Here is a 135,363-nt window from a genome sequence, read left to right as displayed (position 1 = left end):
GGTAAAATGATTGGGAAGTCGAACTCGCTTCTGGTACACGATTTGATAAACTTTTTCCAAAGGTCGACTGACGATGTGGTGAGTGGGTAAACGTACAATCTTGTTCGGTTGGTGAGTGGTCACTTTAAAGTTTCCATCCTCTCCCGATTGCAAGGCTTCTTTCAATACGTCAAAGTTGACCACACGACTGGTACGATGATTCAAAGTCAGTCCTTTCACTTTGCACGTCGTGTGCACTTCTCCTTGTTTGTCCCGGTATTCGTAGCCGTAATTTTTGGGACCGCCACTGACGAAACTTAGAATCTTGTCGTCGGGATGCTCGTCTGTCCAGGCTCCTAAACGGTCTCCTTCGATGTCAGGGTGATGTTGAATCGGGTGATGGATGTAAATGCAACTGTCTGTGTCAAAGTACAGGACGCGTTCCCCTAACAGTTCTAAAGCTTCGTACAATTTTAAGCGAGCATGAGCTGTCACGTAAGCCGCAATGATGACATTTCCAAAAGGGTCGTCTTGTACAAAATCCAGATCTTCTTCGTAATTGACCAAGATCAAATTCTCTCGAACGACGTCCACGTGTTTCATGTATTTGGTTTTGTCGTGAATCATCTGGAAGTAGCGGGAAGGTTCTGTCAAATATTCCGTCTTGGGTAAACACGGTCGTTGTGCCATTTTACCCCACAAGCAATTTAACATCACTTTGGCAAACGATCGCCTGCCTTCGTTTTTCTCGATGTGGTCTAAAGTGATCCCTTCTTGTTCCTGAAATTTCTCTTTGAGTTGTATTTGGTCTTCGGGAGTGTGACACCAGGAAGGATAGCCGCTGGCTTCTTGTTTCAGTTTCAAAAAGGCATCCACGTAGTCGGCGAAAATGCCTTTCTGAGTAGGGTCACCCTTGTGGTACTGTTGTGTCTTGGGAAAGTGGCAAATTTCGTACACTTCTAACAGTTGGTATCCCATGTCCAGAGCTTTGAACAATTCTACGCTGACCCAGGTTCCCGTCAAGGCCCGTTCTTCCTGGCTGTGATGGCAAGGTTGGTCCTGGTTGCACGTTTCGGCACAAGTACGGCACAAGGGAAACATCAGTTTGCCTTGACAATGGTGAGGTAAAACGGGATGGTATAGGTTCGTGGGAGGCAAAACTTTGCACTTGATCAAGCCTTCGTATTGTCGAATGTTTTTCAGGTCGATGTGTTCCGTCAGCAATTGCGGGTGCCCTACAGGAAAGCGACAATATTTGCACACGTAGGGATACAGCGAACACACGTCCAAGTATTTGATTTCTTCTCCTTTCTCTTCGTCGGCTTGGTACAGCAAACAGGTGGCATTGGTCCTTCCTCCGTACAAACTATCCCTCGGGTTCAGGGGGTCCATCAGCTTGTAACTTTCCACGACACGTTTAAACTCGGGATCGGTTTTCATACGGTGATCGTATTCGTGTTCCCACATTTCCACCACTTGGTATCCTTGCTGTTCTAACTTCAAGCGTCGCTGACAAGTGTCCTGGTACAGGTCTTCCATGGTCCGTTGTAAAAACTGATTTTTAGTGTCACGGTCAGGGTAACAAACGGGACATCCGTGAAATAAGCGACCGTTAAACTCGTACACGATCTTGGGGTTTTCTAAGTCCCAGCCATCGACCGAATACGTTCCGATGGTCTTTTCGCCCCCTCCGTTGCGGGCATGCTGAATCCACTTGTCTTCCTTGTCGCACAAGTAATGTAACCAACGTAGGGCTTTGACCGAGTATTGACGTTTGACATAGTGGGCCGTTTGAGGACTGATGACAGCCACGGTCTTTTCAGGCATGAATCGTTGGCGGTACACTAAGGAACACGCTTTGGCAATGGTGCAAGCTTCTTTCAAAGGATCGACCCCTCCGTGTTCCATGAACAGTTCTCGAAATTTTCCACAGCAACGCCGTAAAATGTCCACGTCGGAACGACAATACTTTAGCATTTCTTCCTGAAAGTCGAAGGGGTCAGAGGCGTGAGCCTGGTACCAAGCGTAGAAAGCTTCTCGTTGTTCGGTACGCATGTTGTCGGGGTCGTAATAGTGAGCCTCTGGTAAATGGGGTAGAACAGCATGTTGGTTGGCTTCCGTATTGAAAAAGTGTGGAAAGTACCCTTTAGCCATTTCTGTCATTCCAAACGTTTTAGGCATTCGACTCAAAAGCATGGCCAAGTAACTCATCGAATCTTTAAACTGTACTTGTCCCACTTGCATGAAAATGATTTTGGCTCCGTTCAAAGTCACTTTAGGACGCTCGGTGCCTTGTTCCGTATAGTACCTCAAAAGAAACTGTCCATCGTATCCGGAGAAATTGTGAGCCATCACCGTGGCATGACGATGACAATCTCCGTAACGTTCGATGTCCTCTTGGCTCCACGTCTTGTCGACGGGGTCTAAGACCCATTGGGCAAAATCGGCTAACGTGTTCGGTCCTCGAAAGATTTTTTCACGCCCTCCGGGAATCTTGCTGCAGTGAGGGCAATGACTGAAGATAGGTTCTTGAATGCACTTCTCGCACGCTCGATGAGCCACGCAGAAAAAGATGAAATTGCCTTTTTTATTTTTGTGACCGTCCTCTTTCTCTGGTGGGGGTTGGTATTTTTGCATGTAACATTGGTGTTCCAAGTCGACGATGTGGTGACAAATGTGACATTTTTTCTTTCCTGAACATATGTGTGCCTTGGTATTATTGGTACGTATGACTTGTTCACACGTAGGGCACAATCTCAGGAGTTGACAAGCACATTTCTTCTGTGAACCTTGCGTTTTCAGATGTTGTTGGTAACAGGTAGGGCTGACAAACGTGCGCAGACAAGTGGAACAAGGCACTGGTTCTTCGCTCAAACAGGGTGAAGAGGCCAAACATCCTGGGCATTTCGATCCACAATGTTTGTGTTGCTCTCGATTATTATAACCACGGTCACATTTCTCACAATAATAAACATATCCCAGGAATCCAGTGATACTGGTAATGGTATCGAAATGGTCATCGTGATGATAAAGGTGAATGTATTTTCCGTCCTTAAAGTCTTGACCTCGAAACAACAGAGGTCCGCGCACTTCTTGAGGGTGCACTTTCAAGGTGTAGCGTGGAGCTAGGACATCTTGCAATTTTTGCATTTCAGGAATGCCACAGGGTGTGTCTTTGGACAGGCCAGCTTGTTGCAACAGGAGTTCTGCTTCGTTTCGTTGTTTGGCTCGATCGGATTGTTGAATAGTTTTCCAGGTTCTTTTCCATTCTACCGTGTGATTGTTGAATAGTTTTCCAGGTTCTTTTCCATTCTACCGTGTCGTTCTTGTTGGCATAGGTTCGTCCCACCACGATGGCACGGGCTAAACACATCTGGTCTTGAGGGTTGTGAATTTGGACGAGGCTCTTTTTGGTACTGCGAAGTTCGTTCACCAATAACACCTTATTGCGTTGTCCAGTCCCTTGAGGAAGAGAGACGTGAGCCATTTTCAGTGTGGCTTTACCATCGGTGATGTCAAACTGGTCATTAGATTGTTGCACGTGTTGAATCTTGTCCATGATTTTGGAAGGGGTTAGTTGTGCGGGTCTGCTAAACTCGATCCAAACAGGGGATTTCAAACCGTCGTGATCTATGGATAGTGTCAAGCGATCGTCTTCTTTGGGTTGACATTGTCGCTTGAGTGAAGTGAGCAAAGAATCCCACATCTCGGTGATGAACCCTTCTGCTTTCTCCAAGGGTACGTCGGACTTGAAATCTTTAAACTTCACCGTGTAGGTGTAAGCCGTGGTTCTAAATTTTCTAGAGGAGCGCTTTTCCGTCTCTCGAATGGAATAGTATTTTTCAGGGTTGAGTAAGGGTGACGAACTTGGTTTAGAGGGTTCGGATTCTGGTTCACTCATGTCCTCTTCAAAATCACTGGCATGAATTTGTGCCAAGATTTCAGCCCTGGTACGAGGCGATAGATCACGTTTCTGCCTCTTACTTTCTTTTTCTTTCCTCTCAAATGAATAGGATCGTTTCATCTTGAGTGAAAAACGTCAAATGACTCAAGTTCAAACACCATAGACTAATTTATAGTCATGGCAGACTAGCGTATATAAAAGGGTGTGTGTCTTGTTCTTTCACTATTCATTTCACTCTCAAGCCGAGCACAACGATGGAAGAGACTAACCAAATCGAACGTTTCGTCAGAGCTTTGCGAGGGGTCATTAGAAAATTCTCTTCAGACCAGCCTACGGACTACTCTCCTTCCTTTCGAGATAAAAGTCAGGATACTTGCTATATCTGTCAGAAGAAAGGGCATTGGTCTTCAGAGTGTCCAAACCGTCAAAAAAGAAAGAAAACAGGGGCTAAAAAAGACAAAGTCAAGATACCTGTTATTATTGTAAAGAAAAAGGACATTGGTCTCCAGATTGCCCAAAAAAGAAACAAGAGGAATCAGAAGAAAAGAGGAATTCTTCAGAAGAAGAGAGGGATTCTTCAGAGGAATAGAGGGATTCTTCTGAGGAAGAAAGAAGACAGGTGAAGAAAAAGAAACAGGAGAAAAAAAGAAGAAGGGAAGAAAGCGAGGAGGAAGAAGAAGAGGAAAAGAGTGTGACGGTGAAGAATTTCAAAAAACAGAGACTAAACAAGGAGAAAAGAAGAAATCAATGAACTTTTAATTAAAGTGTTGTGTTATGAATTGTGAATTGGATTGTAACAATGATAAAAGAATAAATTAATGATATAAGGTAAGTGTCTTTGAGTTTTGATTTTAAAATAAGAACGTACACTCACGCACTCATACACAGACACGTACTATAAGGGTAAAATGGGCTGTTTAATATTTTCTTTGAGTTATTGGCAATTTGAAATTGTATATCTTTTCGAGAAATGTGGCTGGCCCTGAAAAGGGCCTTTTTTATTTCGGTGCAGGGGTGAGTTTAACCAATCAACTTTAACTGCCTTATGCCTTTGCCACGGCCAAGGCCTACTTCTGAACTGCGTAATGTTGATGATTGGGTTGAAATCACTAAGGGTGGTACGGTAGGCTTAGTCACAGGGTTGGCGTGTTTAGCTCGGGAAGGTCGTATTCTCTTCGGTCGTAATAAAGAAGTCTGATACATTTGTTTCAGACTTCTTAACTCCGCTAAAATGTCCAACAGTACCGTGACCGTTTGATTTTCACCCTCTTGTTTCTTTGCTGATACTTCTTCTTGCTGTTGCTGCTGTTGTTTTTTTCTTACCTCTTCTTCTTGCTGCTGTTGCTGTAGGAGAAAAACTTGTTCGGCTTCCTTTTGTCGTTGTATAAATTTCTCCAATTCTTCTTTCTGTCTCTGTCTAAAATTCTCCACTTGCGGTAATGAAGAAGGTAACACAGGTTCCGGAACAAATTCTTGCGAGGAGAGAAAATCCACAAAATCCCAATTCACCTCTTCTGAAAGTAAGTCCGGGTTCCCTTGGGCGGTCTCCCCTGCTGGTGCACCCCATTGGATCGTTTTCTGAGTTTCCGTCATGTTGAATCACTGTCGCATAGATTGACTGCACACAAGCGCTAGCGAATCTATATTGACTACGTGACGTCACAGACTGCTCTCTTCGGATTGGATGCGGGCTGACTGAATTCTGTAACGCGTGTTCGGATTGGTGAATGAACTCAATCCGTTTCAATCCTTTCTGTCCCTATAAATAAGCGCAGTTCACTGCACTGATTCACCTATTCTCGGAGCCTCAACATGTGGACCGACGTTGAATCTTCAACCCTTGTGTCAACAATGATGTTCAGGACGGACATGCTCATGTATGTCCGATCCAAGTGGACCGTTGTCCACAGGACCAGCAGCAGCCTGTGGATAAGAAGAGTCTATATAGAGAGACAAGGTTGCCTCAAGAGGACTCTGATGTATGGCCCTGCTGTAAGACGAAGTTTGAGGACAAGAAGATGTCGCAAATGCCCTTTATGTTAAGGGCATATTAACATAAACCAAAGGCCCTTTTCAGTGCCCCCATATATCTCGAAAAGAGATAGCCTTTGAATTGCCTACCCCATTTTTTTAAAATTTAAATTTAAATTTTTAAATTTAAAAAAATTTTTTTAAAAAAAAAGAAAAAAAATCCCATGTTCAATTTCCCTTGACGCTAAACCGACCCAAGATTTTTTCTCCATGTTAATTTCCCTTGACGTTAATCAGACCCACGATTTTTCTCCATGTTAAATTTCCCTTGACGCTAAAGTGACCCAAGGGTGTTTTTAATGCTAATTCCCATTGACCTCTTGGTGATGCTGGTAAAGTAGTATTATCAAAATTTTCACTATGGATGCCGGTAATGACTCCAACGATCGCAGAAGAACAAAAATTGATTTATTTCATGGACACAGGTGGTAAATCCTTGTTGTCATGGTTAACAACAAGCACAAATAGTATGCAAACTGACGTTAACAATCAGTTTACATGGCATATAGCATCACAACAAGGTGTTTCTGCACCGCGGCATATTTGTATTGCGTTTCAAAACCATGATCGTTTAGGCTCACAAGTTCACTCTCATATGATATTTCATAAACTAGGTATCACAAATATTTCCTTGTGGATAAACGGACAACAAGAACCAACAGAGAATATACAACTAAATTATGAACAAAATCATATAGGACGTGCATATCATCGTTTGATGTCATTCATGGGATGTGATCAAAATGTAGATACGGGGTTGCAAATATCACAGCATGATTTCAGAACTTTGTATCCGATTTATTATTTTTCACTGGAGCATCTTGATCTATCAAAACAATCTGTCGTTGATATACGTCTTAAAGCAGTGTTAAATACAGGTGGTGTTGATTATAGAGTAATCGCGGTTATACTCAGCGATAAAGCCATGTTACTTGAAGGTGGTAGTGGTCGAATGAGGGTCGTTGATGCACCAGTGTAAAATCTTTAATCATTATTTGGAGCGTGGCAAGTATTTATCATAAAATGTCATATCATCACGTTAGTGTCAGTCTAACTCCTGGTCAGATTAAAAACCTTCAATCAAATTCAGCAAAAAACTGCGGAATGAAAATATCACTAAAGCGAGATCAGATCACGGGTGGTCAAAATAAACTATCATTATTAGAACGCCAGCTTAAACATTTCAACGACGCTAAACAATCAAAAACAGGCGTCAAACTTAATCTCTCTGCGGGTGCGGTTAAAGACTCGATTAAAACAGGTGGTATTTTTCCACTTCTCGCGGCTATTCCAGCGTTAATAGCTGCTGCCGCTCCAGCCGTAGCAAAAGCAGCCGCGTTAGGTGCTGTTGGAACAGCTGCTGGAATGGCTCTAAAGAAAGCAACTGGAAATGGATACAAAAAGGGACGCGGCCTAAGATTACCGGGATCTCGTTGGGGAAGAGGTCTGAGGCTTCCAGGATCACTTCGTTAGATGCTCCAGCATCAAATTTTGATTTACTTGATGCTGCTAAACGATTAAAAATAAAAAACTTCAGAGGTGTTTTTATGCGAGATCAATTACCGAAACAACAAAACAAACTCGAAACAGGTATTATTAATCTTGACTCGAATTCAGGACTTGGTACTCATTGGGTATCATACGCGGTTGATCCACGTGGAATCATTTATTTTGATTCATACGGGTTAGCTCCACCCATTGAATTTATCAAGTATGTTGCACCACTTCACGCGCAAGTTTGGTATTCAACGCTACCCACACAAACAATGACAGATCCGCCAATATGCGGCCGTGAAGTAATTAATGTACTTAACACTATATCAAAATCATCCAAACCGCCACATAAAGTTGTGCATAATGATACAAGCAACCGCTTCGTTTTAAACAGATCTTAGATTATAATGGTTGATATTTAAGGAAGATCTTCTTCACGCGTTAAGAAAAAATCCGATGACAATGATCTGTCAAAGTACGCGACTAAAGATGAACTCGCTGATGTTATGAACCTGGCTGGAGTTGACCCAGATGAGGTTGTTATTTTTCAGGACCGATACGGAAAACTAAAAACGAGCAATATCAAATGGAATGATATAATTCGACGAGTACTTGGTGCAGTTACGGATAATACCCCTGTGTTTACTGACAGCGGCAGAATCAGGGATTCAAGTATATCGTTTACAACCATCAGAAATCAAATTACAGCAAGTGTTGCTAATCGCGTGAAAAATACCGGTGACACAGTGACAGGTGAACTCAGAATGAACGGGAATAAGATAGTAGTTTTGAGAGATCCAACATCCGACGAAGACGCAGCAACAAAAAAAAAATACGTTGACGTCAACTACAACACCGTAGATGGTAAATTATCCACGTTGCGGGCCGAATATGACGTTCACACAAACGCGTTCACAAATCTTCGCAGAAATTTTAGAAAAATTAATGAAACCGCAGAGGAATTCCTCGGCACTCCGCACGCCATTGACATAAAACTCGTTGATATCAAGACGAACATCGACACGGTCAAACAAACACAGCAAAACATCGTAGCGGGGATTCCTGAGATCGTTAATAAAACCAGTTTGATTAAAATTTCCGGCGGGGTTACTCCCGGGCATATTACCAACATCGTATACACGATATCATCGGGATTTGCAACCTCGTCGCAGCAAAATAAAACTATCAAATATACCGCAACAGTCACTGGCGTGTACAGGTTGTCTGTGTTTAGTGCAGCAAAATTTGAAATATTTACAACGTATCCATGGCGTTATTCAACTGATAAGTTTTCCGGGGTAGTATCTGTTATATTAAATAGCGGAAACGAGGAAATATTTATTCTGGAAGCAGCTGATAAGAAATTAACCGCAACATCTTACTGGTGGTGTTTGGAATTGGTAGCTGAAACACCTCAATTGGTTACTGCATAAAATATAATGAGTACCTCAATCGACGTTCAGAAATTTAGGTACAATCAAGCGCGTGAATGGCAGGCAGCGTTGAAGGATAGAGTCGAACAATATACAGTAAAAATAAAAAAGTATCAACGACGATTAGTTATCATCGACGTTGTTGTTTATTCAGTATTCGCTGTTGTTGCTGGAGCTGGAATAATATTATCCGCGGTAACAATGATGGCACCAATAGCTGTGACTATTTGTATTTCAGCTGCAACAACGATTGCAGGTGTGCTTAATATCATTGCAAAAAAAATATGTACTTGCACGAATGAAAAGTTATCCGATTACATGATAAAATTACACATAGCAACTGTCGCATACTCGAAGTTATCTTCGTTGTTATCAGCGAGTCTCAGTGATGGAATTATATCCGATTTTGAGTTTTCAGAGATGATTAAAATATACAACTGCGCTGGCATTAAAGGTACCAGTATTAATATTGACGGAATTACTCCAGCAGATCGTGACAAACACAACCCCGCACAAGACCACGATGATCTCGGTAAGCTCGATTAATCCTGAATTTAACATCAATTTTCCAACTGCAATTCGCGCAAATGAAATTGCACTAGCGCAATTACGAGTATACCATAGTTGGCCAAATATCAGATCGAGATCATTTAATGGTATACCAGCAAATAATTCGCTAGTATTTGCTAATAAAAACAAACCCGATGGAACACCTGACTGGGTTGTTGGTGGAATACCAACTAGCAGTTATGAGATTGAACAAATCAATGATGAATTTGCGCGTAGAATAAAATCAATAACAGGAAAAGAAGCAAAAATATCAATTAATGTTCATCAGCCGACGCTATCTTCTACAATCGACATAAACTCGCCTGATTACGTCGTTGATATTTATCAGTCCATGATAAGATCCGTGCTAGGTTGGCCTGATATTGCGCCAGTGCATGAAGGACCACCAGAACCAAGGTTAAATGAATTTCTCACTGACGATGCCAAGTTTATAACAACTCCAGAATACAGAGAAAACCTTTCCAATGATTATTTTTTTGACTGAATATGGCACATCATTAAGATTTTTTTATAAATTATTTAAGTTCGCAACACCGCCGACTCATCTGGTTGTCCAAGAAGAATATTTTAATTTTCTTTCAGGTATAATTACTCCTGAACCTACACGCGCATTTGATTAATTAAGAAATTTATTTGCAGGTATTGCGCAGTATTATTCTGATGACCTAAAACAACAAATTATCGAAACAACTCAGCATGTGAATCAAATTGGGGGACGATATCGAACATATTAATCGAGAAATTCGTGACTCGGTAATTAATGAAGAGTATTATAAACGTTATGGAGAAAGAGAATCGTCGTATCATGCATTTCTTGATTATTTTAAAATAACCGAGCAACAATTACCGACATTTGTAATACCAGCACTTGCAACCGAACAAATAAAGAAAAATCTCAACGATATTATCAACAAAAACTTTCCTGAAATACTAGCTGCGTGGAGAAAAATAGCCCCACCAGCAACTGTTCTTAGATATAATAATGATCCACACGGCGGCGGCAGGCATGTATCTCTGAGAATCGTTAATATAACATCGACAATCGCGGTTAATCTAGTTTGTGACGTAATCGAAGGCAGTTATCAAATAGATCTTGGAAAATCAAATTAGGCTCAACAAGGATATATCCTATACACGTTCACACCACAAGTTCCCCCCGGGGATTTGATCGTACAAGTACCAAACAATCCTGTTTGTCTAAGCACACATAATCAGTATTTGTCACGAATAAATTTCAAACTCACAGACCACATAGGACGATTAACTGACCTGCGTGGGGAGGAATTGATTGTCAATCTACATGTAAAATCTTAAATACTTTTATCGTAATGATTTTTGATCATAGATCTTTGATCAGAAATATTTTTATTTTATTAGAAATATTTTTATTTTATTTTATCAGAAATATTTTATTTATTTTATTTTATCAGAAATACTTTTATTTTATCAGAAATATTTTCATTTTATTTTATCAGAAATATTTTATTTTATTTTATTTTATCAGAAATATTTTTATTTTATCAGAAATAGTTTTATTTTATTTTATTTTATCAGAAATATTCCAACACTTTTAGTCAAATTTGTTATTTTTTTCAGCTATTTTAGTCGATTTGTCAAGGAAAATTTGTTAAATTACAGTTTTTCGTCAGGTCAAACCTCAAGCGGTTCTCTAATTGATTTATCGATAAATCGTTAAAAATCCTCATTTTTTTCGAAAATTACCAGAAAAATTAACAAAAATCGCATGAAAAATCTCATTTGTTGAGCTAATTTTACTGATTTTTAACGATTTATCGATAAATCAATTAGAGAACCGCTTGAGGTTTGACCCGAATGATATTGGAAAATTCATCAATTTTCCTTGACAAATCCACTAAAAATAACAAATTTGACTAAAAATGTTGAAATATTTTATTTTCTCTGAAAATTTGATCATTTTACATAGTTCTAAGTACCAACTAGCCCATCAAAATTACGAAATTGATTGGTTTGCATGATTCTGAGTACCAACTAACTCATCAATTTCAGAAAAAATAAAATATTTCAGAATAAATATAATTTCAGAATAAATATATAATATTTCAGAATAAATAAAATATTTCAGAATAAATATATAATATTTCAGAAAAAATATAATTTCAGAATAAATAAAATATTAAGATCAAAGATCTACACGTGGTCAGCGTTGACAGGGACCCCAGTTACTGAAACTTTCATTTTCATTTTCACCAGAATTATTTTGTACTACTTCACCAACAAGGTTACATTGGATCGTTTCACCAACGAGGTTACTCGCTAGCATAATTTGTCTTAATTGTCTTATGCGAGTACTAATTTTTTATTTTGCTTCGTATTCGTGGGATAACTCTAATCTAATTTTTTTTACTGCGGCAGAGAGAGGAACGAATTCCTTCACTTGATCATCTTCTACAGTAACCAGCGACTGAAACATTGCCGCCTGAATCCGTTTTATGAACTTGTATTCAGATCATAGTGTGTGTATTCCTTGGTTTTTACGTTCTTGTAAAATTTCAAAATCAGAAATTATTTTTTCAGGATTTAGTTCATCGGATATATTAATTCCATCTTTTTCCAATTTTTTAATAGCAACAATTACATCATTAATATTCATTATTTAGTATATATATATATATATATATATATATATATATATATATATATATATATATATATATATATATATATATATATATATATATATATATATATATATATATATATATATATATACATATATATAAAAAGATATTTCCTCTATGAACTCCTATTCGAGTCTTTGAGCAAGTTCAGGAAGGGGCACAGCACAACATATACAATGAATGATTGTAAGTATGCAATGAATGAATGACATGAAATATATACAATGAATGAAATCTTAATTAAGGACGGCACAACCCAGAACTCGTAGCTTGCCACCGCATTCTACCAAGTTCAACGGGCACAAGAAACACTACCCCCTATTAGAGCCCCTAACCCGTCAAAAAACGGTCTAGAGGCCCAAGAGGGATGACGGCACAAACATACATGCAATGAATGAATGGACCTCCATTCGAGTGTTTTAGCAGGTTCAGTAAGTATGAAATGAAATATATGCAATGAACGAAATGAAATATATACAATGAATGAAACCTTAATTAAGGACGGCACAAACATAAATGAGGCCATTTTCTACGCTCAACAGAACACCCCCCAATAATCAGCCCGTGGGTGATACAAAACATGTATCAACCACCAGTGACGTTTGGTTGGAGGGTTCTGTTGAGCGGAGGGGGGCTGGCGGTGCCCCAATTAATTATAAAAATCACTAATATGCGTAACCACCGACGGTTTTCAGTCATGGGATTCGATCCTGGGACCGTGAGCATCACGGCCAGATGCGTTATCAACTGAGCTATCGAATCAACTAACAATATATGTTTCAAAGGTTATTATATAGCTACAAGATCGGTTTAAATATTTCTGCATCAAAACAGCGGTTTCTGAATAGATTGTAAATTTCTGTATTAAAAACAGCGTGTTATGCCATGATTTCTCGTAGCAGATTGTAAATATCTTGCACTAACAGCGTGTTCTGTCTATTTACATACTACCACGGCACCATCAAATGTTTTACCACCTACAGATCGGTTTAAATACTTGTGCATTTCTGAACAGATTGTAAATATCTGCATTAAAAACAGCGTGTTTTGCCTCGATTTCTCATAACAGATCTAAAAATAACTCGCTATATTGTACGATGTGAAATACGTTTATTTTTCTATTTTGAAGTTAGAAAACATAAACATCTTTCTTTTGTATAATTATTGATATTAATTACGACGTAGATGATTAATTAACCAATTACGACCATAAAAATCGGAAATCTACGAAGAAATCTGTATTACAGAAGTAATCTCCCTTTCGCATAAATCGAAAAATCAGTAGTATAAGGGGGAAATGCTGCGACCCAAATAATAAATGGTTAATAAATATAATTCGAGGTAATTACTTGATAATGATGATAGTTTATCTCATTAACAATATTGGAAGGTGATTTTCTGTTTATATTTCTTGGAAAAAGTGGATTTATATATATTTTCCGCGACAAATTGTACTGAAGGCGGATTAATATCAAAATATTTCGCAGCCGCGTTCATTGACTGAAATAAAATTTCTTCGCCAGTTTCTATGTTTTTAGATTTTACCGGCCTCCTTACAATTGTTTTACATCTCCCAGTATTACCACGTGCATTATTCTCGCTCTGTGTAACAGCTCGAAGATTGGATAAACCATTGTCAATTTTCACCCCGTTGATATGATCGATCACAAGACCGTCTTTGATCAACCCCTTGTGACACTCGTATGTGAAACGATGACAGAGATAAGTTTTCTTTCCAACAGTAAACAATAGATAACCATGATTATTAATACAACCAACTGGTACTTTCTTCTGACAATTTCTGATCATACCATCAATATTTGATTCGTAGTTTGTTATTATAGGATGCTTTATAAACTTATTTTGCTCCATTATACAATAATATTATTTGTTTAAATCATAATTTGTCTGAAAACTTAGATAATCCTCCACGGATTTTATAGCGTTGTTATTGACGTTATTTTTTTTTGCTATAATATCTTTTAAGCTCTCTGTATCGTTTACCACCACAACACGCACAAAACTGTGTTTTTCCTCGCACTCCAGCACACATCGCAGACATGGTATTGGTCCTAAGCTTCCACGGTGAACGTTTTGCATGTGTTGTCCGCAGAATTCCTTTTTACAGGATTTATTACAACGAGCCAATGAACCCACCATGAGCCATTTGCATTGAGACATTGTATACATAATATTTTAATTTAAATATTTGCTTGAAATATAATATGAACGAATTCGATAGATTATCCCGAATAAAGCCCCTGAGCGGAGATAAATTTAATCTCGACAGAATATCTCCTAACCTACCGATGCAAGATCTGGTTGATCCGAAAAACAAAGGTTTGATTCATAAAATTCACGACGCCAAGAAAGAATTTCACACAGATAGTGCATCTCATGTCTGGTCAACGTTCAAGATTATACGCAACAAAGATATCATCGACGCTATGATGAACGACAAACGAGCAGCAATTATCATTAACTATCTTGATAATCGCAAATATCTTTTCAGAATAAAATTTGTCGTGTTGACAGAAACAGATGATTGGATTATCCATGACAAATATGATCCTGTCCACGGTAATAAAAAAACTGTCGTACTAAGTAGAGATTCCAAACCAGGTCTATTGACAGGTATTGACAAACCGTATTATGAACGAGCATATCCTGTGACCGCGGTTATTTATGGAATCTATGTGATAAATGAAAAACCCAGCGTTGATAAACTGGCGCCGATGAAATTTTCAAAAATAAATTGTGTGGCTGAACGAGTAACAGAACATTTTACCGTTTCGACTCGTGGAAACGGTCTAACGGATAAAAGACGTAAAATAATAAACACGTGGGGAGAAATGGTTAAAGATACCGGTGCTTCTATCAAAGATGTCGCTGAGTTAGAAAAAAGATTAAAATTTCCAATAACCGTAGCGACGATAACAGGAGAGATTTTGTATGAATCAAAATATAGATCAAAAGGAGCTTCGATTGAAATTATTGATCATAACGCACACGCGTGGACTAACGCAGTAACAATATTTCCACGAGATCGAACTGTTAAATGTTATCCCATAGATAATTATGATGGATGTATGTTTGATTTTATTAACGAAATAAGTAAAAACGATCCTGTGTCAGTATGGTTATTTCAGTCTTGCGTGGAAGAAAAAATATAAATTTGATCAGTTTGTGAGACCAAATGGCGTTATTTATCGAACAGATCTTCTTCACGAGAAAATGAAAAATCTTGCACTGCAATATACTGATGACACTGACTAACTATTGAGCAACTGTTTTACTGTTCCGTCAGTTTGCGGCTCATTTTGCTAGAAAGAAAAATTCGTGGAAACCAACTAGGTTTGATTTTCTTGATGACATAATACTGAGTTGTGTCGAATATGGACACGGCGGATTGTGGAATATTAAATAGAATCACAGAGATGTTATATCAGTTGATATGGTCGCGTGTTATCCCGGGAGTTTTCTTGGATACGGAGATTGTTCTGTGTACTTTAAAAGATTCGGTCATCCGACGCACGAAATGACGCGAGTATCGATAAATGGACCATTACCGGATTTTGACCTAACTGGATTTGCTCGTGTCGAGTCATTCGAAATGTCTACAGGACTTCATCCAATTTGTTATGTTTGGTTTGGAAAACATTTTTCAGAAACAATGTGGACACCGATAGTACTATTACGGTATATGCATGATTGTGCGATGTTAACACGGTTGATTGTAAATGAAGCAATTATATCATACCGGAAACAAACCGAAGTTTGGTTACCACAACAAAAGGAGTATTCGGATGAAACCGATTACGAGAACAAGATTACAAAAGATCTTGGTAGAAAAATAATCGTCAAGTTTACCCAAGGAGGAGCATATGACCACAGACGACATTGTACAATATTGATTATGGATGATGCTGAGTTAGATTTTATAATCGCTGATACAACGAACAGAAATACGTTTATAAGTCGAGAAATAGCTTTCTTGTCAAATGGAACTAAACTAGGTACAATTGTGAGCTACATGGACGGTGAGTCACCTCAGTATACTCATTTGAGATCATCGATGCTCGCGTACGTTTCAATAAACCTATTATCGATGATAAATAAGGTTTCTACACTAGCTGTCAGAGTTGCTACTGATTCGTTTTATATAAGTAAAAAATATTCAATACTGTTAGAAAGATTAAGCATAGGCACTTATGCATCGTGGGGTTCGTGGAGAATGAAAAAGGAATATATACTCGATTATTCCGAATCCGCTGATGTTGCGGTTAAAGATATTTACCTGATAAAATCAGGCAGAAATAATCAGATATCTTCTGCACCATCGGTATACCATGCAATAACTAGACACAAAACAGTTTATCTAAACGGACCTGACGGTTCTGGTAAAACCACTCGAGCTATCGAACTATTTCAGAATTCAGATATGATTGTGCTAACACCTACACACAGACTCGCGCGAGAAATGAAACAACGAGGAGTACAATCATGTACTTATCATAGCTTCTTCCGATGGAAGGATGATACATGGACATCTTTAAGGATGGGCGAGAAATACATTCCAAGGATTATAATATGGGATGAAATATGCACTGTACCGCTAGAAACATTAAAAACATTTCTTGATTGGTTATTAACAAGAAATACTGCTGTGATAATGTGCGGCGATCATTGTCAACCACCACCGGTAGCTGGACCATCTCCACATGATTGGCTGAAAAATTTCGTTGACCACTTCGAAGAAGTATCTGATGATCATAGAGCACTTGATACAACGTTGAAGGAATTTAAAAAATTAATCAGACTACAACCGAATAAAATTCAGTGTGAAGTAATGCGCGAGATAATTTCAGAAACACCCATGAAAGACTTTTTGCGCGCGTGGAGACCAAACTATTTGATAGTTGCAAGTAGAAAGATAGTTCGTGATACACTTCAGCGGGAGTTGTTTCAGTTACAACGAGAAAAGTTTCCAACGTTGTCAGTTCCGTTATGTTATCGACCAGCAGATACACGACGGCAAAATATTGACGTTGATATACCAGGACAGACCGAGTCAAGGAAACAGAATCTTGTGTTGAATGATATTGTTGCAGTTGATGTTGATGTTGTTGAAGATGCTCTACGTGCTGATAAATCCCCGTGGACGCTTGGATACGCGATGACGATTCATTCATCTCAGGGATTAACTATTACTGATACAGTTGTTTGGATCGTTGATGATCGTATCGAATGGTCGAACCTAGTTTATCTTGCAGTGTCTCGAGTTAGAAAAATATCTCAATTGAGACGAAGCGTCATGGACTCGTCAGTGACTAGTGATGATATTGACGAACGTCAAAGCGATATAATAAGAAAAAAATTATCTGGTTATAAACAAGGTGACAAAAAAAAAACGCGATTTTGATCTTGATGTTGATTTTATGAATGAGCTGAAACAACAACAGAATAATAATTGTGCAAGTTGTAATTGTATAATGTTATGGCGGTATCTGAAAAATAATCCAAGACAATTTACCGTAGATAGAAAAATATAACAATCTTGGTCATACACGAGAAAATATCATGTTGACCTGTCTTGAATGTAACCGACGTCAGGGTGCTGGCACCAGTGCTAGTTAAGTGATTTGGGTGGTAATTGTGTATCCTCGGGAATTATCTGTAATTGTTCACGTACAAATCCACGTTGAGGAACAGTTGAATCCAGTCTGTAGATTGCGGGTCTACCTGAGGATCTTGTCACGGTGGATATCTTATGTGTGGTAACACTCCAAATAGAATCAGTCGCTCTTTTTTTACCGCCTTCAAGTTCACCAGGCTCGTATAAATACCTGACAGTGATATTATCTAATACTGGCTGTGCTGAAAGATCACGTTGTTGTGTAGGTATATTTTTTTTTGTAATTGCATGAATAGGTTCATGTTAGTTGTTCGAGTGATCTCATTATTTAACGCTGCTATCACACTTGGTAATCTTGCCACCCATTCACGAGATCTTTTATCCTGAATAAATTCCTTCGCGTATTGATATCCAAATAACCGCTCAGCAAGTGTTCGATTAAATCGTTCAACAATTGCCTGATCACGATGAATTGCAGTATGTCATCGTCGTATTTTGACATTATGTTGCTTCATTAACGATGATACTGGACCAAGAAATTCTTTGCCAAGGTCAACCTGTAGCAGCTGTGGCCATCGCAGACCACCTCGTTGATAAATTCGTTTAAACGCATCGGCTACCTCAGCAGCTGTCTTTGTTGATAGCGGTTCTGCATCTTTATATCTACTTGCAACATCAACAACGGTTAGCGCGTATTTGTACATTTTTCTACGTACAGTATCATGTGGTAAAAACAGAATATCAGCTTGATGAACTTCATTAGGAACACTGACACTGAAATGTGCAAATCGAATTTGCTTAGGTGGCGGTAGGTAAATTTGCCATATTGCCTGTTTGGATAACCACGCTTTAGCAGTATAATATTTAACACTGCTGCATCAGCGAGTTTACTAATTGCTGCTTTACCCTTCCAGTATCCAATTGGGGAATAATAAATCGATTCCATTTATATATTACCAGCCCCTAATGCTAATTTACCTTTCATCGCGGATCTTACTAACCAATTAGCTAATTTTTCTTTGATATTTTTATTTTTTATAGAATCTAGCGCATGAATTAATTTCACATCTGCAATATGCCTATATTGTAGATCACTGCTTTTATACGCAACATCATGAGCATGGCATGCTTTATCAATAGCATTTATTGGTTCCTCGCCTGGTTTTGGTTGATCCTGATTATCAAGCCTGATATCGAGTCGAGTACCAGGACCGCAATAATTATATCCTGGTAGGTGTTTTTCTCCTGGGTATTTAGCCCACGGAGTCCCGGGTAATTTTGTTAATTTTGCTGCAATATCACCCCCGTGTTGCTTTTTTTTTTAACGCTGACTTTGTCCCTGAATTATCACCGGAAATAAATTTAAACTTCTTGTACCACACCGCGTACACTTACCCGTAACCGCTGATCTGTTATTTTTTGTGGTAATAGTTGTTAGTGTATCCGTCGGGGTACGCGTCCTGCACTTCACACAATATAAATCCATGGATATTTTATACAGCATGGATATAATTGATTTCTCAGCGACAAGAAAACGAGAACCTGTCAAGTACCATCCTGCGTTACCAAATTCAATTAGAATGATAATAATATGACCATCTGGAAGTGGAAAGACACACTTGTTACTCAATCTTATAATGAGATGGTTAAAGTGGGATAAATTGTATTTGGTAGCCCCGTCAGTTGATGATCAACGATGTTATAATGTGCTTAAGGATTTTAATGAAAACGTGCAAATAGATAAAGATAACAATGTTATCGAGTTTATAACCGACATTGATGCTGGACAAACAATCAAATCCAGCTAGGATTTTTTCCCGTGGTAGGCAAAAACACCAATGTCATTTATGTTACTCAACGATACACGCAAATACCAAAAGTGATCAGAGATAACTGTAATATTTTAGTTGTGTTTAATGGAGTTGATACACATACGTTGCGAAATATTCATCAAACTTGGTGCAGCGGTGACATGGATATAATTAAATTCAGAAATTTCTTTTCACAAGCGCAAGCTACTCCGCATGGATTTATAACAATAAATTTGCACGATCCTAGAACAAGATATCGAATCGGACTTGATAAAATATTTGGATAAATTAATAGCAGCAGAGGGGGCCATGACCTCAAGTTGGTTCGGGTTTTGTAATATACTCGCTATTGATGAGTTTACAGATCAGGAAAACAATTTACAAAAATAAATGGTCTAACTAACCGGAGAATCCTCAATTTGTTTAGACAATCATTTATTTCAAGCAAATGTTCAGCTCGAAAAATATTTGAGTTAGAAGCCTTATTTCGGTTTTTGGACGCTCCCCAAGTCGGTCTGTTCGCCTTCTCTGCTGCTTGGGGATAGTAATTATATTTTGTTCCTAAGTCCTGCTGAGTCTATGAATTGATTTATATTTTTATATGCTGATTGTTTACTTTTATTAGAGTCCATAAGTAACTCTGGGTATGTGTGTGGTGATCCAATCTCTTTTTGGTTTTTGATAAATATTTTCCGAGCGGGTTGATATTTTGGGCATATATTGAATACGTGGTGTAGATCTTCGGTGGTGTGGCAGTTAAAGCAGTTAATGGTTGCTGGTTTGGGTCCTATAAACCTTCCAAAACTGCTTACTAGTTTAGTTTTTCCAGTTATTATCATATTTATGGTTTTCTGTTCTAAATAGGTACCCTTAGGTAGCTGATGTTCCTATTTACGTTTTTTTTTTTGGGGGGGGTGGGGTTTCATGGTGCTTTTTACCTTTTGTGGAGGAGTTCCAAAAATCTTGCCATGTTTGGTCTGTATATGTTTGTGCGAAGCTTAGTGCTTCTGTAGAGCTATAGTTAAGCTTGATAGAGTTTTGATCTCCTAGTTTGGTTTGTGCAACTTTGCTGTTTCGTTGCCAGAGATTCCAATGTGCGACGGTATCCACATGAGCTCGACTAATTGATGTGCTGTGGTGATAAATCGATTAATTGACATGCTCTGTCGAGGAATTGTACCCTAGAGTGTGTATTGCGATTTTGGATCGATTTGATAACGCTTAGGGAATCGCTTATAATGACTGCTTTAGGTATTTGGTTGTCTTTGATCCATTGTAGTGATTCAAATATAGCCCAGAATTCAGTGGTGTAAATGGAGCAATAGTCAGGCAATCTGGATCCCGTTTGTATATTGAATTCAGGGATGACTATTGCTGCTGCTGAAAAGGTTATTTTGTCAATGAAACATCGAACGTATGATTATATACCAGAGAGAACACATTACAGATGTATTTGAGTGAAAGAAAATTGTACAAACCCGGACAGGCAGTGGAAAATGGCATATTTATGAGTTAATTCAAGTTGTGTGCTCCCCTTGTCTCGATCATGAACGAACAGTGTTCAAAATTGAGCAACTTAATTTTGCTGCGGTGTCTTCCTATCGTTTACAATGAAATTCACAGACCCCATGCACATAAATATCTACTCGATCCGCCACTGTGTATATAGGGTTAACATACTGAAACCCTGGCTAGCGAAGATGTAGTCAGCTAGGCTACAGCAAGATGTAGTCCACCCACAGCAGTATTCATATGGTTTCAATGGAAGTAAATTATCTATTAAAAAAACACACAAAAATCAACCTGTTTTAGTAAACAGTGTTTTGCTGAAAAGGGCTTGTTTTTGCATTGTGAGCATCACATGGTGTCAAAACTGACCATCGGACATTAAAAATGCAGGTAAATTTTGGGGTTGGGATACATAAACTTCTTTTACTATGATGTATGGTAAGAGGCAAGAATACAACACGTTAATTTGTAATCTGTAAAAATACTTCAGCATATGCTTGTTAAATCTCATTCGTGTGCTTCAATACAAACTCCTTCGGGAGAAGAAACAAAATGTGTCATTAATATATGCATGCATTGCTTAATAGTAATGCATGTATTATACAATAAAAAGAAGAATGTAACATTAAGTAGTATTCATCATATTATTAGGTTCTCTTAGTGCTCTATGAATGTAACTTCCCAGATTTCTAACGTCGGTCGTTTTAGTCAAATTTAATAATTTACTCGAATTTCAGCATACTCGGACCTATCAAAATAAGAATTTATGTAGTTTTCTTCTTAGCGCCAAATAAAATTGGCATTCTAAAACAAAGTGATACTCATCTTCCAAAACTTTGCAATGAATACAATTTTTTTTATCTAATGGGGTGATATGTCGTCTCTTCCATCTCCTTGATGTGTAAAGTACGGGCAGACATCTTTATTTGTTAAAGGGATTATCTAAATTTTGACGTTCTTACTATATATGAATAGAACTTATGGCCATAAAAATATGAAAAATTACTATATAAGCTAGCTCTTGAAGATTCTCTGATTCTTGATTGCCAATTCTGGATAAATTGGTCAGATAGCCGTTGTTCAAATACAGATAAGAAAACTTTTATGTTCGCACAGCTTGATTTATTCACACTTCCACACAAACACAGACTATTTAATAAATCCTGGACTAACGATGCATAGTTTTTCTTTCCAGGATATCTATCCGTGTCAGTAAGCATTAGGCTATATATTGCCAATATATATCTAATATTATTTGTGGAGATAATCTTAGTCCAGTATTTCAAATTGCGGTAATACCGATTGTCCTCCCCAATTCACCATACAAAGAATTATTTGGGGTATATTTTTATAACCCCATGACATTTTTTGCAGAAAGTTAGGTGCAACCCTTCAACGGCATTTTCTTCAATGAATATTAATTCTTCTGATCCATAATAAAGAATTTGTGAAATTAGTGTGTCAAAAATTTAACATTATACCTTTCGGGGCACATTTCCAAACTTGTATAAATATGTATTAATTGTACTTAAAATTTGTTCAGCAAGTGGGAAAGAACCACCTGTTGTGAAAACAATTCCAAGTAATACAAATTTGTTAACAACCTCTACCTGTAAGCCTTGATAGAAGAATAAAGAACCATCTGATATTCTTCCCCCTTGCGGAAAAATCATAATGTTTGTTTCATTTGTATTAACTTGAATGCGCGACTTAACACGATATGAACTTCTCAAAGCACTGAGTCCTTTTTCCAGACCCTGTTTTAACTCAGAAAATATTACTATATCATCTGCGTATAAAATCATAAACAGTTGTAGCATACCTACGTCAGCACCAGATACACCAATGTCAAAACATTCCTCTTGAATATCATTAATAAACATGGAAAATAATTTTTAAAACTTCCCTTATTTTCTAATGTAAGAGGATGGCTTTTACATTGAAAGCTTGTCATTACTGCTCAATATCGTCAATCATATTTACTCCATTATTCCGTACAAATTAGAAAGGAAATAAGTTGTGCCCCCGACACACGTACACACACTCAGGGTACAAAATAAATTGATAAACATACACTTGTTTGAAAATAAAATGAAAGAAATTAACCTTGCATTGCTATCATATAGTCCTTCTTTTTTTATCATGCGAATTTTTTTTTTAAATATACATCCACGAACTTCGTATATATAGCGGAAGCCGGCTTGCGTATGCATCCTTGTTGTAGTATGTATCGCTTATGTCAAATAACAAAATCGCAAATAAGACGAAAGTATCACCCAATTGCTTGAAGGCACCTGCCATTTACGCATGATAAGTTACTTATTGCAAACTGACCCAGACTGTATTGTATCCAGGTTAACTATAAGTCGGTATCTCGCAAATAAATAAAAAATCATTATTTTAAAATACATTCAATGTGAATGCAAATGATAATCTTTTTGCTAGCAAGGGTTACAAAAGTATTATTAAAGCAAGTTATTATTGTGTATACTGTTTGCCCTGCAAACATCAATTATGATTACAGATGGCAAACAAATAGAAGCCCATGTGATAACCACAACTGGCAGGGAGCAATAAACTCATTGTTTAAACTTACCGACAGGATATCAAATACATAGGTCATTTTATTACAATGCAAACCAACCCCGGAACTTGACTTTGGTATCTTTTTAGTTTGCCAATTTTTTCTTCTGAAGTCGTCCTCTATAGGTGGGAAATCGTAACTAAGGGGAAGTAACAGGTTTGTATAATTCTATTTCGAGTAATTAAATTATTATTTCTTCTTTGCACTTGATAATTTTTTTGTTCTTTTTGTGCGAGTATTACTATTTTTAATCATGTAACGCAAATCTGATATAAATAGGAAAATATTGGAGTATGGCCGGTACCTTGAACTGAACAAATAGCGTCCTAAATAAATGAGAATTCACACTTCGTTTCGGTTTTGGGTACGCCGGTTATATTCAAGATGTTGGAGACGAAAATCACTTTCTCTAATTTATTTGTCGAAACATAGCCGACAGTTTAAAAAAATAATAATAAAAACAACCAAAAACCAACAAAACATGGTCAAACCATGTAAGCAATTCACATCAATGTATGTAATATAGTATTATAAAATGAAGTGCTGGATTAGTCTTTGTAATATATTATATTTCCTGCTTGTGAAGAGTTATCTTTTAACCGTACACTGCCATTTAATGTTTTCTTTCAAGCATAACCTATCCTATTTTCTTGATCAGCTAAGCAGATGCATAAAAGCAAAATCTGTATCTAAGGTGTTCAATTACTGAGTAAAGAAAATTGCTCTTGTATTCTTTCGTTCAACTAATTTCCATCTTTGTTAAGCTATGCAGTTTTCCTTTGTAATAATACTATGCTTTTGTTAAGTCTTGTTTCTTCAAATAACTTGAAGAGATAATTAGTTCATGTGAATTATAAACCGTTAGCCATTTCCAATAATAATTCCTGTCGTTGTAATTGGATACTATCTGGTTTTAACACAATTTAACATCGCTTCCCGATTCATGGTATAAGCCAATTTCTTTTTGGTTTCGTCTATCATTACACATAATTCAGATAAACGTCTTTCAAAATATACGTATTGCACCAAAATACATATTGATACAACATTATATTATGCCTGATTTTGTATTTCAAAGAATATTAGTCTAAGCTGTTGCTAGTACCTTTATCTTCAAGTGAAATCATTATTGTGCTAACATCATTAATTAGCATTCAATTCCTTGATTGCTTTCTTTATGCAATTGTTGCACTTGAGATTATAGTGCTAGTCTTCAAGACATCCTTAATCTTCCCCAAGTCTCTTTCCAAAGCATCCATTTCCCTGTTAATCCTCTGTTCAACAGGTTGTAAATATTGTTGAATGTTCGGTATTGCATCTTAACTTGTTCTTAATGTTATCGAGGCATAAACCATAAGCTGAAGCATTGTTTGATCCAACTTTAGAGCATAAAAAATCCTGTCTATTGATACCACTCTTTTTTAGTTCTGAAAAAATTCGTTCATCCATGCATGACTGGTGACGTAAAACAGGCTTGATGTGCACTCCTGCATGTCATTAGAGGAAACTCATGGTGGAAACTTTGTCTTGGCCTTTTTAAAATAGAGCAGTTTATATGGAGAAAAAAAAAAACGTCTTCTTATTTTAAGGAATATATCCTTTTTGCTTTATCTTTTCTTGTAAGCCTTGTTGGGGATTCCAAAACTTATCCAGCTCTATACTTAATTTTGTTGGCAGTCTAACCAGTTTTGTCGATGCTGTGGTATTGATTGTAACATAACATAGCGTTTAAATACGAATTATTTAAGCAACTATGAGTTAAAGTTTGTTTTAATCCTTTGGTGTGATGATGACAGTGCAGTACACGCACGTGTATGATACAATAAACATTCTCTTTACAGCCATCTTTTTCAAAATATTTTTCTCCCTAAATTCTTTTTCTCCAGTTTCCTTTCATTCATCTGTCTTGCCTTTATTATTTACTTCTTCCTTGTTGGATTTTTTTAAAAAGATCTCTTTGCATCTATTATATTTGCTAAAAACAAACCCATCGCATCTGATTTCATTGTCACTTTTTGCTTATCAAGTAACCAATATTTTTCAACTTACCGATGAGAGAAGTTATAATTTCTTAATATATGCTACTTTTCAGTAAATAAGTTTTTACTTGCAAAACACATTCGTACAAAGAAGCAACCAAACTATAAATACAAAAAGCTCAAACAGTGTAGGTACTGGAATCCATTTTTTCTAGCACTTCATCCTAATTTAAAGATGTGCTGACAGTGTTAAGTGCTCTCAATAGGATTACTGAAATAAGGCTTGCAGCCTGGAAGGGGAACAATCACACTGATGCATGCACACCTGGCAAAGTTGATCCAATTGACCACCCTGCTGTTATATTTATTACAATATCTCTGGTAGGTCAAAAGTTTGAAAATATCTTTGGTGATTTAAAAGTTAATAAAACTGGTTAAAATTTTTTACAAAATCTCTCATTATCTTGACTTTGATGAGAACTAAAAGCTGAATTTGACCTAGTCATATCTATATGCAATGGTACAGTTTAAGTAAAATGGCTCCAGTAGTACAAAATGATCAGAGCAAACAGTAAAATGTCATATTGCAGTAGGCCACAAACGCTGTTCCCTCCTACAAGCTTGATATGTACACTTGGGACCTGGCTATTGTGGGTGACACGTTCCATTCACATTTATATACTAAGGGTTCATTACAAATTTGTTCCATAGTTTTAAAGTTTCAGACAAGTCTCATAATCAACAAATGACTGATAACATGGTTCATATAGCCTCAAAAAGATGTCTTTCCAAGAATTTCACAAGTTTTCAAAGTATTTTTCCTTCTTTGTTACTGCATCAGCGAGTACAGAAGAACCAAGAAAAGACTTAGTATGCCACCACACTAAATGGGCACTACTGCATCAAATAACTGTCTGTCATTTGACACTCAATTATATACCATTTTATTCATTATTTTTGAACAGATATAAAAAAATGTTAGTTCTGAATTTAAAACTTAAAGATTTTATTATTTTTGAATGCTTTTGTATTTCTCCTGATAATTTCAAGATTTGTTTTAGAAAATTCAAGAATGTTTCATGCACAAAATCATTTTCTTCCCTGAACGAGTCTTCATGAATGGATCAACCATGAATTATTCACTTGCTTTGTCCTCCGAGTTTGGGACATGACACACTGTCTAGTCAGAATATATATGGGCAAAATTCCTCAATTCTCTTGCAGGCTTGCAAAGTCTGTGGCTGGAGAGGCAATCGTTAACAGACAGACAATCCTAAAACAAACAAGTAGTATGCCCAATCAAAATGGATCAATAAAATAAAATAACTCTAATAAACTTTTATAGTTAATTTATTGTGGCTATCTTTTACGATACATGATAAAATTTTCACATGCTAAAATGAAGTTTCTTTTTCACAAAGTAGTCCAGGGCAAATCGCTAGAATTTTAACAATTATTTACGCTATACCTCTTTTTTTTTTCTTCTTTTTTTTTTCTTCACATTAGCTAATTTCCCTGGATTGCTGTCTTCACATATCAAAAATATATACAAAACATTTTCCCTCCAGCTCTACATACAATGTATAAAATGGTTAAATTCCCTGGTATGGCCCTGCATCAGAGTCGTTATAAAGTATTATCACTCCTGCTGCCTCTCAATCAGTAAGTACAGGTATACATACTCCTCTTTAACATGGTATCCTACATAACCTGTATACCTGGCTCAAATTTCATCAACACAGCTTAAGGCCCGAGCCTGGCGCAATTAAATTTGATTGGTGAATTATTAAATTTTGTCTCAAAATGTAATCCAATTAAATTACAAGATTCTACACTTTAGCCCAGACTCAAGTTATATTGGTGAAACCCAGGCTTAGCCAAGAATATTCTATCTAAAACGTAAAGAATGAATGATGTTTATATCAGAGATCTTAAAATGGCCCTATCTGCCAGACACGACTGACAAACAAGCTCAAATGCTAATCTGACATGTTGGACACTGTACACAAAAGTGTCCATAATTATTTCATGCAATTAATTGGTCATTATGTTTTCCCAATTGTTTAAACATTCTACAATTACACAGCACAAAACAACAGTGGTGTGAAAGCTCATCTCCTGGACTTGTCAAAACCCTATAACTGAACAATTGCCCCTGAGTCTGTCCTATTGACATTACAAGTCTCTCACATGACGTTTTTTTAAATAAGCACATATCAGACATTCAGAACAGAAGATGCTAGCAACAACCTTCAATTTCCTTCAAGATTTGTTTGTGGGCCTGATCAAATGAAACTGATGACTGAACTTTACATCAAATGCCTGTGAATTAATTGTTTATGCATATCTGAGGTAGTTATGTCTGCTTTGATGTCAACAAATAATTAATTTTTAAAAGTAGTGGCATAAAATATTATTGTTGGATGAAATTCTAAAGTATTATTTTCTGAATTAAAAAACAATCTTTCTCTATAAATAGTTTGTGAAAAAACTAGTGAAGCCCGGATGGATAATTAAAAGAAATGAAGCAACAGCCAATTCAGAACCAACAAATTACATATTTCCCAAACCATTTAATATCAATGTTTTCTTTCTTTATTACAACTTTTTGTATTTCCCTTTAAATGCTTTTAAATCAAGTTTCATTAATATTTGACTGTAACTTTCAGGAACAAATATCTGGCAATAGCTATTTGAACTGTTGGCAAATGATGCATTTGCATAAATAATTAGCCCATCTCGTGGAACCATTTATACAGGTCTAAGTGACCCATACCCTTCCTATCATGACAGTCCCAGGTAAGACTCCCCTTTGTTTTGGCAGTTCCAAGTAAGAACCCCCCTTTTATCTTGACAGTTCCAAATAAGACCCTGCCCATCACTATCAGGGTAAAACTACCTGTTTCTATCATGATAGCCCCAGATAAGACTGCACTGTCTATCATGGTAGTTCCAGTAATGACTCCCCCTTTCTACTTTACAGTTCCTGGCAAGATTGAGAAATGTTTATGAAGTTAACAAGATAAATAGCTTATTTATGATTTACAGCTATATACACATAGCTCTTGCAATGACACAAGTAGTTTTTAAAATATATTAAATGTTTAGTCAACAGCGTCTAAAACCCTTTCACACACTTGCAATGCAAATGCATTTCCACAAGAAATTTTCAATGGCCACTACATACCTTAATTTAGGTAAAGCTGTGGACAATTCTGTAACAAATAATTCTTGTTACCTTTAATCAAAACAAAAGATGAAACAGGTTTTAACATATATCCATTTCACACACTATCTTTTATAGTACTTCATCCTTTGTTTGTCCATAAAATCAAGGTGAATCAAATCCTAACTGCCACACAACAATCTCAACCTGTCACTCGTCAAACAGAAATTATTCACCTCAAGTTCTATTTTTTAAAGAAAAAAGCCGAACTTTGGCTTTTAAAAAAGCTAATGGCCTGTAACACAGACTGTTGAATCTTTAAATCACACGATACAAAACAGCAGAAAATGATATTTTTCTTTTTCTTTTCCAAGAAGCTCAAACTAAAGATGAGAAGTTCATATCTCCTCTGAAATAATTAAATTCTAAACCCTGTAGTTTTTATTGCTGACCCAATCCTTGTATGTAAATTAATTCATTTCCCTTCATTCTCTTTAAAACCCACCCGATTCAGTGTTCAAAGAACTGCCTAATGTACATAAGGAACACATGATCATACTGTTGAGAATTAAGAAGAAGAAAGAATTAACAATACTAAACTGTAATAAATGTATTCATCTTCAAAATAGTCAAATACAAAACAGATTTACAATTTTGATGCCATTTTTTTACAAAATGCATTTTTATGAACATGACGATCCTATTTAGATGACAATGTTAAGATTAAAATAAAAACATTACTTCTTACTCGGCAAAATTTAATGCATGAAGTCAATATACTCAATCGTCTAACTCAAAATGGCTTGAAAACATCATTCATAAAATAACCACTTTCATGGAAACAACATATTTTTGGTGGTTTTATCTAGTAACTTCTGATAAGCAACTTATTTCAGGCTTATTGTGTCAGATTATAGAATTATCATCAACTGTGTAAAATTCCATTTGACACGAATATTCTTTTGAAGTTTCTTCACAAAATTGTCTAATTTTAGCTGAGTGTCTTTAGATGTATCAATATTTACAGTTAAGCCATTCAAATACAGCTAAACCTGTAAATATATTTACAGCAAAACTTCCTTAAAATGGACACTGTTGTGTCCATAAAATGAGGCGGCTAGTATCCACAAGTATGATTTGTATTTTAATGGTCTTGTGCTAAAATGTGGCAAATCTGTAGATGAATCCCAATAAAAGTGGGCCAGTTTTAAAGAAGTTAAACTGTACATAATAAAATACATATATAAATGAAGCAAGCACTTCAACAGCCATTGCAAGCAAGTTTTACTTGTAATCTATTTCAGCTGACATTGATAATACTAACTGTAACATATGGTTCAAAGTGATATTTTCAATGTGAAAACAATCCTTTACTCCGACCTTATCCATAATCATGCAATGAACATGTTCATGTGGTGATTTAGTAATGATGAAAACATCTTGTAACATCTATCACAGTGATTTCAGCCCATGAAATGTTGATATTTACATTCAAAATAAATGATGAGATTGCACCAAATCTACCAGGTGTGACAAGCCTATCAAGAGTTGGTGGTCGCATCATATCAAACCTAAACTCACTGCCTTCAGAGAAACCAATATCAAATACATTAAAGGATATTCAATCACTTTCTACTCTGAAGCAATTTTTTATAGCCTTTAAAATTTACCCAAATTTTTCCATTGTTATTCCTATTAAATATAAAAAGAACGTGGAGTAATGGTACACCCATACTGATGCAGCAACAGTTAGTTTAGCGATGTCTGTTGATAACCATGTTGTTTGCCTCAAATGAATAACACTAGTTTTAACAATACACTCATTCTGGCTAAATGCATCAGAATGCAGTTCCATGATGTCAAAAGACACCACTGTAGAACTTCTTGGTTTTAACTGCCCTTTCCTTTCCCAAGAATATACCAAATCAGCCTACCTGGGTTAAATTGTGGGAATTGACCCCAAAACACTTAGATTACCAGTCTGATACTCTACCAAAAAAGCTAATCATGTAATATTGACCTGGACAATTGGGGACCACATGCTCATGCTTGGAAACATGTCTGACTACTTGCAAAATAGAGTGTTAATGCAAATTTTATAAATACCTAGCATACCAATTAGGAAGGTATCCCGTTCAGTAACATACACTTTTCATATCATAAATACAGCAAAAAAGATTCATTCATGTAGCAGTTTTGTTCTTTAAAAAAGTGTCTTGAAGAAAATATAGTTGATACTACATGCATTATTCATTCCCCTATAATATTTAAACTTATCAACCATAACAGATTGTTATTCGAAAACAAGCCACACTTTTTAATCTTTAACATCTCTGGGAAGCCAAGTTGCTACAAGGCAACATCAAAAGCTGATAAACCCCAATAGGCATACTTATCCATTGTCAAAAACAATAAGAAACCCCATTATTTCTTACAATACCTTTGTAACAGTGGTGGACCTGTAACTGTTGATAAATGAAGTAAAATATCTGGAAGCATCTGGATCAAAGATAAACCATTCAGCAGTACACCAGAGGTCAAAATCTTTAATCCAGTTCTCAAGTGTTCTATCAAGAAACTCAATTTAAGCAACAAGCTAAAATATCAAAATAATCAGGTTTATGCCATTCATTATACTGTACAGTAAAGACCTTAGTTAACTCACCTATTAGACCAAGCAAGATATGGATTCCTTCAGCTCACAACCAAAGCATGAACCAAGACACTATTAAGTTCATAAGTAGTAGTATTAAGGTGCTAGATTCAGTATCTTCGGATTACCTTTTTGACATATAATGTAATGAATGAAGAATAATCAATACCTACTCTACAGATAGGTCCTTACATAATATTTTCAGTATAAAATATTTTACATATTTGATTTGAATGACAGTAGCTTATGTTTTTTGTTATGGCACATAAACACCTGAAGAATATATCATGCCAAGGAACAAGCAAAGTTGACTCTGCTAAAGACACACCATGGCTGCCAACATGAGCTGATCCAATGTTAAGATCTGAACCTACACCCTCCTGGTCTCAAGTCACACATGCTAACCACAGCCCCTTAAAACTGAAAAATTTTTACATAAATTTTAACTTGACTAGTTCCTGGATTTTGTTATCTGGTTTTAAACTGGGCTAATCTAAAAAGGAAAAGAGAAACAACCCCCACCCACAATGACTTGGCAGAAAGAACGATGCAATAACCATATCAATAATATTTTAGAATTGCACAGGCTAAAGGCCAATGATGATTTTATTTTGTCAACGTGCAAACTTAAATGGAAAATGCAATGTAGTTGCATCTTGTTTTAGTATTTTAGTTATCACTAGACCAAACGGGTGAAAATGATATTGTCTAGAAAAATGGTTATCAGCATCATCAATTTTTAACTGAGAAGTTAAATTTGAGGGAGACTTAGTGTGAGTTGATACAGGTATAAAATCCAGATCATCAGCAAATGATTCCTACAAAAATTCTTGACAATTCTTCATTACATGAATTCCAAATGTTTACATGATAACACTGACATGAAACAATATTTATATTGAGATCTATGCAACAGCTGTCTATTGCTAGAGTCCAAATATCCAACTGTAAACTATGGACTCGGAATGCCATAAAAAAAATGCAGAACAAACCAAGATCCATTATATTTAAAATTTCAAGTAATGGCTCATGATAAAGTATTGGCTAAAACATTCTAAGGAATATCGACCTAATGTCTTTACCCAATGACACACTGAGGCAGCTCACCTTGGCAAGTACTGAATCCAATTATTTTTGAAAGAATCAAATTTTGTGGTTTCATGCATAAAAATACACTTGCTGGTCCTTACATTTGTGAACATGTGTCAGATGTGTCTGTGTGTGTGTGTGTGTGCGAGAGAAGATTGAGATGATAGCTTCTTCAAAGGTATTTTTAAGTTTTGGACATCCTGGTTTGTGGCACCCACAAAATTTACACAATGGCAATTCACAAGTAAACATGGATCAACAAATTCATGTTGAACACTGTCATAACTGAGCATTCAACAAAAAAATGTTATGATGTGTAGTAATTAACATCAGCATGTGCAATTCTCTTTAGAAGAACCTGTACCCAAACATTCTGAATGAATGTTTACAATATATGGCATTATACAATCGTGTATACAGATTAATTTCAGATTACCTTTACAATAAAGCCTTTGTTCATTTGCACAAGCAATGTAGTGATCTGTAGTCAATCTACTAAATGTCTCTAATTACAACAACAAAAAAAATCAAACATTTTTCTATTCCATGTAATATGAGGAAGATGAAGAGTGTTTGCTAGCTTAAGAAAACAAAATGTACAATTCACATGAAATACATCCCAGGAATCATTATAAAGCAGCTACTAAAAGACTTATCTAAAACTCTAGCACATGATTAATGAAGTGTCATTTTATGACCTTTAACAACAGTCATACATGTAAAAGTAGAAAAAGGTTAACTGAGATCAAATATCTTTCTAGTTGAACCAATATATGTGGCGACATCTTCAGTATTGTCTAATAACCATGCTGTCAGTTAATTTCTACTAACCACTCTTTACACTCTCAATAGTTTTCCTCCCATTTTGACAACATACATTCAAACATAAACCCAAATCAGATCAGCCATTTAACTCAATTTTATTGTACTATGTTTCATCCAATTAACTAACATTGATAATGACAACTGGTTATCATTAACTGGTCTAACCATGCCAGAGTGCACTGGCTCAAATTCAAGCAGCACAGACCCAGATTTGCCACTGCACAATACCAGTGTATCAGGGAATACAACATTTCCTCAAAATCACAGATTCATGGTTCACATTGCCCATTTTTTTTCTTCCAAGGATTTTTCAAGCAGTCTTCAAGGACTTCTAAAAGTTTTCAAGCTTTTTTTTAATCTAATGCAAACATTCTTCATCTGTTACTTATTATTGAACAGAGCAGTACAACAAACAGAAACATAAGCGTGACTACAGCAAAGGGATGCTATGCCATCTAATTACTACCTATGTTTTATCATGTGATCAACCAAATTTGATCCCATTTTACTTATTTACTCCTTCATTTTTGAAAACACAATAACAAAATTCCTGAGTTAAAAAACTCTTGTATTTTTATTCAGCTTAAAATGTTTTGTTTCTCCACAGATATAGTTCTCTGAGTTCTGTTTTAGCAAAATTCTAAGACTCTTTGAACAAAATCAAAAATCTAAAATCGCATTACCTGATAAGAGATCTGAGGCTATAAAAAAGTTAGACAACTGTTATACACAAGAAAATATGGTTGATTAGTGTGACCTTTGACAGTAATTTCAACTTTATTCAGTGATTTCATTTGTAATTAAGAAACATTTTGACGATATTGTGACTCAGTTTGCTAGTGGCTCTGAAATTCTTTATTGAGGCAATAAATAAATAAAATTTCAACAAGTACACCTAAAACAAATCTGCAAGTGTTTTGATAAAAGATTTTAGAAACATCAAACATGAAGATATCTAAATTCAAATCATTGGTTTTCTTCTACTTATTATTAATGGCAAAGCCATATTAAGAAAAGATACTATGAAAGTAAACTGAACAAAGACTGACAAGAGTATATATTTGACAGCAAAGAAAATAAGACTGCAACACATTAAGCATCTTTCTTTGCAAAAAAATGTTTCACTTTCCAAAAAGGAATAAATGTACACCAGCCTGGAATATAACAGATGCATTAGCTTTTTATGAGGTATTTCAAATTAAAACAGTCTCCCAATTTTTTGTTTAAAGGATCATGATTTGGAAGCAAGAGCATCAATTACCACATTCCTCAACTAAATGTTTTGTAATTATGTCTAACACATTTGACATTAAAAGCAAACTGCAAACATACACAATTTTTCCCCACGATTTAAATACAATCTGTCATCCTTCTGAATTCAAACATGTATCTGTGATAAATAATACAATACTGTATGGAACTGTAAAATCACAAACATAATTTCTTGATCAGGACACAGAAAGTTTAAGGTCACTATGGCTTTGTACATACAATCATAAACACCCACTTACACTCGGACCTTTGACCACCAATTAATACAGATGTTTTATCTGTCAAACGTGTGCCAACTGGAAAACAATTAGATTACAGAAACACAAGATGCAGCTACTTCATAAAACTTAACAAATTGCTCCCAATGTCATACATAATTTACCATGTGACCTTGACCTATCTTTCCCAATAATGTTCCATTTACAATTATGAATCTGGTCCAGTCTGATGCTTATCCACGAATACATTTGTATTCCTCCTAATTTTTTTTAATAATAATAAGTGATGTCTATTTAATAGTTCACCTGCAGAATAAATTCAAGATGAGCAATGCATCTATATTTCGATTTCTCCTATAAACTGGCTTGAAATCTAACATGGGTTAAAATAATATAGAATTAAAAGTTCTCCAATTTCCTTGCAATGACCTAAAACATATCACACAATGACTCAAAATGTTTAACTAGCTTTCTTTTGCTCTTAAAAGTACCACTTTTCAGGTAATGGAAATCTTTTCTCAGTCAGGGTTATCTTTAAGACTGTCAGTAGGGTACATGATAAAACTAAAAATCAAGGGAGAACTGCCTGCCTGATTGAAACACAGCTGGATCAAGTGAGGGAAAATATGGGTACAAAATGAGTAAAACATCACAAATGATTTACTCAAAATGTACTATGATCTCTGAAAACTGATATTACATTGTGGTAAGGTAATTTATTAGAGTGTGACCTTGTATCAATTTAACTGTTAAATCCCAAGATATTTCATATCCCTAAAAATTCCTTTACCTTGTCCAATTACAATTCATCCACACTAACAGTACATACTACCAGATCCAACTAGACAAATGGTAAACAATTTGCTCAAGTAAATACCCCACACCACCCCTGCCTCTCCTGCCCCTTTCATGCAAATGAGTCTGCAATAAAAAAAAATGTACAAAACTCTGAAAAAAAATAAGAACAATGATTGGTCAAGAGGTCTGTCATCTGACAATAATCATAATATGTACTAATTTTCACAGCAATCCACTAAAAACAGCAAAGAATAGTTGTATTCACAAAATTCTGTCAAATAATGCATCCAGCATAAAGTCAATTTCAACAACTTATAACCAAATCACAGAAGCACCAAGATTTGTAAATATGTGCCTTATCAGCTGTCTATAAGACGTAAAAAATTTCAGAGATCTATCAAAAGCTGCAAGACAAGTTGCTTTAACAAAGATTACAGCTGTAGGATAAAAGGGCTATAACTCTAAAGTTGCACGAGTACAGTGATTTGTTTGTATGCACATTTTTTATAATGACTTCAACAGAATGTACAAAGATTCATGTTGATCCACTGAAAACTTTTGAAACTAGTTGCAATCAAGATTTTGTTACGCAAATCCAGTTTCAAGTCAAACAACATTCTAAATAAAATGGTGGGAGCACTGTGATTTGGTGATATGCACATCTTCAGATATGACTGTAGCAAGTACCAAATTTCCTTATTTCCACACCATATATCAGAATCGAACTACTGTTACACAACCTAATTGTATTTCTTAAAGGCCTAAAGTTTTACTCAACAACATAATTTTAAATGAGTTATGCAACCTCACTATGATTAATGAGATCTTTTATATTTTACATCATTTGCTGAAACTCTGAACCAACCACTATTATCAAACGGACTGTAAAGGTAGCAATTATGAAATTATGCTTTCTAATCTAAGCCCAGTAGCCATTTAAAATACTGAAATTGCAAGCAGCTTGCTGTTGTTCTTATGGGTTTATCACCATTGTCTAGGCTATCATGGCATCCACTAAAACTGGTGGAGAAAGAACCCGGGAGAACCCAGGAAAGAACCACTGCCCCAAGAGAATCTACTTGTAAGCTTTCTCACATACCGCATATGCTGAGCCTAAGACTCAAACCCAGGCAGACAGAGGCGAGATGGAAGCATGCCTATCACTGCTGCCTATGACCAAATTCAAATATAATCGAGTTATAACATTCAGAACATTAGTAATTATTTTTTATAGAGATTTTTTAAAATAAAGATTAATTCATTGGGGTAGGGATGGGGATGTGTGTATAATTTCTAGGGTTGCATTATACAGTCAGGGTTAGGATTCTTGGAAGTGTTTCAGGACAAAAGAATATTGTGTTATTATTATTTAGTTTTCTCTGTCTAAATACAAATTATAAACTTAAAATAATCTATGCCTAATGGTATTCAATCTATTACATGCCATAAAATTATGCATATAGATGTAACAGCATTTTTTTGGGACATTTAGTGGCTTTGGTTAGTTTTCATTGGGCAAGGAGAGCAAGATATGCCAAAAAAGGACACCATACGAAATTACATTCCAAAGATTGCATATTTTAGTTTTCCAAGTTAACATAATTTATTTTAGTAACACAAGAGTGTTACTTGCTTAATTCCTTTTTTAAATATCATTAAATTCCTTAAGTACTTCAATTAAAAATTCTTATCAAAATTTTTTAATCCTGTATTGTTAAATTATTTGTAGAAAGGTTTTAACTCTTTATCTGCTTGGGGTAAGCGTAACCCTAAACCTCTGATTCTGAAGTCTTCATCATAGGTAACTTCCCTAGCTTTTAACAGGCATATTGGGAAGTACAATATTTATTTTTATTAACTGCTACCACATTTGATGGCATGCATCAAAATCCTTTGTACGAACTTGAAATCCCTCTATGACAGAATGCTTCCTGTCAAATTCTGTAGAGCACTTTTACTAAGTTATTTATATTTTTATTCTATTATTTAAAAATGGCAACCATATTTGTAAGCAGTTTGGAATCATTTGAACAAATTAAAACCGCTGCATGCCAGAATGTTTTCCTTCAAATATGGTCAAATTCAGTTCAGAATTTTTTATTTATAAGTTGCTTAAATGTTTTTCTTTCTTTCTTAAATAGTGGCCATAAAATGATGCCAGATGTGCATCATTTCAACAAATCTGAAAAAGCTTCATGCCTGGATGCTTAAAATACAGACAAATTCTGTTTAACAATTCTTTAGAAGTCTCGTCTACTTTGAGTAATAGTAACCATATTTTATGGCAGGGCAGCATCATTATAACAAATCTAAAAGAGCTTCATCCCAGGATGCTTTCAGTCAAAATGGTCATCTTTTGAGAAAAAATTTATTTTAAAGATTTTTCTATTATTACTAAAGGCACCACATTTTATGGCAGATTGGCATTTTTTAAACAAAATTAAAAAAAAAGCTTTATGCCAGGATACTTTGTGCCAGCTTTAGTCCAATTATGGCGATTCTTGACAAGTCTTTTTTTGGGTTGTAAATTCTATTTTTTGAAACAGTGTCCATATTTAATGGAATCTAAAACCGCTTCATGCCAGGATGGCTGCTGTCAATTTGGACAAATTCAGCTAAAAAGTTTTTGAGAAGATCAAAATAGCTATTGTGAATGGATGCCAGATGAAGGACCATACCTTAAGCCCATTCAGCCAGGTAAGCAATTGTGGAAGCTAAGTGATTTGTCGATATGCTCATCTTCAGGTGATAACCATAATATATACAAAGTTTCATGGCAATCAAGTTGACTAACAAGTGTACGTCAGATGGAAGGAAGATTACTACATATGCCTCAATAAATGCTTCAAGTATGAATACATCAACCCAAATCAACATAAGGGCCACTGTGATCTTGGTCTTCTTATCTTCAAGTTCATCCTCCTATATTCAACCTCAACCCCAACCCTGTTTTGATCCAAGTCTAACGTTAATCCATCAATGCATACAAAAGAATTGCCTTTAAAAAAATTTTTAACCAAAAGCTGATGCAGGACAGACAATGGATAGAAGCTAGATTTTACTGCTGTCTCACTTTCTGTCAGATGTGTCACAAAGGACATTACAAATATTGTACTTTTCATCCAGTTTTGACATCTTATGTTTCTATAGCACCACTACAGCCTGTATCTACATTTGGCAGTTCCTTGAAATTTACTATCTTCAGTTCAAATTGAGAAATGTTTGTTGGTCATGATCTAATGGTGTGAACATTCCACACACAATCCTCAAATGGGAAGACAACTTCATTCATGGAAATAACATCAATGTTACTTAACTGTTACAAATTATTACCCAGAAACAAGGAAAACACTTATCATTTTATAATCCCTAGAGATGTAGTAACTGCTGTCAACAGGAGAGAGTTCAGTTTTCACTGGTTTCTTGTCTGACAATTACCAAATATAAAAGTTTCCCAGAATATCTCGATACTGTGACCTTTTTGAAGTCCACAAACAGTATAGTCTGATTGAAGACATGGCTTCCATATTCAAGGCCAATGACAGAATTGGATGTCCACTGAAAAAAGCACTCTCTCACCAATGCTGCTGCTGTTATGCTGAACATCCAGCCTTCCTGTTTAACCTGCCAACTACCAGTTCACAGAATCAGCTCCTGTTTGAGTGGTGATCTATTTAATGACAAACTGTACCACATCATGTAATGCATAAGAAATTGCATGCTAGGTGGCCAATCGCTGTCTTTTAGCACTTGGTCCTAATGTGTCTGGATCCTCCTCCTCTTCATCCGAGTCCTCATCTGGATAATCGACCAGACCAATTAATCCAGGCTGGAAAATAAATAAATAAATAATAAAATAAAGAACTGACTAAACAAACAAAAAAATTAACAAAAAATCCACAATTTCCACAAAATGTCACACCTCATATACTATGCCAAAGGATATTCCAAATACTCCGCAAAGTCAGTGGCTCATGGAAAATAGGTTACTGTGATCTCCTTTTGCCTGTAATAAGTAACAGCCTCTATAATGCTGACACCAATAGTTTCATGAAAACTCACAATGTCAAAGAACCAGGCCGAGTATAAAAATGGGAGGCCCCACAGTGAAACTAATTTCAATTATCTAATACTTACCTGCTATATATTGTATTGTAGTCTTTCCTGGAAAAGTCCTCAAGATAAGAACATTATTATCTCCCCCAATTGGAGTTTTAAAATAAAAGTCACTTAAAATTTCTAGAAATTCAACACAAGACCATGTCTTCATTTTAACTGAACCAGTCTCCGACATTCTTGAATTACAATATTTTCAAATCAGCCAATATGGCAGCCATATCTGTTCAAAGATTGGCACCATTTTCATTTATGCGAAAATAGTGATCATTTGTGAAAAAACCCTGTTCATATTCTGGAGAATTAGTGAAAAAATTTTAAATATGTTCAATATGGCAGCCACATTTAAGGTCACATCAACACCATTTTCATTCAGAACCAACTAGCTATTAGAACCATTCTTCTTATAAACACCCAATTTAAAAAAAAAAACATTCTATTCGGAAGTAGCAATAACAAGATTTTCAAGAAGATTGCCACAGTGTACATGAGGCATGCCAGCTCCATTTCCCTTTAGTACCAATTATGACATCACAAGAATGTTGCTAGGGCTTTCCATGTGTTGTAGTAAGAAGGCTTTCAAGACAGCCACTGTGATGGTGATCTTGGGTATCAGATCAGCAAAATTATTAAGGTCTACTGGACACCACATGACTTCCAGTAAAAATTCCATACTGATAATACTTTCCTTTCTAAAAGAGTAGAAAGAAGATAATTTTTTTTTTTTCAAGATGACTTCTGTCATGACATTACTGAATCTTGCACAGGCATGAACCAGCCATCTTAAACAGTCTTTCAGCAAAAACCCATTGTTGATGTGACCATCCATTCAGGCAGAGTAGCAATAACGAGATTTTCAGAATGCTGCTGAGGTGGCCATACTGGATATCCAAGCATTATTTTCATCAGAACCAACATAACATTATAAAAAGAAAAGAGCACGTCAAATCTAATCATCACAATATAAGATAGTATGAATTTGTTTATCAACATGTGTAGCTAAAATTGTGATATCACAGCGCACGACATTCAATCAGGTTTGCCTGGATCCCACTTTTGGATTGATCTGTCCAAAAATGTCCACATACTTTAAAAGGGTTCAAACAGAATTCTGAATGATAAATTCAGAGACTTTTCCCAAACTTTCAAAGACCACAAAGATAGATTTCCAAGATCTATTTTCGCTAACATTTTGTATACAAGTTATGTTATATGAAAAAACAACAAATGCAAAATACTACAATCTAATATTGTAACAATATAAGCAATATTGTTTAATGATGAAATTCAAATTATTATTAATCAAAAGAAAGAAACCAGGAAAACTCAACTACATCCGAATCTAACAACCTTGGACAATTTTATTTGGGATAATGGAAAGAAATTAAAATGTTTGGGTTTATTTCAATTTTCAAAGACTTTTAAAGACCTCAGGGTAAACTACTCGATTTTCCCAAACTTTGAAGGCCTTAAAAATGCCACCCCATTTTCCCCAAACTGTCAAAGGCCTTCAAAGACCACAAGAACCCTGTTTAACATTGATTTTTCATATGTACTTCTCAGGTGTATAAATAATGACTTTCCAAAGGAATATGGATGTATGAGGATCCAAACAAAGTAAATAATTGCCATTTAAAGGTATGCAGAATCAACTTTTTTTATAAAATGACACTCATTACTTAAATAACCTCTGTTGAATGCATACATGACCTGTATGCCTTTTATTATAGGTGGCTAATGATCATTATGGTAGATCACCAGCTTAAACCTGGTTTACAACATGGATGCTTAATTCAGTGGGAATGGGTGGGATACTGCAGGCAAGTGTGACAGCAATTTGATCAGGCAAATATTCTCAGAGAAACATAATTTACGGAAACATTTTCTTTCTGTCAAATACTTTATCCAATCAAATTAACATTAGGGAATAAGAGGAGGAAATGCAAGAGCATCCAGCCACCAAGGGAAAACATGATTGCATTCTCAAAAGATAGATGAAGGTTTCATCCTAATGCAAAGGCAGAACAACTGTGTGGCTCAGTGTCAGGGTGTCATACTGCCAACATTTTCCTAGCAAATCTAGCAAATTAAGTGAACACTATAATACTATGCCCAGAATAATTGTTGTGCTGTCATGAATGGAACCAAGTGATCATCTGGACAGCCAACAGAGACCTAATGAGGTTCAACTCTCACTTCTGCTTGTCAAAATCACTACAAATTCACGAGCTGTGATCTTCATGAAGGGTACCTAATGCAGAAACTAAAGGTGAATCGATCATTATATCAATACACTTTCTATATTAACACCATATCAATACAAGAGATGAAGAATTGATACAAAACAATATTTACCCAATACAAGTTAATTTAGTTTTCAGCATCCGTAAATATAGCTATTTGCCTTTTTATTCATTAAACTTAAGAGTTCATCCAAGTCAGCTGTTGCAGGCATATGGACTCATTTCTATCACTTAAAAACACTAATCTGCCTTCTACAAATTATACAAAGTAACTAACCCAAATTTATTAAATATCTGATACCAATTACCAATTCCATGCCAATTATTTTATCCCAACCCCAAAAAAGAGACATTCCAGATTTTTTACCCATGTGTGATTTAATACTTTACTGACAATTTAATGACCACTTTCATGAGAATATTCATTGTTGCCTTGTATCTTGTCTATCTGGATTGAATCTGAAGGGTACACTTCTGATGTATCATGTAGTGAAATATGTTACATTTATTTCTGATTGACAGCTATTTTTTTCTTCAAATCAAGCACAACCAATATCCACAAATCAGAGCTCACTGTAACTTATTCAATGCATTATAAACCAGAAGCATTGCATGAGAATTAGATTCAAATAGATACAAAGCAACAGACAAGTTTTGTGCAAAATGAGTTTTAAATGATCTGAAAAGTACTTAAATGTACATGGGGTACATGTTTGGAATGTCTTCTTTTAAGCTGATAAACGTCATCAGCAACTGAAAGTGAGGACATGATGAAACTAACATCAGCAGACCGGAAATACAACCAAGATATCAACACATATAATATGGCACCAATGACATACCTTCTAAAGATGAAAATAAATCAAGCCAATATATGTAATGATAATGTATCCTATCATATCAAAGGCACTATGTCATGAATCAAATTGATACATAGCATAGGTGAATTGTTTCACCACTGAGACAGCTCAGAACATGCTGGTTGAATGTCTGACTTGAGGATTTCTTGCTGTCCACCTCAGAGTGGGTATTGCAACTTTGCCTCTTCAATAGATTGATTGAGGACAGATGGCAAATAATTATGTTCTGACTGCCTGTAGATGGCAACTTATTCATAGAGACAAAGCCCAGATGTGTCATCAGGATGACTGTACTTTAGGTCATTAGACAGAACTGTACTTTAAGTCAACAGACAGGGCATGCACTTCACTTGCACTGCAGGCTGAAGCTGGACTTGTTACAAAACAGGACTTGTGTATGCAGCACTTGACTGGGTCAAGGTTCAAACTCTGTGAAGACACATCAAGCCCAAAAAAAAATTTCACCTGGGAAACAGTGGGTGAGAAGGACCTGGATATATCAAAATTAAACCAGGTTGGACAGATCCTTGTTGTGACCACTTTACACTAACCAAGCATGTCTGAACCTGTCAGAAATCGAGTGATAACATCTGAGTCATTAGAAGAGAAATAACATCACTGTCTTGACACCAACCAACAAGAATTTGCAACTTTCCCTCATATGCTTGTGGGGGGGGGCTTTCTAACTGTCAAAATCCTCTCCATGTCCAAAAAGCAATGTTCCCTGAAAAAAAATCATGGTGTGAAGAAGGTTGACAAAACAAATATATTCTTGACTGGTTAATCTTCACATGAGTCAACATGATCTTGTGGGAATGTCTATCATTTAGCTGATCTGACAAAGCATCAATGGCCCAAGCCTTGGGATCTAGAAATGGGCATCAAAGGTAGGCAGTTTGCAGCTGCATCCGAAGAATTGAGAATGGACTTCATTTCCATGAGGATGTTATAAAGGGCCCTTTTCTCTTGCATCCACTCACTGCCTAGTGTTTTAAAGTAGGACAGCAAATAGGTTAACAAATTTTACAAAATTGCTATCTGCACAATTCCTGATTGGGCACTTCTAGAAGTATTCCTCTTACTACCCACTGTCTTGTCACTGGTGTAGAAGTGTTAAATTTTGGTAGAGGTCATTATCTGATGATCCAAAGTGACCAGTTTTACCTGTAGGGGACACTGACAGCTGAGAAGGATGACACTTCAAAACAGCTAAAAATGAGCAAACCCAATGCTGCATAATTTGAGAAGGGCAACAAGCAGAAGAAATTTTTTAAATGGATAAACATTTTTATTCAATGCAAAACTATTGTTGTTGTTGTAGGGTTTAACGCCATTTTTCAGCACATGGTGGCCAGTATTAATGGTGGAGGAAGAACCAGGGAAAACCCCAGAAAGAACCACCGACCCACGAGAAGCTACTGGCAAGCTTTCTCACATACCCACATTGGCCAAATCCGAGACTCGAACCCACGCAGACAGAGTTGAGATGACAGTGATCTGTAACGGAGAGCGCTTTAGACCACTTGGCCACTCAGGGTCCCCCTATGCAAAACTATGTGGATGGATAAAAATTGAATCTGGTAAGAGATTCAGAAAAATAAATATACCAACACTCCAAGTACATAAAATGGTTGATGTAATTTTTTAAATAAAACTTATTTCTAACATAAAGCTCTCAAATTTCTATAATTTAAACTTGACAAACAAATAAGTGAAACAGTTTCTGCCCAATGGCTATAAGAAAGTACATGCTTGAAACAATCCATTTTCATTTTATTGCAAATTAAATACAAGAAATAAACAGTGCAGCTTAAATTATGGGGGCTACAGAATGGTGGTGGTGGGGTTGCCTAATGAAACAATATGCATCCAAAAAAATCACAGATGCAACTGGTAGTCCCGGGGTCTTTTGAGCCTGAAAGCAAACCTTCATCCAGGGCACACAGATTTATGTCCTGAAATCTGTCATACATTGAGTGAGAACCCTGAAAGAGGTATGTTCATCACTCTCATCAGCATAGACCAAAGCTTAGCCTTTATAGGTCATTTTTCTTGCAGTGGGAGGGAAAGTTGGCTTGTATCAAGATACACTAAATTCCTTTGCTGCCTAAAAGACTTAACTGTTGTCCTCATCCTGTACTTCTTCCTCCATGTTCATGTGTAGCATTCCAAATAAAATACAAATGCTGAATCATTCCCAATTATTAGTGTGGGACCTGCCTAATGTATTTGCCATCAAACCCAGACCCTGTATATCTATCGCAGTATATATTGGACAGAAAGTCTTGAGTGGATGGCTGGTAATGTATGAAGAGCTGGGATGGATGGGTGGGCTGCATGGTGTGAAAGGCCAAGATAGCTGATTGGATGCTTGACTAAACAGTATAAGTAGATGGCTGTAGAACCCTACTCGGTCACAGCAGATGGAGATCTCAACTCCATTGTGGTTTGACAGTTCATATCATCAAGGACAGACTGGTCAACCTACTGGTATTTGTTCTGCATAAGGTAACAGCTGGCAAGATCAGAATGTAGTCCTGTTTGCTTGGATTTACAGGCACTAAGGCCTTGCCAAGACATAGGCACACTTATGCACCAGAGGGAGTATTAAAACCGGGAAGTATCTTCCATCATATTCTCAATCTCCCCCCCAACCAATAGATAAGCCTCAAAACGAAATCATCTGAAGCTAGCAAGTAGCCTGTTGGATCAAACAATACATATGTGATTCCAACAGTAAGCAGACAAGTTCAATTTTATGTCTGCAGTGTTCAAGATGTTGATAGCTGTAGGCATGGTAAAAGTAATCTTAACCTTTGGGACTGTCATGGAAATCAAGCATGGATGCTGGATCAGAATGTCTGAATTCAAAGATATGGAAATTACCTTTTTCTCCTTTCCTTAAGTTGCTTCCAAAAGACAGACCAAATTTCCTTTTGAGTTGCAGACATTACAAGGGTTTGAGAAACTGCACTTTATACACCACAGGCACATTTTATGAGAACATATCAAAACTGAATTGATTCAAGGAGTATGACAGCTCTTTTGGAAACTCACTGCATCAAGCGAAACCTTAAATTGGTAAACATATAGTATACAGATACAATGGTGAAGGGCAGTCAATTTGTAAGAGTTGATGCCCTTTGTCTACATGCGGTACAGATTTTTCCCTGCATCATTGAGGATGGGCTGAATTCAGGAGGTAGAAGATTCAATTTCCCAAATATTCTATGGAAGTAAGTTTGGGGAAAGCCTCCCTCTACCCCCAAGCCAAAAACAACAATATATATGTATTATGAAACAAGAAAAAATTTCTATTATGACCATGTAAAAATAATTTTTTTAAACAATAAAAATAATTTTTTTAAACAATAAACAATCAGATTATTGCTCATTCAAAACTATGTCTGGGAAAGACAGATCTATCATGTGCTACTAAGGGAAACATAATGGGTCACTCATTTGATAAAATAAAGACACCCAGAATTATCTTAGCTACTTTTAGGGTTACAGCAAAGAACAAGAAATGTAATGACTGATAGATATTCTTACAGACAATAAAACTTTTGTTCATTACAGTTTGATTTAGGCTGAATTAAAATATGCAAGTTAGAAAAAGGACATTGATTCATCCCTCAAGTGCTAACTAGTTTTTGTTTTACAAGATCCCCTTGCTTAACTGTTCAAGTGAAAATTCCACTTGGCTTTTAACTACCTGTATTTTCTATACTGTACATTAATAGGTACACAAATAATATAAGATAAATGACGGTTAAAGTTGGAACTTTATTATAAACATCAAGCCACATTTGTAACTTTATCATTACAGGTGATAATACAGGTAAAATTTACAAAGTATCTTTGCATTTCATCTGTATTTTTGTCTTTAATTTAATGAAAATGTTCAAAACAGGTCTAAAATATACTCTATTCTTTAGTGGCTCAACCATATACATGCATGTCTGCTACAATTCCATATCCAAATCACAGGTGTTATAGGTAACAATTAATAATCATCCACTACAGCAACACCAAAGGAAAGTTTACACCCCATAACATCTACAATAAATGTTTACAGAAGTATTGCAGTTTTTACCATCATTTATTCTAGTAAATGTCTGTCATCTCATGTCCACTTATGAGTTTACAGTCATGTCATTTTCATTACCTGTTCAAGAGTTAATTGCTTAGAATAATAAGAAATACATCTCTACCCATCTTTATTGCTTAAGAATGGGGACAATATCACAGTCTGCTGCCCAGTAAAAATCAATACAAGATTTATGCACCAAACATGGCCATAACAAATGCGAAGAACGAGTTTCAATTTGTCAGGCATGACAGGATTCCAATTTTTCATGTGGCTGTTGTCAATCAAGTTTGCTCCATATCCTAACTAAGCTGCATAAAGATTTACTTGTTCTATGATCAAATGCAAAAAAATCACCAGTCTTAAATAATCTTAAGGGTAGGCATTGTCCATTTTCACATTTCAAAATACCACTGATTGACCTGCATGCTGTTTTTGACCAGCCAGAATGTGCATTAGACTCATATTCAACACCATGTTCGTGCTCAAAATCACTCACTGGTTATTTCAATTACCATTTTCCTAGTTCCATTAATCTCATCAACTTCAAAACAATCACAATTAGTGTGTTCATTGCTACAAGCCTGCATTTACCAATTGAAATTATGATCTTAGGGTGAATCATGCTGAGTCAGCCATTACAAGATTTTTCAGGTAATGTGTTTTAACCAAACCTTTGTAAAACTTCTGTGGAAAATGCATGGTAAAAGTGTGATACAATGCTCATACCAGGGCCCAAAGTACCAATCAAATTCAAGTCAAGTTTAAGTAGCCAAATGGATAAATATTTGCTAACCTGAAAAAATATCAACAACAGCATTAAGCACCAAGGGACATTTACCAATGCTGAAACTTATTCTGAGCCAAACACTTTAATGATTAATGATCCTTTTAAAGACAGGTTCGCTTCATATGAAATGTACCTGCAAAGACAGGTTTCTCTGTTAAAACAATTACCTCTCTGTTCTTACCCGTTTAGCCGCTGATACTGCAGAGTTGACTTTCTCCTCTCTTGATGATAGTGGGCTACTTGGTGAGGTGTTGGGGGTGGGGCAGGGAGTTCCTGTTCTCGTGGGACTTGAAGGACTATTGGGACTCCCAGGAGCCCCAGGGGAATTATTGGGACTTGTTAATGCACTGGACTTCAGTGAAATGTTTATGGAATTTTTATTGTTCAGTCGGGGAGGAGATTCTTTAATCTCTGACTGGTCTTTGGCTGAAAAATAAAGAGAAATGATATATGATATTTAAAGAAGGATTCCACAAAATGGTTTCACCACAGAACAAAGTTATTATGACCACATCTGCTTACCTAGACAATTCAGAACCCTACTGTATCTGTGTATAAATGACATTTGTTAACATTTTACCAAAGTTTCTATTTAATACAGCAAATGATGCAGAAGTGACTTTTAAAATCCTTAACAGTAATTCAAGGAGTAGTAAAAACAAGATTTTCAAGATAAAAAGATTAGATCAACACCATTTTAATTTAGGACCAACAAAACATTATAACAAGTCTTTCAATGAAAACCCCATGCTGATATGAGCATTCATTCAGGAGAAGTAATAATAAAAAAACTTTGAAGCAAGTGACCATGGCAGCCATATTCAATATCAGACTGGCACCATATTCATTTAGGACTGACTATACATTATAAGAAGTCTTTTGCTGAAAACACCATGTTGATATGACTTTCCATTCAGGATGGGTAGTGATAACAAGATTGCAAGATGGCCACTTTGGTGGCCATACTCTGTGTGTCTGTGACCATACTGAACCTCGTATCAAAACTGGCCATACTGAACCTCATATCAAAACCATTTTCATCTAGACATCATGACAAGTCTTTTGTTGAAAACCTCATGCAATACAACTTTCTGTTCAACAGGGATAGTGATAGCAAGGTTTTCAAGATGGCTGCTGTGGTGGCCATACTGGACATAAAATCAGCACCATTTTCACTGATACCAATTTCTACATCATAATTAGTTTTTCAGTGAAAACTGTTATTGTTAATACAACCATCCTGCAAGCAGAATTGCCACTCGCCCACTTGTCCAATGCCAATCAACTTCACGGCGGATTGGGGCAGAAGATGAGTATCCAGCCTCTTTGGCCATCTGAATTTTATATTATTTATGCTGTTAAAAGAAATAGTAAAACAAATTGGAAATAAATAATTGTGAATGGTGTTTTATGACCACTCATGAATCTTAGTTGATAGGATATCCAAGACTGCAGCTTAACCAATTTTCATGTCAACTTCTCAGATTGTTGCTACAGTTACCGAATTCATTTCATGCATGAGTGATTTCAACACCATCCGTATCAAGATACAGTGCAATATTATTCATTTGAAATATCCTGAAAAAGGATAGGCCTGTGTGTATGTGATCAACCATGCTGCCCATGGAGTTTTGAAAGAGTTAATTTGTAACAGAGAACAAAGCAGTTATGGGAGCAGGTGCATACCACAGCTAAACAAACAGGATCTACTTATTAAACAAATATCAAAAATGTACATTAGGTAACAATGTAAATTAGTTTTTCTTTAAAAAACTAGATAATGCAGATATTTTAATTAGGTTTATTTATCTACACTTTAAGATGGGGAGGTGAAAATTCACAGAGCTACAAACACTGATACCATTCACAATGCGTATGGATCTGGATCAGCTAGACAGTGAGCATCACTGTCATGGTCAGTAAATAGTGGCCATGCTATGCTCAATTAATTTTTAAAAACTCATGTTGACAAATGATATATCTTATTTTGTGCTCAAATGTATGTTCCACGTTGGATTATAAAATTAACCTTACGAGGGGTTAGTATTTATTTTTACCTAATTTACCATTCAGTCATTGACTACTTTTTGCCTTCTTGTACAAGGACAATGAAATGTATAACCAGATGATCACGAACAGGACCAGTAGTATTTTCAAGTTACTGGTCCTGTGGGTGTACAGAACATTTCGCAAGTTTTGCACACTGCAACCATCCATTCAGAAAAAGTAGAAAAATAAAGCTTTTTAAGATGGCCAATGTGTGGTAACCATACTGGATATCGGATTGGCACCATTTTCATTTAAAACCAATTGGACACAACATGGAGTCTTTTGGTAAAATCCCTATGTCAATATGACCATTCATTTAGGAGCAGTAGTGAAAAGATTTCACAGTGGCTGCCATGGTGGCCATATTGTATGTCCAAGGGGTATCCATTTCATTAGAACCAACTAAACCTTGAGAGAAAGAGTAATACAAACTTGTGCAAAGAGACAGACAAAAGACTATTACATAAGCTCTTCTGATCTATGACAAAAGTTCCTTGACTTATTGGGCAGAAAGAATTTCAAATAACAGATTATATTTCAAACTGCTGAAACCATCTCTGATATTCTTGACAAGATTTTCAAACTTGCTGAGGTGGCAACATTACTAAATGTTAAATCTGCACGTTTTGTTTAGGGCAAACGAAGTATTTGGCAAACATCTCGTGCCAATAACACTATTCATTCAGGAGAATACAGTGACAACTTTCAATATGTTCACTGTGATAAACTAGATATGTTATTAAGTCTTTTGATGTAAACCCTATTTTGATATGACAATCAATTACTGAGTGCAAAGATTTTCAATACTGCTCCACAGGTGGTTGCATTGGTTGTCAGATTGACATATTTTCTTTCAGACTAGATACCTTAAGAAGTCTTCTGGTGAAAACCTTATATCAATATGATTTTCCATTTAGAATGAATAATAACAAAGATTTTGAAGATGGCTGCCATGACAACCATATGAAGTCAAATCAGTAATAATTTCATTATAGTCGAACTAAAGAATTAGACTTCTGGTGAAAACCACGTTAATGACTTTCCATTTATTAGGAGTAGCATCAGCACCATTTTTACTCATGACCAACTAGATATAATAAATCTGTCTACTGGTGAAAGCCCAGGCTGAAACAACATTCCATTTAGGAGGACTATTAATACAAGTATTTTCTGAAGACCGTTGTGGAGGCACTAGTGGATGCCAGATGTGCACAATTTTCATTCGGACCAACAAAACTAATAAAAAAATCCATGTTGATATGACCATCCATTAGGCGGCATAGCATTAAAAAGATTGTCAAGATGGCCACTGTGATGGCCATATTGGATGTTCATGAGGAACCGTTCTAATATAGGACTAGCTAGGCCTTAGGTTAAAAGTGTGTAAATTTCCATGGCATTCCCCCAAATAGTTTTGTATGAGAAGCAGTAATAAACTGGTGCTAATGGAAGTATGGACAGTGTCAGAAGATGGACAAAAAGGTCATGCCATAAGCACATGTGGTCTCTGACCAGTAGACCTAAAAACTGGTATCCAACACGCATAAAAATTTGTAAATTCACAGTAGTTTCAATGTGCTGTGCACCAAGATTTCCAGCTAATCAGTGGCATCTAATTTTACAAATACTTAAAGACAATTTCTTGGAATTTTAAAGCCCATGAAAAAGTTTGGCACACTGCTATTAATTCTACCTATTTCTTGAATTAAAATATACATTTTACCTCTTCTATTTTCAAACATTCGGTTTATTTGGTCAAAATCGGACTCCAATTTACGTTTTAGTGCATCTGACATTGGGACTATGTTCTCCCCATCTTCAACATCCTCCTCTTGATCAAACCACATCTCTTCTTCATCATCCAGTGCTCGGTTTTCTCGACGAAACCGATTGTTCAGCAATAACGAATTTGTGGTGCTGAAATAAAAAAAGTATACCTAAAGTGAACAACATAATTAAGCAGTAATTTACAAAAACCATTGCGAAAACAATTTTCTCTTTCATTCTTCTAAACAACAAGAGTCCCTTGAAGTGACTTCAGCTACTGGCTGATAAGTGTTTCCATGAATTCAAGGCAAGTCTAATTCTTCCTTTTAATTTATGAATGTTGAACTTTTTTGATATGCTTCTGGGACAACAATATTTTTAAATCAAGTGCTGTGGTAGACATATTAGTTGTCAACCTGGCAACACATTCATTAAAGACCAACAAGGCAGCACAAGAAGTCTGCTACTGGAAACCCCATACCTTTTATTAGGAGAAGCAATAATAACAAGATTTTCAAGATGATGCCATGGTGGCCCTATCTGATATCAGACTGTCACAATTTCTGTTTAGTACCAACTAGACATCAACAGAAGTTTTCTGTTGAAAGTACAATATTGATTATCCCAGCCATCCATGAGAAGTAGTGGTAAGGAGATTTTTAAGATGGCAATTGTGGCACTTGTATTAGTAATTCGATCAGCACCATTTTCATTTATGACCAATAAGATATAAGATGTGTTTTTGTGGGGAAAAACACATAACCAACATCACAAGTCTTCAGGTAATAACCCCATGCCAACATGACTTTCTGTTCAGGAGAATCAATAACAAGGCTGCAAAGATGGCCATTGTGGTAGCCATAATGGACATCAAATTGGTACAAATTTCCGTTAGGACCCACTAAATAGACACCAACAATGTCTTTTTAGTGAAAGCCCTATTTTGATATAACCATCCATTCAGAAGGAGCAGTGATAAGATTTTCAAGATGGCATTTTGGTGACCATAGTGAATGTCTGAGTGGCACCATTTTCCATTAGGACCAAGGATGAGCACATTTTTGTCAAGTTACACTGCAATCCTTAAGGCAGTTTAGGAGTAGCAATAACAAACTGGTGCTAACAGATGATGGATAACAGACCATCCCATAAGCTCTTTATCACCAGTAGAGCTAAAAACTTCTACTCTATACCTCCCCCCACATTGGGGGTGGGGTGTAGAAAAAGGGAGATATGACACTACTATGCACATAACCGCAATTCCCTATCATACCCGACGATCTGAAATCTCTAGTACAAAATCACAACACTAGACTTACTAGTGGCTATAATGTAACAAAAATTAAATTCAGTTTAATGTTGCAAAAGAAAAGAAGACGGGGGCCATGTTCATAGTCCCCAAAATTAAATTCGAAATCATGGAGTCACAATATTGCAAAATTATTAAATCTGGTATGTTCGCATAAACTTCAGGTACCAATCAATTCAAATCAAACCAACTTAATACTGTACAAGTAGACTGAGGATTGGTAAATAACCCAAAATCGTAAAATTTGGCCATAGGTAATGGCAGGGTTAGCAGCATATTTCTTTAAAAAATGTCCAGGTTTTTTCAAAGTTTTTCAAGATTCAAAATCATGTTTCTCAAAGTGCATTATTACATTAAATTTAAAAGGAGTCATAAATTAAACTGTATGTTAACAAGATACTGCTTACTATTACTTCATACGAGGAACATTTCTTGCAATTTAAAAAAATAAAAGATGAAGTCCAAGTATTATCAGTGATGTCATTCCCATTAATACTAAACATCCTACATATGGGCATTAGAATCATGTAGTCACTGAACAATGCTCATTTTACTCTAATAACACAAAACTATTTACAAAGGCCAAAATATTTTACATTGAAATTTTCAGTTCTTGTAGCTTGTCATCAAACTGTTTCAAGAGCTCCAACTTCAATGATTTTGTCCTTAACACTCTTCCTGTATCTGATGTAGTGACAATTGTAAACTATTTCATATTAAATATATTAATATTTCTCTCAACTTAGCTGTATTCTATATTTTTAGATTTATCTTGCTCATTGTAATTATTGTCTGTCCTATTTCCACTCAATCCCCCCCAAAAAAAGAAAGATCCAGATCGAATAAATTTCATAATTAAGACTACATAGTTTCTTTTATAAAGCTTTGAAGATCTGTGTTTGCAGACATACCAATTTCATGAAAAACAATTTCATGCTTTAAAGGCATCTTCTTGTTTTGCTGTATTAGCCACAATTACATAACTGCTGTAAAAATACAAGTTGCACTTAATTTCTTGACAATGTGGACTCGTATCATTGCGCACAATTTACCAATAAATAAAACCTTAACTAATTTATGATCAAACCATCTAAATCATTTTGCCAACATTACACAACAGCTACATATGCTCTAAATGCAGACAAGCTTGCACACCAAGGCATAATCCTCTCTCCCTCTCTCATTAAGTAATAACAAAAATCTTCTTTAATGCTTTTATTTTTTACTGCAATTAGATTCTTGAGTTGAGAGCAGAATGAGACAGAAAATATATGTTTACTTTGTGTTTGTACCGTTAGGTTGTTGAGTAGCATGTGTTCCACAGAACTTGTTCAGGTACAATCCCTTTATTTTTTGTACATGGTCAGTACCACCAAATGATAATTATTTTACATATAATTTTTTGTATAGTGAAATTAATATTTTCTCGTGTACCAAAAATTACATGAAATATGGTAAGCTTAATTGCCAGAACAATGATTTAAACAATGACATGAGAAATTTTACAAACAAACAACATACATTACAGAATAATTTCATTATTATCACTGATGCAGCATCAGCCTGGTTTAAAAAAACTGTGCCAGTGCTGTGATCATAATATACCAATTTCATAAAATTACATTTACATTGTCTTTTTAACCTATAATTTACATAAACACATCATAAAAATTTGCTCATATATATCTGAAAACATCCCACTTTAGGAAATGGCATCTGAAGTTGATGATGTCACAGGCTTAGTGATATCTTTTTCTGTCATATGTAGATGGGATGCAAAATAGCAGGAATCCATTTTCAGACAGACTCAATTATAAACTTCAACGAAGATTTAGGATATCCTTTATACAGATAGAAGCTGACTTTGGTCAGTTTATGGTCCTAATGTTCAAAAAGGAATTGGTAGATTGATGATACATTTTAGGGATGGGGGGGGGACTATTAAAATTATATAATAAAAGAATGGCTACGGACTTCCGTATCAAAAGAAACAGTCAATTCTGTGGAAGTTTACCTGAAGGAGGACAGGCATATGACTATCTTAGAGGAAGCACCGGATTTTGACATTTCATACAGAAGAGGAAATTCTGTCCAAGGAATAAGGAATGCATAGGATTTGTGCCTGTTGGGTACCAAGATTGCTTGATAAAGAACAAATGATTTTAAAAGTAGAGATCTGCAGGGCACTATTATACAGGTACAAAGCAGAAGGCAATAATTCTTAAACAAGGTCACTAAATATGATGAAATATGGATACACTGCTCTGAACCCAGAAGTAATAGGCAAAGCAGTATACAGAAAAGCACAAGTTCACCGCTGCTTGTAAAAGAATGTTTTTTTTAAAAGTCTGCTGGGAGGGTTATGAGCATTGTGGTCTTCAACACACAGCGAATATATATAAATCCCATTGTACCAGAAAACATTAGTGTACTATGCCACAGTTATCAGATATAATTTATGAGGCTATTAACAAAGATATTGAGGGGTGGCTTCATTTCATACCAGAATAACACCTACTATAAACATGCAACTTTATAATGCAGACCTTAAAAATACCTTGGTGTTGAAACCTTTAAAATGGTGACCATGAAGCTCTCACTTACCTGCTTGTGACTTTATGGGTTTTGCTGTTGTTGTAGGGTTTAACGCCATTTTTCAGCGAACGATAGGCTATACATGGCGGCCAGTATTAATGGTGGAGGAAGAACCTGGGAAACCCCCCAGAAAGAACCACCTACCCACGAGAAGCTACTGGCAAGCTTTCTCACATACCCACATTGGCTGAATCCGAGACTCGAACCTACGCAGACAGAAGTGAGATGGCAGTGATCCGTAACGGAGAGCACTTTAGTCCACTCGGGGCCCCCTTCTGGGTTTTGCAAAACCTGGAAGATTTTTTTTTATTGTGAAACTATTTCAAAAGCAAACAAGAACTAAGTAATGCAATGACCATGTTGCTATGAATGCTGTCACATGATGGGCTGCTGCATTTGTTCAGGACATGGGTCATATAGTTGGAGAAGTACCTCATGTCTAAAGGAAGTTACTTTGAGTTGGACTACTGAAATTACTGTGAACAGTTAAGTTTTATTTAGAGAATTTGTTATGGAATATTTTGATCAACTCTTGCATGTGTGTGTGTAAACATGCAATATAAATAATACTGACATTACCATGGCTTGGAGTTGGGGGCAGAACTTCACACCAACAATATTCGAGTGAACCTAGATGGCTGTGTTAGTTTAACTGGGTCTGGTGGTCATCTGGGCCACAGCCACAGTACCCACCAGATTCAGGTTTTGTCTCTGTGAAGCTAAATCCTTCGAGATAAAAAGTTGAGAAGGCTGACGCTGCATGCCTGCCAACAGTTTCTATGTCTCATATTGATATGCCCTATTCAAATGCTCTTACTGGGAGGAACTTCAGAGTCTGCCAGAAATCTGATCTGATGTTGGTAGCACTAAAAAATGCCAAACCAGCAAGCATAGGTCAGCCAATTTGGTGGCTCCATTTGAGGAGGCAAAAGTCACCACTAAGGAGTTGCCCAACATAATCAGGATGACCTTTTGCACAGAATTTGTTCTTCTTGAACTGAAAGTAGTTATGATAGCTTTCACATAGGATTGATGTAAAGAGGCATTTCCTCTGGTTCCAAATTGCTGTGGACTACATTCAAAATCCAGCAAAAAGTGGGCAAATATACTGGCATCCATACATATCATCATCTGGTTGGGGATTTTCTAGATGAATTCCATCAAAAGCCTATAGTGGTTGTGCTACTGACACAGGAATGATTGTACCTCATTCCTGATACCTCATTCATGATGCTGATATTTTGATCAAGTGGACTGGAACAGGGCACCACTGAGCTTGCAGTCACTGAACCAAGCACATATAATAGCAGCCCAACTGGATAAAATTTGCCACTGCATTGTTGTTCTAAGGTTTAACGCCATTTTTCAGCACAAGATAGGCTATACATGGCAGCCAGTATAACTGGTGGAGGAAGAACCCTGGAAAACCCAGGGAAGAACTACCAACCCACGAGAAGCTACTGGCAGGCTTTCCCACGTACCCATGTTAGCTGAGCCTTGGACTCGAACCCATGCAGACAGAGGTGAGATTGCAGTGATCCGGAACGGTGAGCGCTTTAGACCACTCGGCCACTCGGGGCCCCGCCACTGCATTGAATAACCAGAGGAGCTGTGAGAACTCTCACTCGATATAATCCCCATTCTGTTGGAAACACCTATGAATTTGGCATTCTGCATGACATGAGACCCACATACCCAGGTGGGCAAAACACTGAGATGGGTGAAGGTTGGATTTTCCCAAATTCAAGAGGAGACTGAATGATTTAAAAGGGATAAGAAATCACTTTTGTCAACCTAAGAGGTGACATTGCAATCCATAATTTGGGAAGGACCTAGATTTCATATCTAGACTGAATATCGAAATTGGAAAACTCTGTTACAATAGGCAAACCAAAGAAACATTTGTGACACTGGTTGAATAGGGACATGAAATTAGGCACCTGTCATGAGTGAGACAAGAGACTAATGGCATACTTGTCCCATCCAATGGAGAGATGTATTGATCTTGCCATCTCAATCTTAAACCTCACTGAAATAATAAATTCACACAGCGACTTCAGTTCATTATGAACCTCAACTTCCATGCCCTGAAAAACTGTAAATAAAACCCGGAGATTGTCATTTTCATACAAACTCCTCTACCCATTTGTTGATAAGTGTATCTCCAGCTAATGAATTTCATATTCTTGATGTGATGGCACATGTTAGAAGAAATAGGACAAGATGGGATAAATGAAATCTGAAGAACCTCTGAAAGGACTTGGAACAGCAATTGATTTTGCAGCTACAGGTTGATACAATGTGATCAGAAACAGAAGGCTTGGGAAATGAGAAACTTGGTTTCTTACCTCTCCTGTAAAGGTGCCCAAGAATGATTGGACTGGTGTCTACTGGCCTATTGTCGATATCTGAATGTTATTTGAGATGTCAAAGATCCATTTGCTAGACTTGTCTATCTTCCATTGTGCTAGGGACCATTTAAAAAACCATGCAGGTGAAGCAGAAAGTTGAAGGGTTTGTTATATGAGCTGCATGCTTCTGAAATTCTTCAAACCTGCCTCAAACAGCAATGGCAAGCCAAATGGAGTCATCCTTAAACCCAACACGTTAGAACAGAAAATATATTAAGACATCTGCGGTTGTCAAAATATGAAGCTGTAGGCCTGGAGAAAAAGTTGGACTTTCCAGTAAAATCCCCTGATTGAGAGAGCTGGACAGTTGGCTCAGATAGTTGTATGATCATGGACAACTTGGATACAATAGTAAAGGATAGACGTATTGGACCCATTAAACACTCATGTGCCCAGACTTAAAGGCCCAAAGCCCATGCTCAGACTGGGGATGGGGTGAATGGTACTTGTGCCATCTAGGTTGGCTAAAATGGTGGTCCACTCACCCACTTATCACAATTACTTGAAAAAGTTTTAAAGTTTGCGTTGCTGTCACCCTCTTTCTCTGCCTTGGTCGACTCTTGCAAAACTCTGTCAATACAACCTTGTACCATACAGAGCACATACTGCAATGGTGAAGTATATTTTGTACATGCAAGGCACAACTTGTGCTTGTATTCCTTAGCTCTGAACCTGTTGCATTTATTACACTTCACTGAAAGGTTTAATCACAACAAAAATATAAATTAACAACGCAGTATGTTAACAAGTCACTAAAGCAACATCCATTACAAACTGGGTGTGCAAACAATAGGCAATGTATGTGAAACCATGAATATCAACATGCATGAACAAGGGAGTGTTTTACCATGTGGTCTAAAAGTCTGAGAAATTAAAAAATTTCACAAAATATAAGCAAAAATCAAACAATGATATTTAACATCCATTTAGGAATGAGCAATAATCCAAATAAATCCCAGATCCTGTATAATTCAAATTTAACACAAATTTGGCTTTGGATTCATGGGAGGTGTCTCATACAATGTTGTTTTATGGAAGCAAAGCTTAAAAACTAGTGACACCTGGTGGAGACAAGGGGATTTTGAGGTTAAGAGTTATTGCCCTTTTTTTATACATGACAAATATTTTCATCCTTTTAGTAGGGATGGATCTAAGAGGTAGCAGGCTTAATATACCTAACATTAATGTGGCCGGGAAATGTATATGAAAGAGAAATTATAGACAGCGATCTTCTACACTTTAGTATCACATTCATACTGTGACAGCAATAAAAATAAATGTACTGATGATGACTCTAGTGAACATGCCCATAAAACACACAAAAGCCAAGATGCAAGTCAAACAGAAAGTGAAACTTCTGAAATTAAGGAACCAAGAAGAAAACCTTTTGTAAACCCTCAAATTGATTTAAAGTTTAAACTTTGCATCGACTGACTACTATCATGTTGACGAGGCACAAAAGTTAAAACTACTGTGTTGTTAGAGTATCAATGGACCAAGACTTTGAATACTCTTACACCTAACAGCTACCTTAATTACGGCAGTGGAATTGGACTTGTACACTTCTACACACGTTGAAAAGGACAGTCTTCCATTTTTTAAAATTCAGATCCCCCTTTCTGCTACATGTTAGCAAATAATAACTTGACTAATCTATCATGAATGATTGTATATTCTTTAATACAGATATATACATTACTGCTCAATAATCTATCATGTCATTGCCAGTTTCTTTTTAAAAAATGACAAATCCATGAAATTAACTATCCATAAATATATATTTTTAACCAAATAATATAACTTGATACCCCCAAATTTTAAGTGGTTCTCAGTATTCCTCGACATGCTTTTTATTCTTAAAAATACCAAGACTTTCCTCATAAAACACAGTATTAATCTACATGGTATTTATCATTGCAAATACCAAAGTTAACCTGATAAACTAAGCAAAGCATTTACCTGTCAATCACACTCTTTTCCTCAGTATGATCCATGTGCATATCAAACCGTTTCTTCAACAACTTGAAAGTGTTGACATAGTCAATCTCTTCCAAGTCTTTGATATGACTTTCTACTATATGACAGCACAAAGACTTGATATCCTCCTGCAAGATAAAAGAACAAAAATGAAAACATGACTTGTCAAATCAGACCAGAAGCTTACTGTGTTTTGCTTATGTACAAGATATGCACAACCACAAATTACAGACCAAGATCAACCACCACAAAATGCCTCAGTCAGATCTTGCCTTCCTGAAGATACAACTTTTGAGGCCAAGTCTGATAATGAGATTCTACTATCAGTCATGTCCATTTTTAAAAAGTGGTCAAATCTGTCCAAACAGTCACCTGGTCACAATGGCTGTTCTTATTTCCCCCTGGCAAATTTCCTATATAAATGCCCTGTATTTATCAGTCACCACCTGCCTTCTGCAATTAGTGGCCATGTGTCTGCTAACCAAACAATGGTTCCACCCTACTTTAAGCAGTCAGTGGAGCGTATCAGTATCAATACTTAAGTGTTTTGTATCTCTTATATTTGTTGACCTCCAATCACACTCAAAGTTGTTAACATACTGGCTTCGAAATGAAAGTGGATTTTAAGAGAGAATCAAAGCAATTTGTCTGCTGGATGGTGGGAAAAGAAGTTATTTTATTGTGGCAGAAATGGAAGTCACCTTCTGTGCCAGTGTGAAAGGTATAGTAAAGAATCTTCATCCATTTGAGTGTGAATTAAAGCCATCTCTGAGGGAGAAAAGTTTGTCTTGGTGAAAAGATGCAAGTTACATCCCTTTTCATTAGGGTCAGGGTCATTCAATATTCAAAATTTGTCTGTGAAGGTAGGTGAAGTTTCAGTTCCTGTTTTACAGGGAATAGCAATATATGGCTTCTTTGGATTTTCTTTTTATCACAGGCTTCTCACATAAGTCAACTGTCTTTTGATCATGGCAAGCATGAGCAACTTGACTAATCCAGATATTGTTTTTAGAGCCTGAATAAATTAAGACTGGTGAATATTTAAGTCAGTAATGATTTCACTTCTAGAATTGATCCAAGCAGAATAATCTTGTGTGGAACATAATTTTGGAAGGGAACAACATATACCTATAATTATGATTTTGTTGTACAATGCATAAAAAAACAATCTTGATAATGTAAGAATACTACTAAGAACCAAAATGATATATGGTGCATTGTATTTGTTCAAAAATCAGTTTTAAAATGTGAATCAAAGTAAAGCAGTCACCCATGTACTATGGCCAGTTTTGCCTTCCCCATGAGTGATGACTGTCAACAGTTTTGTCTAACATTTTGAAACAAAATAGAGTTCAAAGTGAAGTTTAAGATTTTTTGGGATTTGCATGCACGTCTGGGCCCATGCTGTTTGTCCTCTTTAAGATTCCCATTAGAAGCAGATCATCTAGTTATTATGCCACAAAAGATCAGGGTTTATTCTGACAGCCAATGAATGTGCATCATATATGATCAGTCATTAAATGTTTATTTAAAAATATTTTCACATGGATTAATTGTTTAGGCTGTGAAAAAATTGCAATACTGCCTGTCAAAACAACTCCACACAAATATTTTACAGCACAAATTCAATAACCTGCTTATTAATTACTTTAAAATAAAAAAGGCATACATATTTTTATACAATAATTGAAATTAAAACAAAATGATGTTCTCATAACTGAAAAATTTATTTTTTCTTTCTTTACAGGAATTAATTTAAAAGATCTCATGTTGTACTGCAGGTAACATTTTCATGGTGGTGAAAATATTAATTTCTCTTTTTGTTGAAGCAACATTAATATTTCTGTAAGTAATCCTGCATCATCTACCATACAGAGATCTGCAACACTTCCACTGTATCTGTACTATCTAGTGGCAGTCTTATCAAATGCAATAAAGTGTGCTGACATGGTAACGATCCACAAAAAAGCTCATTTATGTTTGCACTGTGGATAACGAGTCTGGGATGCAAACATCCAGAGACTATGTTCAGTAGCAAACAGCTGATGCTTCTTTAGATAGTTGTTTTAACTGTGTCAATGTTGACAGTAACAGGTTTTTCGGTCATGATGAGGACATTCCGGCAATAATGTAAAGCCAGTTGATAATGGTTTGCAAGATACACTGCAGTACTGTTCCACACAGCTGCATAAAATATCATCTATCATAAATTTTTTTTAATCAGGCATGTGAATTAATGTACTAAACTTGTATCCGAGTTCAGTGCCAAAGAGGTAGAAATTAATACATTTATGCAGTGCTTTTTTCCTGGAGCTTGACTGCATATTAACATCTGAGCAGGAACTTTATCTTAGAATGAACAGACAACTTTATTTTATATCTGTGCATGTATTGGTCATTCCTTAAATAAGAATTGCTTCTAGTTATGTTAGCAGAGATCTGAAGTTGACCAAACCATGAATACAATAGAGTAACACTGTTCACATAACACTTCTGGTGCTGTTATCACTACAATGCAGTAAGCTTTCTACATTCAAATTCATTTGTCAATCTGTTTGATTAACATCAGGACAAAATGAAATTCTGGAAGAGTTGGGTGATGTTAAAGATCAATGTAAGACAACAGCTATCAGTTACAGGTTGTTGTTGTTGTTGTACTAAAGCAGTTCCTCAGCTCCTGGGGTTGCGGGGGAAAGGTGGGTCTGAATGTATCAATAAGATGAATTATATGAATGAGAACAATTAAACTACTGAGCAAGAAGAGGAAGTAATACAGTTCAGATTATAGTTTCTTATAATTACATTTGATCCTGGACAAAACCACTAAATCTTAGATTAGTTTTTGAAAAAGTTCTACAGCAACAGACAAATTTATCAACCTTGTGAATCATACAAATGACTTAACTGCATAAAAAGATAGGAAATGCATAAAATATAGCAAATGATTTATATTTATCGATGTCAGAAAGTAGGTTGTGGCTACTTCAAAGATGGCAATTTTACATAGGTTTAGACCCTAAATACTGTCCATAAATTTAAAATGAACTTTTTTTAATGTTGTACAGTTTACATGTACAAACTAAGATATGAACATATACTTAGAAAGTTTTAAAAAATTATGATTTAAGGAAAGGTTAAGCTGTTAATACAGTTTAACATTAAAAAGGTTCTGCTTACTCATAGAGGCAATGTCTATTTTTCTGCTCTTGTATTTTTTAATGAAACCTGCATAATCTTTATCAATTTCATGAACAAAACCTTTCACAACATTTCAGCGATAATGATGGACACTATATTCATTAGTGCTACTGAGGTGAGTAATGCCTAAATTAGTGAAGGTATCATCTATTTTCACAAGATCTAGGTACTTTCATATATGTATCACTACCGAGTCTATCTTGAAAACAAATACCTTTAAACAGTGAAATCAGATCTTTATTAACATTAATAGCTTATGCTTGTTGCCAATGTAGCTATCTTCATTTGTTTTTCCACCTTTCTGTTTAACTATATAAATATTTATAAATCCTGCGACAGAAGAAATTGAAAAATATTTAATTCCTTGAATAATCATTCTTTAATTTGTTAAGCATACATGCTAAACCAGAAAGTGGTATAAGTATAATTATTGACAATGTAAGTGGTAAAAAAGCATAATCTGAACATAAAAAGTGTAAACTATATATTACATACCATGATTACAGTACAGTGTATGAAAAATGTACATTTGTTTTTGCTACTTAGTTCTACAGCTGGTCAAAATTCGTGGCACAAATGGGCAAAATCCATGTGGATTAAAGCCAGAATACAAACATAAATCATACTGACAAATTATTTATATTCACCACTCACTTTAACTAGTCTACATGTCTAACTTGAGCTGAATGATTGTCAAGTCATGGATTCTACAATGGGTATGACATTCACGTGCTCAATTCCAGTCCTATATAACATCACTCTTCTTTTAAGGTTTATAAAGAAGTGATGTTTTGTCCTTTTTTTATATATATATCTGACTTGTTTTGAAGTTTGAAAAGATCCAACTACTCGTACATTTTCAGTCATATAACAGCCACAAATCACACAGTTAAAGCCTGTTTTGCTTTACACTTGGCACCATTTTCTTTAAAAGTATAGACTGGCCCACAACCTATCTTGTCAACATAATGAATCGATGAGGCAAAGTTTACAATTGAAGAAATGCTTGTGTTTTATAGAAAAAAAGGAGGCACATGGACATCTAGTACTCTTACATAATTCTTATGCAGCAGTCATCTTTTTAAGAATATTCTCGAATTTATATGATGAATGGCATTAAGGAGAAAATGCTAACTGCCGAATCAAACTTGGTAAAACTATTGTTTTTTTTAATAAATACCTGACAGGTACAATTTGTAGCATGCTTTATCTGGAAGGGTGAATTAAAAGTATGATACTTCCTTTAGCAATTTCAAGTTCTGAACAGAACATATATTAAAAACTCTTGGTTTATAGAGATGCTATTTAGGAAACATTTATTACCTGACCTACAACTCCAATGTGAAGATTTAAAAAGTTTGGAAGTATTGATTTCAGTCTGGTACTTACATATCTAATGAAGTCAAATAGTTCAATCATCGCTGAATTCAGGAGGTTATACTTTCTGCCATTGGCTCTAAAGGCATCCACAACCATTTTAAATAAATTATTTTTAATGATGTAGCGATTGTAGAAGTCTTCTTTCAAGCCAACAACCTTCCTCATAAACCTCAAGGCACCTGCAAAAAAATTATGCAAGATTAGAATCATAATAACATACCAGATTACAATCATTATTTACTTATTACTACAATCACCAAGCTGATCATGGTGTAAGCAGTCACGATTATTAATGATTACATTTTTGTAGCATCAGTAATCTATACATATGCAATAATGAACAGAGTATGGACTAGTCCAATTTGCCCTCATTCATGAACAAGACCGACTCTTGTTATATCATAAAGATAATGTGTTCATGGAATAAGAATGTCCTGCCTAAGACTAGCATGCAGAAACAGTAAATAGTAACACTATATACTGCTTTATCCTTGTCAGTGCAACATTAAAAAAAATGCAAAACATGATCTACTATCCATGGGTTAAGTCACAAGTAAAAGAAGGAACAGTGATATAAGAAACTTTATTCAAAATCTTGAGCCCAGCTAAAACATCAAAACCCATATGTACTGTTTCACATTACCATGTTTACAATCAAAGTATTGTTACACTATTCTGTCTTTCTACTTTGTAAATACAACATAAATAAAATCAAAAACATTTTGTACAAAACAATGCATATCACATATGGAACCTATCATTATTTAGTCCTGTCACTAATAAAACAAAAAATATCTGCAACTGATCGAAAAAAACACATCTTCAAAACCTTTATCTTTTCATTTACTTACTCAAGGCCAAAAATGCATGGTTTGACCTAAGAAGGACTAGTACTCGGCGTAGAAGATCTTTGCTGATAACATAGTTCTTAATGTGATACGTGTGATGCTCTACGGAAAATGTCAACAGCTCCAAGATCAAACTCAGCAACTGAGCTGACTGGAAGTCATCTGAAATAAAAACAACATTACTTGATATTCATACCATAAAATGTCTTAAGCTGAATAATTAATTGATCTTTAATACTTCAATATGCCGCCAACTCATGGTACTCCATCCCCAATATCAAAAATGGTTTTCATGGTTGCTAAAACTGCTGATGCAAATGTTACAAATAAACATCATATCCTTTAAATCAACAGTAACATGTATATTTTACATAAATAGCCAACTCCATTTTCTCATAACTGTTTTTCATCTTATCTTTCTTAATGGTTTATTAAGTTCTAACTAAATTTTCTGTAAAGACACAAAATGTCAGTTAGTGTCTTGCATGTAAAATAATGCATGAATAGAAAGTCTGGCCTGGAATTTACAACACAATCTAGTGGTCTAATTAATTAGTATGTATATTATCATTTAGTGGCACCTTAGCATGATAAAGACTATACGGTGCCCAGTAAAAGCAACATTATAAAAATATACAAGTGACGAATAAAAAAGGTAAAAGATTTCAATATTAATGTATAAAACCAATAGAATGTAGAGGCAAAAAATGCAATATTAGTTCTAATGTTTGATCTGTCAGCATTCATACATTATCCAGTCTCACATCTGAATTCTGAGTAGTGACTTTCCTTGTTAAATGAAAATGTTTTTAAAACCTCCCAGCCTAGTCCAACTAAAAAGCATTAATATACAGTTGAAAATATGCATCTCTATACGAACCAATGAGCCCTTGTCTACTTGTGTACATACATTTCTGTACATAATGTGAATAAAAAATAAGCAATTTACTTTAATGGTTGATTTACTTTGATGAGCGAAATGATGGACTGGACCACAGGTGGGTGGGGGTGGGCTACTGGTGCAACTTTAATTCAAAATGTTTAGGTCAAGCATATTCAGTATCAACTATTTACCTTTGCTTGGTTTGTCATCAGCTGTGTTAGCAAACAATGGAGCTGTCAACACATGCATACTGTGCTTGTAGAAAAAACTAAGAAATTCTGTCTTCTCAATTTTCTGAAATAAGAATCATAACATTAAGCTGGAAATTGTATGTAGACCGCAAATGGGCATTTTGAAAAGAAAAAATTACTAACCTGAAGAAGAAAAAAGCTGCATTTCATAAATTGCTATAGTGAAACTTACAAAGGATCAAAAACCTGAGCTGTTTAAATACAATGAACTGGGGTATGGCTGTGGCCCCCAAACTATGCCAACTGGCAAATATAATCAGCATCACCAAATCCATAGTTAAAAATTTTTTCAATGCCAGACCATATCTTATATCATGAAGCAGAAATAGAATCTATCATAGGGACTAATGCTCCACTGGCAAAAATGAGAAACTCCAAATTCCCAATTTGGTAACTAAACTAGTCCGACAGTCACCTTCTGAACACGTCAACTCGAAACATGTTAACATGATACCTATCTGATTGGTACAGTTTTCATTTAGGACCAAGTAGATATCAAAACAAGTCTTTTCGTGAAAAAGCCTATGTGCAATGGCCATCAAGTTAGGAAAAGTGTCTGTAACAAGATTTTCATGATGGCCACCATACTGACCATGATTTGTCAGACCCACATCATTTTCATTTAGAACAAAGGCACAATAAGAAGTGAAAACACCATCTAACTATTGTTGTTGTTGTTCTAGGGTTTAAAGCCATTTTTCAGCACAAGATAGGCTATACATGGCAGCCAGTATAACTGGTGGAGGAAGAACCCTGGAAAACCCAGGGAAGAACCACCGACCCACGAGAAGCTACTGGCAGGCTTTCCCAAGCACCCACGCTAGCCGCGCCTTGGATTCGAACCCAAGCAGACAGAGGTGAGATGGCAGTGATCCGTAATGGAGAGCACTTTAGACCACTCGGGGGCCCGCCATCAAATTATAAGTAGTGATAAGAAACTTTGGCTCACATGCTGGAGGTCATATCAGTACCATTTTCATTAGTACTAAATGGACATCACAAATCTTTTCATGGTCAGAGACTCAAGAGTGCTGCATTAAATTACACTTAAATTCTTGTTTTAAAGTTTGTAAAACAGTGTTGATTTGTCCTTTTTATGACATGTTTTGAAAACATCCATCTACCCCAAAATTTTCTGTCATATAACATCCACAACTCACACAATAAAGCATTTCACTTAACATCTATGCCATTTTGTTTAAAAATAAAGACCAGTTTGCTAACTAGATAGCTTATCAATATAATGAAACTGAGGACAAGTTCATATCTGAAAAAACGTTTCCTTGGAAATGGGTGATATACAGTTGCTAAAAATGGCACAAAAAGGAAAGTACTCGTATGCTATTCTTATGCAGCAGAATTAAGAATTTTCTCTAATATATTTGAGTAGAATTAAAGAAATGAAAATTGCTTTATTTTTATTTTTTCATGTACCAAAAAAGCCAAATACAGCCATGCATAAAACATAATTTGGTGGTCATGTCTACTTGCCAAGTACGAAAATTAGGTCAGTATCATATACCAAACTATATCTGTATGCAAGAAGCATGGCCCTGGGACTTTTGATAACCAAGTAACCGACCTAAATGCAAAACTTGACTAATGTGTTAGGGATATGATTTTGTTGTGCGATTTCCATGTTCATTTTAATAGCACTTTTAACACACTGGCAAATCAGGGTTTGCCTTGGCAGGTTTTGAGCGATGGACAAATGGACAGATTGACAACAATGTATGCCCTTTCCACAATGAAGGTAGGGTATAAAGAAAAGAAAAACAACCCACAATCAAAATCATACTCTGATGAAATATTGTACATGACTTTAGTAACGTACATTGGCAGTAGCAAGCATGTTTTCTGGATCAATTAGCAATCTAATTGTTCCCATCAGCTGCACAGCACCTCCAAGCTCTACAATAAATAAAAACAATGCATTAGTCTAACATTTCAATGCCAACAATGATAAATCATAATAATCCTTTAGATATCTTGCATCCAAATTTGATACATTTTTTCACAAAACATCTGTTTGCTCTACAGTTTTGTAATTAATGTAATCTATTTTTTATTCATATTTTTGCTTAATTTGTGATGAAAAGCTACCAGTAAAATTAATACTGAAATGTTAGTTGGTAAAAAAAAATCCAACATGATGTACTGTAAGTCTTGTATCAAATTTGATTTCAATCCATTCAGATATTCTAAAGATTTTGAATGGAAATGAAAATTAGTGGATTAATGCATTGGAGGTATTCTTGTAAAGTTAGTTTGGTTCCCTGACAAACTCCACTGAATCTAATATCGAAACCTGGATCCATACAAAACCATGACAAGGCATTATCTGATTTCAACAACAATGATTGCATTTTTGTAACTATTTTGCTGTCTGTTATTACATAGTTGGTAATGTGAGGATCAATACAGTAAAATTTATGGTCAAATCATAATGGTTGACAAGTTTGCAATAGGTTATGGTTGACTCAGTATTATTAAACTGACCATGACTGACCTCTGACCTATGAAGCCCACAGTACATTATTTTATTACGTAAGTGTAAGCTATCAACCAAATTTGTTTCAGGAAATTGCCATAGAAACCAATTTTTCTTGGAGCCACAATGATATGGACCTTTAGTGAATAAGACTATTCCATACCTTACATGAACATCCTCCAAAAACATTGGTTTAATGTCACTCTAGCAATAAAAAGTTTTTACTTCTAGCAGAGTGATCTATGACCCCAAGTTAAAAGACTTGTTTTTTCACAGAACATGCAAGTCAAGAATTTTGGTAACGGTTAACTAAATTTCTATACAGAAAAATTTTCTTAATTCAGTCAATGACCTCAACCACTTTAACCCAAAATTGCTTGCCTTCTTCCTTGCCTCAAGAGCAAACCATCAATGTTTGGTCCAGGCATGTGATGCAGAACTAAACATTATTGTGCAGAAAGCATTTTTCTTCCATCAAAACTATTTTGAACAATGACCATTTGACCCACAAATCAGACGTGTCCTTCCTTAATCCAAGTACAAGTCATTCATAAATTTTATTAACTGTAGATGGAAGAGAACTAGCTGTAGCACAGAAACCATTTTTCATCTTTCACAGCATTTCCATTTACCCTCATTTGTGCGTTAAATTTGTAATCTGACCCCCCAGTTTTGATACCAAGTTTGGTTTTTATTCAGTCAGATCAACAATTCTGACACCATGGGGATTTTTGACTCAATCTTGCATCCCTAGTGGATACACCATTTCAGTACGACGACACTGACCTTCTGACCCTGAAATCAGTAGGGTTCTTCCTTACCCCAAACAACAAGCTGGCCAATAAAAACTTTACAAGCAGATGGTGACCAACTCGAGCTATTGCTCAGAAATATTTCTCAGTGACCTTGACCCTGAAACTAAAAGGGTTCATCTTTACCCCAAGTGCAAGCCATCCACTAAGTTTGGTAACTAGAACAAAACCGATCATGAAATTGGTAACCGACTGTTGGAAACATCATGGCTGATGTTTAAAAAATGTGAAAAATTACTGTAATGGTTGAAAATCTAATTGGGACTCGCTCTCATAATACTTCTTTACTTCAGTATATACTTGAAATTTTGTTCATGTGCAAAACTGCTGTAAGATCAAATTTAAGGCCTGCATCAATTTAAATCTTCAAAACAACCCAGCCAGTTTTAAAACACAGGTATAATGCACTTATCCTACAGTTGTTTACTAATAATAGACATGGCAAACTTGGTTTATTCAATATTCAGCCATTTAACTGGTCATTTACGTGAGTACTAAATTTCATGTCCAAATCATGTGGTTTTCGCTTATCGTATATACTCACATATAAGCCAAATAATTTAGGAAAAATTAAAGGTCTGGAAAGGGGGGGGGGGGCCTTGTCCACAGGCCAGTGTCTAAACTTGACATTTTTTTTTACTATTGTGAAAGCTGTAAATCTTGGGACACAAAAAATAATTTTTTGCTGTGTCCTAAGACATATGCACATTTTAAAAAATCATTTTTGGTCACCTGACACTTATTTAACTGTTATCAAGTACTATGATTGATTTTGCTATTAATTTCCATGCACATATTTTCCGATTTCTCCAACACGAAATTAAATAAAGGTAAACACCGACTTCAAAATTTGCGGGCCGGTTGAGTTTACCCAGGAAACTAGGTTGAACTCTATCTAATGTAAAGTACTTACACAGTGCAAAGCATGCATAGAGTCACTTAAATCTATCCCAAACATATTAGATGCAGATCTTGCTTTAATCACTTTTTCGACCAAACTGCATTCTTCCAGATAACATTGCAGCAAGGCCTTAATAGCTGTTTCATTTAAGTTGAATCACGCACTCACAAGTTACTCATTTTCAATGATATAAGCGATCCTACAAACTGAGGTAATATTTATGAAAAGGTACGCACGTTTAATTGTACAAGGCACAAAACCAGCATAACTTACATATTCACGAAGAGTGGTAATAATAACGGCTAAAATTCTCATTACAGATCAACTAAGATCATCATCAATCTATGTTAGTTTTGTGTTTAGGCTGAACAAAATCAAACTTTCCATACAATTTAAAGCTTCCTATTTCAGTGTCTCCTTTGTTTTGATAGTTGGTGGATTTGTCTTCCGTTATTCGAAAGCAATACAGGCTAGTTAATCATTAAAACCCCAAAACTGGCTTGTGTTAAAAGGGAATTTTGACCGTCAACTATACCAGTACACTGATGTGTAATTGCCTAAAATCGGGAGATTTTTCATGGCATTTTAAAAGCCTTGTTTTGAATAAATATTGATCCATCTTCCAAGTCTAATATGGGCGAAATCTGCAAAGGAAGCAGGATTTCTCCCTGTGACGCACCTTATTTTCTCCCAGGACATGCCCTATTTTCATATTCTGGTCAGCTGTGGCCATACTGCACAATAGCTAAAGGTTATTCTTAAATAATCAAGCAAGAAAGCCAGCGCGACTAATTAAAAGTTAATCCATATCAATGCAACTATTTTGTGAAAATGATTGGCCCTCTATCATAATTCAAAGAAACCATGTTCTACACTACCGTGTGTTACGCAATCACCAACAACTGATTGGGAAAAAAAGGATTTACCAATTTTGTTGAACATAAAGTACCTAAATAGGCAGTCTCACGGTACCATACATGTGGCAACTATTTTCCCCTCGTTGTGTATCTGCCTTTTTCCCATTACTGTCAACTCGTTAAGGCATTTAGTATTGTCTACTATAAAACATGTATTCTTAATTAATTTTTTGAGGACATATGTTGCGTGGCATGTATTTTCATTCTTCTTTTAATTTAACGATGGTAATTAATGTTTGTATATACGATATAAAAATACCAGGTGCTCACTCGTGCAAGTTTATTTGGTTGGAAATGGAGCTACAGCATATGGAGTGACAGCATTCACAGTGATCATTCTTGGGAATGAAATTAATTGCCGACAATTTTATTGTTGTAGTTTATTTTTTGTTCTGGTTTATTTTCTGATTTTTGTATTGTTGCAAATGAAAACAAATAAATCCTATTTAGTGAAGAAGTGAATTCTTTCTGGTAATTATTTTGTCGATGATAATATTAACAACAGTCCTGCATGTAAGACCTCAATGCTGATATTTATACTTTGGGCATTAGGGTCATAGCACTAAAACATAAATAACATGTGATACGTCTTACATGTAGGACTATATTCACAGTTGATACAACTGAACCTACCTTGTATGGACTGCATATGATATATCTATTTATGTAGGACTTTTCTTTTTGAGGAGAAATTAAAATTGAAGACAATGTAATAATCGGGAGTTCTCTGCAAAAATTGGAAGATATGAAATCAGGAGGTAGGCATGGAGTGACCCCAAAATTTGGGAGTTTTGTTTTCTCTCTCAGCATGAGAGTTGACAGGAATGGTGTAAGGTCACTTACATGAAAACAAACTACAATGCTTTAACGGTATTAGCATTAAAGTTAAGTGGAGATATTAAAGTTAAGTGCAGTGGTGTCCATGACTCAACTCTAAGGGCTGTACTTCAATCAGCAGAATGTAATTCATTCGGCGCATGTTCAAACCTGCATGCAGTAGCGCCATTCTGTAAATACATGTACATTCAGTAGCCTAATTGCAAGCGTTGAATCAAACCGTATTGTTGTTTGTTGTGTTGTCATACTTGATCAAATTTTAATGAGTTAGGTATTTACAACTTGTTTACAACTTCAAGGCAAAACGTAATTACTGGTGCACTGATATCAAATGTCCAATACAATGATGCATAAACAAACAATAGAGTCAAAAGGGAGAGGTAGTGTTACAGCAACTCGTGATTGCTCAATTCTTGTCATCATTCGATCAAATTATAAACAAATCTAAATTGGGACCAATAAGAAAACAGAAAATTAAATAAATTACTTTTCAAACAAGTTTATACTATTTCTTTTTAGTAATCATACATGACATACCATGCCATGCCAGAGATAAGTATACTTGTACTTTTTGTTAAGATAAGTTTGCCTAAATAAATGCATTTAGAACTTACTGCATGCATCTTGTGATGTCTCAGAGATGTGGGTTGGCTTATATGGATGTCATGCACTTTTAGTGTTTATACCAGTTCAGTTGGGGGATCTGCTTATACATGAAGGGGCTTAGTATGCAAGTATATACAGTAACTGTACAAAACTAAATCTTAAAAATAGGCAAAAACTGTTTTGAAAGACTGCTGTACTGAACTGAAAATTTAATCAGACCTCCACACGGTTATAAAAATATACTGGTCAAATTTAATTTGTCTACATTGTGTGGTTTTCATGCAAACAAACTCTTCCAAATGCACAGACTTTCAGAATATTTCTGACTTTTGAAATATTTATGTAGATGCAAACTATGAAGCTTAACTACTTCAGAAAATTTTCAACTTTAACTAAGCATCTTGTTTAAGAAAGCCTAGAAAATATTCTGCATGATCCTAGGTTCTAGCTTGAGTTATATAAGGTAAAAATTCATTTTAAAAAAATGTCATTTTAAATGCAAAAAAAGGGAAGATGCAGTACATGTTTTATAGTGAATCATCATAAAGTGATTTGTAATTATAAAAACAAATTTTCTGTCTTTATTTCCCATATAGGAAATTTAAATTTACCAATTGCTATCATTAGCAACCATACAATTCAAAAGCAAAAATGATCCACTAGTTTAAGCTTTAAAGATTTACTATTACAAAGTAATTTCAACATATTTTGACAGATCTACATTTTTTTATATCCATCTTAATCAATAAAAAATATTTATTCCAACACACTTACCTGGGTCTGTGTCATTTATCATCTGCTCAATGACTAGGTTTATCAAGAGATCATCCTGGAAAATTAAAAAATTTAAGGATATATAAACACGTATGCAAGTCAAAGATGTGGACTGATGATCTATCAAATAACATCTGCCCAATGGCTAAAGTGTGTGATACCAGTACTTCAGACCTGCCAACCCTGACAAGTCAGTCTCAGTAAGGCAGTAGATTTTTTCCGTAAGATTGACCAGTTTTCAATAAAGTGTAACAAAATATCAATAACTGCTATTGTAAAGCTGGAAAACGTAATTAAAAGTTTGATGCATCAACGATAAACACGTTCAACTGAAAAAGTTTGTAAAGTACGCATCGACTTTTTATCACTACCATATGTTTTCGGACACCATTTTTTGGCGGGAGGGGGATATAATATTTAAATGCCTTGTAAGTTTTCGGATGTTGCTCCGCTATAATTTTTTTCTACAATTTATGTTTCTGGACACAATCTAGGAAGATCTGTGATGTTTTAATATAAAATTCACAGCATGTTTGCCATTAATTTAACTGATAAAAAGTTCGCTTCATTTGGTCACCAATTATTTAATGTGATCATGAACTTCTACGAACTAATATAATTTAAAACTCTTAATCATATCTATGTATGTATGATTGCATGTATGTATGTATGTATGTATGTATGTACACCACTCCCTCGATAACTCGCGCCCAGATAACTTGCGATCCCGCTTATAACGCAGTGTCCGTCTTGGCTCCTGATTTTTTCCAGAGAAAATGTATTTAAAATATCTTTAAAATATGCTGAACATGAAAAAATTACGATAAGAATTGATAAATTAAACCTTGATACATTGCTCATTTTATCATCAAAAATGGTAATTAATGCCCGCAAAAATATAATCCATATTTTGAAATTTGCAAGTTCTAAATAAGAATTAATTTCAGAGATCTCGAAAACGCTTAATTACGTGTATTTGGACGTCAATTTTTGATCTGGGACACAGAAAATCACTGAGGCAGGAGTCCTCCATACGCATGTAATAGGTGCGCGGGAAAATTCAAAGATTTGCCGGTCCTGTTTCAGCCACCTGCTTTGTGGGAAAATGTGTTGATCAGTTAACTGTGCTGATATTTACAATGACAGAATTCAGTGACTGAAAGACTCTTTGATGTACATACATGTTGCCATTTTATAAGAGTACATAAAAAAAGAAACATGATGCAATAGCTAGGCGGCTAGTTCAAAGGCTTTGACTGGCGGCCAGGTGAGAAAATGTAATGATATTTAGTGATTGAATTCAGAGGCAGAAAGACCCAGTTTTAAAATCCTAGCGAGACCTCAGTTTAAAGATATCATATATTATGTAAGTTTTTATGATAAATAGTTGCCAGTATACTGTAAATAAACAGTCTGGTGAAATAGCGATCAATGAAAACTTCTGGTAAATGCTAACAGGTGGCAACAGAGAATGAAATAAACACCAATTAAACGTCTTCCTGTGTGAAAGTCACGTTCCAATCCTTTAATTCCGTTTCAGTGTAAACATTATAATCACAACATATTCTGTTAATTGAAAACATGAAAAGAGTCAATCGACTGTCACATCAAAACCAGTGAGTACTTCTGTGAGAACATAATTACATGCCGGCTTTGTTTTGATCAACAACTTGGGGAAGTGTTTGTTGCATTAAAAAATCGATTACAAGAGACCTGAGGTGCTGGATTAAGGGTCTTGGAGCTGCCTTTGACGTAAAGCAAAACAGTAACAGAGACAGCGATGATGATAGTGACTTCGAAGGTTTCAGTGAAACTGATGTCATTAATGCCGAGGCTGTTTGGGAGAAATTCGTACAGACTCATGGTCCTGACATGGGCGTTTCTCTTGATGATATGGAGGAGTGGATTTGTGCTGACAATGATTGCCCCACAGCCAAACACGTCAGATGAAACAATAATTAATTCTATAACGAACAAATCTGCAGCAGAAGACGATTCTAACTGGAGTACCACAAGTGTTGAAAGTGATGCAGATGTTGCACCACCTCCCCCCTCTGCACAGGAAGCAATCAAATATTTTGATATTGCCATAAGGTGGCTGGAGACCCAAAATGTTGACTATGTAAACCTCATGCAGTTGTGAAATCTGAGGGATTTTGCTGGGCGGCAGAGAAACCAAGGAGTAGCACACAGAAAAAAAATTAACTGATTTTTTTCAAAAAATGAATTGATATTTGTCAAGCGTGGCACAAACGGCAAGTATTAACTTGTTCTAATTTAAGTTGTTTTAAATTTGTAGACCAATTAAATATGTTAGTACTGATTAACCCTTGTATTTTTGTTTTCCATTTTACTTCTATCGCATTCAAATCTATCTATCGTTCGATCGACACTGTTTCTCGAAAAGAGTCGATCTTTTGTATATTAAAAAAACGTCTAATTTGGATCAAACAATAAAACTAGAATGTATCCAATTCAACATAAAAATTAGTGACGTAGTACACAATGTGTGAAGTGGTACACATGTTAAGCGAACGGAAAACACGTGGAATAATGTTTTTGATGATCGCCTCAATATACATTAATTTATCCTGAAATTAATGTTGCCCTATGAGGAAATAATAAATAAAGTACACCGTTATGAAGAGATATTTATTCACAGTTAATCTCAGCACGATTATAAAGTGAGTATTCAACACTATAATCTGCCTTACCCCCCCCCATTTTTCCTTTATGTCGTCAATCACTCTATTGGTTTTGGGCTTATTTTATAGGTCCCTTGATAACTCGCGCCTCACTTATAGTGCGGTCGATGTTTCTGGACTCCAATGTGCGCGAGTTATCGAGGGAGTTGTGTATGTATGTATGTATGTAGATAGATTGATAGATAAATATTTTTATATTAAGCCATACACAAATAGCAATAGCAAAGAATGAAAAGAATATATTTAATGCTGTAATATATTCAAATATTTTATTCAATTTCAAGTAGCTTGTCCATAGCTTATGAAATTTTAGGAGCTACTGATGATGCATTTGCATCAATTGCAATGCCATATTACAAAAGTAGACTTGTTGGATTTGGTTCTGATGGAGCTGCTGTCAATACTGGAAAAAATAATTGGTTGTAACTGAAAGATTTAGAGAATTGCAGAAATGTCTTGTAGGAATAAATTGTCATTTGGAATTGGCTTACAAAGCTGCCATTGCAAAAAAATCTATCCATGCAAAAGCTGAGGAGCTGTTAACAGGACTTTACTATTTTATCGGAATAGCCCTTTAAATAGAAGAGATTTGTTAGGTGCATGTGAGGTGCTGGGAATCACCAAGATAGTCCCTACTCATATTGGTGGAACTAGATGGTTGGCACATTGGCAGAGGGCTTTGGACAACTTGTGGAAATCATATCCAGCAACAGTCAGACACCTGCAGACATTGACTAAAACTGATCAGCCTTCACCTAGAAGACCTGAAGCTACTGGGAAAGCAGCTGGCTACCTGAAAATGTTGCTAGATCTGCATCTTGTTAATTATGCCTACTTCTTGACAGATGTTATAAATTCACTGTCCAAGTTGTCATTGTTTCTTCAAAATGAGTCTTGTTTGGTGTCAAGTGTACCTGAGAGTTCTGCAACTACTGGTGTCTTGGAACAGTTGAAATTAAGAGACAGACCTAGGTTAAAAAAGTTTCGGCAGGATATTGGTAATGGACCTATAAAAGAATTTCATGGTTCTGTACTAAAAGAACAAGGTTCCCTATCATCAGTGCAGTTATTACTTCATGCTAGAGAGGACATGATCAACACTTTAGCAGAACACTTGGACGCCCGATTTGACAAACAGCATTGTGATGTATTGAAAACCACACATTTTGCAGATCTTCATTCATGGCCAATAGACTCAAATCATATTGGATTTGGTGAAGTGGATGTTACTGCTCTGCTGGAACATTTTTCCCAGTCATGGCAATGGCAGGCTTCTATCCAGACAAGGTTGAAGAGGAGTGGCAACTCTTAAAAAGTTTAATTTATGCTTGTGGATGTCAGGTGTGATGTTAACACAAGATTTCAAGAAGTCACACTAACATTCTTGCACTGGTGGATATTGTGTTGACCCTTCCAGCCTTATCTACAGATGCAGAGCAGGGATTCAGTGAATTGAAAATGACAAAATCTGATTGGAGATGCAGATTGCGCTGCAGTGTATTGACCTGTTAACAATTCACTTTTTAAGTGAAGACACTGCTGATTATGATCCAGTGCCCGCTATATATTTATGGAACTCTTGTGGACTGAGACAAAGAAGACAACTGTATATGTAGGACTATTCAGAATCGGATGGAGATTATGATTTGGGACAAACTGATGGCAAATCAACATAATTTATAATGTGTATAAATCTTTATTGTTGTGTTACATACCTGTATTTTGAGGACTAATTGATTTTGCTGCAGACTAGTATGTTTTTTGTCCTGTTAGTCTGCTTGACTAAAGGGTTAGTTTCGAACCCTGTTAGTATGCCGGTTTACAGCCTTATTTTTCCAGTGGTATGTACCATGGTACTTTTTGCTGTACCAATGCAGTTTCCTTCAGTAAGGAAGGTATAGAAATCCTGAGGAATCTTTTACTGACTTCAATGATATTAACAGTGTTTTCATTATTCACGACAAAACTGAACAAAAAATTATAGTTTACAAAATGGTTGCATCTGCCCAAAACTAATGGAGAATATTACAAATATGATTATATTTATGATCCTTTAATTACATGTTTGAGACTTGTGCCACTGATGTGGCCAAATGGAATGTTGTGCTACATATGTGGGCCAAATCCAACTTTCTGAAAAAGTTAGGAATAAAATAAAATAATAATATATTTAAAAAAACAACAACCGACCCACAAGAAGCTACTGGCAGACTTTCCCACGTACCTACACTAGCCGAGTGTAACTGCAGTAGACCATGGTACATATTGCAGTAGGTTCAGAAATAAAGCAGTACAAAATTTCTACTGCACATGTACACACTACCTGCCTAATAGCATGATTCAATGAATTTCTTTACACAGTACAAAGTTATTTGTGGTACCCAGCTCTATTGCACATGTATACACTACCTGCTTAATGACATGATTTAAAGAATATCTTCACACAGACAACCTTATGCCTGAGAAACTTCCAACTGCTTTAAGACTAAAGCAAGAATCAATAATTGACAACAGCTCTGTGTGGTTCCAGACAGGAATAGTGTCTGAGAAAAATAAAATTACTAGAGTAGCATGTGCAATTTATAAATTACATCACAAATAAAATACAATACATGAAATAACAGTTGCAATGACATAGGACGGAAGTCAATGTCTAAGAATTCTTTCCATGTGCATTTAACAAACAAGCCTATAGCACTGTTCAAAATGAAATTTGAAGACCACAATGAGTTGTTTCATACAGTCCCCATGTCCAGACCTGCCAGCTCTAATATTCTGCAAGTCAGATCAATTTTTCATTAAGTTGCAATAAAAATGAACATGTACTGCTATGGTTAAGTTGGAAAACAAGCATTTAAAAAGTGCAGAAGTGTGATAGGAGACTGAAGCAGTGATGGTTATCTTCAACTAAAAAGTTTGTGAAGTACACTTAGAATTTTAATCACCACCAGTATGGTTGCATAAGCTTCAGCTCCAAAGCCAATGGCTTCTTGCTATCTCTCATCCCGATGTAATCCTTTTGGCTTTCTTCCACCTAGCAAAAGCAATTATCTCTGCCACCATGAGAAATAAAGCAACACATGATGCCTAATAAACTTAATTGTTGCCCTTCATACTTTTTTGCCACAAGAATCTTAATTATTCCTTTCAATCTTCTGTGCCAACTATTTTAACTTTTATGAGGCTTATTGTCCACTTTATCTAGAACATGTATCGTTTGTTGGATGCCATTTTAGAAAATTCTATAAGCAACATCTTGATCATGCAGACATTTTTCGTTAAATAATATATGCAGTTTAAAGCATCTGAGGTACTTCTGTAAAGTTAGTTTCATTCTCCAACAGCCTCCGCTGAACTGAATATGAAACCCGGATCTGAATCAAACATGAACAAGCCAGGTTCAAGATTTTACTGCAACAATCGCATTTCCATAGTTTTTGCTATTATTCTGCAAGTTCATATTTTACAGGTCATTTCCATATGACTAACAGTCAAATAGTAAGGTTAGCAGCTTTGCACATCTGTTGGGATCAGCTTCATCAGTAACAATGGAAAAAAACTAATCAATCAACTTGTATTTTTTTTGTGCAAGCATGCAGACCATGACATTCTAGACCATTCTCAACTCATAATTAGGTAATCCAGTTACCTGCCCTATATAAAGCAGATTTATTCTGTACAACAGTTCTAAGATGCATGAGGCATTTGTATTCCATCAATAATATGTGCAATAATGATGGCAGTTCCTTATGTGGAGTATTGAAGCAGTTATACAGATTGATGACATATATCAAATTTTAAAATGCTTTTAAACAAGTATCTTTTAAAACAGAACCAAACAGAACCAACTTCTCTCTCTCCTCTCCTCTCTCACTCTTTGCTTGCTCAATCACCCACATATCCTCTCCATGACACACTAAACATTACTTACATCATCTTGAGATTGGCCTTCTTTAAGGATAAATTCCCTAACCATGGACGGACTGAATTCAACTATGTATGAGAAAATGTCTATGGCTGCACTTTTCATCTTATCATCATCCAAACCCTGCAAAACAAATACATATAATCAAAAAGCATGTAAATGAATATATAGTCAAATCTGTCTTAATGGCATGGGTCGGTGGTTCTTTCCTGGGTTCTTCCTCCACCATTAATACTGGCCACCATGTATAGCCTATTGTGTGCTGAAAAATGGCATTAAACCCTACAACAACAACAACAACAACTGTCCTAATGGTCACCTTTACTTAATGGTCACCTGTTCACAACAGCCTTCTAATCACCACTCCCAAATAAATTGGCTTTTTTGTATTCAGCATCCTGATGTTTCCCAACTAATGAATGGTTTCTCCCTGTCTTAACGGTCACTAGAACATAAATATATTGACCATTTAGTATATGCTAAATGAATTTTTGCTTCGTGATGAAGGCATTGTTTAAATAAAGGAATATCATGTGAATCAATGTGGAAACATTTCTTGGCTCGCTTGTATTCCATACTCCAGTCACAATGACAGTGCACAATGGTGTCAGTATGTCAATTCAAATGTGAGGCAGTTTTTATCATCAGGGTATGTGGTCGAAAGAATTTATTTGCTGGATGGTGGGAATAGTAGTTGTGTTATAGCAGAAATGTGCTAGTGTGACAGATATAGTTAGGTATCTTCATCTATTTATCTGTAAATTAAAGATGTCTTCCAATTGGCTGATAAAGTTGGAAATTATTGTAATAACATAGGTCACCAGAACATGACCCCTGAGCAGTCGCCAGCCGATTTCATGAAGGACAATGGATATCAGATTGGAATTTACCAAGCTAGCCTGGATTGAACACGTGCAATAAATGTTCAAGGCCCCCTTTTTACATAAACTCTATAATAAAACCCATAAAATATTTCACTGTTAGCAGAATAAGCCTTATAAATAAAACTAAGTCATCTTGAGATGCTTAATCCTAGTGTAATGATGTCAGCCATTCTGACAATCAAAGGTAGCAATCACTCTTACAATATATATTTCTTGAAGAAACAAAAAAAAAAAAAAACAATTTACACTAATATTATTTTCACAATATTCTATTTTATTATGTGCAGAAATTAATCTCAAAAAAACAATGGCGATCTGGATAGGGAAGAGTGGGAGTTCACAAAAAAAAAAAAATAATATGAACTACTCGCGGGCAAATTTCAACAGCCTTGGCTAGCAAACTACTAAAAGTTTTTAGAGTTGGGCCAAGTATCTTGACAACCATTGTATCAATCCATGGGATGGACACATTTTATGCCCATCTCTGTTTTTATGGACTGAACAATTTTTCTGGTGATTATCAGGTTGTTGTTGTTGTAGGGTTTAACACCTTTTTTCAGCACAAGATAGGCTATATATGATGGCCAGTATAAAGGGTGGAGGAAGAACGAGGGAAAATCCTGAGAAGCTACTGGCAAGCTTTCTCACATATCCACACCGGCCAAGCCCAAGACTTGAACCCATGCAGACAGAGGTGAGATTATCAGGTAAAGATGTGTTAAGATGTTGCTAACTAAGGGAATGAGTATTTACCAACAAGATCAAATGATCTTGTGTCAAATAAATTAAACTATACAGAGCACATGAACAATATTTTAAAGACTTAAATAATTTCACAAGGCACACAACATACAGAAAGAATCAACGGTAATTTGTATGGAAGTTTATAATGTATACTAAAAATAAACTTACCAATATGATTTCAACTGCTGATAAAACCCCTAAATTGGATAATGTCTGTAAAATAAAGAGAGGATATAAGTTCAGTCTGATATTCTGCAAGCATTCCTTTTGACTTAAACACATACACAAAAAATAGAAATCATTTTCACCCAATTTACAGACTCATAGATTATCTGGAAAATTATTGCACATACCTTAATTAAATCCTTTTGTTTCTTTGTACTAGCTCAAGAATTTTCTTATCAATGAATAAGTCATATGAACATAGCCCACATTTTAAAAAAAAGGTAATTAAATCAGTAAAGACTGAATTTGCATGTAATGCAAAAACCTGAGCTGATATTAGTTATGTTATCATATATTGTGATCACACTGTATCCTCTTCGGATTGAGCAGAAAAATATTGGCAGAAAATTTGGTGGCAATAAAGATTTGTGGTACATCCACGCCCACCTGGCTCACATAAATCAATTTCTTTTTGACTGCAATAGCACACCCATAGAGTTGCATAAGATCATAAAAAGTGCTGATATTGTAATACAACTTTTAACTGTTACTAATAGTAACAACTACTGTAACATTAACCTATTTGTCTCCTTATACACAATGCACTGAGAACAAATAAGGCTACAGCCATCCATAACACAGAAAAACAATCTTGACAACAGTCGAGTAGAAATAAGGTAAAAACATTTGTCAGATTAACAATAATGACTTACAAAGATATATATTTCAATATATACCTATCTATTTTAATGCTACCATTAGGCTTGTGCCTTTGGAAGTTATGACAAACTGCAACATTAAAACAAGAGCACCATTATACGCCTGTCTTGTATTCATATCAATAGCGCCAATAGAAACTAGCTGGGCATGATGGACTCCGGAGATTAGTAACAAATGGGTCTCAATGACCTTTACTTTTGTCAAAGTATGCAGTTATGAACTAAAATTGCCGTTTGAAACTGTTGTTTTCTTATTAGACTTACCATAACAATGACACTTCTGACCTCAAAAACCTACATTTCTATGACACCCTCAATGCAAACAATCCCATGTCTAGTCAAGGTACTTCCTCTAGAAATAAAAACTTTTTATACCAAACCCTTCTTTTTTGGAGCCACATAGACATTGATCTGGGACATGTTGACACTAAAATCACAATTGTCTGTTATATACTGTAAGTGCATGCCTCCCCCCACAAAGTAACATTATTATGCAAAACACATTTTCTTCTTTCACTTAGTGACAATGATCTTTGATCTTTTGACCTCTATATCATGTCAATTTGACCCTGACCGTGTCCCATTTCATCTCCTAACTGATAGGCTTCTTCCTCACCCAAAGTGCAAACTATCCTCAATGTTTGGTCATATATGCATACATGCCAACCCCTGACGAGGAAAAAGTGTAAACCAAGTGGACAAAAAGAGTAATCCACAGATAACAGGCTAAAAATTCAATGAACAATGATTTATTTGCACCTCTGGTCTTTTAACATCCTCTACTGCTTCAAGTTTTCATATGTAGCACTTTTAGCTTTATAAAGCAACAGATTATCATGTTGCATTTCAAAACACTTTGTACCAGCTGAGACAATGAATGTTTTGCACACCAGTAGAGCATTAAGTACTGGGTTACTGAGCCTGGATCTGAATTCAGTTTTACTTTTGTTAACAATACTGAACAATCTCTGTCAGCATTAGAATGGTAAAGAACCAATATTCCTTTCATAACCTGACAAAGAAGAGGAAATTTATATCTTCCAGTGATTGGGTCTTTTAGCTGAGAAATAAGGTGCCATTGCACATCAACTCTATCTGCATTAAGTATATTGTCAGGTAGAATGCAAACCTGATACTTCAGGAATTCTCCTTCCAGATGATCCAAGGTGGACAAGGGTGGTAATAGAAGGGATATCTCTTGACAAAGAATTTAACACTTTTAAAGCTTTCTGACTGTCCTTCATTTACATCAACAACTGAAGCATTTAAAAGCACATCATCGTCATATGGGAATTTCTGGAGCATGTAATCACTGACTGTAACAATAATCTCTAACAATATCATAGAACACCTTCACAACAAGAATAGAATTGTCTTCTATGAATTCTATTGCTTCTGTACCAATAGCAAGATTTTCATTATGTTATGAAAGTCTACATCAGTTAAAAGCTTGGCTGATGAAATGATTTCTGGCTTTATAAACTTTATTAGCAAATCTGTAAATAGGTTTGACAGAATCTTGTACTTAATACAAATGCATGATTCTTCTTTCTGTAAGACAACATTTTCTGCATCAAACAATGGAATGCCTATTCATAAACAAGCAATACAGCTTTGTCATTGGATTATCAAGTTTTATGAAAACCATCTCACACTCTGAGTCTTCAAAACAGTGAACAGATTCTGTTTCTTTCTGTGACATCTTAGTATTCAATTTACTAGTTTTGCCCTTAGAAGAATGGGAAGATTCAGTATGCTATGTACTCAGATTTATCCTATGAAGAACCAGCTCCAGTTGGCTGATTTAACAATTTTATTCATATTGATACAATGTCTGCGGTGTGGCAGTGTTAATAAACAGATAATAATAAACAAGAAAAATGTTTTCTCATCCAATCCCACAAACTCAAATGTCAGTCTATAATGGGGATTGATTAAATGAAAAACAAAATCCCCCAAAGATGTCTTTTCCCAACAAACAAACCCCAGCCCAGTGATTACCCTATTACAGCATAATACAAAAAAAGAAGAACAAAAATGTTTCCTTGTAAAATTATCAAATTACTACTGACAAAAGTAAGTGAATGAACACAAGATTTCAATTTTTTTGCCTAAAATTCTTTTTTTTAATTATAGTTCACATCAACCCACCTTGAAAAATGATTCCCTCCGTTGTGGCTGTAGTGTTTGTGAGAATGTGCAGAATTCCTTGAGAAAAAGAATGAGATTTCTCCGTACTCCATCATCTGTCTCATCATCAGTCAGTTGAGTGAAAAGGGTAGTGAGAAATTTCTCATCCTCCTGTAACAAAAGCATCAATATTAAGTAGGCAATATGTTTACAATTCTATTCCAATAAAGGCACACTGTCAAGGAATACCTCTTTATAGCCCTGTTACTCCCCTTTCATAAGAAATTTATGCTTAAAACACTGGGAAACAGCCACTAGACAACAAAGAGCCTTTCTGTAAATATCAAAGTACAAAATGATTTTTTTAAAAAGTCAATGTAAAAACTAATCTTTTATGATGCTAATCTATTTAATCAATGAGCAATTTTTGGCATCAACAAAGTGTCATCTACACAATAACGAAGTTCAAGGAATCAACATAATGAAGAACCAATCCAAGATCAGGGGAATAAGCTTTTGTTCACAATATATTAATTCTACTATCAAAGTGTGACAGTGGCCAGATCTAAGGCAACAATTAGTTGGGTTTTTTAAAACGTATATGCATCACACAAAGAACACACCAACATGAAAATCAATTCCTGTTGATATTCTAACAATGAAGGTAGTTGTGCTTATTTTTTGCAATATTTTTTGTTTCCCACCCAGTATGACTATAGAAGAGACAAGAAAAAGCCACACAAGACTGATTTCAGTGGCATAATTTCCATTTAAAGACCAATGCTCAGCCCAAAAATTATGGTCTCTCAAGATACGTTATCTCTCATAACAAGTCAAAGCGCTTTATAATCAATACATGTCACATGAAAACATGGTTTCATGAACTTGAAGTTTCTAAATCATGTCAAAAAGCTCACGTTTTTAAAAAATTACCTTTTTAAAAATATAACTATATGAGCAAAAAATGAAGTTTTATTGCATTAAATAAAATGGACTAAATACACCACCAACAAAACCGTCAATATCTTACTCTGATTCTAATGCTGGTAAATGTAATAAATTTTTTTAAACTTTTGACATTCTTAATGAGTTTTGACAGTTTAAATGACAAACTTTCTCCAAGTTTCTTTTATAAAGGAGGTAAATTGAACATTCTGAATGGAGAAAGTTAAAAAGAATTTAAGAAAATTATATTTGCTAGTTTATTGTAGTATCATCAATTTTCGTGGGTGACCAATTTTCGTGGTTTTCAATGTTGCCCCGAACTATAACTTACTAGTATTGGATAAATCAAGGTCAATATTGTAATCTGGTAATTAAATACTAGCTTTTACGTTTCTTTTATTTTTTATTTTAACCTTTTGAAACAAGAATTATAAATCATTTTATATTGTTCCAATGCACTTGTTCGATAAGGTATCCGATAGTCATAATTTTACATTCACTGCCTTAAATCAATATGTGAGGTAATGATATAGAGAAAAAGCATAAGGTATTCAAACAATAGTAATACTGAAAATAAAGGAAAAATAATACAAAATAACTATACCTACATCCCAACCCCTGGTAAGATCTTCACAGATAACATAATAAAAATTCAATAAGCGTATGTAAAAAAATGCTTTATTTATCCCTCTGGACTTTTAACATCAATTAATTGCTTCAAGTTTTCATATATAACGCGTTGAGCTTTTAAAAAGCAAAAGGCTCTCATATTGCATTTCAAAACACTTTGTACCAGCTGAGACTATGAATGTTTTGCACACCAGTAGAGCACCATGTGCTGGGTTACAGAGCCTGGATCTGAATTCAGTTTTATTTTTGTTAACAATAGTGAACAATCTCTCAGTCAGCATTAGAATGGTAAAGAACCAATATTCCTTTCATAACCTGACAAAGACAACGAAATGTATATCTTACAGTTATTGGTTCTTTTAGCTGGGAAATAAGATGAAAAAAATCAACTCTGTCTGCATGAAGTGCATTGTCAGGTAGAGTGCCAACTTGATATTTCAAGAGTTCTCCTAATTTATCAGCAGCCTTTCCTGCAGCATGGTGCATCATATGACAGAGACAACCTGATATGTACAATGATGGGGATATTTTTGAAAATATAGAATACAACTCCTTTATGAATTCCAGTCATCACTGATGCAGTATCAGCTGAAAACCCCATACAGTTCACCAATGCTTCTCAGGTAAAACAATCCCCATATTGCTGAATTAAACAAGTCCAGCTTTCTCAGATCTTTCACTTAGTATCCATTCAGCATGAACTGACTTAATGAGGTTGCAAGGTTTACTATTACTATTAATGTGCACTTATCATCACCAGTAACATCTTTTTCCGTAATGGCGTCCATGACCTGTTTAGCATATACCACAAGTGGAAGTGTGACTTTAATTCTATTTTAATAACCAAATGGCCTAGTGTTGTTGGCTGCATCAGCTTCCTTTGATGTTGAGCACTCAAAACAAAAACATGAGCAAAAGTGATTAATCTTGACAGGTGTTTTATTTGCGCTCATGGAGATGGAAGTGTTGTTTTACTGTTGTTGGCTGCGTCGGCTTCGAATGATATTCACTTGGTCGAAAACATGGTGTAAGTATTGAACCTGCCAGGTCTTTAATTTGTGCTCATACAGGTGATAGTATGGCTTTAAACATTAAAGTGACCGCCATTTGCGTCGGCATAGTTTTATTTTTTGTATTCTTTATTTTGGGTATTTGATGAGGTTAAATCATGAAATTAAATACCTACTAATATGCAAACTTTGACAGGCAAAACCACGAATTTAAGTATCCATGAAAATGTCTTCTTTTTAAAAAAATACAAAACCACAAAAATGGAGCCCAATGAAAATAAATGATACTACTGTATTTGATTTTGGCATGTACTGAATTATTTCATTTAAAAAAAGGTCTTTGCAGAGATTTTCATGCTTTTTAAAATGGTATGTAATAAAATTTAAAAAATAGAACAATGTTACTGCATTTTTGGGCAAACTGCCAATTGCGTTTCCAAGTCATGCTGAAATCACCTGTAAATTAGAGCCTTGCAGAATAATAGCAAAACAAAAGAAAGAATAAAGTAAATACAATCACTGTGGTCGAATTCAGAAATTAGTTTATCCAGGTTTAGTCTTGATCCAGCTCAAACTTTTGCTTATAGCATGATCTAGAAATGTTGTGTAACAAACAAAACCAACACAGACAGGAAAGGGACAACCAACCTATTAAAACAAATCAAACGATCAGCGAAGAATTATGGCAAGAAATATTCTGATTATTGGGATAAAAACCACAAGAAAAGTTATCCTGGGTAAATTTATTGGCCATCATGTCTGGCAAACTTCAGCACTGCTTACAACGTGAGTGATTATAACTGTCACCAAAGGAAACTTTGAAAAAAATTAACAAAGGATTATGTAAGGTTGAGAGATCTAGCAAGAAATCATTATGTCCATTGTGTTTGGAGCTGCAGTTTCTGAAATTTAACCGGAGGTCACAAATGTCTAATCATATATGACAAACCTTTTAGATGAAATAATATTGCCTCTGCAACATCTAGTGATACTTCTAACTTTTCAAATGCATGTTTTCCAATGAAACATTCACAATACATGATAGTTCATTACAAATTACCAAAAATTAGTTTATGACACACTACCCTGTGTGACTTTAGGGACATAAATATCCACTGCCTACCCAGCAACAGACCTGGAGGTAAAGGGTTAACCAATGGAAAAAGTTTTCAGTTGCCTATGGATCATTGGTCCCACATGGATCAGAGAGGTCAATGGAGGCAAGTTCTGGCATTGTGCTTTCTGTAAGAAGTCAACATACATGTCCAAAACATGGGGGAGTGGTTGACAACCAAGCTACCAATTTTTAGCTAACACTTTGGAATTCTGTGAAAAGTCATCGATTTCTTTTTTTTAATAATAAAATATCACACCTTGCTGTGGTAGGGGAGAGATTGGAGATAATTAGGAAAAAACCTCCACCATTTATATGACCAAATGGAGGGCCAAAGCATTTCAAGCTGAATAGCTCTGCACATCACACTTACTTGTGGATCTGCATCTGATGACACCATGGAGGGGACATGGTCCCAATAATAATGGGTTTGTTTACTGTTTAGGACCCTGGCAAGCATACTCTAAAAAGGTAGAGGGAGCGTTTTTTCTTTGCATCTGCTCAAGTACAATGTGGTTGATTTTGTTAGTATTCATCCCCACACCCATGCTCAGACTTGATCGTGATTTTTTTTTCCACAAGGAAATTGCATTATTTGTTCTGTTTTGAAGATAACATCGTAATGCATAATGTCTTCTAAGTTAAAGTGAGGCATGAAACTATCAATCAAATGTTTTAAAAGCAAAATATCAAAGTGGAGGAACTCCAACAGTCATATCCAGAAACAGCTCACTGACTGCAATATTTTCTCCAGCTGTCAAAGAATGAGCTCCTAATGGCCAACTGGTATGTGCATGTTTACATAATTGAAAGTCTAAAGTTTAGTTTACTGCCTGTCAACATATTCATAACCACACATGGAACATGCATGTAGTAAAATATGGTGCAGGCAAAAGTATATAACCAGTCAGCATGTTCTTTTGCAAGATCAATTTGTTCATCATGAACATGTACAAAACTGTGTGAAATTAACATGAGAATCAAAATTTTTACATAAATTGTCAGATATATTCAACAAAGATACAAGTGAATCCCATCATAATAAGAGGTAGGACATACAGCAAATAAAACAAATGGAAGTTATGTGAGGTCTGGCATTCACAATGTCATTGGGTTTACACCAGGGTGGGATGTTTGATTCAAATCAGGATTTAATTTAAATCACTCAAAACAATAAATAATGTTAAATAACCCAAAGGATTAATATATATATATATATATATATATATATATATATATATATATATATATATATATATATATATATATAAACTACACAGCTTTGGGACCTAAATCACTTGGAAATAACATTATAATATCTTACATTAAAAATTTGAGTCCATGTAAACACATGTTGGATCTGCTCAACTAATTGTAATTGTGTGTTTGAATTTCTAAATAAACACATGTAGGATGATGGGATCTGCTCAAGTAATGTAATTGTCAATTGTGTGTTTGAAGTCTAAACACTACCATATTAACCAAAAAGCAGGCACAGCATATGCAAGCTGCCAGTTGATTTGGACAGGTATCATTAAGAAAAGCCTTTGCTGATAGAAGACCTGTGAATTTCTATATTATTGTATGTCCAATGCCTGGAAGAAAACAAGATCATTGTCTGGATCTACTTTGACAGGATTTTCTCCTAAAATAAAAAGGTGTCATGCAATATGTAAAACTTGTATCAAAGGACTGCTGGTATTACTAGTGTGAAACAATAACATCATGACCGAGCAACCAGTTATTGGGGACAATTGCTACTAATACTGCTGCTGAATGCATCTTTTCTACATCTGGATTGTTCATTCCAAAGTGAAGAAAAAGCTAGGCAGTGAGGAAGCTGGAAAACTCAGATCTGTTTATAAACTGTTAAACACAAAGCACCTATCCTAAAAAAGAAATAGGCATTGAAAATCTAATATCATGATGTGGCAATTTTAAATGTTTAAACTTAATGTAGTGTAGTCTTAACACATTAACGACTTAATGGGGCAAGAGGTAGTAGCCTACTGCCAAGCTCTGTAGCGTCATGGTCATGCATGATACGCTGAAGTGGGTGGTATTATAGAAAGGTAGACAGATGTAACTCTACAATGATACCAAATAATTTGGAATATCTAGTTGCACTACAAAATACTGATAAAAAACTCATTCTCTGGACCTGACTTTTTTAAACCCAAAATTGGCCCATGGTCGGAATCCGATTTTAGACTTTTTGGTCTCAAATCTAAGGCAAACTGGTATGAACTGCAAACAGACAGATGAGCCTTGAAAAAAGTAGGATAAGATGGGCATTTGGAATAAAGAGTGAATAAAAAATAATGGCTCTGTTTAGAAAAAAAAAAAAAGAAGCTCCAACTTTTACTTTTCTGCTCATGAGCGAGTCAAATAGCCAATAGAAAAATGATGTTTCTAACATAACTAGGCAGTATGTTATTGAAAGATCACTGGGGATTTGGTGTTTTCGAGTCTATTCAGAAATAACCTGGCAAAATGTGTTTCCTACTCGATTTTCAGGCAAAAATGACAAAAAGCTCCAGGGGTTAATGTGTTAATCTAGCTCTTTAATTTTTTTAAATTGAACATTATAAAATATATATTTTGCTAATAAACTGAACACCTAAATCTATTCTTGTATTCATTATATTATCATATACTATGGCCTGATATATTTCATTTTAATAAAAAATCTTTTCTAACCTTGATTAACAGAGCTTACAAATTTGTATATTTCATAACATTAGTGGGCAGCAGACTTGTATATACATAGTATTCTTCACCTAACCTCCTGGCAGTTTGAACCCACACACCCACCCCTTGTAACATTAAAAATGAAAACTATCAAGGACATAAAATATGCAAAAGATTTTTAACCTGACTGGTGCCAGGAGGTCTCTAAGAATGTCATTTTGTTTGATTCAAACGAAGCTGGAGTTTCCAGTCTTCTCAGTATACGAGTGATGTTTAAAAAAAAAAAAACTATTCAAAATAAAAATGGCAAGTATTTTAACTGTTATGCATGGCCTACACAAAAGAATTTTGAAAGTAGTAAAAGTTAGTGTTGGAATACAAAGTAATCTTTTTTTTTTTATAAAGTAATCTTTTTTTTTAAATTTTCATTGATATAAGTGACTCGGGCCACCTATACCTGTATTCACTATCAGAGCTGACAACCCTCCAGACTCGCAATTAGTGAAAAAAGGATACAAATTACAGACCGGCCAACCCTGACGAGTCCATCTCAGTAAGACATTTGATTTTTTTTCCATAAGATTGACCAGTTTTTAGTAAAGGGTAACAAAATATCAGTAACAGCTATTGTAACGCTGGAAAACGTAATTAAAAGTTTTATGCATCAGCAATAAACATTATGTTCAAATGAAAAGTTTGTACTCTATGCGTGGACTTTATTTACCACTAGTACAGTTGCACAAATGAGTTCCAAACCTTATGCAGCTTAATGGCTTGTTGCTATCTCTCAACTTGACATAATTCTTGGAAATTGTTTTCCAGTTCAAATGACGACGGTAATCATATCTCAAACTGAAACTTGATGTCCAATTTTCATAATTGTTTCCTTTCCATCTTTAATTCACAAAAATCTGAGTACTCCTTTTTATTCTTCTGTGTTGATTAGTAACACTTTACTAGAAGCCTGTTTTCCCCATAACACATTAACCCATGAAGGTTTTTATTGTTTTTGCCTGAAATTCGAGTAGGAAACACATTTTGAAAACTATTTCTGAATACATCCTAAGACATCAACTACCAGGTGATTTTCCAATAACATAATGCCTATCTGTGTTAAAAACATCCCTTTTCATTGGCTATTTGGCTCGCTTATGAGCAGAGGATTAAAAGTTCTTCCTTTTTTTTAGCTTTTGCTTAACGGACACATTATTTTTGTATCAAGACCACTCTTTATTCCAAATGTTCATCTTATCTTACTTTTTGCAAAGGTTCATCTGTCTGTTTGCAGTTCATACAGGTCTGCCTTAGATCTGAGACCAAAAAGTCTAAAATCCAGACACAAAATCGAATTGCGACCACAGGCGAATTTTACGTGGAAACTATTTTTTAAAAAAGGGTCAAAAAAAATGAGGTTTTTCCGTCTGTATTTTGTAGAGCAACTACTTCCAGATTATTTGTTTTCATTGTAGAGCTACATCTACCTACCTTTCTATAATACCACCCACTTTAGTGTATCATGCATGACCTTGACACTACAAAGCTCAGCAGCAGGATTAGTGAAAAATTATACTATGACATGAGCTCCATCAACTTTCATGTTCAGTACTGCATTATATGAAAATCCCCAAGTAAAACTAAAATTACTATTTACACTGATTACATGTCCAAATTTATTTGCAACCAAATTTACAGATAAACTACTTTAAAAAATTACAGTTGCTACAAGTATGTACACATGTCATTAAAAAAAAATTGTTTGGCCCCGGTTCTGTTCACATGCATTTGTAAAACTTCTGTTCCAAATATATATTATATACTTTACAATGCTTTTTGCAGGGCAAACTTTAACAATTGGATATAGTTCTACTAACATCAGGAATAGCAAATACAGGACCGTTATTGGCATCAGTGACCAATGCTGCTATTTTGCCTAGCACTTAACAGAATAGTTATTTTACTCCTGATATAATCCTTTCAATACTACAGACCAGTAAAGCGGTCCAGGAACAATAACTCCCGCTCAACACTGTAGACCAGTATTCTGGTCTCACATACCTGTCTTGTTTTGGCGATAAATTCTGATTGGTCAATGTCTGGGATTCCCCTATAGTAAATATTTATATCATACACTGAATAATTTGCATACTATTTGGATACATTCGGACTTTAAGGTAGGTTCTTTACAAGAGAGGGGGTTTTTCAATCTATAAATGGAAATCATCAAAGCTGCCTAAGTACATCCAAAATGGAAGACTTCTCTGATGAGGAATCGGAATTATCTGGGGACTATATAATTGAAAATATCTGCAATTTTGATCTTGTAAAGATAAATCAAGAAAGGGAATGTATACAACAAGAACGGTTGGATATTACTGGCGATGATGATGAGGAGGAGGAGGAATGTAAAGGTTTTGAACTCAACGATGTGCATGAGACACCTGAATTTTTTTAGTGGACAAAATCTACATCAGAACATAATATTCACACATTTTTCGAATGTGTAGGTCCAACACGAGTATTTGATGGATCAGGAACACCTCTTGATATTTTCAGCTATTTTATAGCAACTATGTGTTTTCAGAAATGGCAAGATTTACAAATACCAGCGCATACCTGAACCAAGAGACTGACCCAAATCAACACAAAGGTGCTTGGCTGGTTATCAGAAATAAAGGCATTTTATGGCATGTTCGTATTGATTGAAGTTATGAAATTTGACAGAGGTGAACTGTATTGGTATAAAAGTGAGAAATTCTGGCTTCTTGGATCAAATTAATCTGGTTCAGTCAAAACGTGTTTTACTTCATATTTATTTCCACTGAAATAAACATAAAATCATGTATACTTCAGTTTTTAAATACCTGTAGAAATATCATTAACACACCTTTGGATTTGCTTGAATATTTAGATAACATTGCACTTCTTCAAGCCATGATTTGTAAGAACACCACAATGGACCAAAAACAGACCACATTCCTCTTTAAACACTTTATTCAACATTTTATAGAGAATACAGTGAAATTTATCTTTAACTTACCTGTTGATTTACCTGTATAATCATCTGTGTAAGACTAAACATGCTTATGAGAATATTTTCAGAAACCTGAATTTGTCTTCTTTACAATGGTAACAAACGTATTCCTATCAAAAGAAATGAAATTTATACAAATCATGGAAAATATGTTGCCTACATTTATTAAGATCTTGAAAGTTACTTAGTGTTGAATGGTAGCCTTTCCCTTGTAGTTACTTAATGGTGAAAGTGTTAAGCTGACTAAGAATTCATTAAATTCATGATTTTTTTCCATGCAGCATGAATCCATGAATTGCTATCAAAACTCTTGAAATTCACAACAAAATCATAAGGGTTGGCAGGTCTGCTATCTGAAGAAGTCAGTGGATCATGTCAATAGATGATGAATAAAACAGTATTTGAACATGACTGCAGCTAACTGCAAGCTGTCAGTCAGTTTTGAGAAGCAACGAAATAGGAATGGCTGGTGGACATATTATATTGTTGAACAGGTCTGCAAAAAGATTTGGTGTCATTTGCACGTGTTGTTAATTTATGTTTACTTTTTTCTAAACACGTTTTGTGGTCGGAACTGAGTAACATGGGATGCAAGCTGTCAACTGTAAAGGGCCAGAGTCGCTTATATCAATGAAAAATTAAATTTATAAAACATGTCTGTATCCAGCACAAAGAATATGGCAAAAAAGTTCTGAAAAAAACAGTTATATCCAGCTGCATCTAAGGCAGCTACCAGCAGAGATCTCACTAGGATTTTAAAATTAAAAGTCCATAACTCACATTTTTGTATAAAAAAAAAGGAGTCCCACCAGCAAAAGTTGCAGTCTCCTCCCAGAAAACTATTAAAATTATAAGAACTATTGGTTGCCATTGAGTTTAACCCTTTCATCACTAAGTAACTTTGGGGGCATAAAGTCCTCAACACTAAGTAACTTTGGAGTTGTAAAGCAAAATGACTTGTGGATTCTGAAATAACACAACTTTGCCAATTTAAAGATATCTGGTTGGATTAGGTGTCAAAATCAAGGTTAAAAATCAAATTTTATGACTAATTGACTAAAATGTGCATATCTGTTACAACCATTAAAATACAGGTGCAAACAGTTAACACAACAGGTAAAATACAAGTAATTATTTATTTACTTCCAAGAAAACTTAGAAAGTTCCCAAAACTTGTTCAATTGACCCTAGATGTTCTCATGAATAATTCCAGTAGCAACACAAGTCGTTCTTTCAGGTATATGACAGGTAAAAATTAAAATTCCATAAAATGCCTTGATTTCATCCAAGGTGAGATCGGTCCACACACCTGTATCGCCTCTGGCACGTCTGATCATCGCATTCAAATTTGTTAAACGGACTATGTTTCCAAAAACTTTATCTGAATAGAATATTTGAAAATATTCCAAAGCTCTCCTGGAGCCATCTAACATTCTGGTGGGTCCAACTCTCTCAGAAAACTGAAACAAATCTCTCTGACTTTCCAACTTCGTCCGAACAAAATTACATGGAGCATACATTTCCTCCGGTTTAAAACCTTCAAAGTCCTCATCATCGTCATCACTGTCACCCACAAGCGCATTCCACTGCCTCTCCAGATGCCTTCACTCATTTTCATTCAACTTTACTAGGTTGAAATTGGTAAAATCCTCTGATAATTCAAAATCTAACACTTCACTCACTTTCTTTGAACTCTGCCATTTTGGATACAAATTTCACCATTCGAAAAACTTGTTAAAAGTGCCTACTTTGTTCGATATTTCTAGTTGTATACAAGCTAAACTCACGAGATAATCCAAATATAATATCTACATTTTAAGTAGGAAGTTATTAGAGGTATCCCAAAATTTATATAGTTGGGTACTATAACGTTAGAGAAGAACACTGCCCCAGACCGGTAAAGCAGTCCATAGTGTTTACGGTCTTACTTCCCAATGACCGGAAAACCGGTCCATAGTGATGAAACGGTTAATTTCTACATTCTTTAAAACAGTGACATAGCTCGTTTGTCCATCAGAGTGAGTCTGAATTTTGTCAATCCAAGGAAGTTCTTATCCAAAGCACTAAGCTAGGCATCACACACTTCTTAAACTTGGCTACTGTCCCATCCAAACTATCAGTTTTAACAACTTTAGCCGCTGAACACCAAATTACTCATTCAAGTCTAAGTCTCAACATATCTTGATTCTGAGGTCATGTGCACTGCTTATTCTGCTACACTCAGAAATGAACACAATAATTAAAGTTAAAGTTGTTTATTTGACGTACTGTTATAAATGACCACACGTACATCTATGGGTCTTTCTGCCTCTGAATTCAAGCACTGTAAATATCGGTACATTTTCCCACCCAGCTGCCAGTCAAAGCATTTGGTCTTGCTACCCAGCTATTGCAACATGTTCTTTTGATGTACTCTTATAATGGTGATGTGTACAGGTGAGGGGAGCTTTCAGCCACTGAATTCTGACATTGTAAATATCAGCGCAGCTAAATGATCAACACTTTTCCCACACAGTATATGGCTCAAGCATGACTGGCAAGCCAATGAATTTTTCTGCCCACCTATTACATGCATATGGAGGGCTCCCGCCTAATTGATTCTCTGCATCCCCAATAAAAAATTGGCACCCAAATATGCATGACCAAGCGTTTCCAAGACCTCTGTACCAAGTTACTTGTTGCACCTATTTCTACTGCAAACTGTGCCCAGAATCTGATGAAAACAAACATGCAAAATTCTATGGGTATATCAACTTAATGAGAATTTCAATTGATGGGCCCCGTGTTGAGAATTTTGATTTCAGAAGGCATTTAAGAAATGGTCTTGAAAAAAAATGTGGCAGATATTGATGTGATACTGTTCATAAAGACTAAGCAGTATTTTGCATTATCAGTTATAAAAAAACATTCATGTTCATTCTTGCTTTTCACATCCTATACATTGAACTTCATGTGTATATAATGATTTTGTTACATTTATTAATAATTATTCCTGTGCTTTGAAATGTAATAAAAAATGTAAAAACTGTTTTACTGTCATGTTTTTGTAGATTAAAAATTGGGTCAATATAATGGTACATATATATTTAACTCCCTGTATCATGGCATAAAATTGCTCCTTTGGCTGAAAAGTGGCTCTAAATTTTTTAAATTTGGCAAATTTCATGGCACAAAAAAAATATCTCCAATGGAGACCCTGCTTATGCACATGGCTTAAAAGCGATGGAACTCCCCATAAAGTTAGAAGAACTAGTGGTCTTTTTCAAAGCTTATTAAAGATAATAAGCTACATCACTCCATTTAGCTGAAAGAATAGATAGATCTCCTGCACAATTGTGGACGCCATGTTAGTAAAGAATCTTGCATCTGGTTTGAAAAGCAAACATCATTAAGTGTAAGCATCCTTCTTACAACAATTGTGTTAGAAATAATAAATTAATGAAGAAAAATACTTAGTTTTTGTTCAGCATTTAATATCATTGAGCCTTTTCATTTTCAAAATTGGTAGGAGTGCAAACGGCTAGAGGATCATGCGAATACTATAGTAACTAGCAATCAGCACACAAACTTGCAAATGATATGGGCAGCAGTTTTTTTTGGTGTGCTTTACAATTCCTCGCTGATGTCTATGTGTACCATTTCGAATTTTACCATGTTAAAAGGCACAAGGATGTGTGGATATAACATATCAGTCAACAAAATTACCTGGAAGTACATCACTTTTTCTTGTACATCAGGAGTAGCAATAAAAAGCCTTTCAAGATGGCCATGTTGTATGTCAACTGAGCATCCAACAAGACAGCATAAGAAGTCTTCTAGTGAAAAACGTCTCGACTTTCCATTCACAATCAATAGCAATAACAAGATTTTTTTCTGGATGCCACAGCCATATTGAGTACCATTTGTATTTTAGAACCAATTTTCTTACAAAAACGTTCCATGCCGATATAACTTCTGTTGATTGAAGTGTAAATTTTACACTGCACGAAGTGAACACTCATTCGGACAAAGACATTTCTTGTTAAATGGTTGTATTGTCTCTGCCTTGCACTTTGAAACCCCACGTCACCTAGTGCAGCTACTGGTGATGCCTTTCAATATGTTGTTTTCATGACACGGACTATACCATTCTATTTTTCTTACAACCTGGGAGAATATTTTCTTGTAAATCTAATGGAAAGGTCACAAATATATATACAATTGATACAATTTGCAGACAAACATGAGATTTAAAAGCTACATACCTGGATCATTCCTACTATTTCCACTTTGTTAAAAAAGATGAATGAACTCAGTGTTGAAAGCATGTTCTCCTCGAACACAGAAGGGGTGGGTAATATCACATCCTGAATGTACTGTACACGATACGTCTGGTGAATTTTGTGCAACAGTTCCTGATTTGTAATAGGTATCACCTCTTTGAATTTTGCAGTACTCTGTAAGTACTCCCTGTGTTTTGCTGGTTGGGGTAGAGATGGATCATATTCTAGCACACCAACAACATCGAATATAGTATCTTCCGCAAAAAGGATTTCAAACAGTGCATTCTTATTTAATAAAAATATACTCTTAAATATTTCATACAAATGATGAAGTCCATCAAAATTCTCTAAGTCCTCACACATATGAAACAAATCTATTAACTTTTTGATATATCCCTCATTTTCTATAGCTACAGCCAATTTTTCCCTCCTGATGGGTGAAGGTAGCACACTACTACAAAGTTCTGAGATCTCTTCCAGCTTGCTAAGCTCACAAGGTGGCAGTTCTATTGGTGGGGCTGCATCAGGCATCTCATCAAACCTTTCATCCTCAGATTCCTCTATGATATCCTGAGTGATATCTACAGATGGGTCTTTTCCCTGGACCTAAAATAGTGCAATCATAAAAATAATCTTCAAAGCCGTCGTTCACCATCACTATTCCTATCCCTCAACAACTCGCATACAACGGGGTCCACAAACGTAGACTGCACTATTAGCATAGTGCGAGTTACTGAGAGACCTCCAAAAAGTGAAAAATTCGCTTTGACATCGAGAAAACATCGGGGTGGGGGTGGGGCGGCATTAGGAAACTGAGCTGTTTATTGACTGAATCCTCATTTTACAATCACGTTGATAATAATTTTAATAACATGCTTTTTCTAATGAAGTTGTTTGTTATTCTATTTAAATAACATTTATTTTCATATGAAAGATCGTTCCAACTGGTTTCAACAACCATCATGTGTACGTGAAAAAATCTGTATTACGTCACTGCTTTTTGTTTTCTTGATGAGTCTGGTTCCCAAAGTGGTGTTTAGTTTTTATCCTACCAAATCAAGAGTCTACAGAGCAGGGAACTAGACTAACTTTTGATACACCATCAAACAAGATTCCTATTTTTCAAAAACACACAACTTTTATTTCATGAGACAATCGTCTACGTCAAAACTCAATTGTTGTATTTTTCAATTAGTACAATATTGTTGTTGTGATTTCATTGGAAGCAATAATGAAACTTCTTATCATCCTCTAAGATATCTCTAAGTGTCAGTTCAAGAATTTTCTGAAACTTGCTTGCCCACAATGGTCCATATCTGTGAAATCAAGCTCTATTTTATGAAGTATTCGCTTGGCTGCCTAATTATCTTTGGTCACAGTTATGAAAGAGTCAGTTAATTTAAGGTAGTTTGTTACATACACAATAACATTTATAAGTGTTCGATTGATCAAATGAAGTGTGTTCACCCGACATACGACTGGGGCCTCTAGATTATAAGTTTGTAAGATTTTCGTGCCTTTTAACTTTTGTTTTATTCCGCCTCCTTTATTTGATTCAAAAGACATAACTAACATGATAATACAATGGAGGCCAGCTTTTAATCCAGTGCAACAATACAACAAATACTTCCTGAAGTCAATGATCAAAACATGGTCGGCACTTAGGTTCTCTGAGAAATGCTCGTGAACATAGCTGTTACGGTAGGTTGATGTTTACGTTTAATTACAAGAGGACATATTGCATCTATGACAATTACACTTAAAAGGAACTAAAACACAAATTGCAATTGATAAAAAAAAAAGACTTAATTTGTATTTATTTATTAAAGTACTGTCCCCACTCGGCGTAAGTGACATTTTCATTGATAGAAATTCCCTTACATATCATTAACTGCAGTGTACTAGGAATGTCGTTTGGATAGAAAATGTAAAAAATTGTATGACCTATTTATAAATTTGAGATTGCATATTGTTGATTAAAATTTTCAGGTCCTATCTACCTTTCTCTACGATAAAACAAGCGATACCTCAAGGTTTCTGTTACCAATTTTAATCGTGATCTTCTTCAAGTTCAACAAATAGGGGTATTTTCTGGATTATAAAAAAGGGACCCACGACCAACCCTGTATTATAAGCATCAGGGCGAGAGTTATCGAGGGAGTGGTGTATTATGAATACCAAATCAACACCCAATGCTTCATCAGAAGTATTTTAACAAGTAATCTATCAATATCAAAGCTTAATCAGTGAAAAATCAGTCAGTCCAAGTAACCATGGCTCCAATTTACTATTCTTTTGCTTTTTTAGTGGCTTGCTATTTGAAACATGGGGCATAGTACTTTTTAAAGTACTCAATTACAAATAATTTTATTCTTTCAATTTACATTTCATGTTCAGACAAAAGCCAGGAAGACTGCGAAATTCAGCACAATCCAGAAATTTTCTCAGCATGTCAGTGACTGACTGAGCTCGTAGGTGACAACTAGAAATATTAGTGTAATTCGGAATTAAATGCAATTTTCAGCACTGCAGTCATTTAAACTTGGATAAAACTTCATCATTATTTTAATTGTAATATCTTTTCCGAAAATGAACAAATCTAAAACAAAATCTGAATAGACCAACAATAGTCCTTCAAAGGAACCAACACTGCTCGGTGAAAACAATGTGACGAATTCAAGATATGACCAACCACTTTTTATTTCTTAATGCTGAGTTTCAAAAACATCTATGATATTTTTGAGAAATTACAACCTTTTCAAATCAGCTGATATGGCAGTAATATGGGATGCAAGATAGGCACCATATTATTTATGACCAACACGACCAACGAAGACCTAGGAGTGAACATGTGTATTAAGCTTCAGGCAATCCCCAAGTAATTTAGAAGTAGAGATAACTTTCTGCTAACACATAGATGGATGACAGGTGACAAATAACATTCCACCCCATTAGCTCTGGTTGATGACAACTAGATTTATAATTAAGAAGTTGTTTGCCATCCAATCTTGAGAAATTCTCCCTAGTGCAAGCATATCATAATTTCTCCAAATTACCTGACAAATTTTTTCCCAGATCTCATCACAGCCTGCCTTCTCCTGGAAACTAAGTGCAAGATCATAATTATCTGCCTCAGACCACACAATAAGAGTTTCCTGGAAAAGAAGGTAAGGAATTGCTGAATGCAGTAACTTGCAAGCAATGTAGATTACATTTTAAAATGTGCAGCAAATAAATATTTACTTTTCTTGTTTTTGATGACTCTGAAACAGTTTTTCAAACAATGCATAACTTAAAATGTTCACAGACAACAATTAGTCAAACCTGCTACAGAAACCATCTGCATATATGATTCACCTGGAAATAAAGCTTAAACATCTGCAAATAAAGTTTAAATTCAGGCACCCCAGCCATTTGTTTCAAATTTGCTGGGACCTTTAGTATAGGGCAAATGGTATCAAAATCATAACAACTCTGAGATTGTACATAAGTACTTTAAATTTCCATTTCTAGGAAAACCAGAAAGTCTGATGGACTGTAACCACATTTAACTATCAGGTCCAATGGCGAAAACAACAGGTCTTGGACCTCGGACCACCACTTATTGCAGACCATACCCTCCATGCCACTGAAAGTAATTGTTTCCAAATTACAAAAGCTTATGTTTAAGCCTGTTCAGCAACTTCACAACAAGAATTTAGCATGCAACATTGATTGTAACAATGGAAATCACATTAATCTTCACAAAACAGATTTACTTGTATGTCAGCTATGGAGAAAATCTACAAAATGTAAATTCATTTTTGCAGAACATTGTATCCTCATTAAAAAATTTCTGTTCTGGCAAAACTGACTTCAACTATATTTTAAAATTAATTGCTAAAATAACAAAGAACAAAACAGGCCAAAGTTTATGACTGCATTAACTCAGCCGACTAAAGCTCGGTTTGCATTTTTGTGTCACACCATTTCAGAATGAACTGATCATCCACTAATGTAGACAGGTATTGACTGCAGTCATTTAAAATAAAAATTACAGACTTTGTGCAGCAGCTTGTTATAAAAAAAAAAAACAAGGTTTAGGCCTGCATGTAAAGATGACTGAGTAAGCATGTAGGTGAATAAATAAACATCTGAGCTTCAAAACAGAGAATTGATCAAATTAACTTTACCTGCTGTTTCTGATAAGCTGTGTCAGGTTGAATCTTGGACTCCAGTAAAATGGAACCTGAAATCACAAAACAGAAGAAGCCAATTTCCAAACCTTCATCAGTGTCAGCATTATAAAATATTTTATGCCATTATTAATCTTTTATGCACACATTTTTCTGAGACAATTAGCTACATATTTAAAAGCTAAAACAGTTCTTGGCTGTGTAGGTATTAGCAGTCTAATCTCACTTACCTGGAACCCATTATGCAGCAATTATTTTTATATTATGCCACATCTGGAACACTTCTTGGGGTCATTAATGACCTGAATTGATCTAACAGTTGTGACAATGTTTTTTTTTTATCAGCAAAACACTGTTTTAAACACAATAAAAGTGTCTTGCATAAATGCTGGGCTCAAGCAAATTCAGAACTGAAGGGGGAAATCACTTCCATGGACCAAATGGGAGGTCTAAACTCACAGGGAGGCATTGTTTGGGTTGGTAAATAATTTCCTTAATGTACTTCAATTTCAACTATACATATATGTACATCTGCCTCTCTGTCGATAACTGGCTGGATAAATTAACAAGAGGCATTATTGGGCCTTATACGGCTCACCTGGCCATAGCATCATTTTTTTATTTTTAAAGTCATCTTTTGCTAATTATGGTCAAATTTGTTCAGTTTGAAAGAACATATTGCTTACGGTTTTCTTTTTTTTAGTAACACTGTTGCCTATTTTATGGCAGATGGACATCATCTGAACAAGATCTTCATGCCAGAATGCTTTCTCTTAAATTTAGTCACACTTGGTTGAGGGGCTCTTAAGAAGCTTTATGACCAGGTCAGCTGATCAAGAAAGAATAGCACAATATCACTGTGTCATGCTTGACTATTAAGCTGTCCTTTATGTCAACAAATTTTATCCACTAAGCAAATTTTCAATGAATATAAAATTATAACTACAAAAGAAAAACGAAATATTACCAAATATGAAGAGAAAGGCAGATAAATAAAACAATACAACAATGTATTATTTTTTCAATTATATATCCAATTTCTGTAGATGATGAGTACTAGGATATTTATTTCACATTTTGTAAATCTTTATTCCCACAAAACATAAATACAAATGAAAGAACTTGTCAAAACATAAATAACCACAAAAAACACATGCAGAATATCAACCATAACCAGCCATCTTGTCAAGCATCTCAGGTCCATGTGCACAGAACTTGTTTTTACCAGCACTTTTACACAATGTGCAATGTCCAAATCCCAGGTTGTCCTCAAAGTAGTACAAATTCAGCCAAATGTTCAATTTCTCTGAATTTTCACTTTGTAAATTCACAGAAGCATTTGATTTATTAGCACTATACAGCCAAGCCAATGTATAAAATTAAAAAAACGTTCAAGCAAAACCCGATTTTATGTGATTAAACATGTATTAATAATTTTTCCAAAATACCATAGTAATAAATAAAAAAAAATGCACATTTCACTTTTATCATATATTATAGGAGCACGATGATTTGATCTTTACTGACAAATCTTCCAACTCCTATGATGATAGTATGCAAACAAAATATTTATATCACAGAACTGAAAACAAGACCTGAATAATAATTTCTTTTACTCTATATTTCTGAACATACCATAATATGTACGATATTATACCTCAATTATAACAGGGACAGCAATTTAATCTTCTGGGGTTGGGGTCTGACACATTTTTTAAACAAAATTTTTCCAATCAGTAGCTGGACAAAAATATCTTGCTCTGAATTACAGCAAAACACCATATTGTATCCATTGTAATTTCTGAAAAAAATTCAATTATCCAAGTTCAAAAGAAAATTGCCCCAACCCCATAAAATACAATGAGACAACAAACAACTAAATATTTAGTAGACCAGATAAATTATGCAAAATTTAACCAGAAAACAATTGCTTTCTTGATGATTTGAGTGTTAAAAAGGAATACATGTTCTTAACATATTAACATATGCTAGTAAACAACTACAAAATTCATTTTCCCCAAAAAAGTTTCCAAAATTTGGACTTGGCATAAACACCAACACATTCACAACATTCCATTTGGAAAACACATTGGCATACATGACACATGTCGAACATGTGAAGACCATAATATAATTATATTTGTGACAATCAAATCAATTTGTGACAAAATTGTTTGGGAAATATAATTATCATGTCATGCAAGAGAAAAAAATGACGTTAATATCACTAAATTCATAACAAGATTACTCGGGAATGTTTGTATATTCCTTACTGAGAGAAACTACTGGCACAGTTAAAAAAGTACGGGGTACGTACCACATAAATAAATACAGAAAGAAACCAGTAATGTTACACATCTCTACCTGCCACATGTCTAATAATCCTCCATGTAGTGGCTAGTAAGGAAGGTTACTTTCTTATCGAAATGCAAGCCATTACAATTTTTTTTACAACTTGCTCTAGAAATAAAACTCCAACAAAACCCTTGTCATTCAATCACAATAACCCTGATCTTCCATACTTTAAGCTGCAATCCCTCCACATACTCTGGACAAGGTACATGGCAGAAATTGCAAAATATTTCTTTTTTCAGTCATAGTAACCTTTAGCATTTATATTTTTTTGACCCCAAACTCAATAGAAATCTCTCTCACCCTAAGTGTATGTCATCCACAAACCTGGCTGAAGGTGCAAGGGTGACAGTTGAAATTTCTGTTTGTGATTTCTTATTTAGTCAAAATAAAACTATAAAAAATAAATCAATAGTTCCTTTCCCAATGTGCAAACCAGTAACAAAGTCTGATCCAGGTCTATGTGGTAGAACAAGTATTACTGTCAGTCACCAGGTCCAACCAACACTCATCCCAAATATAAGCTATCCACAAACTTAGATCATGGAGAACTTGAGTTTTGTGCAGAAACCACATTTTCCCTTTTTTATCAGTCAGTGACCCTTTTAATTTGTCACCATCCACCGCCAACTGATGTATTTCATTCCACCAACTGATGCATTTCGTTCTCACTGCAAGCGGAGGCTTTCCAGTCTCATGCAGATCTGTTCTGCAGAACAAATGCTTTTTATGCAAAAATAACATTTTTCTTTTAAGCGACCATGACCTATGCCCTTTTTTGATCCCAAAATTGGGAGGCTGTCTTCCCTACACCAAGTGCCAGGCATCTACAAAATCTGATCCTGGTACGTAATGCTGATCTAATTTACTGTGCGAAAACCTTCATTTTTCAGTCAGAAACCATGACAGTCAACATTTTCATTAAAAATCTGCATGGGTTCCTACTTACCCCAAAGTGCAAGCCATCTAGAAAGTTGGATAACTGTTGATGGTGGAAAACTTTAGTTCTGTGCAAAAGCACATATTTTGTTTTCTTAGTGACAATAACATCTGAACATAAAATGGGTAGGTTTCAGTTTGCCATGTAATTTAGTAACTGGTAGACAAATGAAGTTACTCTCTGAGAACAAAATTGGTAACAGATGGACACACCAGGGTTCCTGCCACAAATCTTGAAAAAGATTTAAGACTTTTTCCAGACCATAAAATTACAATTTCCAGACCTAATAAAGTAACACATTTAACTGACCTGCATAGCCGACATAATACTTTAGTCTTAAGTTTGGAAGGCCCTATCCAGGCTTTGAAGTCTTAAGTTTGGAAGGCCCTATCCAGGCTTTAAGTCATCAGCTTCTGCCCACAAAGGTCTATAAACACAATGTCCAGGTATTCTTTAAATATCAGGTACTCACCAGCAAACAAAAATATTGGTCCAAGAATGTCAAATCAAACAAACTCCAACAAAATTAAAATGAATAATCAATAGAACAACATAAAACTTAAATGAAATAATCATTGAAACAGGGTTCATACAGATCAGGAGAGCTGAAATTCACACAGACTTTTCAATGACCAGTTTTCAGTGACTATTCACAGTATCAAGTGATAATTTAAATACAAGAAACAAATACAAAACCAATACAGAAATAAATCAAAGTAATATGAAATGGAAATGATATTTATAAAGAAATTCATAGTAATCCAGAGGTTAACCATTACCCTTTAACTTCTATACTTTCTTCTACAGCTGCAACTCCATTGCCTTTACTTCAGAGATGCTGCCAGGATTTTATCTAATGGGGGCATGGGGTACCCATTTGTTACAAAAATAAGGGGGAGGAGTAAAACAAAAAGGAGGGAGAGGAGGAAATGGCCATAGTTCACCATATACCTAACACTACAATATCCCTATCTTTCTTCCAGCAACACTCTGTTCAAGTTCTATGAAATCAAAATCTTTAAAAGATGTTACCTCTAGTTGTATATGCATTAATCTGTTGATTTTTTTGAGCTTAAATTGATCCTCACAAGTGTATGAATATTGCCTTGTGGTGAGACGCCCCTGCTGATCGGGTATATACATAGCTGGCTTTGCTAGCTGGAACGAGTTTGGAAACTGTTCCTTATTTTTATTATGTACATTTTTTCACTGCTCATAGGTAATGTCTTTTCAATATTTTTGCTCCAAAATAAGCTCTGCTTATGTTTCACTTTCTAAATCACTTGTTCTGATAGTGGTATTCACTTCATAATTTTATTGTTAGATTATTTATTAAATTGATCTGAACCCTTATAAGGCTACATGCAGTTAAGCTCAAGGTATTTTGAATGATGTATTTTTTTGAAGATCTGGTAACTTTCTTCGATTTACTCTCATTATTACATATTTATGCTTCTGTTTACCATTTTAAAAATTGAAATCACAATTTTCCAAACTTTCGAAATGTGGAAGCATGTTAAAAAGCACTTTTAAGAACATAAATTTGTGACATGCCTACATTTCTTCAAGTGAATTCAGAAGACAGTGAAAAAATGTAATCCCATGTTATTCATATCTAGGATAATTTGGTGGCAAATTGTCCCCAATTGTACTGTAGAATTCACCTTGAATTAACTTAATCCAAGAAAAAAAATTCATGTCACTCAAAGAATATAAATCCGTTTTACTATTCACTGTTTAAATGGCATTCATTCTTCAACCTGTAAAGTGAGTAGTGTGTGTGTGTGTGTGAATTGGATTTTTAATGTAGTTTTAACCATTTTTCAGTCATATCGCTACAATGTCGGCAGTGTGGCAGTTAATAGTGATGTTTAGCACTCAGGCATCATAACTGCAGACATGTAGCATTATGTCCCACCCAGTCACATAACCCTGACACCAGGCTGACCAGTCTTAACACTAACCTCTTAATGCTGAGCACCAAGCAAGGCAGCTGTAAGTACCATTTTTGTAAGTCTTTGGTACGACTCGGATAGGGATCGAACCCACGACCTCCCACATTCGAGGCAGATGCTCTAACCGCTAGGCCACCACAGCAGTTGAACAGAGTAGTAAATAAAATATCCAGGCAATACATTAAAACACTCTTTAAGAATAAGACAGTTAATCTGTGTTTACAAGTCGAGAGAGTTTTGCATACAAAAAGCCAAATGAATAGTCCAGAAGTTTACAACTCTTCTACTGATGATCAGACCTATTAAAATTACATATCTAGTATTTGCCAAGTCTGCCTCAGTAATGCGGTTGATTTTTTTCCGTAAGATTGACCAGCTTTCAGTAAATGTGTAACAAAATATCATTAACTGCTATTGTACAGCTGGAGAACATAATTAAAAGTTCGATGCATTGACGATAAACATTATGTTCAATATAAAAGTTTGTAATGTATGCATAGACTTTATTTACCACTTGTACAGTTGCACAAACTCAAGTTCCAAACCCTATGCAGCTCAATGACTTGTTGCTATCTCTCAAATTTATATAATTCTTGGAAATTCTTTTCCACTTCACATGACGATGGCAATCATATCTTCCACCATGAGACATACTCAAATTGGCATGTGATGTCCAATCAACGTAATTGTGTCCTTTCCAGTTTTTTTCAGAAGAATCTGAACACTCCTTTTTATTCTTCTGTGTTGATTATTAACACTTTTCAAGAAGCTTATTTTCCCTTTTGGCTTAAATATGGAAGAATAATATTAAATTCCAAAAGAACCACTTTCTGGACACCATCTTTAAAAATGCTATAATCAATAGTTTGTTCATGCAGACTCTTTGCATGAACAAATAGGTGCAGTTTAAAGCATCTGGGGTGCTGCTGTTAAGTTAGTCTGATTCCCGGACTAATGTCACTAATTCTAAGATGAAACCCAGATCAAAATAAAACACGGATGAACCAATTATCCGGATTTTTTGGCAATGGTCATTATTCTGTAGTTTTTGCTAGTATGCTCTAAGTCCATATTTTAAGGGTAATTTTCGTAAGACTTACAACAAAATTGCAAGAGTTGGCAGGTCTGCATTCTCAGTGTAATATTTTCGGCTTTCATAATGTAGTCAGTTCCAGTTCAGAGCTCTATTTCAGTAAAGCTACATCAACCAACGCTTTTCAAGCTCCAATAATCTGATGTAATTGATAGCTTTAAAATAAATTGTCATCATCATCAGCCAGTATGCCTATTGCAGAATTGAACCATCTATATGAACTGCACTACGATTCAGCCTTTATGATTGCAGAGGCAGCCACTATTTTAAACATGCATTTGTAAAACTTCCTCAAGGCATGGTTAGAACTACGAAAGAACGTCTTGTCCAGGACCCAATGTGACAATTAGACTTAGTGAAGAGAAAGAGTGTTAATATCATGTGAAAGAGAACAACAAAAATTTAAAACTTTTTCCAGATGTTTAAGTTATTTTAAAAAAAATTCCAGACCTTTTCAATACATGGAAAAGCAATTTTCAAATTTAAGACTTTTTCCAAAATATCAGACCCATGCAGGAACCCTCAAAGACAACAAAATAAATACATTCTGCCTTATGACAGGCATATAAATACTGCATCACAAGTGCAGTTAATTATGTTATTATTATACAATTAACATTTGCTGGCTGAGAGAAAATAAGATTAGTAAACTAGCGTTCATTACTTTTTTCCCTGTCCTGGTCCAAATTGAGACCCTAAAGAGCACTATAAGCAGACTGTTGCGCAGCTCCATCGAAATTGTGGTAGTCCATGAAACCAAGGCTGGCAATTTCCTTGTAGACCAGTAGTTTACATAACTTCAATGGTGTGTCTGTGATTTGGATTTTTAACACAGCTTGAAATTTCAGTCATCTCACTACAATGTCTGCAGTTGATAGTGATGTCTAGCAAGAAATTCACTAACGTCAAGATAGCCGAGTATCACTAATATGAAGTACTGAATATCCTATTTAACATGATTTCTTGGAAAGACTTAATGCACTGGACTAACATTAGTCCTACAACATAAAATGTCAACCCTTATATTTACGTTATTTGTGTCAACATTGTACTGCCAACAGAAATTGCAGTGTGTAGCATGGTCCTCTGCCAATTGACTGGGGAACTAGGGGTTGATTTACAGGAATACCTCACTCACTTTCCAGCCCATATTAACATTTTTCCACATTTTAGAGTCTGATTGCTTTGGTTGGACCATACTTATTCTGAAGACTTTATCCCAACTGAAGCAAATTCTGACACAATGGCTGAAATGTTATGGGAGAGGATGAATGTTGAAGAGGGTGAAATGAGATACTAAGTTTATTTAAGAAAATTAGGTCATCTAATCACTTTCAGCAACAGTACTGTTATTCTTTCTCTTGTTAAAGAGCAATACTCAAACTAAAACCCACTAAAATGTATGTCCAGTGTATCCCCTAGGGGTGCAAGACTGAGTCAAAAATCTCCTTGGTGTCAAAAGTGGGGGTCGGACTGAGTAAAAAACAAACTTTGGTATCAAAACTGGGGGTCTCTGAAGCGCAAATGAGGGTAAAGGGAAACAGTGATGTCAATGAACATGAAAACATCAGAATTGGATTCAATTAGGAAAGCGTCTCCAGACATGCAACACAATGCAGTTTATTTTTCAGCAGCAAGACAGACACAGAAACAATATATATGGGGGATGATTTACACTGTATTCATAGATTAACATATGTTTTGCACTCGTCATTTGGATATAAAGACCAGTAAAAGTAATTTAGTTATAAGCCTCCCAAAATGTAGTATTTTCTTGGGTACTCATCCATCTTGCCATGACTTGAATATATATATGTATTATGGTTTGCCACCTTGTTCAGTAATATTAAAAGAATGTAATAAAAGAGGCGTATATGAACTTGCTGAACTGGTTTGAAACATAAACGTTTCTTTTTAAAAAAAAAGTAAAATAAACTATTTACATGCAACAGGGTCATATCAGTTAATAACGGGAGAGACTAGTTCTGTGAAACGGATACACAACACAAATGTACTGTAGTAATCGATAATGCTTACATCACTGTCCTATTTTTGGACTACTTTTCCATTTATATGAGAACAAAACAATGTGAGCATATTGATGTAACTTATGATTTTAACCCCACATATTCCGTCTCAACTATGCCTTTTTATTATGAGTACTGACCATCGGTTTCCGATCTGACAAGAAGCGACATTCCTTTCAAGCGCTCAACGTAAGCCGACGAAACGTGCCCGGTTCCTCGGTCGTCCCATTGTCGATCTTCGTTTAGCATGTACAGCTTCACTCGGCGCCTAGTACTGGTGTCCGCCATTCCGATTAGATTGAGGTTTTTAATTTCAAAGATTTATATACGATGAAAATATGTTTCAACTGTACGATCTATACCACATGTCAGTGAAATGGTGCGTTGTCCCTTCTCCAATCGCACAAATTCCTCAAAACCGATACTGAAAATAAAGTACAAAAAGGATAAAAGTACAGAAAAATTGATCTTGCTGGGCAAGGAAATACAAAATTTAAAATACTTTTCTTTCTTTTTGTAAAAATATCATACCTAAACGATCTATGGCGGTAAATCAATAGAAAATGTTTTCATATACATTCCACTATGTTGCCATTGCTGTCCGCCATCTTGAATGTGTAATAGTGAATGATTGGGGTTCACAGGTGCTTCTACAGGGAAACCGCTGAAAATCAAAACTTCCGCTAGTTCTCGATCCGGATCATAAAGACCTTTCAACACCGTCCGAGCGTTTACGACAAAGTAACAGAGACTAGGATCCCTACCAGCAGTTCCGAGTAGCAACCACAGCGGTAATGATCACCATCATCTATATATCCATCAATTATTAAGTCTGCCAAGAAATGAGTATGCAGTTAAACTTGCCAATATCATCTGTAATATCGATGTATAATCATTTTGTATATTAACAAATTTAGAGTATAAATCAGCTGGAACTATGATGCTAAATGTAAATACAATTCCTTCATGGTTTCTTATTATCCGCACATTTCCATAAGGCAAACCGTTCTAATATCAAATCAGATTGCGTGAGAAAGAATTTCACTTAAGTGAAAATAATTTTACTTAAGCTCCTGACTCTTTTGTTTAAGTTAAATTCTTTTTGTACCTAAGTGAAAAAATTTCATTTATTTCTCTTAAATGCCAACGAATTTCACTTATGTTAAAGTATTCTTTTTACTTAAGTACAAATATTCAGTTCAGTTTAATTTCCTTTCTTTCAAATAAAATCAAGAGACAATTTCACTTATTTGTAAAGCTCGTTAACTGAAATAAATACCAATCTCATAGCAAAAATCGTGTTCATTTGAGTGAAATGATGTATAATGATAACAAACGTTATTCTGCAATCTCTGTTTTTCTTAATCACAATGACCGTTGGCATTTTGACTCCCAAATCAGTAGGCTTCTTCTATACCTTAAGTGCTAGCCACCCAACAACTTTTGTCTAAGTAGGACCTTTGGTCATTCTTTTTGGTTAAGTTTATTTACAAGCTTTCACGAAAGTACGTCGTTGAGATTTTTTTTATGCATAACCTATTTTCATTTTTACAGTGAAATTGACCTCCAACATTGACATCAGAATCAATGGGAATTTTCCTTATTCCAAGTGCAAGCCATACACACACATCCACATTGTTTGGCCCACGTTTGCAACATAGAACTAAGTTATTTTGCAAAACAAAAAAAAGTTTTTGGTTCCTTTTCACATTCTCCAAGTGCAAACTCAAGAAAGTGTGGTATCTATATTTGATGTAAAATGAACGCAATTGTGCGAAAACCATTTTTGTCCTTTCAGTCACCCTGACCTTTACCTTTTCGTGCAACCCCCCCCCCCCCATCGACAAAGTGTGATCAAGGTACGGGGGGGGGGGCGGCAAGTCATGCGAACGTACCCCAATATATACTTTAGCTCTGACACTAGGGAAAACAACAATATCTGTTGTTCACTACAAATAAATAAAAATAAATATTGTGGGCCTAAAATAAACTAATCTTTCCAGGTTTGTTTATTCACACAAGTTTAGCATTATACCAGAATTACGAAGTGTTTGTACTTTTTCACTACACGCGCAAACACACACAATCACAATGGAGCAAACGGGTTTAATTTTTTTTAATTTTTTATCGTTTAAAGACAAAGGCATAAACAGCATACAAACGAAAGTGGCAATGATAGTAGTGTTTTTTTTTTTTAACAGAGGTCTATGAACTTGAAGAAAGCCGCTTGTTGTTGTTGTCGTTGATATATGAGAAGTTAACGACAATATCCATGACGGCTAGAAATACCCATCGGTCTCAGCCTGCGACAGGAACAAGGGCAGAAGTATCATTATGGAGTTTGGGATTTTCTTACTGATATGTCAAAGCCTTCTGTACCACATGATTTTACCCTTAAATCGCTCAGTAGAGAGTAAATTACACTCGTGAACCCGCGGTGAGCCTCTCCCTGTTGTTAGCCTCAATTGATGTTACTAGACCAGGTCAAAGCACAGGGGTTCGTTACAAAGAAATTTGTGGTATCCGTCCATGCATCAAGGCAACCTGTAACAATATATATTATGTATATAGAAAATATAACTTTCAGCTACTACAATATATATTATATATATGTTATATTGTTACAGGTTATAACACCCATCCCTTCGTTCATGGATGGATACTCCAAATTTTCTTTGTAACGAATCCCTCCCTCTAGGTCAAAGCACTATTTTTACGAGGCGCCGTATTGGACAAAAGCTGGTCCTATTATAAGTTGCAGTTGAAATTTTGATGTCGTTTGTTAAGAAATCCAATATCACGTGTTGGACCAAGGTGCATGTCCTTAAATTTTCATTTTTTAGATCGAGATTTTAGATTTTATATGTTAAATTATACAGTGGTAGTTTAAAGTTCTATTTCCTACGTCGACGTTTTACAGTGTTATTTTGAATTACACAGCGGTGGTTGAAATTTCAATATCATATGTCGAGAATGCCTAATTCACACGTTGTATGCAACTGTTTGTGATGAAATTTTCATTTCATATGGCGAGTATTTAGATTTTATCTGCTGAATTTCACAGCAACGATAAGCAGCCTGTTTGTTTAAAAACAACGCAGTCCATTCACGAGAGCGACCTCTAGCGAAGAAATTCGTAGTAATTATCGACCTATGAATGGTAACTTTCAAACTATAAATGCATGAAATGTAATTGAATACACGAATGATGTATCTTATCACTCGTATTATTATTATTATTATTATTATTATTATTAATTATGGAAGTGGACATTTTGTAACGTTACTTTTAACACCAACACATCATTTCATCATATAAAAATAACAATTCTGACAAGCACAGTAAAATGTCCAGTCACCGCTGTGTAATTCAACAGATACAATCTAAAAACTCAACATACGAAATGGAACTCTCAGCACAATCAATGTGATTCAACATGTTAAATTGAAACTCTAGACATATAACATTAAAATTCCAACAACCGCCGTGTAATTCAGAAGATACAATCTAAAAACTCAACATTGGACATCGAATTTCCAACCAGCGCTGTGTAATTCAACAGATGAAATCTAAATACTTAACATATGAAATGGAACTTTAGAATTAAACTCTTTCAACCAATACGTAAATTAGGAATTATCGACGTATGACATTGAAATTTCAACCACCGCCGTGTAATTCAAACGACGAAATCTAAACCTTCGACACAGAAAATATAACTTTCAACTACTACTGTTTAATTCAACATATATAATCTAAAATCTCGACCTAGAAAATGGAACTTTAATGACAGGCATTTTTGATGCAACACGTCAAATTGGAATTCTGGACACATGACATTAAAATTTCAGCGTTAACGTTCTGATTGGACTAGCTTTTGTCCGCTACGGCGTCTCATATATTTTAGCTACCTTCCACTGTATTAATTGATCGCATGGTGCATTGATAGCACTGTTTTCATTGATCGCATCGTGCATTTTAACATATATTGTACAGAGACTGTTTTCTATGGGAATATATGTCACAGAGAATATCTTTGGTGAGAAAATTTTATATTGTTTGCTTCTGTTATGGTTACATATTATTTCATTGAGACTGTGTGCGAATATGTTATATTAACTCTTTTTGCGGTGTTAATTATATAAAAGGTGAAAAATTCACAAATGCATATATATTTTGAAAGAATTTATGAGTATATACAGTTCAGGGATTACCAGAGCAGTATAGTATTTCGACTTTTTTAAAAAAAAATTCGGTGTTTCATTTTTAAATAGCATTTTACAGGTTTGTCACAGTGGCATAAACGACGCTGGATGATTTTTAGAAGATGCATCTGGATCATGTCGATAAATTAATTGACTTAGGAACTAATTTATTACAACAATGATGTAAAATTGGTCAATTATCTTGGTTAAAAAGAAAACAATCAAAAGCGTGTAAAGTCATTATTTAAAATTTTGGAGGATAAAATTAATTAAGTCGCTAGCGTTCAATACACCACTCAGCATGGATGAAGCCAATAGGATAGACTTTGTTTGAGTTATACTGCACTACGTTAGGAGTGTATTATATATCTTCCTAAATACTCAATAGTGCCCTTTAATTTTAAACTCATTCTACTTTTCTACCTGAAGCAGAATAATAAAACGAACACACTACAAGAAACACTGTGATTGAATATCTGCTTGATTCCAATGTAAATACGCATGCGTGGTTTAACAAACACAATAACGATATACACGGCACATGGCACCGCCCAGCGACCATTTAACTTGGTATTGTACCGCGCTCAACTGTCACACACATGCTTTTTGTTTTGATGACCCCAGCTACGTACTATATAAATCAAAACATTTTGACCAGAAAAAATGTATCATGGAAAATTTGCAAAGTTTGGGCGTGAGAGATCATTTATCAAGCGGAAAATACGGCCTCTTCGTCATCTGGGCTTACATGCTCCAAGGCTCTTGCTTTTCTTTTAAAAAACAAAAAATAGCAACAAAAAAGGCGTTTCTTCAGTAGCATTTTATTTTTCTTTGAACGTATATCCTGAACTGATGTGCAATATGGGACATGATCATTTACCCAGCGGAAAATAAGATCTCTTCGTGCTATAGGCTTATCGGCTCTGAGGCTCTTGCTTTTCTACTAAAACCCGCCTTCTTTAGTCGTATTTTAATTTTCTTTGAACTTATTGCCGGAGTGACGCTTACTATGGGACGTATCTGAAAGAGACGAGATAGCACCCGACCTTAATGAACCTTGCTATGCTATTTTGCTATATGCTGTAGATATCACGATTCAATGTCTGTACCATTCGATTTGCAGATCATTAGGACCGGTTCTGCTGAATAAGTATTTAAATGATCAGAATGGTATTGTCAAAACTGTATGTCTCGAGATTGTCACAAAGCCATCATATGTCATAAAGCCATCAATGGACAGTGCAGATACCACGTTCAGTCGCTTGCCTGGTCGAAAGTTTCTTTAGTGACTTAGTGAACTCATCAATATCGTCAACTTTATTCTCTCTACTTTCACATGGATCAGACAGCTTGCTTAGTTCTTTATGAACTCATCAATATCGTCAACTTTATTATCTCTACTTTCACATGGATCAGACAGCTTGCTTAGTTCATTAACAAACAAAATCTAATAAATTAACAGCTACGGTATGAGGTACATGAACGTGCATTGTTTGTTACAATAAGAACGTGCATTGTTTGTTACAATAAAAAGCTTTCCTAATACACTGTACGATTTTTAATGGAGAAAATGAGCATATAATAATATTGGATATCAACGGTGCACCGGGGGGTTTATCCCATTAGATCTTCCACAATTTCTTGCCTAACAATTCTTCTGTCTAAAGTCTTGTTGAGAAATCAGAAAACGTGGGTCAATGTTTTGCTATATGGACCAGGTATTTTAACATCCAGTGATACACACACTAGACGTGCTTGTGCCCAGACTGAGGCAAAATGTCGTGAGTTCTTGACGACTTTAGTATCAGCGAGATCTGATTCAATGCCAGTGGTGAAAATATTATCGAACTTATTTATATTTTTATGTTTACACGGTTTAGAATTTGAAACGTTAGAAACACGTGCCGTGGCGCACTAACACCTTGTTTGATACTTATTTGCCAGAAGAAGTTTCCTCAAATAGTGCTTTGCGTTAAGTCTGTGGTCATTGTAGGAATGACATCGTAGATGTTCCGCCATATCCGATAAATGCTGTCAAACGTTCGTCTAAGGTAGCCATAGTAATAGTTGAGGGACACCCTGGAGGCATCCAAAGCTTAGTTTCAATCACTCCGCTTTACTGCCGGCAGAAGCATTAGCATAATGCAAATCGCACCATTAATGGTATGGAGCTTATGCGTTAACTAAGCTGTGTTCCGCCCAGAAAATAAGTTTCAGAACTTGTCTGCAAATCTAAATATGTGCTAGAGTGGAATGGTGCAGGAAAACTCACCGCGATCGTTAAGCTGTTTTCGTTCAGTTGCAAAGCTAAGGTTTAATGTCGGGTTGGTGCCAACCAGTGTGTGGCCGCCGCATAGTGTTTTTTTTTTTTTTTTTTTTTTTTTTTTTTTTTTTTTTTTTTTAATCCGATGGTTTGAGACAAATTTGGTGCATTCAGTAAACTTGCTTTTGGATTGGTCCACGATTGCACACTGATACTGGGATATCTACAAGTGAGGTACCACCAACGCTTCTGGGACGAACGCATAATCGTTATAGGTGTGGTGAAGCTCATTAGGATGCTCCATATCAACTTTAAAGAAGCATCCATGGTCGATGTTACTATCATGTACGTGCTTGTGAATGTCTATATACTAGGGATCAATCAGTTCAAAACCACCAATAGGCATGGACTTCATCATTCCCTAACCATATATATTGATGTTATCAAAATAGATGATGCAACTGTTTGGGAGAAGCGGGATCATACCAATCTATGTTTGGGCTGTTTGCACGAGATCACCGATGGTTCACCATTTATATACTGCTACAGATACCACGCTGAAAAAAAACCCCACAAAACAAATCAAAACAATCAAACAAGAACAACAGGTCTTGTTCAATATCCTTGAAAAGTTTCAGTTTTGCTTTTGTCTTCGATGGCAGTACATCACGTGCCATTCCCAGTGGCCAAAAGTAGTGTACTCACGCACTGCAGTATCAAGACACGTCTCAAACAGAACCGCGAGTAACAACACGTCAGCGAGTAAATACAGACCATGATAGCAGGATTTTGACAACCAGACACGGACTAGTCATGTGCAATGTCGTTGGCGGAAATACTTTCACGAGACAATGATGAATATAATGCCTCAAACTTTGGGGTGTTTCAGGAAATTTGTTCTACTCGCGTATGTATTCGTATGGATAGATTCCGATACCGGTGAGTAAACAGCATGTTGTATCGTTCGGCGCATCCATATGGACTAGTGATTTTGAATTGATGATTACCATTCGATGCAAAGTAGCTTACGAATTTAAGCTGGAAATGAGAAAATACAGCTAGTCAATATACTGCTGTTGGCCACTTCTAAAAGTTGTGTATTTTCATATCGAGTGGTGATGACTTTTATTGGTGCAGTTGACGCTGTTCCGATTGCTTGCATTATTATGTGACCATCGTAAGCGCGCAGGTTCTGAAACATTACACACATTTATGTTTTGCTTAGATAAATTCGTATCTGTATATTGCATGCGATGTGATGTGAAAGTGGTCGCGACCTTTGGAACTTTCAGTTCTATCTCTGTCACAAATGGACCATCACAGATCCATCCGTGAGTGTCCGTAGAAAAAACTCATGCGTGTCATCTTAAGTTATAATCCTCTCCACGGACGAAGCGAGTTGTTGTTGTAACCATTTTGCTGTGACATCGACCGTGTCCGAGGTAATAGAGCCCTGGGCTGGGTACGACACTAGGGACTACTGTTTACTGTCGCATCTGACTACAACGTTCCGCAATTTTGACTACATGAATTTCAAGACATTCAAAATCATTGTAAATTACATGCAGGACAATTAGTTTTCGTTGCACCGCAGAAACTTTCAAAATGTTCTTGACGGGTTCTGGCATTAATGTTTGTTGTGGTGTCTCACCGATTCCTTTACAGTAAAAGATGTGACTGTCAAGTAACCGTTGTGTACTTAACACATGTATGCAACGTCTGCAATAAAACATTTGACCCTTGTGCTTTTTATGTCGACACATCATTCATGAAACCTCCTTTATGCACACATAATGATACCGCACGAAAATACCATCAGTTTTACTAAATAATAACAAACCAATATTGAATCGCGCGCGTTTCACGGTGAATATTTAAAATGGGTTCAGGCCTTTACTAAGGGGGTGCTCACCAGTTATTATGTATTTTTGAAAGAGTGACGTATGTAAGGTGAAGTTGTTTGCATTTAAAACATGCACAATGGAGAGAATGTTGGCATACCTCTATGCTACATTAATGTAATGTGGATGATATTTTTTTGAATATTGTATTTTTGGAAACTGTATACGATTTAAAGGGGGCCCCGAGTGGCTGAGTGGTCTAAAGCGCTCACCATTACAGATCACTGCCATCTCACCTGTCTGCGTGGGTTCGAGTCTCGGATTCGGCTAATGTGGGTATGTGAGAAAGCTTGCCAGTAGCTTCTCGTGGGTCGGTGGTTCTTCCTGGGTTTTTTCTCGGGTTCTTCCTCCACCATTAATACTGGCCGCCATACATAGCCCTATCGTGTGCTAAAAATGGCGTTAAACCCAACAACATGATTTAAACACACTGCTAAACTAAAATGACTGTTCCATTGTGCTAAAAAAATCAGCCTGAATTAGTCTAAAGTACACTATCCATAGTAGTTATATTAAAATAGGGAAAATGAATTTTGCCAGACTAGAAAATACCAGCTTCTGAAAGTGCAATGAATGAACTACCAAATATATAAAATGTAAAAACAATTATCGGCTCTTTTTTATATACAATTTACCGGGGCCCCGAGTGGTCTAAAGCGCTCACCATTCCAGATCACTGCCATCTCACCTCTGCCTGCGTGGGTTCGAGTCCAAGGCTCGGCTAGCGTGGGTACGTGGGAAAGCCTGCCAGTAGCTTCTCGTGGGTCGGTGGTTCTTCCCTGGGTTTTCCAGGGTTCTTCCTCCACCAGTTATACTGGGCGCCATGTATAGCCTATCTTGTGCTAAAAAATGGCGTTAAACCCTAGAACAACAATAACAGTACAATTTACCTCTGAAGTTCAGGAAGTGAAAATGAGCAAGTGGAGCTAGCACTTTTTTGAAAGGTGCACATCTGAAATAAGGCCAAGCTATATACTCTATAATCCATATTACACCCATCAACCATACACCAAAATAAATGGAATTAGATGTTCTTTGAATTAGACCTAAGATATACAATGTCTTTTTTTAAATAGCCAGTATAACCAGTGAGGAAAGCCAGGGAAATTCTTTTTCTTTAAAATCCTATGCAAAATACGAAACTGTATAGCGCCACCTAATATCATATCATAGGTTCAACGAATCTTGACCGCTCCGGTGATCTAGTGGTTAGAGCGTCCGCCTCAGATGTGGGGGTCTTGGGTTCGATCCCCGGACGTATTGTACAAAAGACTTACAAAATGGTACTAACATCTGCCTTGCTTGGCGCTCAGCATTAAGAGGTTAGTGTTAGGACTGGTCGGCCTGGTGTCAGGATAATGTGACTGGGCCGGACATCATGCTACATGTCTGCGGCATGATGCTCCACTGCAGACATCGTAGCGATATGACTGAAAAATTGTTAAAGCTACATTAAAAATCCAAATCACATCACATCACATCACATCCTACCAAGGGTTGGTAGCTCAAATTTTTACTTTCTAAGGACCGTGTTAAGATACCCCGGTCAATTTCACTGGGTCTGAATGAATTCTGTTCCTTTGAAGTTTACACTGGCATGGGTGGAGGTGAACGAAGAAAGGTCGAAGTGACACTTCACAAAAACCTTTCTGGCTTAACTGCGATAAGACTTTAATTGGTCAATGCATTCAACTTTAAATTTTCTGTAATCCAACTCGCTCATCCCAAGGACAGAAAAACCTCCCTGAGCCTTGCAGGGACGCCTATTGTTTAATAGTCTGATTTAAATCATCTATCTTCTTTCGCCACTTCTCTACCACTTCTCCCTGATGCTGATGCTGCGTTTCATTCTTAATTTCCCATTTATTGTATTATATTCTCATTTCCTCTCGCAGGGATTGTTCAACAAAGTCTTGGACCATTTTGAGGCAAAAGTTTTTTCTTCTTTCTCCATTTTTCTGTCAATGAGATGGTGCCTAACCCTGCTCGTATACATCAGGCCTGAGGTTATTTTGATAATCTTAAATATGGTGACGAGTAAACTGTGGATGACAAGACTAGCGAACACACCAAACGTGTTTCTAAGTGTATGGTACGTTACGTGTTTAGGCTCAAATAAACAGTAAAACAGAAAGAGTGAGAACAACAAGCTTTTAAACATTTAACAAATAATTTATTTCCCTGGAAAAATTATGTAAAAATGAAAATGGGGAAGAACTTACGGTTTAAAGAATCAAATTAAAAAAATCTAAGAATAATCCACGAATTGCAAAAGTCCTAGTAATAAATATTCTAATAATTTCAAGCTCGAATCCTGATGAAAAATCCAAGATGGATGACGATTACGTATGCTGTAGTCAATACTGTGCTTATCTACAGTTTTTTTTTTTTGTTGTAGAAATACAAATAATGACACTCCGGTGTTGGAAATCCAAATTAAATTTGTAAGCAATATCTTTCCAAAATTTCTCTGTAAGCACTCCTCAAAATATTTCCAGAGAAAAAAGAATTAATCCTTTTGAAATCCAACTGATCTGAAGAAAATTATAATTCAAAATATGGCTACAACAAAATAACGTGACATCAGTGTAAAAAGCCCAAAACTGAGAGATCTTCTCTACGCATCTCTATTAAAACTAGCGAATGCGCAGTAATGGAAAAACAGGAATTGCAAAATCGAAAGTAGGGATCACGTGATCGTGTTCATGTCACGTACACCAAAAATTACCTTGACGAAAAGCAATCATTTTAAAATAAAATAGAACTTGTTTACGAAGGTTGCTACAAATTCTGAAACAAGATCAGGAATTAGATCAACGCCTGGTGTTTACGAAAGAATGATTCAGATCAACTGATTTTCTGGAAAAAATATCTCCAGTGAATGAATTTACTTTATAATAGCATATAATAGAATAAAAAATGTAAAAATGACAAACAATTAAATTAAAATAAATATGTATTAAATCAGATATACGTAACAGGTAACGGTAACATTCTTGGAATGCCTCTTTATCTTCTGGAATCTGACATCACGAAGAATAGACACCAATTTCTTGCTTCAGTTTCAGAAATTCGTTGACTTAGCTTTGAAGGAATGCCTTAATATGAGCCGTCGTCGTCCTGTTGGCATTGTTCTGTGGGAGGAACGAGCCAAATTTCGTATACATTTAACAAGTGGTTTCATCGATTGAGAACATGAAACAATTCGAGACTCAGAAAATTTTCTGTCAAAGCTCCTTCTTGGTAGAAACGAGCCTTGTGAGTGCAAGTTCGACATAAAGGAAGCATCAGTTTTTCGGGACAATCATGTGTACTACAAGATGGTTCAAGTTTGTCGATGGCAAAATTTGATATTTTATCAAACTTAAGCACTGATGAATATGTTGCTCGTCGATGTGTTCTGTCAGTATTTCAGGGTGACCGGTCGGGAATCGATCATATTTACACAGTCAAAGGTACAAGGCACACACCTGAATGCATTTGATCTGGTCTTCTTTAGATTCTTCCACTTCATCCAGCAGGCGTGTAGCATTGGTCCGTCCTCGAAACAAACTAACGCGTGGAATTTAAAGGCTCGATGGCCGCCACGTTGTAATTTTTGGCAATGCGCTTAAATTCTGGATTTATTTTCAAACGTCCGGCATTGTAATGTTCCCATATTTCTATCACTTGGTATCCATGACGTTTTCAACTCTGGAGTCCTTAATTGTGTTTGGTCGTATATCTCTTCCATGGTGAACTCTAAGAAACTAATTTTTAGATCTCGCTGAGGAAAACAAGTAGAAGAAGAGGATTCGTTTTTAATTCCAACGGTCTAAATGGGCTGTTAGGATATATTTTTTTCAATTAATTGAATTGAATGGCGGATAGTACCATGAACAACAAGGTATCATCATCTACAGTAGTTAATATACAAGGAAAACATCGTTAAAAATGACATATGCACGCAGATGCAGATTATGCAAATAAACATGTGACTTCACACAACTTCTTCTTAATGAGAAATATTTGTCTACGTTATTCAGGGTTATAATATGAAGATAAAATCAGAAGTTATGTTATTCATATTCATAATGAAGTAGTGGTCAAAGAAAACACATTCAACTTTTTGATTGTGATACAATTTGCATTCAAGGACAAAATGATAGTCATCGTCATCGTCATAGTCATGGAGGTTACAAGAGGAACAATGTGTACGTGCGTGTATGTGTGATTCGGATTTTTAACCTAGCTTTAACAATTTCTCAGTCATATCACTAAGATGTCTGCAGTGTGACAGTTTATAGCATCATGTCCCACCCAGTCACATTATCATGAAATCAGCCAACCAATCCTAATACTAACCTACCTCTTAATACTGAGCGCGAAGCGAGGCAGATGCTAGTACTTTTTTGTTATTTAAGTCTTTGATATGACAACCACAAAGAGTTTTCGATCACACACTTCTTTCGGATGGCCTGTAAGCCACAATGCATGGCCTGCCGCTTCCAGTCTGGCGAAAAAGCCCTTAAAATCCCCCTTATTCCCAGCAGATTCTTTGATCCCGAAGCTCTAGTTCATCACCACGAGAAAACCTCTGTCTTCCTAAGAAACAGAGTAATCACCGAAGCAGCACACAGATTACAAGAAACCCAACTGAGACATACGTCACCACATCCAAGATATCAGTTCTATATTCATAATCACTCCTCCAAAGTCATCTGAAAATACAATGTGTAGTACACGAAATACCGTCAATTTTAACTGCACGAGCAAAGTGCTTATAGTGAGAAAACCAATCAACTCCGCTGTCTGACCGTGGATTGCACCACAATCAAGGTACTTACAGAGTTAAGTCAGACAGTAATATCACAACATAACATAGGTTTTGTCAGGAAACTGTCAACGTTACTGGAGCAGTCTTCAGCTGTAGAGGTATGTGAATATAAAATTACGTTCTTGTTTCGCTATCCGTATTATGTGATAGAATTGCCAAAGACATTGGATGTTCCAGTATTAATTCTAAATTTTTACAGATAATCAGGCCTATGTCATCTAAGGTCATACTATTAGATACACTATAGTATGTTTTCAACTTAGCCAGTTTATATCGGAACAGATTAATTGGGCTAATTTAAAAGTTGCATATATTAAACAATGAGACAATGCTCGAGTTCTTATAATTCCGAGATTATCCTTGTCGGATACAGATTCATGTACGAACCTAGTTATTATATCAATAATCTCGTACAGTAGTCCTGATGAATTGAGTTAATATGTATATCACTGCATTTATTTGTCGTGTCCCATGTACTTCATGGCTCTAGACATTATATTTTCAGTTCATTATGGATATGATTTTTATGCTGAGCTGAGATTTTGGATATAGAGTTGATGTCTCGGATACGGAGCCGTAGGGCTCATTGAGCGTTTTGAATAACCCGCGTTCTGCTGTCGATGGAGCAAAACCTTGCCCTGGGGCTACATAGAAGGGCGGTAACGAGCAGACACGGCTATCGACATCAGATTCTGGAATAATCAGGGTCAAAATCCCTACAGCCGCAATTCAGTCAGCTTGATCAATTGATATTAACGAGGTTCTGACAAATATTTTAGCAGAATGTAAACCATTAGCACAAATTGCACAGAACTCAGCCAGAAAAGTAATAATCTTTCCCATGATCTGAGGTAGGAGAATAAGGAACTTCGGGGACAAAATTTTAAATTAGTGAATCGGGTATATCAATAAAAAAAACAATGTACAAAGTCGAAACACAATCTAGACGTGATAATCTTATTTCTCTCGGTTTATCTGGCACAGCTAACGAATGATGGGATGCGTGCGAATAGAAAATCAGAACTTTCCTACAGAACACCTTTCATGTAAGACGACGCGCGAACTATCCCAATCGAGAGTGCACACAGGCTGACGTCCAGGTTGATACTGATAGACGATATGTGGGTTTGATGTCACCTGTTTATTAAAATGTGCAATTTTCTTTCATGCAAATCGTTCCGCAACAGACCTGTGTACTGTTTAGCCACTTGCCGTAATTTCGTAACAGCAATATCTAGCGCGAAATTCAAAGTGTCCACAGGCAGACGGTTGTGCTATTCTCAGAGGGCAGGTTTACAGGTATTATTTTGAGAAAGATAAGGTTTTTTCGATTGGCACTGAGCGAACGTCAGGGCGGAGAAACTTACCACTGAACACTATGTATGCGGTGAATCAACAAGCCAAACGAGATATGGATGAAGCTAACGCGACCAGTGTGGAACATTATTAAGGAGCAGTTCAAGGCAACGATAATCTAAAAAACGACAATGTTTTGAGTAGGACTTAAAATATATAAATATTAGTTTCAGTTTGCCTCTTGCTTTTATGCGTTCGACATAGTAGGGATTTTGCGAAATATGGGGCATGTCGGAGGAAGATGTTTCATAATTGTTTTTGGAGGGGAGTGGGATGTAAAGCTTTTAGCTTTTGGGGTGGGGGGTAACTGTGTTAAGACATCTTCTACTGGAAGGAAGTACAGTGTCAAGAATAGTGATATGCAAGATTGTTTAGTGTTGCATGTTATGTATGTTTGATTTAATTTATATTTGATTTAATTGTTTGTAACTTTTAAAATCTTTCTATCTTTTAATTTCAGTATGTGTCAAAATAATGTAGTTCTGTTTAATAGGAACTCTTACTTTTTCCACAAAACAGTTTGACCGTGACTATTCGTTTTTGTAAACATAAGGCTGACCTGGTTCCCGACCTTAATTCAAAATTAGTAACAGCCACGTGAACAGGTTTTATTAAATTTATTTGTATTGTGAGAATAATAAGGTTGAGATCGGGGCTGTGTTGGATACGTGACCCTCGACTTGTAAATAGATTTTAATGAAATAAACAACTTTTATTCTTGGAGTAAAATGATTGGTTCTTATCAAGGACATACAGGGGCTACGTGATATTTTATACGTAAACACGATTACGTGACCTTTATCCGGGCATCTGTTTTAAACCATCGTTTTAGAGAAATAATCTCAGTTGGGCTTCTAAACACTGAGACGTAAAGGTGTCTCTTTTGCTGTTATTTTGGGAATTATAGTTTAATATTTATTCAAATTATTTGGATTAAAAAGGATTAATTCGTTTCTCTGGAAATATCTGAGTGCTCATTCAGAATTCTTGAACAAAGACATTTCTTGAAAAAAAATTATTCGGAATTCCAAAACCGGAGTGATATTTCTTGTTTCTATAAGGAACTGTAGACTTCAAAACAGTACAGGATACAGCATACGTCATCGCCTTCCATCTTGGATTCTTCATCGGGACTTGAACTTGAATTGATTAGAACATTTCAATATTAGGACTTCTTAAATTTTATTCGTGCACTATTCTTGGATTAGTTTTGGATTTGATTCTTAAAACCGTAAGTTCTTATTTTTTCATTTTTCCACAGAAGTAAATAATTTTTTTAATTGTTCAAAGCCTGTTGTTTTCACTCTTTCTAGTGTTGCTGTTTATTCGACCCTAAACACGTAATATGCATACTTCAAACTGAACAAATAATATTGGAGGGACAGTTCTTATATTTCTATATATTTCGCCGGAGAGGTAGCAAATTTATGACGATCCCAAGAAAATGGAATTGATTTATTTATTAAATAATTTTCAAGAATAAAATGCAAATATCAAGAAGTTGTTTTGGTCTTTGCGATACATTTTAATGTTCATATAAAAGATTTTCTTGGCTTTATATCTCTTGGCGCTTTGGAACATTTTTTTAATGCAGATTACATATATGAAAGCGATTATTTCTTTCTGCCACGTAATACAAAAGAGTGTAACACAAAACAGTGTTTTTTTTAAATATACATATACTTTATGGTAGGCTTTTCAACGATAACGATGGAAATAATAATAATGCCGTCAGCATAAAGGATTATGTTGTAGTCTGGACAGAGTTGTTTCCCTTAAATGAAACTGATAGTGATGAGAGACGAACCCTCCCACTTTCCGATCAATAATGGCTTCAAAATCGATGATAAATTAAAATTTGTAGTACACTAGATCAGATTACAAGGGATTGTGTTTATGATGAATAGGGCAGTGAAGGTGACGTTAACGACGATTTTGAGGACGTTGACGACGACAATGATAGGCATTCTTTTTTCGATTGAAGGACACAAAACGGAATCTTTTCTCCAACGTTTTGAGCAGAATTTTCCTGAACATGTCCAATTTATTTAAATATCAGCACTTGTCTGAAAAAGTGTGGCTCTTTATATAAGGAAGTCTGTGTTGAAATTCAGGCAGTTTTACCGCAGAGGATGCATCACCCATGGCGGGATCAACACTGACAATGCTAAACAGGAAATGTTTTAATTTTTAGGAAGATATTTATTTTACTTACCAAATTATTCATCAAGACGAATACGTTCACCGTAGAAACTCTTTTAAAAGTTTATGTCAATTGAAAAAGTCATTATATAAAACGTCATTGAGAGATAAACGTGTACCATCAAAAACCAACCCATAAAAGTCATTATATAAAACGTCATTTAGAGATAAGTGTGTACCATAAAAAAAAACCGACCCTAAAAAGTATGGCAAGTATTAGAGGGAAAATAATATAAAAAAATAAATGTGAGTGAATCTAAAGTAACAAACAATCAGCCGTTTGACTTGTTTTTGTTCCTTATTACTGTCTTAACAGAGATAAATAAATGGATAGCGAATTGCAAATCAAGAGATAATTGATAGCGTCCGCTCTTTGAAAATTAAAACTCCAGGTCCAGACAAATTTCGTTCATTTGTTACCAGCTGACTTCACCAGGCACTGTTTCATTTCTTAATGTCCTCTTTAATGGATCTCCGAAACGGGGAATTTCCAAAAGAGTATTCAAAAGTATAATATATTCGTTATTTACGAATGAAAGTATGAACGACCGGAGCAATTATAGAGGAATTTTTCTAATAATTGTACTCTGCCAAAATTTCACATCTATTTTTTGGGAACAAACAGTTGTATTAATGGGCAGAAGCAATACTCTAATAGACGCAACTCAGGCTGGCTTTAGAGAACACTGCAGTAATTTTCATAACCTATTCAGTTTGCATGCAATTGTTCAGCAGTATATATATATATATATATATAAATCTGGTGGTAGATTTTATTGTTTATTTGTTGAGTTTTCAAAAGTATTCGATGGTGACAACATACTAAACTATGGTTTTCTCTTGTACCTAAAGGTACTGGCGGAAATATTTTACAAGTTTTAAAATATGTATTTCTAGTTTGAAATGCTGTTTATCAAACCAAATCGACTAACCAAACATTTAATTGGAATTCTAAACCCAATTATTTTATGTCTTTTCATTGATAAATTGGTTCAAAAGTTACGAACTAAGTGTGATACAGTTTTCTTTGGTCACATAATACACCAGCGATCTCTGCCTTATTGTATGCAGATGACGTGGCAAATTGTGCTGAAACTATACAGTTAGGGTTAGGATTACAACAATACGACTGCAAATGTATGCGATAGATGAATTTTTTATTGAAACAGGAATAGAAATTAATCTAGCAAAAACAAAAAGTACTCTTTTGAAATAGTCGCTTTCTGAGAACATGTGGGCGCTGGTATTAGAGTGGCAAATCTTTTGAAACGGTATCGTTTTATAAATATGTGGGGTTGCTTTTCAAATCAATGTTGAGCTGGACTACGGCTAAAATATGCTGGCATCACAAGCGTTGAAAGAAGTTTCTAGTGTTACGATTCTACGCTCTTAAACTAAGTAAAAAAAAGAAGCAAAACCAACAAGTTTTGTAAAACTTAGGTTATAATATAATTCTAATATAATAAGTTATCAAATGAAAAAAATATAAGAGGAGCTTATATGATTGTGAATTAAATAAAAAATATTCCTAAACTGTTATAGCACACGTCCAAGATAATAAAGTATTCAGACTTATTTCCAGGTCAGGCTCGAATATGCTTATGTACTGAATGTGCTTAATTGTCAACATTCTTGGTATATTGCAATGACATTATCCAAAACTCGTTTGAATGAATTCTCAATAATCCCACAATGATGCTTTAGTCCAGTTATATCAACACCTTGTAACTCCAATAAATAATTTAAATAAATATTCCGCTTCAAATCAAATTGAAACACAACATTAAACACATCTGCAGACTGATTTTAAATAGGAACAATACTGGGAAACAGGAATTAGGAAATGACTAATTGTTCAACTTTTTCCTTATATACATCTGCGCGACTCGATGTGGCAATACCCCTTTTACGACTTTCCTATAGACTCTGTATATATTATATTTTACTTGATTTATTTTGAGCATACTGACGAAAGGATCTGCAATGAAAATGGCTGGTCGTGTTATTTACCTTCTTGCCTGTGTCTAAGAAAAATTCTCATGTAACTTGTTATGGAGGACAGTTCAGATAATAAGAAAAGACAAAAAGGGACATGCAACTTTTGCTTTGCCAAAATATGTTCTTTCAGATTATATATATATATATATATATATATATATATATATATATATATATATATATATATATATATATAGACTATATGGACTTAAAATAAGTAGTCGAAAAGAATGAAAAATGGTTAGAACTAACATGTTTTCCAAAATTAAACAAAGTGAAAAATGTAAAAACAACTTACGGTATTGCGAAATGAATCCTAAATAATCCTAGAATTTCTAACACGAGTCCTAATATTTAATGTTCTCAAAAAACTTTATTGGTATTCTAAAATAAATAATCCAGCACTGGAAGTGTTGATGTGCCTGTGGTGGCCCGTGTTGTGGTGATGTGACATCAGTCTTGTTGCATCACATTAATACAATCCAACATTCAATATTGAATTTTCTTTGGAATACCACCTTGAATTCATTTGCAACTTCATACAATCGGACTTGTGATAGAGATTTTGGGACTGTCTGGGATTTAATTTGCAGTACTGGGAGTTCTTTTTTTAGTTTCACATTGCATTCTAGGGGAATACATTATTGTTGAATTCTGCAAGAACTATTGGCTGTCGCTTTTTTATGTTGCTTAGTTTAAGACCACAAATTTGTGTGTGTGTGTATATATATATATATATATATATATATATATATATATATATATATATATATATATATATATATTGTTTTCTTTTTTTGCTGGTACACACATGGTTGTTAGTAATTATATAAACATAAGGTTAACATTGCTTGTCTGCAAAATATTCAAACTGTATCAAGAAATACCTCCCACTAACATGGAAGCCTGCACTGTAGCGTTCAAATCTCTTTTAAGTTTTGCTAGCATTTACTTTCACTTTCAAGACCATGATATAATGTTTAAGTTCTGATGTTACTCAACATAATTCTACTACGGGATATCTCAGAAATCTTTTTAACCAGATATATACAACTGCCATGGAAACATCATTCGGAAAATCTACAAAATTAACCAGATTTCGGTTATTTCAAAGGGCACTTTGCACTCCGATGTTCATTATTATAATACGGAATGCCAATGCTGCTCACTTGTAAGATACCTCATATAAATGGATATGAAGACTGACGCAAACAAGATCTTCAAAGATAACCTATTCTAGCACAAGCCCCTGCTTAACAAGCGTTCTGTTATCCGATTGATATCGCTTCTTTCTACTCCGTGCATTCTATTAATACAAATATTTTACTGACTGAAATTTGGAGCGTTATGCTGCAGAAAAATATGTAAAATGTGATAATGGCACAATTCTGTAAATATTACTAATGTGACATAGCATTTTATTTGAAAAGGCCATTCGTGCCAAAAAAGGAATCAGTGATATAGAACTTTTCACAAAACTTATTATATAACCATATATGGATATAACATTCAATGTAATTAGTTTAGCTTTGATCTAAACCAAGGCACTTCATATGAATAGATAAGAGTAGAGTTTGTAGGTAAGTTTAAATTGAAAAATGTTCTTTCATCGATAAAATTTGAACATGGTTTTAAAGAAGAGATCTGAAATATAACTGGTTGATCATTTTACTGTTTACACACTTATTTGCTTGTATGTATGAAACGCAAAGACATCTAGGCAATGGATATGCTTCTTCTCTAGTTATTCTAGTTTTTAATATATTAATGCATTGCATTTTATTAATTCTTACTTTCTAACTAAATCCACGTAAATATACAACCACAGCCCAATTTGATAGTAATGTTTGCGACGTCATTATATTCACAGGGATAGAATATATGCTTTGACGCATATTTATGCAAATATGTAGGTTATCACCAATTTTATAAAAACTCTAAGAAACCTTTACAAGATTACGATATTGCTATATGATATTGTTAAAGACAGAATATGGGGAAAAGTCTTAATCACAGCCAGAGAAACGCTGTAAATGGTATGGGTGGACAGGACACGGAAAGGAACGAGACGAAATACTGTTGCTGTATTGTACAAAATGGGATTGTTACGAAAGGCATCTGAAACGAACAGAAAGTGATGGAAACAGTATCGTACGGAAACCGTAAGTAAAACAGGTTAAAAAAGAAGTTACACACACTAAGTGAAAAACATTTTTTTAAAATATTTGTAAATGAAATAGCTACATGTGATATATGTTTCTTTCAGTTTTTACGAAATTGGTTTAGAGCTCTATATAATTTGCTTATTTGGGTTAGTATGCATGTGAGCATGGATGAATTGCTAATTATCACCAAAAAATAAAAAATGACAAAATAACGAAAACGCAATAGCTTCAATCAAATGTATATTTTATCAAGTTTTGTGAGTAAACTACGAAACGAGCATGCAGTTACAAAAATAATTTAACAGAAGACAAGTCACATATTCAAACTGGAGTGTAAAAATGGCAATTAACGTATTCAGACCGAATAAATGACCTTCATATACATAAGTGATAACGCTAAATTAAGGAAATGCTTTTCAATGATAAAGAAAGACGTGTTTTGATAATCTTCATAACAGTATTTATTCATTATTTTCAAAAAGAAAATATCTTTCATTGACCCATTTAAACACTGTCCAATTTACCCATATAGATTTTAAGTAGCGAGTAAAATATGCAACATGATGAATCCTTATCAGTAACTTTCGCAACCACTACTACTACATCTGCTACTGCTAGTACTACTACTGCTACTACGACTGCTAGATTTTAGTTTTGACTTTGTAGATACAAATGGTACGGCCAGTATATTGCTAAAGATCAAAATCTTAACCACGTTGATTAAAGTGGAATAAAGAATCCAGATTCATCAAACGCGTTATTTTACACGTGATTTTGAAAAGGATACCCGCAAGTTTTAGAGATATCTGTATACGATAACAAAGAACTGTGTATATACAGCTTAAGGGGTTTTCAACAATGGCAGATGATGCTTGAGCCTGGAGCCATAAATGTATGCACTACATTTTCATATTTAGGTTTTAGAAAACTGCTTAAATTCCTCATTTTCTGTAAATGTACTTACGTCTTATGTCTGTTTGTAACACAGTCTTCTCCTAAATCGCTACCTAGAATTTTATCAAACTTTATATTTGACTTGTTCCTTTCGTAACCATCTATAAATGAGGTGGGATGTCTTTAATTTTTGGTATCAGCTTCCATAGGATCATTGGTCAAATGTACTCGTCTTATTTACTATGTCATGTTTGAATATCTGACCTTTGCGTCATGCCAATAGAGGGAAGATACTACACGTGGGGAGGATTTCAGTGCTTCGATGTTTGGGTCCATTGTAGGAGACATAATAGGAGTGAGATTAATAATTACTAAATTTTGCACAATATGTTTGATCTGTCGTGTTAATTCCAAGTTTTCTAAATTAATAATGTTTGAGAACGCACAAAATATGGGGTAGTTCTGGGGTGAGATGGTATTTCTTCTAATGGTAGCCTTGTGCCTACAGGAGGGCAATCTGAATTGACAATAGGGACGAATGGTATATTTTCAATACCTTTCCATTTTTGTGATGTATAATTCGTCCCTATTTTCTATTTTCTCTTTTTTGTATGGCATCATCCACAATATTTCTGTCACAATTCTTCTTTACTTAGTGTTGCGATAATTCTTTCGATTTTGACTTTCTAATATCTCTTTGTCAGAGCAGATCCTTCTTAAGCTTAGTGTCTAGCTCAAGGTGACATTTTGAATGCCGTATTTGGCTGGTAGCTTGATGGAAGCAACTATTGTTGTTTGTCTGCTGGTGTGGGGTTTGTTTTCAATCATTTTGCTGTTGTTTCCAAAACACGTGGTTTGTATTTTATATTTCTGCAACGAACTTCATTAATTGATGGACTTCGTTTGCTATATTAATACAATCATCGATCTTTCGTTTTTTCGTTTTGATACTTCATTTCAATGTCTTCAGTTTATCACAGTCACTGAAGTCAAATGTATGGAACTGAGGTTTTAAGAGTCTCCTTTCCATTTTGCACATGAAAATACCTGCATACGAGAGGGCCATCTGAGTGCCCATCGCGGTACCATTAATTTGCAGGTAGTATTTTCCATTTAATTCGAAGTTCTTTAGTTTTAGTACTAGTTTCAATAGTCTTACAAAACAGCAAGATAACGGTTTCTTCTATTTTTGATGTCTCCATGTGTGCTCTCAATATGTTATTCCCCATCAAGTGGGAATCTTCACATGTTGATGGCTCTTGATTGACTCAGATGAGGTGTTTCTCGTACTTTGCAATGTCATTAGCATCACGTACTTTATATAATTTCAAACAAAGTTGATCTGATCGTCATCTCAGCATAGCCTCGTATATATTTGTTAACCAACAAATATATACTTGAAGCTTCATTGTTATGGCCATTTATCGGCATAGATGGGACATTTCAAACCTGCAAAGCACTTTACCATCTACATTTCATCTGATTTCATCTATTTTTGATGTCCAGAGTATATCTTAGCAATTTCTCAGGCGGAGACCTTACCTATCAATTGTGAATGTACTCTTTTTTTATAGTTATCTCCATTTATACATTTTGAAAAGACAATACTCAGCATGGATTTATATCTTTTGTTTCAATTTCGATAAATATCATTGAATATTCACCGCATGTGGTAAACTTTAGTGGTGAATATATTTAAAGCACCCACAAACTTACAGTTTTACTTGATCTATTGAGAACGAATGAGTTACTATAAAAGCGTGTGCGATGTTTTAGAAGCGGAAACATTATCTAGACAAGGTCAAGTACACAGAAAGTGTATTTTTGATGTCCTTCAACTACACGAAATCAATCTCAAATTGAAAATATTTACTAATTTATTGATTATATGGTTTAACCAGAACAGTTATTACAGGTATTTTAATATTATTTATTCGAAAAAATAACCAAGAACATTATAATGACATTTTATTAAATAAATTGCAGCCAACAATGTTGAAATATTTCCGATTTTTATATAAAAATAGAAGAACACTTAGATTTGCAATCGGGTGCCTACATTTTTAATCAGACCTTTTTTCAACGCAATTGCATTGGTCTAAATGCATTTCTCAAGTAGTTAAAGAATAATAAATTGTAGCAGGGCTAATTGACAGGTTCTGAAACGTGTAATTTTAGAAATTTTAAAAGGAAAGGAAAAGAGGGAAAATGTTCTAATCAATGCAATTTAAAAGACAAATTAATGAAAACAAATAATTTTGTTGTAGTATTCCTTCTACACAATGAATCTATAAGACGAATTTGACTGCATACATTGTAGACGAGTTTTTATACATTGTAGAAAAGAGTC

General features: G+C 35.3%; 1 protein-coding gene across 2 annotated transcripts; it reads right to left on the bottom strand.

Moving 5' to 3' along the window:
• Positions 1–26,923: 26,923 nt before the first annotated feature.
• On the bottom strand, positions 26,924–111,827 carry LOC149805512 (serine/threonine-protein phosphatase 4 regulatory subunit 3-like). Of its 2 annotated transcripts, none has more exons than XM_089950117.1 (17): positions 111,744–111,827; positions 111,353–111,636; positions 102,843–102,898; positions 101,727–101,825; positions 98,653–99,276; positions 85,009–85,158; positions 82,142–82,186; positions 80,352–80,468; positions 73,716–73,770; positions 68,212–68,288; positions 66,318–66,420; positions 65,247–65,405; positions 64,405–64,574; positions 59,800–59,945; positions 51,482–51,675; positions 47,877–48,135; positions 26,924–39,439 (listed from the first exon to the last, which is right to left on the bottom strand). In XM_089950117.1, the coding sequence occupies exons 2-17, from the start codon at positions 111,498–111,500 to the stop codon at positions 39,430–39,432; spliced, it is 2,412 nt and encodes an 803-aa protein (XP_089806243.1). In that variant the 5' UTR covers positions 111,501–111,636; positions 111,744–111,827; the 3' UTR covers positions 26,924–39,429. The 2 variants fall into 2 exon arrangements, with proteins under 2 accessions (XP_089806243.1, XP_089806242.1); XM_089950116.1 differs by having other exon boundaries at positions 47,891–48,135.
• Between the last annotated feature and the right edge of the window lie 23,536 nt (positions 111,828–135,363).

This window comes from Sinohyriopsis cumingii, chromosome 2 (assembly GCF_028554795.1).
Source record: "Sinohyriopsis cumingii isolate HCF-2022 chromosome 2, ASM2855479v2, whole genome shotgun sequence".
Taxonomy (NCBI): domain Eukaryota; kingdom Metazoa; phylum Mollusca; class Bivalvia; order Unionida; family Unionidae; genus Sinohyriopsis; species Sinohyriopsis cumingii.
This window is presented reverse-complemented; position numbering and strand designations above follow the sequence as displayed.

Bases quoted from the DNA above. Each gene is read 5' to 3' on its own strand.
- LOC149805512 (XM_089950116.1), bottom strand. From the start codon at position 111,500: ATGGCGGACACCAGTACTAGGCGCCGAGTGAAGCTGTACATGCTAAAC. The intron at 82,187-85,008 runs GTGGGTTGATGT...TTTATTTTACAG, and splicing joins GGAGGGAATCATTTTTCAAG to ACATTATCCAATTTAGGGGT. The intron at 66,421-68,211 runs GTACGTTACTAA...TTCTTATTTCAG, and splicing joins ACATGCTTGCTACTGCCAAT to AAAATTGAGAAGACAGAATT.